The sequence below is a fragment of the Schistocerca nitens genome, chromosome 2 (genome assembly GCF_023898315.1).
Source record: "Schistocerca nitens isolate TAMUIC-IGC-003100 chromosome 2, iqSchNite1.1, whole genome shotgun sequence".
NCBI lineage: Eukaryota > Metazoa > Arthropoda > Insecta > Orthoptera > Acrididae > Schistocerca > Schistocerca nitens.
The window spans coordinates 1,035,478,705-1,035,622,883 of NC_064615.1; the positions used below are offsets into that span (position 1 = coordinate 1,035,478,705).

At 43.6% G+C, this 144,179-nt stretch overlaps 1 protein-coding gene and 1 pseudogene across 1 annotated transcript; one reads left to right on the forward strand and one right to left on the reverse strand.

Annotated features, from left to right (window-relative positions):
* The first annotated feature begins 10,752 nt into the window (after window positions 1-10,752).
* LOC126237381 (cuticle protein 79-like) lies at window positions 10,753-73,510 on the forward strand. Its single transcript, XM_049947464.1, has 3 exons — window positions 10,753-10,765; window positions 15,823-15,876; window positions 72,814-73,510. The coding sequence occupies exons 1-3, from the start codon at window positions 10,754-10,756 to the stop codon at window positions 73,414-73,416; spliced, it is 669 nt and encodes a 222-aa protein (XP_049803421.1). The 5' UTR covers window position 10,753; the 3' UTR covers window positions 73,417-73,510.
* Window positions 73,511-108,636: 35,126 nt separating this feature from the next.
* Window positions 108,637-108,754, reverse strand: LOC126237942 (5S ribosomal RNA; annotated as a pseudogene).
* Window positions 108,755-144,179: the final 35,425 nt, after the last annotated feature.

Consider the following 144,179-nt stretch of genomic DNA (forward strand, 5'->3'; position numbering starts at 1 on the left):
AAGGTGTCACTGAAGTGTGGGATTCTCGGTTATCTTGTACTTTTTGCCCTTTACAATTGCGACTATGTTCGGAGTAATTGTTCTTGTGCATTGTAGGCGCAGCGTGCAGTTTAAAGTTCGATCAGACAATGCGTTTCTCAGGCGCGTCTTGTTACATTTCATTGCAGAGAACAGTTCTTCACAAACATACGTGGAACCGAACATTGATATTATTGTAGCCGCCAGTTTGTGCAAATGAGGAAATCTATCCTGAGGGAAGTGTCTGTAGAATTCCAAAATGTTTTTCTTGTTCTGAAATTTGTCTCTGTATTCTCTGTCACACAGCAGGTCAATAATTTATAGTTGCAGCTCAGGACGAATCTCTTCAATATTCTCTGAATATGGAGAGGGGAACATATAAAAATCACTGTCTGGTGCTGTCAGATCTTGAAAGCATTGATCAGATTCTTGCTTAAGAGCAACTAAACTATGTGAATAACGTTCACAGTCTTTGTGAACATCTTGCATGGTTGATAATTTAGGAAAATGAGCTAGATTTCCTGTTGCCAGCTGACTCACCCAAAGTGTCAATTTCGTTTTAAAAGCTCGTATTCGATCTATGAAATGAGTAATTAGCAGATCTTTACCTTGTAGTGAAATGTTCAAAGCATACAGATGGCTAGTTAAATCTGCTAAAAACGCGAGATCACAGTTCCATGAAGGCTCTTTCAATTCAAGAACACACATGTTATTTATTTCCATGAACATATTTATCTCATCTAATAGGCAAAAAAATCGATTTAATAATTCGCCACGACTAAGCCAGCGGACCTCGCTGTAATGAGGCAGGCTACCATACTGGCTTTCTACATCCTCAAGAAAGCTTTTAAATTGCCTGTGTTGTAGCCCATGTTTCCTTATATAATTAATTGTACGAACAACAATCATCACATTTTTAGAGTGATACTCTTTGCACATAAGTTTTCCTGTTGGATGACACAGTGAACGCCCCTTATTTCATTCGGCACGGTCAGTTTTTGCATTTTCTCCTTCAACTGCGCAACGAAACCTGATTTTTTTTTCCCTGTAATCGCTGGTGCTCCGTCTGTAGACACTGAAACTAAAGAATTCCATGACAATCCTATATTTTCAACACTTTCTTCAACCCTACTTAAAATATCACCTCCGGTTGTAGTGTTCTTCATGGCTACTACATCGAGGAGCTCCTCCCTCACCTGAAGATCTCTATTAACACCTCTAATACATATGGCAAGCTGCGCTGTTCCAGTGATATCAACACTTTCGTCCAGAGCTAGAGAATACGCTATAAAATCGTTACAGTTATTTGCAAGCTGGCTCTGGACGTCGTCTCCCATGTCCTGTATGCGACGCATAATGATCATGTTAGATAATGGCACAATACGAAACTGTTCAACTTGAGATGGACACAAATGTTCCGCTGCAACTACCAAACATTCTTTTATTAAATCGCCATGAGTGAAGGGGCGCAGGGATTTTGCTAAAATCCAGCAATTTTGTAACTCACTCTGAGAGCTGCCTCAGTTGATTTTTCTTCGTCGTCCAGATCTTCTTCGGATAGCTTCCTTTTAAGTTTAGTAACTTCCTGTGCACGATCTGGTCCACCACATCTTCCACTTCCGCAGTCTTTCGCGTGGTACGACATATAATGTCGCTGCAAATTAAATTTCGTAAAAGAATTCAGCGTTTTGTGACATACTAAACATTTTGCAACACCATCTTTTTCTGTAAACAGACACAATTCCTCCCAATGGGGATTGAACTGCGAAAGCATCATTGGGGTTACAGAACGGCCACTTGACATGATTCTTAACCATCGAAGTGACTGTTAGAGCTGATCGTAGTACTTTAAACGTTACACAGTCGGCGCGAATTCAATAGGCAGGCTGCGGCCCTATTCAAACGTGCGCGCGCATTTCCCCTCCTTCCCCTCCCTCCCTACTCCGCGACCTTGCACCTGCTCGCGAGCACATGCCTGAGCAGACGCGAGTACTCGCGCTCAAAACCGGCCAGTTGTTAAGCCCTGCGGCCTAGCAGGAAATGGACAGGTAGAAGCTGCTCTCGTGTTGTCTTGGGGAAAGTCTGGCTCAGGTAGCATCGTACTGGCGCCGGGCTTACTCTGTAGTGAACTGCACGTATACAGGGTGAGTCACCTAACGTTACCGCTGGATATATTTCGTAAACCACATCAAATACTGACGAACCGATTCCACAGACCGAACGTGAGGAGAGGGGCTGGTGTAATTGTTTAATACAAACCACACAAAAATGCACGGAAGTATGTTTTTTAACACAAACCTACGTTTTTTTTAATGGAACCACGTTAGTTTGTTAGCGCATCTGAACATATAAACAAATAAGTAATCAGTGCCGTTTGTTGCATTGTAAAATGTTAATTACATCCGGAGATATTGTAACCTAAATTTGACGCTTGAAACCTCCGACGTTCAGTTGCGTGTTGTAACAAACACGGGCCACGGTCTGCGAGCAGTGTCATGCGCATACTGCATCGACACCGCTTTCACCCGTTTCATGTGTCGCTACATCAGCAATTACATGGTGATGACTTTAATCATCGAGTGCAATTCTGTCAATGGGCATTAACAGAGGATGCGCTGCAGTTCTACCTGTTTACCGATGAAGCGGGTTTCACAAACCACGGGGCAGTGAATCTACGGAACATCCATTACTGGTCCGTGGACAATCCTCGCTGGCTCAGACAGATAGAGCGACAGCGACCGTGGACTGTAAATGTATGGTGTGGAATCATTGGCGACCACCTCATTAGTCCTCACTTCATTGCAGGGGCCCAAACAGCTGTAACATACATCGCGTTTCTACAGAATTATCTGCCAACGTTGCTCGAAAATGTCCCAGTGGAAACGCGTCGACGTATGTGGTATCAGCATGATGGTGCACCTACACATTCCGCAATTAACACTAGGCTGACCCTTGACAGGATGTTAGACGGGCGTTTCATAGGACGTGGAGGACGCATGAATTGGCCAGCCCGTTCTCCTGATCTTACACCTCTGGACTTCTTTCTGTGGGGTACGTTAAAGGAGAATGTGTACCGTGATGTGCCTACAACCCCAGAGGATATGAAACAACGTATTGTGGCAGCCTGCGGCAACATTATACCAGATGTACTGCGGCGTGTACGACATTCATTACGCCAGAGATTGCAATTGTGTGCAGCAAATCATGGCCACCACAGTGAACATCTACTGGCCTCACATGTCGGGACACACTCTATTCCACTCTGTAATTGAAAACGGAAACCACGTGTGTACGTGTACCTCACCCCTCATGGTAATGTACATGTGCGTCAGTGAAAAAGACCAATAAAAAGGTGTTAGCATGTGGACGTAATGTGCTGTTCCAGTCTCTTCTGTACCTAAGGTCCATCATCGTTCCCTTTGGATCCCTACGTGATTCGGTGCTCTCCGATACACACGATCGAACAGCGGAGGAGTGGTACTCAAGTGTCAACTTTACGTTACAATATCTCCGGATGTAATTAACATTTTACAATGCAACAAACGGCACTGATTACGTATTTGTTTATATGTTCAGATGTGCTAACAAAACTAACGGGGTTCCATTTAAAAAACGTAGGTTTGTGTTAAAAAACATACTTCCGTGCATTTTTTTATGGTTTGTATTAACCAATTACACTAGCCCCTCTCCTCACGTTCGGTCTGTGGAATCGATTCGTCAGTATTTGATGTGGTTTACGAAATATATCCAGCGGTAATGTTAGGTGATTCACCCTGTATAATTAGGACGGCCGAGCTGAAAGCATCTAGGAAGGCATCTGATAAGAAAAGTGCATTCAGTTGATAAATATCTCGTAAAAAATAACAGGTTCATAAGAAATCAAAGAGGACGCCAACTGGTGAAACTGATATGACATCAAGAGAACATAACACATAGTGCGAAGTTTTCATAGAAAAGTGGGAAGGAAGTAGAAAGCACTGTTTTTTAATGATTCGCCTCTGACAGAGAAAGATTTTGTTATAGGAAACAGTTATGCCACTGGCGGACAGACATAACTTTAAGAGAACTGGTTGCCGAGAATCTTGGTGGGAATAAGGTGCACTCAATTCTTTACTGACTCGAAATCAGGAATTCGTCTCTGAACTTAGCACTGAACGCATCTGTACTCCACAGGCTTTGCTCTCAATTGCAACAGCAGGCTCCAGTAGCAGACTTGGTCCAACGTTTGAAATGTCGGCAGAAGAGTTCCAGCAACGTGCTTGAAAGCAGGCAGACACAGTGTCACCGATCTGTTCATATCGCACCGCGGAAAATGATGAGCATAACTTGCAATTTATTCGTGTTAGGGCCATCGCGAACTGAAAGTCCACAGTTGTGTTAAGACTCTCTTTGCCAGGTTCATCACTGCATTCTTCGTTGCAGGGAATTTTAAGTTTCTTGTACAATGTAGCGTACTAACAGAAATAGACATCAATGAACTAACCTCATAGGTAACTTAGTAAGTCAAAGCAACATGTAAAATTAAAATAGTAGCAAAACCTATGGATGCCCATAGTGGAATAGTAATAAAAATATAAACACAACCTGCAGTAAATAATGTATGTTACTGCAGTAAATGTATTGTGTATGTAAACTTATGATCCACGAATGTAGTTAGGTAATGGGTTAATCATGTATCAGATGTCGTTTGAATAAATAATTGAAAAAGAAAACAGTCACTGTTAATTATATGAGGCAGCACGAGTTAAATTTCACGAACTCAGGTATACGATTATAAGCTAATTCCGACACCCACTGTGTAACTTTGCCAACCAATAGTTCACTTATGTACTACTCACAGCTCATATCTATGTTTGTAATTCTGTGATTTCACGACTTATTTAGAGGCATGTTCGTTCTCATGAATCGTGTCTTTGATTGGAGTAGATGTTTCCTCCCGGATAACATTTAATATTTTTAAATGATAAAATATACATTTCCCAACTTAAGATTCACTGCTAGGGCCACGATCTTTCATAGCGTTGATGATTCCGTTGCGTACATTTATTCCAGCATTGGGTCTCAAGGGTGTGTCTGTATCACGATTACCTCTGATTCAGTTACCTTCATTCTCTCACGCATGCAACATGGTTGCGAGTGATGCAGTATTCCTTGCACAAACGCTTAACAGTCCGCGTTGATACAGTGACAAATCGAACAACTTCATGCGTGGTATGGTACTGGACGCATCCGAATACGATAACTTTCTATCATTCTGTCACATCTTCACGTCAAACCATATTACTGCACTGATTCCAAACAACAGAATCACACACACACACACACACATTCACAAACACACAAACACACATATATATATATATATATATATATATATATATATATATATATGCGTACGTAGACGTCACTTCACTGCCATAACTTGCTTCTGCACTGGAGGGTCATAAGGCCTTTTGCTAACAATTCTCCATCCTTTACAGCGACCAATGTTTTCTTTTACGGGAGTGACTAACATTTTACCCTGTGTGATTATTACAACTTACTTTATTTTTTCAACTATCTGAAAAACAATAAGACTCATTATTGGATATAGGTTCCGCCTTTTATGCAAAACATTGCTTTTTTTATTGTTACTCAAAGCACATCTGTATCATCATTTGTGGGTTTTGCTTATTGGATAACAGTAAAATAGAACATATTTTAGATTGTAACTGATCTAACAAAATGAGGCCTTTGTTGTTACCTTGATTTTACATTATATGGGTTTGCAGGACTATCTGTATAGTTTCCACACCAAAATCACGTTTTTAAAAAATCAAGGGATAGGTTAACTCGCTGATAAAATTAACATTCTCAATGTTTGGTTGCACATGACAAGCTATCAGTGCAGGCACCACACAGATGGTCCGGCAAAACCATATAATGTAATCCTCAAGTTAAGAACACAAACTAACAAAAACTGTCTTTAGGCCTCATTTTGTTAGATCAGTTAAAACCTAAAATATGTTCACTTTTACTGTTGTCCAATAAACAAAAACCCACTAATGATGGCACTGAGGAGCTGAAACATCTTTGGGTAACAAGAAAAACACAGTGTTTTGCATAAAAGGAGGAAGCTATATCCACCATTTTTAACTGCAAGCACGGAAGAAATACAAGAGCTCCAAATCCGAAAGATGAAGTAAGACCCATATTCACGACGCCACTCGAAACTGTAGTTGCCACTATAGGTGGCGGTGGCACTGTACTGAGTATCGAGTGATTGACAGCATTTTAAATCAGCGATGAACGCGCGAGATTTTCCTTACAGTGCAGTCAAGTAAAGGGCCGAAGGTCTCAGAGCGCTTTCAGTGGAAAAGTCACAGTTTTACGAAAAGAGCTTTGGCAGCGAATGTGAGAATCCCGCACTAGCCTTCTGTACAATGCCAAGATGGTTAGCGATCTCTTGACATTTTGAAATGACGTGGTTTGGCATATGATAGGAAATGGCGGTGGGCAGCGTCAAACCAGTCAGGAGACCTATGCAAGAAAAAAAAAAATATATATATATATATATATATATATATATATATATATATATATATATATATTTCTTTTTCTTGCATAGGTCTCCTGACTGGTTTGACGCTGCCCACCGCCATTTCCTATCATATGCCAAACCACGTCATTTCAAAATGTCACTTTCACCCATCATCCTCAGTTACTTGTGCATATATATCAATCTGTGTCTTCCCCTACGGATGTAATCCTCTAAAACTCCATCTGGAGCCATGGGAGTTATTCCGTGATGTATTAACCGCTTCGATTCTCTTCTTTCCCGGCTTTGGCAGTCCACAATTCATTTCCATAGATTGCTGTGCTTCAAATGTACATTCTCGGTAATTTCTCCCTCAAATTAAGGCCGATAATTGATACTAGTAGACTTATTTTGGCCAGAAATGCCCTGTTTGCATGTGCTAATAAGTCTTTCGTGTCCTCCTTGTTAGCAAAATTCCTTTGCTTCATCCGCTTCGTGGTCACTTGATAAGTTTCTCGCTAATATCATTTCTGGTACTCCTCGCTACTTACAGTTGTCTTGGCCTTACCGATAATCCATATTCTATACTCATTAGACAGCAACGTCATCAGTGAATCTTGTCATTGATACACTGTCACAGTGAATTTTAACCTCATTCGTGAACGTTTCTTCTATTTCCGCCATTGCTTCTTCGACGTGTAGACTGGGCAGCAATAGCGAAAGACTACATCCCTGTCATGCAAGTTTCTTATCCCGAGCATTTCGCTCTTGGTCTGCCATTCCTTCCATTCCCTGCTCATTCTCGTACATAATGTATATTTTCTGTCTTTCCTTACAGCTTATAGCCCTATTTCTTAGAATTTCGAATATACTGCACCATTTTACATTTTCAAACGCTGTTTTTAGATACAAGGGTCCTAGGAACCTGTCTCGATATTTCTTAAGTCTTGCTTCCATTAACAAGGCAAAGTCAGAGCGGCCTCACAGGAGCCTTCGCGTTCCCTAAAGCCAAACTGATCGTCACCCAAGAGAGCCTGAATTTTCTTCTCCATTCTTCTGCATATTATTCTAGTGAGAAACGTTGATGCGAGAGCTGTTAAGCTGATTATAGGATTATAGGATAGCTTTCACACTCATCTGCTCCTGCAGTTACGAAGTTTAAATGTGTATTTCTGTCAAGTGGTTGACAGTGACGTGTGCTTGTACACTGTAGTGGCTTTCGAGACGTACCCATTCAAGTTTCTGAATAATGTAATGTCAGTTATAACGATATGAACGTAACGACAACACACCTAGTCTCCGAGCGGAGAAAATCTTAACGTCATCCGCTGAACACACCGCTATTGACAGTATTTGTGCCCTCACTTGACGAGACACAGAGATTTTGGAATTTTATCAAGGGCACTGCGGTAAAGAAAGGTAATTATGAATTTCACACTATCGCCAACAAGTGGCGGTGAAAAACTCTTCCACAACTAGGAACCGAACCGACTACCTCCGAGTCGTGCGCCAAAGTGCAAGTGTGCAACGGTTGCCGGTAATGGAAAACTGCGTGATTAAAACAAAGCTGTTTCCAAAACATCTTTTCACCTGAAGGTGATAACAGAGTGAAAATTTTGTCCTTAAACAAAAAATTAGCGTACCTCTAGATTTTAACACGTGTATTATGCGGGACACAGACGAAATATGCTGTAAGCACATTCACTTACTCTATGACAATGAATGTGTAAAGAACGCAATAGGAATTTGTGACTCAGCGTGTATAATGGAATCCTACCTGCTAAATGGTGACTACACGATTTATTTGTATATGTTTCGATACTACGAGGGTCGTTCCAAAAGTAATGCCTCCTATTTTTTTATGATGATTTGGATGTCCGCACCAGATGACGTTGGTGAAGTGCTAGTGCTTGACCCGTCCTCTTTCACTTGTAGATGGTTCCGTAGTTGTGCGGTAGTTGGTGCCAGAAGAAGAGTGTTCCAAAATGGAGTCTGATATGGACGCGCGTATAAAATAGTAATGTGTGATGGAATTCCTTACTACTGAAGAAATTTCCACGATTTAAATCTATCGACGCTTGCTAAAGGTATGTGGAGACGACACAATAGACGTGAGCAATGTGAGGCGATTGGTACGACATTTTCAAGAGGGTAAATAGGGTGTGCATGACAAGCCAAGGCTGGATCGACCCCGCACAGCTGTCATCCCTCACAATGAAGAGCGTCTTGATCAACTCATCCGTGCTGATCGGCGGACAACGACCAGAGAATTGTGTGCAAAGCTGAATGTCAGCTCTAACGCCTTCAAAACAATGTTGAATCATTTCGGTTATCGTAAAATCGGTGCGAGGTGGGTCCCACGCATGCTTACAGAAGAACAAAAAACTCACCGTATGGAAATTTGTCGGGACCTACTGGACCAATATGAAGCTGTCGGTGACAATTTTCTGAGTAGCACCATCACCGGAGATGAGACGCTGTGTCACACTACGAACCGGAATCCGAAACACAGTCCATCGGATGGCGACATGTGAATTCTCCGTCAAAGAATAAATTCAAGACACAGCCGTCTGCAGGCAAAGTGATGTGCACAGTCTTCTGGGATTTCCAGGGTACGGTTCTTTTGCGTGTCCTGGAAGCTGGAGAAGCTGTCAGTTCAGCACGCTACAAGACGCCACTGACTAAGCTGAAAGCCCGAATTTCCAGGAAGACCAACTATCACCTGCAACATGATAACGTCAGGCCCCACACCAGTTTTGCCATCACACGACTCATTTTAAAATTCGGCTGGGCTGTCTTACGAAGTCCACCATACAGTCCCTATTTAGCGCCTTCAGACTTCCATCTCTTTGGGCCTCTGACAGATGGACTACGTGGCGAACATCTTCAACACTCGTATGCTGTTATCAAATTGCAAGGAAGTGGTGAACCTCAGCTGGTTCCGATTTTTACATGCGCTACATGCAGGCTCTGGTTCATTGTTGGCAAAAGCGCATAACGAATGGTGGTGACTAAGTGGAAAAATGACAGTCTGTAACTGAAATATTGCTCTATTTAACTACTCTGTTGTCATTTCTGTATCTCCTGTAATTTCCATGAATAAAAACATGAAGCATTACTTTCGGAACGACCCCAGCACAGTAATTTGTTAAAATAATGGTCCATACTAAACTGTCAGTTACTTTTTTGCGCCTTTCATAGTTATTGACGCTCTACGACGAAACAAAATGGTACTAACAGAGTGTCACAATTTTTTTGTTTTGCCCTTAATAAGAACAATTATCAATTCTGTTGTTTTACGAGAAGGAATATGCGTCTACTACTCGTGTCTCATTTCAGTACAAAGATTTACTTAATATTTACAGTACAACATACTTCATTACAACAGACCGTCAGCACATTGGTAACGTTGCACCGCAGTTTGCAAGATACTTACGGATGACTTGAGTACACAGAGCGTCTGAATTCCCTATGCGATTTGAACAAAATCTCTGAATATCTTAACACCCAAGTGGTTGTTCGTTTACATTAACTGACATTATCAATGTCCTTTATAATCAAAGTGTTAAAAACAAATTACCCCATACACAACTGTTTATTTTAGACACAATCGTAATTATGATACGAAAACAAGTATTACAAGTTCCTGTCATACATTATCCGGCATTCGGCATCAGTTCCTACAACAGGACGAGAAAAATCTATTTTTTCGTAATAAAAACCGCCAGTAATAATTGTTTTCATATTACAAATACGATTGTGTCTAAAATGAAAAGACGTGTATAATTCGTCAGTCCCTCCTTTCCGTTGACAGAACGTCGTTTTTTCACAAACTAAAGCAATAGATTGTAGAGTGGGAACTATCCCTATCAGGTGATAATTTTCTACGAATGATGTAACTCAGATTTTGACAAAGGAGAAAGGGGATCAACATGAGAGGGTTTCTTCGACATACGTGGTGCAACAGATGACTCAGCAACCACGGGATTTACAACACACCAGTTATTCCACTCGTCTTTCTCAGAAATACTTTCGGTGTCCCATTAAGCCGGTACAGCTTACTCGCGTAGCGAAACGGTTGCGCTGCGCTGGAGTTCCAACGAGACAGGAGATGGTAATTGCGCAGAGTGAAGGTGGGAGAGCCCTGTATAAAGAGCTCACCAGCGGCTGGCAGCAGCATCAGTCATTGCTCGCTCCCAGCAGGACACACAAGCAGCAATGAGGATCCTGGTGAGTACATTGAGTAACTTAGTAATCACAGTTCTGAACACACTATAAAATTATCGGGACGGAAAGAAACAGATTACTCATCAGTTCCCCAAAGTAGACACAGTAGTGGGTATCACACTTGCCCGACAGGGCATTTTTACTCTGCATGCCCATCAATTCAGAGATGGTTCGGGACTTCGGCTGTTGAGTACAGAAAGTCAAATCAAACACCTTTCAGCAGTCTAAATTTCCAAATTGTTATTTTATTGGGCTACCAGTTTCAGCGATATTGTGCACCATCTTCAGGCCCCCTCCAACCTCGGTTCCGCTCAAAATAGGGACCAGCATTCAAAGACTGGTGCCTGTAGAATTTTGACACAGTGATCACTTCAGACGTCACCTGCCGACTGTTAGAACACTGAACACAACACTGAACAGTCGGTAGGTGATGTTTTAAGTGATTGCTGTCTCAGAAATCTCCAGACACCAGCCTTTAAATGCTGGCCCCTATTTTGACCGGAACTGGATTGGAATCTTTATGCACATCGGTCAGGCGACCTGAAAATGGTGTAATATATCGCTGAAATTGGTAGCCCAATAAAATAAAAATTTGGAAATTTAGACGGCTGAAAGGTGTTTGATTTGACATTCAAAACATTATCGTGCCCGCCGACCAGGTGCTATATAGCGCTGATGCGTATTTCAGTCACAGACTGTATATTTAGTAGGATTTCTATCCAATTGTATTACACTCCAGAGTAAATGGATACTCATTTCAGAGGTGACAGTCTTTCTTCTTGCGTCTGATACAATATTTATTTGCATTTACTTTATCTCAGTTGCTTAACCTCCCGCGTTTCTGGCTGGGGCTGTTGTGGCAACCACACATTCCTGGAACCGTTCACGGACATTGTTCTAAAATACTGTGATTCTATCGAACTCTGCATTATTTTCTTAAATCAGAGATCGAGTGCGACAACTCAGTTTATTTCAGACTCCATTCGAAACTATGAAATAAAATTCCACATAATAAAATTTATTCCTAAAGCCGAAATGATCGTCACCTAGCGCATTCTCAATTTTCTTTTCCATTCTTCTGTATATTATTCTTGTTAGCAGCTTCGGTGCATGAGCTGTTAAGCTGATTGTGCGATAATTCTCGCACTTGTCAGCTCTCGCCGTCTTCGGAATTGTGTGGATGATCATAAATATAGTTTAAATCATTTTCCGAAAGTCAGATGCTATATCGCCAGACTCATATATTCTACACACCAACGTGAATAGTCGTGTTGTTGCCACTTCCCCCAATGATTTTAGAAATTCTGATGGAATGTTATCTATCCCTTCTGCCTTATTTGACCGTAAGTCCTCCAAAGCTCTTTTAAATTCCGATTCTAATACTGGATCCCCTATCTCATCTAAATCGACTCCTGTTTCTTCTTCTATCACATCAGACAAATCTTCACCCTCATAGAGGCTTTCAATGTATTCTTTCCACCTATCTGCTCTCTCCTCCGCATTTAACAGTGGAATTCCCGTTGCACTCTTAATGTTACCACCGTTGCTTTTAATGTCACCAAAGGTTGTTTTGACTTTCCTGTATGCTGAGTCTGTCCTTCCGACAATCATATCTTTTTCGATGTCTTCAAATTTTTCCTGCAGCCATTTCGTCTTAGCTTCCCTGCACTTCCTATTTATTTCATTCCTCAGCGACTTGTGTTTCTGTATTCCTGATTTTGCTGGAACATGTTTGTACTTCCTCCTTCCATCAATCAACTGAAGTATTTCTTCTGTTACCCATGGTTTCTTCGCAGCTACCTTCTTTGTACCTATGTTTTCCTTCCCAACTTCTGTGATGGCCCTTTTTAGAGATGTCCATTCCTCTTCAACTGTACTGCCTACTGCGCTATTCCTTATTGCTGTATCTATAGCGTTAGAGAACTTCAAACGTATCTCGTCATTCCTTAGTACTTCCGTATCCCACTTCTTTGCGTATTGATTCTTCCTGACTAATGTCTTGAACTTCAGCCTACTCTTCATCACTACTATATTGTGATCTGAGTCTATATCTGCTCCTGGGTACGCCTTACAATCCAGTATCTGATTTCGCAATCTCTGTCTGACCGTGATGTAATCTAATTGAAATCTTCCCGTATCTCCCGGCCTTTTCCAAGTATACCTCCTCCTCTTGTGATTCTTGAACAGGGTATTCGCTATTACTAGCTGAAACTTGTTACAGAACTCAATTAGTCTTTCACCTCTTTCATTCCTTGTCCCAAGCCCATATTCTCCTGTAACCTTTTCTTCTACTCCTTCCCCTACAACTGCATTCCAGTCGCCCATGACCATTAGATGTTCGTCCCCCTTTACATACTGCATTACCCATTCTATATCCTCATACACTTTCTCTATCTGTTCATCTTCAGCTTACGACGTCGGCATGTATACCTGAACTATCGTTGTCGGTGTTGGTCTGCTGTCGATTCTGATTAGAACAACCCGGTCACTGAACTGTTCACAGTAACACACCCTCTGCCCTACCGTCCTATTCATAACGAATCCTACACCTGTTATACCATTTTCTGCTGCTGTTGATATTACCCGATACTCATCTGACCAGAAATCCTTGTCTTCCTTTCACTTCACTTCACTAACCCCTACTATATCTAGATTGAACCTTTGCATTTCCCTTTTCAGATTTTCTAGTTTCCCTACCATGTTCAAGCTTCTGACATTCCACGCCCCGACTCGTAGAACGTTATCCTTTCGTTGATTATTCAATCTTTTTCTCATGGTGACCTCCCCCTTGGCAGTCCCCTCCCGGAGATCCGGAATCTTTTGCCAATGGAGAAATCATCATGACACTTCTTCAAATACAGGCCACATGTCCTGTGGATACACGTTACGTGTCTTTAATGCAGTGGTTTCCACTGCATTCTGCATCCTCATGTCGTTGATCATTGCTGATTCTTCCGCCTTTAGGGGCAATTTCCCACCCCTAGGACAAGAGAGTGCCCTGAGCCTCTATCCGCTCCTCCGCCCTCTTTGACAATTCATACTGAATTTCAATTCTACTCTTGTATCTTCCTTTTATTTCCGTCGTTGCTTCTTGCTTGATTTAACGGTAGGGGCGGAAGACTACATCCCTGCCTTACACCCTATTTAATCCGGGCACTTGGTTCTCGTCTCTTGGTCTTCCAGTCTTACTGTTCTCTCTTGGAATTTGTACTACTGACTTCCACTATATTTACTTATATTTTCCCTCAGAATTCCAAGCAGTTTGTACTATTTTACATTCTTTTTGTGCGTCGCAGATCCTATGAGCGTGCCTTGATTTTTCTTCAGTCTTGCTTCCATTATCAAGCTCAACGTCAAAAGTGCTTCTTTGCAACCTTTACCCAACCTTTACCTAACCGTCATCTAACAGATACACATTTTCCTTTTCAATTCTCCCGTGATTAATTACATTGTCGAAGATACTCCGCTAACCCTCGTAATTTTTTGCCAAGAAGAAAGTAGTTTCATAAATCATCTGATAAAACAAAATGTTTGGTACACATTACAATAACGTTCTGTTTCATTTTTAAGTTGGTATTTTCCTTGTGATTCTTCTTTCTGTATGTTCTTAGCTTTTCCAACCCCTTTCAGTAAGGTTCAATCAACATCTTCTAAACATGTTTTGCTTGCAAACAGAACCGGCTGTCTGTGAGCATCTCTGGATACCATATTGATTTAATAAGTCATATGGAAGGTTAGTTTCTGGCATAACATAAAACTATATGAAAAATAATTTGATTCATAAAACACGCCGTAATCCTGACGTATTGCTTGTTTGACGACATAGAAGTGACGTCGCTAGCCACATGTATATACGAGGCCTGTTCAGAAAGTAAGCTCCGATTGATTGCCAAATTGAAACCACAGTGAACATCAGAAATGTTTTACTTGTAACAATTAGCTACACCTTTCAGCTACTTCTCTACATAGTCGCCGTTCTGACTTAGACTTTTGTCATAGCGTTGTACCAACTTTTCAATAGCCTCATCATAGAAGGTAGCCGCCAGTGCTTTCCGCCAATTCTCCACGCTGGCCTACACCTCGTTGTCTGTGTCAATATGTTGTCTTCAAAGACAGCGGTTCATGTGACCAGAGATGAAACTAAGGGGGAGACAATTGCGGACTGTATTGTGGGTAATCTCACATTTCCATTTGAAAACGATGCAGGAGCATCTTCATTGCCCCTGCAGAATGCGGCTGAGAATTGTCTTGAAGAAGAAACAGCACGACAGTTATGTAATGTTAGCTGCATAGCTTCAGGCGAAATTTCTCACCAGGCCCTCGTACTTGGCGGCAGACACTATTTTCTAGACATCTTTACGCACTCACTGCGAGCTCAGAAATGAGAAGAGCGACGTGATGCTAACTGGGGTTATACTAGAGACACTGCCCAACACATCTGTGCAAAGCTTTATCGGATTTTCATAGTCGTTTCCATTTCGCGACCGATCGGAGCTTACTTTCTGAACGCCCCTCGTTTATGTTGCATTATCTTCCTGTATGTGACTTCCTTTGCCACCAGTTGATTTATATTAGTGTAGCCCTATAACAAGGCTATAGTTTTCACTATTCATAGTGAGTTAGTTAACTTTTTGTTTAGAGCTGAGAAACTTTCTAATTATAATTCCCTTTTTTAAATCTTTTTCCATTGTACAATTGTCTACTCACAATGAGGTTTACTTGTTATACGTATCAACTACATTTCATTTCCATATCACAAGGAAATTACGCAGTGGAGTTCAAACATCCAAAAAGCAGTAATACAAAGAAATTAGTAATTATTTCTTTCCTGTGTAGCACACATCTTTCGACCATGCATAATCTGATTGTCAGTAACCTTCAAATCCGCTGTTTTATTGCAGCGCAAAATATTACTGTTTGAAGAAGGTGCTGTTCCTATTGTTTTTCAAAATAGCCATTATTTGATTTGTAATGATATCTCGCGATGTTTCAGAATTAACGCAACACTCTTGCACAGCCAAAACACACTGTTGTACGGAACGTGGTGTTTTTCTCAACAGGTGTGCGTGTACCTGTGCGGTCTGGCCCTGTCAGTCCTGGCTGAGGAGCAACAGGTGAAGGAGAAGCGCGGTCTCACCGGCTCCCTGGGAGGCTACGGAGGTGGCTTCGGTGGCGGATACGGAGGCGGCTACGGTGGTGGCTTTGGAGGCGGCTACGGAGGTGGCTATGGAGGCTATGCTGGTGGACTCGAGGGCGGACTTGGAGGCGGCATTGGAGCTGGCATCGGTGGTGGAGCCCCGCAGGTGACTGTCAACAGAGTCCCCGTTCCTGTCCCAGTGCCTGTGGAGAATACCATCCCAGTTCCAGTGAGGGTCCCAGTCACAGTCCCCGTGGACCGGCCTGTTCCCGTCCACGTACCGCAGCCGTACCCTGTCCCTGTAGACAACCCTGTGCCCGTCCCCGTCAAGGTCCCCACCCCAGTGTCCGTCCCAGTTCCTCAGCCCTACGTCGTTAAGCGTCCAGTGCCCTACGTCGTCAGCGCCGGCCACGGCGGTCTCGGAGGAGGTCTCGGCGGTGGTCTTGGAGGAGGCCTCGGTGGTGGTCTCGGAGGAGGCCTCGGAGGCAAATTCGGCGGAGGCTACGGCGGCGGTTTCAGTGGAGGCTTTGGAGGACTCGGAGGCTACGGAAAATATGGCCATTAAAACCTATGGCTGAGCCCAACACCTTGACCTGTACACGCTACCAGGGGTTGTCCTGCATACATGGAATGTAAAACAGAAATAAACTGATTTGTATAAATATCGCTTTTTTTCTTTCCAACTTTAAAAATGAGTGAATATGATATGAAAATACCTAACAAAGCATGTAACAAGTAAATCAATTGCAGGACGAAAGATTATAAATAACAGTGCAGCACCATCTATGATCCATGTCCTTGTTTCCTTAGATCTAGTAAGTTACTCATCTCGCCAGTTTTTGAGGGTCTAAAAAGTTAAATGTAGTGTCTGAAGCATAATTTGCTACATACGCATACAGGAAATATTAAGAGTCGAAGTTGCGCAGAATGACATGGAAAACACTGTAACTCAAATTCCAAGCCATCCAAGGATCGACTTGACACTTAACCACCTGAGCCACTGATACACAGATGATTAATGAATGAAACAGACGACAAATCTCTCAGAAGAACCACAAGTGAGTAAGTGCACATGTAGCATATCAAGAATATTTTATGTCATATGATATAACAATGGTTCGAACTCCTCATAAATATAGTTTAAATCATTCGTTTTACCACTTCATTTTCTTATCTCAATAACACAAGACTGACTTCCTTAACTGATGTAGGAAAATGGACGTGGTATAGCAAATACAGCTAGACTTTTTGCAAATTCTTCATAATTTTGAAAGCTGGAGCCTGTTTCTGAGATACAAGTATGGGTTAGACGAACTTTGCCATGACATAGGAGTGAAACTGTGACTGTCTTGTTGATAAAAACAAGCAGTAACACACGTGTTTTTCAAAGGAAGGAATATTAGGGTTAAACGAGTGTGTACAGTTTTGTAGCCAATAGACTGTCTACAACTAATACAACATTTGACATACTCTGTACATCGTACACTTAGCTTATAGATTCAACACAAACTAAGTTACATAAGAACAACATTTGGATCTGTGGCATGTACAGATAGTTTACACATTTGGGTTATAGGTTTTTGCTCTCTTCGCTGCCAAATGTGTTGTTACAAAATAGCCCAAAACTCGTTTTGAGTCATGTACGTACATCGGTGTCCGCCTCCATAGCAGAGTGTTCAGCGTAGATGTCATCCATGCGGAGGACTTGAGTTGGATTTCTGGTACCGTCAAAGATCTTCCCTGCATAGGGAGACTTGTATGGGGTACACTCAGCCTCGTGATGCCAATTTAGGAGCTACTTGGCCCAGTAGTAGCGGATCTACAGTCTGGAAAATCTGTAGAGCGGCCGGGAAAGCTGCGTGCTGACCACATGATCCTCCATACCACATCCGCATGACACCTGAAGGCAGAGCGTCAGACGGCAGCCGGACGACATAGGTTGGGCCTTCAAGGCCTGGATGAGGAGCTCGGAAACATACACTGACGGAAAAAAATCGTAACACCAAGAAGGAGCTGTGCCCCATAAAGGAAAGTTTGTAGGAATTTTTCTACATCAGAAAGATGATGTGTATTCAGCTTTCGCTCCTGTGGCATAAGAATGGCGCTAGTAGCGCCGCTATGAGGATGCAAATCAGGTTTACTTTAAATACGTGATGTAAAGGTCGAGAGCGTTAGTTACTTCGAGACTGGACATGCTGAGTTGATGTTAGTTAAGAATGCCTAAGGAGACAAAGACGCCATTGTCAGCACCTCACTGAGTTTTAAAGAGGTCGTGTAATAAGGCTACGAGTAGTTGAATGTTCCTTCTGCGATCTTGCAGAAAAACTTGGTAGGAATGTAGCCACTGTACATGACTGCTAGCAACGGTGGTCATGAGAATTTACGATAGCAAGTAGACTCCGGACGGCCACGCGGCATTACCGCGGGGCAAGTCCATCGTGTTCGTCTTCAGCGTATGGTTCTGGCGAATCTTAACAGCGATTTGAGCACCATTTGGCACCACAATGAAACCACGGACTGTTACAAAATCGGTTACTTCAAGAATAGCTCCGAACCAGACGCCTTGTAGCGTGGATTCCGCTGACCGCAAACCACCTCCAATTGCGACTTCACTGTTGTCGAACCAGAGCTCACTGAAGGGCAGAGTGGAAGTCTGTTTCGTTTTCTGGTGAAAGCTGGTTCTGCGAAAATTGTACCAGACCGTTACAGCAACCGGTTTAGAAGTGTTTCAGAACAAAAATGGTCTCGGTTGCGAATTTATTTAATGTCAGTGATGGCTTTCCCCCTTTTGGGGCATCATCAGATTGTTTACAAAAAGAAGAAACCAATAAATTAGATACAATTGGAGAAAAGTGGGATGGCGCTATCTTGCACGGTTACGTAGACAACATGAACTAAAAGTAATAAAAACTTACCTAAAATTAGATGGATACGTGACCCATCAGTCATAAAACCACACATAATGTGAGATAAACACCAAGGTAAGCGGATACATAACCCATCCGTCATGAAACATCTAAACCATGTAGTGGACCTAGTGAAAAGAGAGAAACAGCCAGAATAATACCGAGGACGTAGAAAGATGTAACGGAAAAATTTACCACGTTTGTGGCATATTACCTTGAGCACACCAGCTGGCCCCGCAGTGGTAGTATAAGATAGGGCGACGCTTACAAAACCGCGGTGGAAGCCACACATGGCACAATGTCTGTATTGTCGCGCACACAAACATTAGTATGCAAGTCGACATACAGGTGGCGCGTACAGTGCAGAAAGAAGTACACAGGTGGAGCGCAAGGCCGGATTAAGGCAGATTTTCGAAAAATATACGTGCGTAAACCAGTAAATTAAAATGTGTATAAGGAAATCAGTGCAGAAAGATAAAACCCAAGAATAAAATAAAAGTACCCCCATATAAAGAATAGGTAAAATTATTACACGAAAAACTAATCAAAATATGTTATTGCAAGGGAGTAAGACAGCTGAATTTTGGAGTACATTCACAGCGTATGCATTTTGAATGAATAAACTTTTCTTCCATTTCCTCTTTTTGTAGACAGTCTGATGATGCCCCAAAAGGGTGAAACGTGTCATTGACAGTAAATAATTTCGCAACCGAGACGGTTTTCTTTCTAGAAAGCTGTTTATGCCTTGGTCCCAGTGATGTACGTGTTTTGATTAGGAGGATGGCAGCTGAGAACCTGCAACCAACCTGTCTGCTTGCTAGACACACTGGACCTACACCTGGAGCTATGATGTAGGGTGCGATTTCATATGACAGCAGGAGCTCTCTCGTGGTTATCCCACACACCCTGAATGCAAATTTGTACGTCAGTCTGGTGATTCGACCAGCTGTGCTGCTTTTTCCAACAGGATAACGTTCGCCCACATACCACTATAGTAACCCAGCATTCTCTACAGAGTGCCGTCTTGTTGCCTTGGCCTTCTCGAACACCAGATCTGTCCCCAAACGAGCATGTATAGGACATCATCGGACGATAATTCCAGCGTCATCCGCAAACAGCATTAATCATCCCTGTATCGGTCAAGTGCTACAGGCATGGAACTCCATCCCACAAACTGATATCCGGCACCTACACAACACGATGCGTGCTTGTATTCAACATTCTGGCAGTTACACCAGTTATTAATGTACCAGCATTTGGCTCTAAGCACTGTGGGACTTAACATCTGAGGTCATCGGTCCCCTAGAATTAGCACTACTTAAACCTAACTAACCTAAGGACATCACACACATCCACGCCCTAGGCAGGATTCGAACCTGCGACCGTAGCAGCAGCGCGGTTCCGGACTGAAGCGCCTAGAACCGCTCGGCCATAGCGGGCCAGCGTACCAGCATTTCTCAATAGCAATAGCTTATGTCGCGCTTACATTAATCTTGCAATGTTAAATACTTAAGTTTGTTACCAAGACAAATGTATTCCCGAAATTTCATTACTCTGCCTTAATTTTTTTCTGGTGCGAAGAAACACTCCTGGAAATTGAAATAAGAACACCGTGAATTCATTGTCCCAGGAAGGGGAAACTTTATTGACACATTCCTGGGGTCAGATACATCACATGATCACACTGACAGAACACAGGCACATAGACACAGGCAACAGAGCATGCACAATGTCGGCACTAGTACACTGTATATCCACCTTTCGCAGCAATGCAGGCTGCTATTCTCCCATGGAGACGTTCGTAGAGATGCTGGATGTAGTCCTGTGGAACGGCTTGCCATGCCATTTCCACCTGGCGCCTCAGTTGGACCAGCGTTCGTGCTGGACGTGCAGACCGCGTGAGACAACGCTTCATCCAGTCCCAAACATGCTCAATGGGGGACAGATCCGGAGATCTTGCTGGCCAGGGTAGTTGACTTACACCTTCTAGAGCACGTTGGGTGGCACGGGATACATGCGGACGTGCATTGTCCTGTTGGAACAGCAAGTTCCCTTGCCGGTCTAGGAATGGTAGAACGATGGGTTCGATGACGGTTTGGATGTACCGTGCACTATTCAGTGTCCCCTCGACGATCACCAGTGGTGTACGGACAGTGTAGGAGATCGCTCCCCACACCATGATGCCGGGTGTTGGCCCTGTGTGCCTCGGTCGTATGCAGTCCTGATTGTGGCGCTCACCTGCACGGCGCCAAACACGCATACGACCATCATTGGCACCAAGGCAGAAGCGACTCTCATCGCTGAAGACGACACGTCTCCATTCGTCCCTCCATTCACGCCTGTCGCGACACCACTGGAGGCGGGCTGCACGATGTTGGAGCGTGAGCGGAAGACGGCCTAACGGTGTGCGGGACCGTAGCCCGGCTTCATGGAGACGGTTGCGAATGGTCCTCGCCGATACCCCAGGAGAAACAGTGTCCCTAATTTGCTGGGAAGTGGCGGTGCGGTCCCCTACGGCACTGCGTAGGATCCTACGGTCTTGGCGTGCATCCGTGCGTCGCTGCGGTCCGGTCCCAGGTCGACGGGCACGTGCACCTTCCGCCGACCACTGGCGACAACATCGATGTACTGTGGAGACCTCACGCCCCACGTGTTGAGCAATTCGGCGGTACGTCCACCCGGCCTCCCGCATGCCCACTATACGCCCTCGCTCAAAGTCCGTCAACTGCACATACGGTTCACGTCCACGCTGTCGCGGCATGCTACCAGTGTTAAAGACTGCGATGGAGCTCCGTATGCCACGGCACACTGGCTGACACTGATGGCGGCGGTGCACAAATGCTGCGCAGCTAGCGCCATTCGACGGCTAACACCGCGGTTCCTGGTGTGTCCGCTGTGCCGTGCGTGTGATCATTGCTTGTACAGCCCTCTCGCAGTGTCCGGAGCAAGTATGGTGGGTCTGACACACCGGTGTCAATGTGTTCTTTTTTCCATTTCCAGGAGTGTATTTTAGGTAACGCTAAGACCTTATTCTAGCTATCTTGTGCGCTACTGATTCGTATGATCATTACATCGTCTCGCTATATAACAGCGACATATCACGCCGATCTAAACTGCTGGCGAGAGCAAAGCTTTATCACAACAAAATGGCTGCCATACTCCCTTACGAGACAAAACATTATGATCACTTGCTCAGCAGAGTCTTGTCCCATTTTGGAAGACAACACAGCAACTATTCTGCATGGCATCCATTCGACACATTCTTGATAGGTGTCCAAGTTATTTGATGCCATACGTCCTCGCACAGGTCATGTGACTCCTGTAAATTACAGGCCGGTTGTTTCTAGGCGTGGATCTGGTGCCTGATAGCGTACCAGATATGGAGCATTGTGTTCAAATCCCGGTGTAAAGACAGCAAAGTCTGTTCACCATCATGCTCCGCTAAACACAGTAGCACTATTTGGACGTTGTGATTCGGACAGTTACCATGCTGGAAGACTCCATCGCCATCGGGGAAGACGTAAAGCATGAAGCGATCCAGGTGGTCCACAACAATTTTTACGTAATTCATAGCAGTCATGGTGCCTTCGATTATTACAAGTCATGTAGAAGCCGAAGCGAATGTTCCCCGCAGCGTAAAATTGCCCCTAATGGCCATCTACGATGACAGCTGTTTGCCTGAATAACGCTGAATCTGGACACGATCATCGACGTGGTATGGGAAGAGGAGACTCAGCTAACCAGTTGGCATGTTTACATTGATCCACAGTCCGATCTCGATGATCCCGTGCTCCCTACAGTTTTAATTTACGAAGTCGTTGAGTCAACATGGGAGAACGTAGCGGTCGACTGCTGCGGAGTTGTTCAACAATGAGCGGTGGGCTAAACAGTACGCAATGTAACACTTTTGGTTGCACCATCACAGTACTTTGTCGTCGGATCTGACACAGAGTTCCCGCTGTTATGCTTCACAGAGTGGCCAAGCGTCCGACTTCCATGTTTTGAGACGAGGCGCGGGCATATAACACCTTGTCGTCTACTCGTGATTTCACCTTCCTCCAATCATTTTCCGCAGATCCTCAACTCAGCAAACACGCTAACAAATGGTTCAAATGGCTCTGAGCACTATTGGACTTAACATCTGAGGTCATCAGTCCCCTAGGACTTAGAACTACTTAAACCTAACTGACCTAAGGACATCACACACATCCATGCCCGAGGCAGGATTCGAACCTGCGACCGTAGCGGTCGCGCGGTTCCGGACCGGATCGCCTAGAACCGCTCGGCCACAGTGGCCGGCCAAACACGCTAACAGGTGACCCGCTAACAGGCGGGCCTCAACAATCTGCCATTTGGAAAGACGCTGATACTCGTATCACCGGCTTTCCCCATTTGCGTCGCATATCAGTTGTAAAAAAATTCCCCACTCGTCACAGCTCCGCTTATATTCCTTACCAGATCTCGTAGCCGCACCGCTGTCAGGCGGTATGTAGTCTCCCTGCAGGCAGTGCTCATATTTTTCCTGCTTCTACAAATATCTGTGCTAAATGGTTCAAATGGCTCTGAGCACTATGGGACTTAACATCTACGGTCATCAGTCCCCTAGAACATACATATACTTAAACCTAACTAACCTAAGGACGTCACACAACACCCAGTCATCACGAGGCAGAGAAAATCCCTGACCCCGCCGGGAATCGAACCCGGGAACCCGGTATCTGTGCTAATCAATGTAAATATGGGAAATGACAAGTTGTATATGAACAAAGTTATAATTTTCAAATAAAATTCTTTAAAAATTCTATGAAACTTCCATGTTTGCTGACCAGCTATTGTTGCACATCCGCCTTGAAAATTTTTAAAAGAAAATGCTATGTGCATGTAATGGAGAATTTCTTTACGTGATCAATGATTTGCTTCATTCTCATAACTGAAAGTTTACGCAATCTAGCTGGTCGCATGCAGTGAAAATGGACAGGTAGTCCTTATGACTAGAAAATGGTGATCCCAAAAAGAATGTACGATAGCTTCACCCTCAAATTATTCATTTTAGAGTAGGTACCAGATCGTTATAATTAATGATCAGGTAATCGCCGAGGTCCAGTGTGGGTGGTACTTATCGTATGTCAGCGAAACTTGGTAGATATTCTAATGCGATAAGGTGGAATCGATTTACGCTGGAAAAATTAAGTTCCAATTTTGGCTAACAGGTGCAAATCTGGAGCTGTAAATGCAAGAAAAATGTATAGAAATGTTTCCTCATGTAATGGTTTAGGAACCGGTTGTGAAGAAAAAGGCTCTAACAAACGAGAAAGCCACTTATACAGTTTGTCTAATATGAGCACCGGAGACGTCGACGAGGTGCTATACAACGCCAGATTTGAATCTGGTGGCCAAAACTGGAACTAATTTTTCCCAGCGTAAATCGGTTCTTCATTAACGCATTAGCATATTTACCAAGTTATTCCCCACACTGGAACTACGTGAGTCGCTGCACTTAAATTATGATGACTGGTACCTTCATTTTCATTCAGGACTCCGGGAATCATGTCACTCTTCAGCTTGTATAAACGAAGCGCTGCAGAGGGTGTCCCAATCTGTAGGATAATACTAATACAGACGATAGAGGATCTTGAGCTGCTTTTAGATAAGGAGGCCACTGTTGGAAACGAATACTTGATCCAGTATGAGACCAAGAGCAAGTAATGCATGTGAGGTATTTGTGAGTCGGCAGTTGTTTCTGTGTCGACATTGATGGTGCTACTTTGAAAAATATTGAATGTTAGATGCAACTATGCAAGTAGCTTATTACTTTTAAACTAATGTTAGTATATGTTTTACATGATGTCTTCTTTTGCATTTACGTACATTATTGGCTGTTTGATTACCCTCCCTCCGACGTCCCCCCCCCTCTCCCCTCGGTAGTCCTATCAGCCTCTCACTGCTAGTCATTCTTGACAGATGGATCCCAACGACGCAGAATGGGATTAGTAATATGTTGGATACCACTAAATGCTGTTACCAGTATGAAATAGAGTTATTCCTCTTATTAAACAGTTTATGACTGAGCTCTTGTAGTTTTTTTTTTTTTTTTTACTTTTCGGAACCAGTCATAAATCAGGTACAAATTAAAAATTTTAAATACTTTTAGTCCATGTTACCTAACCGAACAGATAATTACTTACGTTTTATTTTTCTTTGTATGTCTGAAATTGATCGTTAAATAATCGGAACCAGTAATCATGTGTCACAATTTGCATCTGACACAGTCAAAATAAATATTTACAGTGTTATCTTTCGGCTCTTAGTCTTACCTCTCCTTTTCCGATATTAAAATACGGCAAACACGATGTCTAAAGTACCTTATACACTGAAGACCCAAACAAACTGGTACATGTGCCTAATATCGTGTAGGGCCCCCGCGAGCACGCAGAAGTGCCACAACACGAGATGAAATGGACTCGGATAATGTCTGAAGTACTGCTGGAGGGAACTGACACCACGAATCCTGCAGGGCTGTTCATAAATCCGAAAGACTACGAAGGGGTGGAGATGTCTTCTGAACAGCACGCTGCAAGGCATCCCAGATATGCTCAATAATGTTCATGTCTGGGGAGTTTGGTGGCCAGCGGAGACGTTTAAACTCAGAACAGTGTTCCTGGAGCCACCCTGTAGCAATCCTGGACGTGTGGGGGTCGTCGCAGTGTCCTCCTGGAATTGCTCAAGTCCGTGGTAATGCACAATGGACATGGATGGATGCAGGTGATCAGACAGGATGCTTACGTACGTGTCACCCGTCAGAGTCGTATCTAGACTCCCATATCACTCCAACTCCACACGCCCCACACCATTAGAGACCGTCCACAAAAAGACGTTCTGGGCTCGACGAAAGATACAATTGACAAGTTTCATGCCGCCGGAGTTTATGAACTCGAGTGCAAATGTTGACTGGTGTATGTAGGTGAGACTGGGCGTCCAATAAGCACAAGGTTAACTGAGCACGAGAGATATGTCCGCTTCAAACAATACAACGAATCAGCGGTGGCAGAACACCAGGAACATTGCAGGATGAAGATCGAATTTCGAGAGGCCCGCGTACTGGCGAAACAGCCGTTTAGTTTGAGGAGGAAGATTAGAGAGGCTATAGAAATAGCCAAGCCACTCGACAGTATGAGTAGAGAAGACGTGTACCCATTTCCAGCGTCTTGGCTGCTAACAGTGACAGCTTTGCGGAAGGACAGCTCTCGCAGAGCAACAGGCGCGCGGTAGGACACAGTGGCGGAGGGTACAAAGAGTGCCGACGCGCCCTAGTCGATACTAGGCAGTTAGTAAACAACGCTACACTGCGGTCGCCGTTCTGTTTCCTATTCGCTGATTTCCAGCAATGGCAAGCAATAAAGGAAACTCCAATGGAATACGTCTATTTCCGCCAATGACAACACGCAATGCAAAGACCAATAAAATGAACTCCTCACTCTGATACCCAATGACAGCACTCCTCCGTGGTATATAAGTAACCAAACTAGTGGTCATTAAGCAGTTGGCAATACACCCTGAGGAAGGCGCCTTGCAAACAGTCGCCGAAACGTCGCAATTTTATACTTAACAATGCGGCATCAAACACAGAAGAATTTTATTGAGTGTGACAACGGCCGCGGAAGCTTATGTTTACATTTCTTGATGGTGTTGCTAGTTATGGTACCTGCTCCCTTATTTGTAAATGGGGAGATAGTCTTTGGTCGTGGTCCTCCTTCCATAGTACTACCATATGTAACCGCAGCCCTGACATATTTCAGAATTTGCAAAACACTGTACAAAAGTAATATTTTGATAGCACACATTTTTTTTTTGTTTTATGCTTGTAAACTTAGGAAAATTGCACAATGGCTAGTAACGCGGATAATACGATATAGCAGGTAAACTATAACGTGAGCACAGTTCCACTATACAAGGTTCCACAAAAGAAACGAGATTGCTCCTGTTACTGAGGAATCAATATCAGTGCGTATTTATGGGCGGCTGGTTTTCAGGCCTGTACCGTGCTTACGTTGTGAGAGGTTTGATCAAAATATTTTTTTTTAGTTAATAGTGATTTTCATCCCCCTCCTCCCCTATCAGGTTTAGACTGGCAGTGACCATATTTCCTCTCTTCAGACATTTATTATATACTTATAAGTTATAAAGTGCACCAATCAGTCGTCCTTTTTCAGATTTCATTACGCAAATCCAGATTTCGGCTAGTAGCTAGCCAATCTCAATGCATTATTTTTTATTCTCAGTGCATGTAAGTCTCTGTTGTTCCGGCATCAGTTACAGTTCTTTGAAAAGAACTATGACTGACGCCCGAACGACAGGAACTTACATGCATTGAGAATTAAAAAAAATAGTGTATTGAGAATGCTAGCTACTATCCGAAATCTGGATTTGCGTAATAAAATCAAAAAAAGGATGACTGATTGCCGCACTCTATAATTTATAAGTCACATAACAGTCGCTGAGTGTAGCCACTTTCCGAATGGAAGGTAACCTGATTTACTATATATTTTACACTTTAGGAAGTAATGAGAAGGTTAGTCACACGATTATGGTGACGCAATGTAACACTCTCATTCTGATATGATCAGTTTTTAGACCTAGGAAAAAAGACTGAGATTGTAAAATGGTACAAGATGATCGATATTAGCAGCAAAATAGGAGTAAGCTATAGGGAATGACGGGTAATATACATTATGTAGCGGAATCAAGTGCTCGGATTAAAAATGGTGTAACACAGGGATGCAGTCTTCCGCCTCTACTGTTCAATCTACACTCCTGGAAATTGAAATAAGAACACCGTGAATTCATTGTCCCAGGAAGGGGAAACTTTATTGACACATTCCTGGGGTCAGATACATCACATGATCACACTGACAGAACCACAGGCACATAGACACAGGCAACAGAGCATGCACAATGTCGGCACTAGTACAGTGTATATCCACCTTTCGCAGCAATGCAGGCTGCTATTCTCCCATGGAGACGATCGTAGAGATGCTGGATGTAGTCCTGTGAAACGGCTTGCCATGCCATTTCCACCTGGCGCCTCAGTAGGACCAGCGTTCGTGCTGGACGTGCAGACCGCGTGAGATGACGCTTCATCCAGTCCCAAACATGCTCAATGGGGGACAGATCCGGAGATCTTGCTGGCCAGGGTAGTTGACTTACACCTTCTAGAGCACGTTGGGTGGCACGGGATACATGCGGACGTGCATTGTCCTGTTGGAACAGCAAGTTCCCTTGCCGGTCTAGGAATGGTAGAACGATGGGTTCGATGACGGTTTGGATGTACCGTGCACTATTCAGTGTCCCCTCGACGATCACCAGTGGTGTACGGACAGTGTAGGAGATCGCTCCCCACACCATGATGCCGGGTGTTGGCCCTGTGTGCCTCGGTCGTATGCAGTCCTGATTGTGGCGCTCACCTGCACGGCGCCAAACACGCATACGACCATCATTGGCACCAAGGCAGAAGCGACTCTCATCGCTGAAGACGACACGTCTCCATTCGTCCCTCCATTCACGCCTGTCGTGACACCACTGGAGGCGGGCTGCACGATGTTGGGGCGTGAGCGGAAGACGGCCTAACGGTGTGCGGGACCGTAGCCCAGCTTCATGGAGACGGTTGCGAATGGTCCTCGCCGATACCCCAGGAGCAACAGTGTCCCTAATTTGCTGGGAAGTGGCGGTGCGGTCCCCTACGGCACTGCGTAGGATCCTACGGTCTTGGCGTGCATCCGTGCGTCGCTGCGGTCCGGTCCCAGGTCGACGGGCACGTGCACCTTCCGCCGACCACTGGCGACAACATCGATGTACTGTGGAGACCTCACGCCCCACGTGTTGAGCAATTCGGCGGTACGTCCACCCGGCCTCCCGCATGCCCACTATACGCCCTCGCTCAAAGTCCGTCAACTGCACATACGGTTCACGTCCACGCTGTCGCGGCATGCTACCAGTGTTAAAGACTGCGATGGAGCTCCGTATGCCACGGCAAACTGGCTGACACTGACGGCGGCGGTACACAAATGCTGCGCAGCTAGCGCCATTCGACGGCCAACACCGCGGTTCCTGGTGTGTCCGCTGTGCCGTGCGTGTGATCATTGCTTGTACAGCCCTCTCGCAGTGTCCGGAGCAAGTATGGTGGGTCTGACACACCGGTGTCAATGTGTTCTTTTTTCCATTTCCAGGAGTGTATATATCTTAGAAGTAATGGCGGAAATAAAATTTCAGGAGTGGGATTGACACCTGGGGCGAAAAAGTACCAGTTATTAGATTAGCTGATGACACTGTTATCCTCAGTAAAATTGGGAACCATCTGCAAGGTTTGTTGAATGTAATGAACAGTCTGATGATTAAAGAATATGAATTGAGGGTAAACCAAAAACAAACGAAAGTGAAATGGTATGGAGATAGCATACAGGAGTGGAAAAGCTCTGAACATAAAGAAAATAATCCTTAAACATAGTTATTTATCTGTCACAGAGGTCAGACTTTAGTTTACAAAGGCAAGCAATACTTATTCGCTGCTGAAGAAAAGTTAAATACAATAATTACTAATCACTAACGTTAGGCGAATGCCCCACGTAAGTTCGCAAAAATTTAAAAAATCAGTTTCTATACTAGAACAAGATTCATTTTCTTTAATCAAACCTGAACGAACTCTTCAGACCTTACAAGCATTAGAAAATCACCACAGAGGTACTTACTGAATTAAACAGCGGTTTTACAATAAATATAAAACGTCAAAGAGCTCAAGACAAACGATTATATAACTTCTATAATTATGGAAAGGAGCGTTGACAAATCATCAGGCATTATCAATTACTTTACACGAGCAACGAAATTCAAGGCAAGCAAAGGTGCTGAAGCACATAAATTAGGCAAGACACGGAAACCAGATCAGTTTCAGCTGTCGCCCGAGACAGCTGCCCGATTTAGTGTTGATTCTAAAATACACACATAAAAATACATTTAAATTTACATTACTTAAGTGGAAAATAGCACAGGAGGCCAACCATGACAGAGGAAATGAGGATATGAACCTGAGTCTGTTTCACCTACGCGTACTTGTGCTTAAAAGAGCAGAATTTACATAGCCACATAAAATTACATTTAAGTTATGTGACAACGATAAAACATCAAGAAGAGCTTAAATTCGGAGAATTTCAGGCTCCAGTAGTCCAGGTAAAGATACAAGTTGAGAAGCAATATAAAAATTTTAAAAACTTAAAGCTAGGAAACACGTGCGTCCGCAGTGAAGTTAAAGGTCAAAAATTATAAACGCAACAGTTTAATATGTAAGCTCGCTTACTCTCAAGTAAATGCTAAACTAGGGCACGTTCTTACTACCGAGGTGCTGATCCTCCTTGAGAACTTCGACTAAACAAGCGCAGGCAGTGCAAGACAAATCACCGTACAGCAAGAATATCAAACGAAATTCAGTAGCAAAGCACACAGGGAACATTTAACTGCATCGTGCTCACCGTTGTTCCCGTGTCGGGTCCAGAAGAACAATCTACAGCGTACGTGGCCATGGCCAACAGCCAAGGCAGCAGGAAACAGTCAAACTACAGAGTATGGTTTGGCGCTGCACAGACTGAGGGAACCGCCTACTCTGTCCAAAGTACACACCCTAAGAAAGTTCGGCGAGCAGACGTCCACGGCTAGCAAGCCCAGACCGCTCTGCCGCAAGACTCCTTCCGAGCCACTCAGCCCCCCATCAGACCTACATTATTGTCGCTATTGCAACTTCACAGAGGATCTTGGTGAAATTCGCAACACAAAGTGTTTTGCCTCCCATGCACGTGATGAATGTGGTCTTCTGATTTGGACTGCCTTTTGGCCCTTCCGTCTGTTGCCTACACTAGCGTGAGCTGCGCGTGCACGTATATGCCGTTCGAGACGCTGCAAAGGCGCCACCTCATGACACGCCAAACAAACTATAGTTAGGTAACGAACCCCAAAGAGGTTCTACAAGTATATACAATGTGTTAAAAAAGTGTCGAATACTTTGAGAGGCGGTAGTACTCAACGAAACAAGAAAAATAAGTCCAATAAACGTCGGCCAGGAAATGCAAACTTTCTGCGATAAACACATGTTTATAGGAGATGTTCAATGTGACTTCCATTCGTGACACTGCCCCCTTCTGCCCTCCGGCGTAAAGAATAACGCACCCTTTGAAGTACACTCGGTTGTTGTTATTGTACCTGCTGGCACGCATTGAAGACGCGACGCTGTAGTGTCCGCACATCGTTGATTGGCGTGACGCCGATCAATTCCTTCAAGTGTCCCCGTAACCGAAACTCCAGCGTATTGTGGTCTGGGGAACGAGCAGGCCAATGTGTGGGGCTCCTCCGACCAATCCAGCGGTCCTGAAATGCCTGCGTCACATGTTCGAACACATTCAAATGGCTCTGAGCACTATGGGACTCAACTGCTGAAGTCATTAGTCCCCTAGAACTTAGAACTAGTTAAACCTAACTAACCTAAGGACATCACAAACATCCATGCCCGAGGCAGGATTCGAACCTGCGACCTTAGCGGTCTTGCGGTTCCAGACTGCAGCGCCTTTAACCGCACGGCCACTTCGGCCGGCTGGAACACATTGTGACGAAAGAGTGCTGGCGCGCCGTCATGCGTGAACCACGTTTGTATTCTTTGCTGCAGTGGCACAGCCTCCAGCAAGGTAGACAATAAATTAATGACATTGTACAGATAACACGCTGTAGTTGACCCGTGTGGTAGCACTATTAACCTATCCCCAAGTACACCTGCCCATATTTTGATTGAGAATCGGTGTTGGTACCCTCTTTCCTGAATTGCTTGGAGCTTTACATCTGTCCATACATGCTGGTAATGGACATTCACAACACCATCTCTTGTGAACCCTGTCTCATCGGCAAATGAAATCTTTGATGTGAACAGTGGATCTGCGGCATACTTCTTGTGGTGTCACAGCCAGACACCACACGTGCTAGGTGGTAGCTTAAATCGGCCGCGGTCCTGTAGTACATGTCGGACCCGCGTGTCGCCACTGTGTGATCGCAAACCTAGCGCCACCACAAGGCAGGTCTCGAGAGACTGACTCGAACTCAGCCCAGTTGTACGGACGACAGAGCTAGCGACTAGACGTACGAAGCCTTTCTCTCTCATTAGCCGAGAGACAGAATAGCCTTCAGTTAAGTTAATGGCTACGAACTAGCAAAGGCCATTAGCCTTACAGTGATTGTAATTAAAGTCTCCTTTGTGCGATGTACCACAATGAGTTATTAAAGATAAGTATTATACCAGCTACGTACTTTTCTTCATAGCATTAATTACGTATCCTGTTCCAGTACTTCACGCCCGTCTGCGTTAGTCTAGCGTGCCTTAAGCCACCTCTAACTACAAGGTGTTGGCCCAGCTGCCGACACATCACTTCTGCAAAAGACATTGACAGAAAAAGTCTGACATGCTGCAGATGAAATGGGTAAATGGGCACAGCAATTTTTCATGAAGTACCCCCCCCCCCCCCCCCTCCCAGATAAGAGTGCGAGGCACGCCTTCTGCTGCTGCTAATAGCCGCACACTGGTCCCAGAGGTTCCTTCCACCGAACATAGCCCACGCTTCTCCAAGTCAGGCTTGCGGACTGTAAATGGCCTTCCACCGGCAGTCTTCCGAGATGCAAGGGTACCTGTGCCCTCAGACGCTGGCAAAGTCTGACAAACAGCTTATCACAGGGCATTCTGCCCTGTGAATACTTTTCAGCGTAGAAGGCACGGGCTCGCAGGCTACGTCCATTTGCTAAACCATAGCAGAGTATCATATCCGCCATTTCACTTGTCGAGTAGCAGTCTTCCATTGCTAACGAGTGGTGGAAGACACAAAGCATAAATGTGCTACACAATTTGTATGTACAAACAGGGCAATAACAGCAAACATATAAGTGAATCAGCGTTTGGAAGGAGGTAAAACACCATGATACGTATCCAGGGTTGATAGTACTGTACAATAAGGCACACAAACACGACGAAAACTAACGAAGCCTACAACACGACTCGAACCACACAATTGACTGGAGAATGGTAGGTAGAGTACTGTGAGCACGACATCACAGTACCTTGCCGATACGTGCCAATGCAACGACTGTGCTAATATCCGCAACCAAGGGTCGCACAGTGCTCCCCATAAACATGCGTTTATCCCCAAAAGCATGCGTTTCCGGATCCGTGTTCATTCGACTTATTTTCCTTGTTTCGATGAGTACTACCACCTCTCAAAGTATTAGACACTTTTTTTAGAATTCCCTTGATATGAGCTCATGCACGGCAAGGAAAAGGAAGACGAGTAGCGTAAGTGAGATCATCGATCAACTTAATATCAAAGTTCGGGATATCGAAGTAGACGAAGCGAAGGAACTCCCTTCTTTCGAAGAAAATTTGTAAATGTAGCACGAAGCAAGGAGGACATGGTTCAGATGGTTCAGATGGCTCTGAGCACTATGGGACTTAACTTCTTAGGTCATCAGTCCCCTTGAACTTAGAACTACTTAAACCTAACTAACCTAAGGACATCACACACACCCATGCCCGAAGCAGGATTCGAACCTGCGACCGTAGCGGTCGCTCGGTTCCAGACTGTAGCGCCTAGAACCACTCGGCCACCCCGGTCGGCAAGGAGGACATGAAAAACTAGCATGGATAAAGACGGAATCCCTGGTCAAAAAAAAAAAAATGCTAATATCAAAACTTCTGAGAAGGTGCGTTTGGAGCGCAGCATTGTATGGAAGTGAATTATGGACTGTAGGAAAGACTGGGAAGGAAGAGGTCGAAATGTTTGAGACGCAATGCTATAGAAGGATTTTGCAAATTATTGAGGATCTTTTCTGCAGACTCGGTGGAAAGAGGAAAAAATGGGAAACATTGACAAGAAGACGAAACATGGTGATACAGCACACGTGAAGATATCAAGAAAATAACTGTTATTAGGATATCGGATGTTTACGTGGGAAGAGGAACATGTTGGGAACACTGACAAGAAGAGGGTGCAGGAAGATATGAGTTAAGACATTAAGACATGACTATGAATATGATGTGAAATGTTTATGTGGGATGGGGCTGATGGGTTGGATGTTGGTGCTAGGAAATGAGTGGCATACCGGCTGGGTAAGAATAGGGTGAATTGAAAAAAACATTCATTTGGAATGTGTAGAGTATGCTATGGTTAGGAAGAAGCGCAGGTTTTTGAAATGAGTGTGGGAGGGGAAGGCAATTGAAATTTCATTGGGAAATTGTCGCAATAATTTTCCTCACCAAAACGTGTGAGAGGTCTGATATAAAAGAAATATGCCTGATCCCACAAATTTTTGGACTCAAGTTACCAAATATGCTAAACTAGTAGTGGTCGATTTTAAAGTGGGGCATAGTTAAGTACCCATACGTTTGCATTTGAACCTTTCACTGTTCACGAAGCCTCTGCATGGCATTTTTCAGGAGGAAGTGGAAGATTCCCCGTTTTAGTCATGTAGCGGAGCGTAAGAGCAAGTCTGTAGGAAACTGATCGACCGTTGCCAATGAATTGATCCAGTTTATTAAATTTTGATGTAAGGAATAATTTCAAGGTTGAGAAACAGTCACATACCAGTAAGACACAGTAAATGCAGACTCCGTTCTCTTGAAAAGGACCTCGTATAATAATACAACAGAGGCTTCCAAGGCTGGTTTTTGCATCCTTCAAAATTTTAGTTTTTTGGGCATTAGGCCATCGTCCAAAGATTGTTTATCTGAATTATATTTCGTCTCTTTTTTTTCTTTTCAACGCCTATGGCCTCTCTGTAGCCCTACTTTGATAAAACTGTAGTATCGGAGAAATAAATTTGGTGGTTCATTGGTCGTAGGACATGATTTTCTACTGCAGATTTGTCCGAGTTTCCAGGACGACAATTACTTTTATGTTTTTCAAGACGAGTGTTTGCGCTTCTTTGTATTTCTTCGGTGCACTTGAGCGTACCTGTAAGGAATTTAATATAATTCTGCTGTGACAAATCGCGGTCGTAGGTCCTTTTCAGTGTTCAAATACTCTCGTACTTTTCTCGTTGGTTTAAAGACGGTGTCAATACCCTGTCTTCTTGGCATTCTGTTGGTGCGACATGTGACTGTTTTTGTGAACGGGAGGAAAACTTCCCCTTCAGTCAGTTCTTTTTCGCTAGAAGTTCCTCGTATTTTAGGAGATAGTGCAATAGTTGTCCCTTTGTGATAGTAGTTATCTCTTCCATAAGTAATCCTGAAACAATTGAGCTCTTCTTCCTGGTAGATTCTTTTAGAGCGGTCCACCAACGTTTTCTGCTCGACGTCACGAAGTGACTGTTATGCACATACGTACGGGGGTGAGTCAAATGAAAACCATAAATTTTTAAAAAATATTATTTATTGTGCAGAAGTGGTAAAAAGCTGTATCACTTTTCAACATAATCTCCCCCGCGCTTGATGCAAGTCCTCCAGAGCTTACAAAGTGCATTAATTCCTTTAGAAAAAAAATCTTTTGGTAGTCCGCGCAACCACTCATGCACCGCGTGGCGTATCTCTTCATCAGAACGGAATTTCTTTCCTCCTAGTGCGTCTTTGAGTGGTCCAAAAACATGGAAATCACTTGGGGCAAGGTCTGGCGAGTATGGTGTATGAGGAAGACACTCAAAATGCTGGTCTGTGATTGTTGCAACTGTTGTACGGGCAGTGTGGGGCCTTGCACTGTCATGTTGCAAAAGGACACCTGCTGACAGCTATCCACGTCGCTTTGATTTGACTGCAGGCCGCAGATGATTTTTTAGCAGATCCGTGTATGATGCACTGGTTACAGTGGTCCCTCTAGGCATGTAATGCTCCAAAACGACGCCTTTTTCGTCCCAAAAGAGAGTCGGCATAACGTTCCCTGCTGATGGTTCTATTCGAAACTTCTTCGGTTTTGGTGATGAGGATTGGCGCCATTCCTTGCTCGCTCTCTTCGTTTCCGGTTGGTGGAGGTGAACCCACGTTTCGTACCCAGTAGAGATTCTTGCAAGGAAGCCATCACCTTCTCGTTCAAGGCGCCGAAGAAGTTCTTTACAAGCATCAACACGTCGTTCTCTCATTTCAGGAGTGAGCTGCCGTGGCACCCATCTTGCAGACACTTCATGAAACTAGAGCACTTCATGCACAATGTGGTGTGCTGACCCACGACTAATCTGTAAACATGCTGCAATGTCATTCAGTGTCACCTGGACGAGAAGCATCTTCCATTGAAGTCTCACCATTTGCGAACTTCCTACTCCATTCGTAAACTTGCTGCTGTGACAAACATGCATCACCGTACTGAATCTTCATTCGTCGATGAATTTCAATAGATTTCACACCTTCACTACGCGAAAACCGAATAACAGAATGCTGTTCTTCCCTGGTGCAAGTCGCAAGTGGGGCGGCCTTCTTTATACTGATACTGCGTCGGTAAGTGTGCATCTGCACTATGCTGCCACCTACAGGCCATTCTGCACGCTGTTTGTAGCACGCTTACCAACTTACAGGATAACGTCATGAAATTTCGATTTGTTATTACAAATTTAAGGTTTTCATTTGACTCACCCTCGTATAAACAGATTAGCTTGCTCAACTTGTTTAAGTTTGAAACTAAAACCTCCACTTCAGGCACAGAAACTTGTTCTTGGACGACAGTCTAATGCTCATAAAACGAAAATCACTAATGACCTCGTATGTTTTGGCAGAAACAGATGATCCAGTTAGTTACCATTGTGGAAAGTGAATGCTGTGCGGTAAAGATGTGGTACTTATTATCGCAGTAATTCGTAATTAAGCTATGATAGTGTCTACATTTCGGGTAACGCTGTATGTGACCCAAGCCTTGGCTCTTGTTACTCGTTTCTAACGATCTCAAAGTGGACACAAAGCTCTAACCTTCAGCCCTTTTATTATACTGTCTACTGCAAACAATAGTATGAAATGGAAACACAAATTCGTGAAATATGCCTGTTAGCGAGATGTGATATTTAAAGGAATGCTCAGAATGCTATTGGAATTTTCTTTAATAAAGCAACAAAAAAAGTTGTTAAAGGCTGCGGTTTGCCGATGACATTGTAATTCTGTCAGAGACAGCAAAGGACGTGGAAGAGCAGTTGAACGGAATGTACAGTGTCTTGAAAGGATGGTATAAGATGAACATCAACAAAAGCAAAACGGGGTGAATGGAATGTAGTAAAATTAAATCGGGTGATGCTGAGGGAATTAGATTAGGAAATGAGACACTTAAAGTAGTAAAGGAGTTTTGCTATTTGGGAAGCAAAATAACTGATGATGGTCGAAGTAGAGAGGATATAAAATGGCAATGGCAAAGAAAGCGTTTCTGAAGAAGAGAAATTTCTTAACATCGAGTATTGATTTAAGTGTCAGGAAGTCGTTTCTGAAAGTATTTGTATGGACTGTAGCCATGTACAGAAGTGAAACATGGACGATAAATAGTTTAGACAAGAAGAGAATAGAAGCTTTCGAAATGTGGTGCTACAGAAGAATGTTGAAGATTAGATGGGTAGATCACATAACTAATGAGGAGGTATTGAATAGAATTGGGGAGAAGAGGAGTTTGTGGCACAACTTGACTAGAAGAAGGGATCGGTTGGTAGTACATATTCTGAGGCATCAAGGGATCACCAATTTGGTACTGGAGGGCAGCGTGGAGGGTAAAAATCGTAGAGGGAGACCAAGAGATGAATACACTTAGCAGATTCAGAAGGATGTAGGCTGCAGTAGGTACTGGGAGATGAAGAAGCTTGCACAGGATAGAGTAGCATGGAGAGCTGCATCAAACCAGCCTCAGAACCGAAGGCCACAACAACAACAACCAGATTTCGCTCATAGTTAGTGTTTATGATGAGCCACAATTAGTGTAATGCAGCAGAACAGTTGCCTGCATTTGAGTTCCATTTAGTGGAAAGACGAATTCGACATCTACAGGGCAGTTCAGAGCAAGTCTTCATTATCTTTCAGTCATAAAGCCAGAACACATTCAAATATATGTAAATACGTATGCCAGTTCCCTGATCACAGAAGCGCGACCTGTTGGTGAAAAATGTAACTAATGTAGCGGAAACGATTGTCGTTGTATATAGTTCTTCAAAATCCGTTCACACTGCTGCGAACACTATTCTAATTATAATTTTTTTAACTTTTTCTTTTAATTTTGTATCACTTGGTGCATCACGATACGGTAATCCAAGCTGAAGAATGTTGTTGCTGATTCCACCACCGAAAACATGCACTGTTGTACGAACTGTACAAATCAATCATTTCTGCACATGACAACAGGTGATACCTGACCGCTCAACACTTAAGCAATGCACAGCTGCAGATGAAATGGTTGCGGTCAGGAAAGAGAACGCCGGGCGACCAGCAGCATCGACCACATTATTTGTTGTGTACAGAAACAATTAGCTGAGGTCTAGCGCAATTTAAAAGCAGTACCACAAATGTAAAACTCAATTACCGGTAATTATGTATAAGCGTTTTCGTTTCTCTCCCACCCCTTCCAACAGTTTAGTTACCGCTGACGTTTCTAATTCATGCAAGCTATTTTGGTAGACTGTGACGAGAACGCACGTATATCATTTAAATCACAAAAATGTTGGCCATGCATCGGTTCATGAAATCGTGTTGTATAGTGCCTTGCATAAGGAGTTATTTCTATTTAATCTTTCCTACCAAACACGTTAAGTAAGAAGAGACAAACCACAAAGGTTCTTCGTCAATAACCAGATTGAATTGCTTCCCTGGCCGGCTCGCTCTCCAGATCTTTCGCCGATAGAAAACATGTGGTCCATGGTTGCTCAACGAGTGACCCAGATTACATCCCCAGCTGCCACACCAGATGATCTTTGGCAACGTGTGGAAGCTGCTTGGGCTGCTGTACCCCAGGAACACATCCAAAGTCTCTTTGACTCAATGCCGAGACGTGTGGCAGCGGTGATCTCCAACAATGGCGGCTACTCTGGCTACTGATTCTGGCAGGAACCACATGTCACAGACGTCTGTAAACGTAATCATTTGATACTTGGTCAACATGTTATCTACAAAATAAATCTTGTTGTGCTACCTCTTGTCTGTCTTGGTGTTGCATTTACAGTGGCCAGCAGTGTATGAACAAACTTATTTACTATCCTTGGAACGCATTCGTCTAGAACCCAAATGTTGTAGGTCGTTCTGTGAAGATGTGAACTTGCACTGGAGACAGAAAGTACGCAACTTTGTTAATGTGTAATCCATAACTGTACGATTAATTACTGCAAGATATTAATAAATGGTCGTCATCCTTTATGGTGAGATAATACACAATTTATCTTTGGTATTCATCTCGATTAGTAGTTACCATTTATCTTGCATCAGGTTATGCAAATATTTACGTGGTGTAGGGAAATGTAGTAGAGCCTCCAGAAACTTCGGTGACGATTATAACCACCAGTCGATCAATAAGACTCAGTATTGCGCAACTTTCACCTCTGTACCAGTCGCTGGAAGTAATAAGCTCCTGCATTGGAAGAAAAAGTAAATACATCACTATTGACTAACAGTCTTCAAAGTTTTTCAGATATACAACATAATTAGTAAAAAATTATTATAAATTAAAATGTTGATAACCTTTCTGTGTGTATACTGAAAATGGCAGCAAAATATGCTAGTAAAAGAACGGAACTCATTTCTACGTGTTTTCCATCTGTTACACTGAATGATTTTTGGTAAAGCATTCTGTGGATTCAGGGGCAATGAAGATACGGATTTTCTTGAGAAGGACACAGTATTAATTTGAGGAATTTTGAAACATAAGATTATTTGAAGATAATTTCTTCATATTAATTGGCTTCGGGAAGACGCTTGGAACATTTCAAGATACTTATAACGCAGATACTAAGCAACTATTCGAGGGAACGCTGAGTTACGACGTCGAAATACTGTGATGGGAAGACGTAGACCACCGCCAGTACACCCGATTCCACGAGATGACTCCAATGAAATTGAATGTTTTTCTTTTTAAACTAGTTTCAACAAAAACAATAGAAAAGGTGTTAGGGGCGATCAAAAAGTATTCGTTTGAAGGCCGTACTCCAGAACCGGTTTGTCAATCTGGGTAAATCACCGTAGACACCGAGGCAATCATCGCACCCACGCTCCAGGTTGAAGATACCCGTGTCCAGGGCTGGCGCTCGACTGAGTCCCATTAAGGTGGCGTAACTTCTGTGTCGCGACATTTTCGATATGGTCACGTGCGTTATCATGAAGCTTCAGCAGCACTTGGTGCACCATTCCACAAAGGTGGTTCTCTACAAACTTGCTGCCCCATACACATTCTTCATTCTGCGTTGTATATCTACCTTGTTCGTCCTTCGGCAGCTAGAAAGAGAATAACAGCATATCTGACCTGTTTGGGCGCATTTGGAAATAACGCCGTCATAGTCCATACGTCCGTATTTACCGCACTCCCATCGGAAAGACACGAATGCCACACTAATCCATTGCCAACATTTCGGTGCTTGTATAACAGCATCGGGGTCGCGCTACGATGTATACACGTTGCAGCGACGCCCTCAAACCGAAATTTTTTTATTGCCCCTTGTATCTCAAACTAAATAAGAATGAAGGTATACTGTGGTGATTTCCAAAGTTATCTGCATTGTCTCGAATTTCGAGAAACATCCTACAGTTAGTGGAACGACGTTAAGTAGCTACCTTCTGGTTACTAACCACTAGGAATTCAACAAAAACTAATTAATAATCTAATAATGCAAAATCTATCACTCTCTAGGTCTAACAATACTCTTTTGGAATGACAAGAAGCCTACATATACGAGCTATTGAGAAAATATCCTAAGGTAAATGACACATGTGGTAGAGTGCGTATTGCATGGCCCGTAGCTACGTGGAGTGTGCGGTTGGGCTGGTGACATAGTGGCTTGAGAGCGTGAGGAGGGGAGGGGGGGGGAGGTGTAGTTCTGTATCTTAAGCTTCCAAACAAATGCTTACCTTAGAGGATTTCTAAGTTACAGCTAGCGAGTCTTTGAATAATTGTATTAACAGTTTATGCCAGGACGAACAGTAATTCAACAAGTCAAACAGTTATTATTAAAAACGCAATGGATTACAAGATTACGCTGAAATCTCAACAGAAGGAACGATTTATTTTCGCCCGACATGTAAACTTTTTCTTCTTTCTCTTGTTGCCATGTTAAAATTAGCATCTTTCGCCTCTGTAATATGTTAATGTAGTTGCAGCTGCTAGAGAATCCTGAAACATTACCTTTTTAAACGAGCAGTTGAGGAAAAATCAGGTCAACATCTTAAGAAAAGCTCATGCTCAGCATAAAAAATAAATGTGTGACTCCTTCACTATTGTTATCACAAACCCAAACTAACAGTCAATTCACCAGGTATCGATGGTACTTAAGATAACACCATTTTTTCATTGAAGGAAATCTGTATTTACTCGTATATCACAGTAGATGAGAAAGTTTCACAACTTAACTATATGGAAAAATACTCTTCGTTTTGCGTGCTCGTATATGCCAAAAACTCAATATCTTTAGCCTTTATGAGATACGAAGAATATCATGTATATTTCATTTTTACTCTAATGTTTGCGCATGGATCGGAAGTGTGTGCACTTCATATAACCCATTTTCTTGAGATCTCGTCTCAAGCTTAAAGAAAAATTCAATATTTTATCTAGCTTTTGTATGCAGCAATGTATGTGACCTAATTCCTACCAAATGCAAAATCATGTCGACCGATATTTTTCCATTTCAAACTACTCGAACTTCGCGCAGTATCTTACTTAACATAGAAATCTCACAATAACAATTACTATAAACGAAATGATAGGCAGTTCATCACGTAGCTGACGAATGAGGATATGAGATATGAGAGAATAAATTTGTTTACTGAACAGTTTATTCAAAATCATTTGGAAAAGATTGCAGTGCAGCTGAAGTGCACACACTTCCAGTTCCACAGTGTAGCCGAGGCTGGGTGAGAGTGTTTTGTTTGTAACAGATGAAGCTCACAGCTCAGTAGGTGACATCACACTAAGGCTGCCGCCCCATCGGAGAAGAGGGGTGGACTCGCCCAGTGTTAAAAACGAGAGCGCGTTCCTTCTGTGCAAAGTCTTGTGTGCGCTATACCTTGCCCGTTGATGGTTGGGCCTTCGCCTATTTCGGTAGTGGTGAAACAAAACAAGATACTCGGGTAAGATTAAACTGGAAACATGGTGGTTGTTGTGTTTATGCCCAAGTCTAATCGCTATCAGTATTTCCATACCCTAAAAGATGAATTTTAAATATTCATTGTTATTATTTGCCCTTCTCCGCTACTTACCACTTATAACAGAATTTCCAAATTGGTTAGTATCACGTGAGCCGGCCGCGGTGGTCTCGCGGTTCTAGGCGCTCAGTCCGGAACCGCGGGACTGCTACGGTCGATGGTTCGAATCCTGCCTCGGGCATGGATGTGTGTGATGTCCTTAGGTTAGTTAGGTTTAAGTAGTTCTAAGTTCTAGGGGACTGATGACCACAGATGTTAAGTCCCATAGTGCTCAGAGCCATTTGAACCATTTTTTCGTTAGTACCACGTACATTGATCACTCGTAACATTATGAACATCTGCCTAATAGCCGGAATGTCCACCTTTGACATGGACAACAGTGGTGATGCATCCTGACATCGTAACAGCGAGGCCTTGGTAGGTCACTGGAGGGAGTTGGCACCACATCTGCACGCACAAGTCACCTAATCCCCATAAATTCCGGGCAGGGCGGCGATGACCTCTGACGCTTACTTTAATCACATCCCATGTGTGTTCGATCAGTTTCACATCTGGCGAGATGGGGAGCCAGCACACCAACTGGAACTCGCCACTGTATTTATCGAACCAATTCATCACTCTTTTGGCCTTTTGACATGGCGCATTACCTTGATGAAAATTGTCAGTACTGTCGGGAAACAATCGTACGAGCAGTACTTACTACGCTGCACAGAAACGTAATCTATCAGGTGAACTAGAATTTACAGACAAAGTTTCGAAAACTGTTCAGTAATACTTTCTGAGAAATTATGGCCCGCATCTCGTGGTCGTGTGGTAGCGTTCTCGCTTCCCACGCCCGGGTTCCCGGGTTCGATTCCCGGCGGGGTCAGGGATTTTCTCTGCCTCGTGATGGCTGGGTGTTGTGTGATGTCTTTAGGTTAGTTAGGTTTAAGTAGTTCTAAGTTCTAGGGGACTGATGACCATAGATGTTAAGTCCCATAGTGCTCAGAGCCATTTGAACCATTTGAGAAATTATGGATACTGCATCTGGGGACTCCAATGGTCAGCTAAAGACTAGAAAACGCCATATTCGGTTTGTTACCCAAATTACCTTGCTTTCTGTGAAAATATCTGAACAGCAGTGAAAAAACCCGTGATATGTAATCACCAAAACGTACAGAGCCGTGCCACGACCTATGGAAAAATCACAGCAAATGTTTCAGGCAGAGATCCCGGTGCACGGAACGGATCGGCAAAAGGGCGCGCGTGTACTGGTGAAGGAGGATTTTGACAATATGGCGCGAGCGAGGCGTTCGGAGCTAAGTGGCGGTTGCGGACTGAAGCAGTGCGCTGTTAGACGGTGGCGTTCTGGATTCCAAGGTTCCTGGGTCGACTCAAGACGCGGGTTGAGGAGAGGGTGACGCTATTTGGGACGTCTGGTTGGAAGTAAGCAGAGCGGTCCGAGATGTCTGTGTTATCTGCAGTAGGTGTGACCTGTTGGAATTACATCCGCTGACCTTCCAGCCGCCGCCACCCGTATCAGCTGTCTTCAACGCCGGCTAAAAATACCGCGAGGACGTAATTTGTGTGGAATAACTCAAACTACCGCTCCATTTCTATGCTGCGTTTAAGTGGTGGTCGATGCAGGTTAATTTGACAGCTAGCTCATGTGTGTGTGACATCTTATGGGACTTAACTGCTAAGGTCATCAGTCCCTAAGCTTACACACAACCTAAATTATCCTATGGACAAACACACACACCCATGCCCGAGGGAGGACTCTAACCTCCGCCGGCACCAGCCGAGCTACTCATGGCTCTGCAGTAACGGTTTCTGCCAGAATCATAACGGCCGCTATATGTGCTGTCGGTAGCCGATATTTGACCACGTTGTATATTGTGTTCACGGATTAGCGGTAGTTCTGTCCACTCTGAGGTATTCTATGTATGATAGATCATAATACCCGTGCCTAGCCGCGCGGCATTAGCCGTGCGGTCTCAGACGCTGCAGTCATGGACTGTGCGGCTGGTCCCGGCGGAGGTACGAGGCCTCCCTCGGTCGTGGGTGTGTGTGTTAGGATAATTTAGGTTAAGTAGTATGTAAGCTTAGGGACTGATGACCTTAGCAGTTAAGTCCCATAAGAGTTCACACACTTTTGAACATTTTTGAACCCGTGCCTAGCTTGCCAGGTTAACAACCTGCGGGTCCCGGTCGTATTAACGTTCCTACGTATTTTCTGTGTATGTCATTTGAGACGTGGTACCAAGGAACCAAGGAAGGCAGGATTGGTTCAAATGGTTCAAATGGCTCTGAGCACTATGGGACTCAACTGCTGTGGTCATCAGTCCCCTAGAACTTAGAACTACTTAAACCTAACTAACCTAAGGACATCACACACACCCATGCCCGGGGCAGGATTCGAACATGCGACCGTAGCAGCAGCGCGGCTCCGGACTGGAGCGCCTAGAACCGCACGGCCACCGCGGCCGGCGGCAGGATTGGGTTGCGATTTTGGAGGAGGCCGTAATCAATTACTGTTGGGTAGTTTATTTTTCAGTCACGTACACTTTATTTGAAAAAAAAACAACAACAAAATGTGACAATAAATTAATAAGTCTTACACGGCTGAAGGCCTTAATGACAACAAATTGCGCCGGCCGCGGTGGTCTCGTGGTTCTAGGCGCGCAGTCCGGAACCGTGCGACTGCTACGGTCGCAGGTTCGAATCCTGCCTCGGGCATGGATGTGTGTGATGTCCTTAGGTTAGTTAGGTTTAAGTAGTTCTAAGTTCTAGGGGACTTATGACCACAGCAGTTGAGTCCCATAGTGCTCAGAGCCATTTGAACCATTTGACAACAAATTGAAACTATTTCTTGTCTGAAGGCCTCAATAGTAATAATTTAAAGCCGTTTCAGGACAAGTAACACCAACGACTGAAGGCCTTAATAACAACAAATACAAACTACTTACCGGCTGAAGGTTCCAATAGTAATAATTTAAAACTATTTCACTGCTGAAGGCCTGAGTAGCAATCCTTTTAAGAACAAGTTAAACATCAACAAACTTGAAATTACAGTCATTGAAATATATATATATTTTAAAAAGACAATCATAAAATCTGACCAAAACAAGGTGTTTGACGTTGCTCCAAGGATCGACCTGGGGAAGTCCCTCAAAACTTCGCAAGCCATGAGACAGGCAGCCAAGAGTTGCATTCACTCCACGAGATGGAAACTCAGACTAGTGGCAGTTTAAACGCATGACCAATAATCATTTGGCGAATCTACTTAACGTGCGGTGACCAATGCAACGATGGAATAACACACTCAAACCAGAACCGGCGGTCATCACGACGTCTTCAGACTCCGGTGTTTAGAGCATCCAGAAGCAGAAATGGACCACTAAGACCAGAGTAGGAAAAAAAGAAAAAAAAACACCGCCCGGCCCACAAATCAAGGAGGCTGTCGAACTACACGCCTTACCGGACAGCAGCGGCAAGGCGAGGAAAGGTACACCGCCGTAATGTACACTAAGCTCCAGGGCAGGTAAGTGGGGCGTTAGTGGCCACTAGGCAGGAAAAATACCGCTGTCTGAACTTCACAAATAATAACATATAGAATGCAACAATTAATAATAAGAAGAAGGTTAATTAGGTTCGCCATCCCCAAACGCTCCACTCACTGCTCTTCATCTCGGCGACACTGCGAGTAGCAACACGCAAGCAAATGGTGAGTTCTCACAATGGTGGAGGATTCACTACTTGCATTACAGCCCTTCCATCCGGCAGCGCACGCGTGCCGCCATTGGTCCTGGCGTGTTCTCGGGCTGCGCGGACCTGGCTGCTCGTCGGTTGGCCTAGCGGTTCCAGGCGCTTGAGTCCGGAACCTTGCGACTGCTACGGTCGCAGGTTCGAATCCTGCCTCGGGCATGGATGTGCGTGATGACCTTAGGTTAGTTAGGTTTAAGTAGTTCTACGTTCTAGGGCACTGATGACCTCAGATGTTAAGTCCCATAGTGTTCAGAGCCATTTGAACCATTTTTTTGCTCGTCGGTCCCCAACCGAACTGCCGATTCACACGGCACGGAAACACCACAACGTCGCCACAAAGATAGTACCACCGTTACTAGATATCGATAAGCACCGCTGCTGCCACTAGCGGACAGACAACTCTTGCAAACGGAGTGGCGCCAATGAACACAAGAGGAAGACGACAACCTTGACTAAACCAACTAAACGATGCCAACCTAGTAACATCACCAACGCGAGCTGCACCACGGCTCATCTTTAGTGCTATGAATATTGATTTTACTGTTGTATTTGTGAATCTTAAACTGTGAAACCGATCATGCATACTTGACTGGGACCACTCTGTCGTGTAGCTTGCTTTTTTTTTGTGGGGACATTAAAGTGCCTATTAGCTGGTAGAATAGTAATTCATTCGTCCAGGAGTGTGCTTGTTCGATTTTAAAAGCGCTGTGAACGGGCCTACTTAAATTTTCTATCACTTTCTCCTACTTTTGTACGCTCTCTTCTCCCGTGTTAAATTTCGTCATTAGTCTAACCTGGCCTCCTTCTGGAACTCCTCGCGAGTCGTTTATTATTCCTGGGGAAGGAGAGGCAGAGAACATCTTAACACTAATTATTCATTGCGTTCTTATCTCGCTCACCTGAAGATTTTGCTTCACCCATCTAAGCTACGGTCGGATCTTTGAAGTGGTGTTAATTGTTATGTGTCTGTCTAAGATAGTATTTTGTGTGTTACAGAGATGTTCTGCTCCTGTGCTTAGGCCAAAGTACAGTGCGGCTAATCGGTTCACCAGTCTGCGCCGGACGTGATACTGTACTCCCACCTGGGCGGCTAAGGCGGTACGCTTTAATTCTGATGCTGCTGTATTTATGATACCGCTGTTATTCTGTAACTGCTCTTGTTGGTAAAATTTTATTTTAACTTTGGTGCAGCTCTTGGAGCACTTGATCTTCCCCTTTTGGGTTTCTAATTAGTAAAGTTAATTACCATTCCAGTAAAGTCCGAAAACTGCTTAATAAACCCTGTTAAAATACAATCAGTTTGGGCATTGTTTTGCGATTAGCGCTTCATAATAATTGTATAAATGTTGTTTAAAACTCTAACGAAACCCAAAGGCTCTTGTTGTGTGTTAATCGAAATATTATTTCTACTAAAATCCTTGTAACAATTTTCGGTGTGCAGCCACATCGCCACGATATTTCGGAGCAGACACGTCCGGCCATCTTCAAGTGAGTAGACAACCAATGAAGGGCCCACATGCATTCACGGTATTTATCCCGAACCTCGCGCGTGCGAAATGTGCTGTCGTCTTTCGGTGTATGCGTCAGGTGATGAAATGCGCGGGACGGGCGAGTTGTGTGTGCTGCCCTCGGTCAGTGTGTGGTACATGGGGTCATTCAATACTCAATGTGTAGATCTTCTCTCACTTCCACCACCGAAAGCAGCATACACAACTCGACTGTCTGGCGTATGTCATCACCTGTATATGTAAACTGAAGGGGATAACTGTGCAGTTACGATAATCCTGTGTCCCGGATGAGCAGTGGTTGACGGACCTCCTTAGTAAGCAGGAGATCCTTTGTTCGAATCCCGGCAAACATTTTCGCCTGTCGCAGCTGATTTCGCGTAATGTCCGGCTGCAGCTGACAGCAGTGATCCCCTTCAATTTGCATACAATGTTTAGTAGTTATCCGCTCACCTTAAGATGGCCGGACGTCTCTGGGCCCAAATATCGTGGCAGAATGTCGACGGGATCTGGCTGCACCGGCGAATATTATTAGAAGAAGAAACACATCGGGAAAATTTCAGGGGTTACTACTGAAATTGTTTGAAATATTCTCTGAAGACAGTATTTCAGTCCTGTTATGCGGTTTTTAATAAACTGTCTTATGTGTTGTACGAATGGTGCTTAACCTGCATTTGGGTCCGCCGCGTTGTGGGGCCGCGTGGTTCTGGTGCCATGTAACGGATTGCGCGACCCCTCCCGCCGGAGTTTCGAATCCTCCCTTGGGCATAGGTGTGTGTTGTTCTTAGAGTAAGTTAGTTTAAGTAGTGTGTAAGTCTAGTGACCAATAACTTCAGCAGTATGCTCCATTAGGAATCCACACACATTTGAACTTTTTTTTGCATTTTTGTCCAGCCCTTCCACCCTTGAGCAATCAATAAACAACAGAAAACGTACCACGTACATTCGAAAATACAGGGTAATGCAACAACCCTCAGTCGATGCAAAAGTATTGTGATGTGGTTGCCGTAGCTGTGGGAACGGCTCAGAATAGTCTCGCGTGTCGCTGTTCCATTGCAATCAATAAATTAGTACACGATGTGCACATCCATTAATTTGTTATGCTTAAATTTATCCATACCGCTCTGTATAACTGTTAACATACAACTAACACTGCCGACAAAACAAACTCCAGACAGAACAGAGCAGTACTTAATGTATGCTTCAGGGCGGAGACTAAAGGCCGGCCGCGGTGGTCTAGCGGTTCTGGCGCTGCAGTCGGGAACCGCGGGACTGCTACGGTCGCAGGTTCGAATCCTGCCTCGGGCATGGGTGTGTGTGATGTCCTTAGGTTAGTTAGGTTTAAGTAGTTCTAAGTTCTAGGGGACTTATGACCTAAGATGTTGAGTCCCATAGTGCTCAGAGCCATTTGAACCAATTTTTTGGAGACCAAAGTAGATACCCTCGCTTGAATACCGTGAGTGCATGGAACAAGTTTATTTCCAAGCAAGATACACAGAGCATACTGTCAATATTTGCTCTATAGGACCGATACTTTCTGTACAACGTTGATACAAATGCATGAAATGTATTCGCAGTTGCGAATATGGACAACCATTAGCTGTATAATGGAATTATGACAACGAAAATTTTTGCCGGACCGAGATTAGAACCCGAACTTTGTGATTAAGGCCTTACCATAATTTTTGTTTGTTATTTGTTTGGATCAGATAGGACGCTCTGCAGACGAAAAATAATGATGTGTGATTAGCATCAATAACAAACTAAACATAAAGGGAATTAAAGAAAACGCCCTCTTGGCAGAACAAACAAAATGGCATCCGCGTCCCGCCAACTTGTGGGTGGACGCACGCTGAATCCCAAGGCAGTCATGCATGTTACAGGCACTCCTTCGTGAATAATATTCCATTTTGCCGGTCCACTGGACCGAGTCCTGTTATTACACAATCCCATTGAAATCACCTTCTCATACCTGGGACACCCCAGCTGCAGGGGGGATCGAAGAAGGCACTACCAAAGAAGTTGGCATAGTACTGACGGTATCGTGGATGGTGCACGAGAAAAGTAAAGCGATCGTGCAGGAACGACCAAAAACCAAGAACACTCTTATCGCTTTCATGGAACAAATAAGAGATCGAGAGGCCTTTTACCCAGATCACAGCGTTGGTCTTCGTACGTGGGAAATAAATCTCATCTGGGAACAGAAGTGATTTCGATGTAATGGCATGGGGTGCCGTGCGTAGAAGATGGGCAAGCATCTTCTGAATCAGCTGCCAGACCTCTGCAGAAGATCCACACATCAGTCGATCTTCGTCCGTATCAAGCATGTGACAACGAGGTCACAGCAGCGAATCTGTCATTTTTATGGCATGTAGACGAAGTTGTGTCATGTATTTTCCATTAACGATGAGATACCACGTCACACGGACGTTCGTGTCGAGGAAGACATGGTGTACAGAACGCCAAACCACGGGCCATGCGATCGTAGGATATCGGCTTTCCATAACGTTCCGAGTATGATTTCTCATCTACATCTACATCTACATCTACATTTATACTCCGCAAGCCACCCAACGGTGTGTGGCGGAGGGCACTTTACGTGCCACTGTCATTACCTCCCTTTCCTGTTCCAGTCGCGTATGGTTCGCGGGAAGAACGACTGTCTGAAAGCCTCCGTGCGCGCTCTAATCTCTCTAATTTTACATTCGTGATCTCCTCGGGAGGTATAAGTAGGGGGGAGCAATATATTCGATACCTCATCCAGAAACGCACCCTCTCGAAACCTGGCGAGCAAGCTACACCGCGATGCAGAGCGCCTCTCTTGCAGAGTCTGCCACTTGAGTTTGTTAAACATCTCCGTAACGCTATCACGGTTACCAAATAACCCTGTGACGAAACGCGCCGCTCTTCTTTGGATCTTCTCTATCTCCTCCGTCAACCCGATCTGGTACGGATCCCACACTGATGAGCAATACTCAAGTATAGGTCGAACGAGTGTTTTGTAAGCCACCTCCTTTGTTGATGGACTACATTTTCTAAGGACTCTCCCGATGGATCTCAACCTGGTACCCGCCTTACCAACAATTAATTTTATATGATCATTCCACTTCAAATCGTTCCGCACGCATACTCCCAGATATTTTACAGAAGTAACTGCTACCAGTGTTTGTTCCGCTATCATATAATCATACAATAAAGGATCCTTCTTTCTATGTATTCGCAATACATTACATTTGTCTATGTTAAGGGTCGGTTGCCACTCCCTGCACCAAGTGCCTATCCGCTGCAGATCTTCCTGCATTTCGCTACAATTTTCTAACGCTGCAACTTCTCTGTATACTACAGCATCATCCGCGAAAAGCCGCATGGAACTTCCGACACTATCTACTAGGTCATTTATATATATTGTGAAAAGCAATGGTCCCATAACACTCCCCTGTGGCACGCCAGAGGTTACTTTAACGTCTGTAGACGTCTCTCCATTGATAACAAGATGCTGTGTTCTGTTTGCTAAAAACTCTTCAATCCAGCCACACAGCTGGTCTGATATTCCTTAGGCTCTTACTTTGTTTATCAGGCGACAGTGCGAAACTGTATCGAACGCCTTCCGGAAGTCAAGAAAAATAGCATCTACCTGGGAGCCGGTATCTAATATTTTCTGGGTCTTGTGAACAAATAAAGCGAGTTGGGTCTCACACGATCGCTGTTTACGGAATCCATGTTGATTCCTACAGAGTAGATTCTGGGTTTCGAAAAACGACATGATACTCGAGCAAAAAACATGTTCTAAAATTCTACAACAGATCGACGTCAGAGATATAGGTCATCATTAGGCGGTAAACATCTCGTGCCGCAGGGTTCCTGTTACTAAGAAAGTCGGCATGGAGATAACTGTATTCGATGGAAAAGGTCCTGACATTTGAGAGAGAGGAAGAAATATGAACTACTCCAACGGGAGCCACTCGAGAGGGAGGGGCCAGTTCGTCAATCAGGCTTCCCGATAATCCGGTTAGGCGGTGTGCCCTCGATTTAACCACCGCACTTACAGAGAGGGCAGCTGCTCTCTCTTGGACGTTGACGAGGCCGAGGCCACCGAGGAGAACGTGTCAGCCAGTCGTAGCGGACTATGAAGATAAGACCCGCGCTTACAAAGTAGCCGAACGCCGCCTGCAGTCGGCGTGCCATTGCCCTTGGCATCAGTAAAATCTGTACTAAATGGAGTAGTCACGAATTTTAATTTATCCACTAATGGCAATGGAGCCTCACTCTCTGCGCCGGCCGGGGTGGCCGAGCGGTTCTAGGCGCTACAGTCTGGAACCGCGCGACGGTAGCAGATTCGAATCCTGCCTCGGGCATGGATGTGCGTGATGTCCTCAGGTTAGTTAGGTTTAAGTAGTTCTAAGTTCTAGGGGACTGATGACCTCAGAAGTTAAGTCCCTTAGTACTCACAAGGGAACCTCCCCATCGCACCCCCCTCAGATTTAGTTATAAGGCGGCACAGTGGATAGGCCTTGAAAAACTGTACACAGATTAATCGAGAAAACAGGAAGAAATTGTGTGGTACTATGAAAAAAATAAGCAAAATATACAAACTGAGTAGTCCATGTGCAACATATGCAATTTAAATGAAAATATTGACTCAGGAACGCCGTGGTCCTGCGGTTAGCGTGAGCAGCTGCAGAACGAGAGGTCCTTGGTTTAAGTCTTCCCGGCAGCGAAAATTTTAATTTTTTTATTTTCAGAGAATTATCAAAGTTCAAGCACTTACACAAAATCAACTTCGCTCTCCAAAATTCCAGGACATGTTCAGATTTGCTTGGACATACGCAGGATTTGACGGTCTACACGCGGAAAAAATTGAAAACGTTAAAAACATATGTTTTGACAGAGCACAAGGAAAACTGTGCGACTGCGAAACTGTTGCATTCATTTGTTGTAGTTTATGTGACAAACTCTTATGTATTCATCACTTTTTTTGGAGTGATTATCACATCCACAAGAAAACCTAAATCGGGCAAGGTAGAAGAATCTTTTTACCCATTCGCCAAGTGTACAAGTTAGGTGGGTCGACAACATTTTCCTGGCATGTGACGCACATGCCGTCACCAGTCTCGTATATAATATATCAGACGTGTTTTCCTGTCGAGGAATCGGTTGACCTATGACCTTGCGATCAAAAGTTCTCGGTTCCCATTGGAGAGGCACGTCCTTTCGTCTACTCATCGCACGGTTTTGCGGTGCGGTCGCAAAACACAGACATTAAACTTATTACAATGAACAGAGACGTCAATGAACGAACGGACAGATCACAACTTTGCGAAAATAAAGAATAAAATTATTTCACCCGAGGGAAGACTTGAACCAAGAACCTCTCACTCCGCAGCTGCTCACGCTACCCACGGGACCACGGCGCTCCTGAGCTTACTATATCCTTGATGTTGCCTATATTGCACATGGACTACTCAGTTTGTATATTTTGCTTATTTTTTTCATAGTTCCACACAACTTCTTCCTGTTCTCTCGATTAATCTGTGTTCAGATTTTCAAGGCCTATCCACTGTGCCAGCTTATAACTAAATCTGAGGGGGGTGTGATGGGAAGGTTCCCTTGTCAGAGCCATTTTCAACCACCCTCTCTGCTGGAAGACCTTTACATACGAACATAGCACTAGATTTCGTCAGGTTCACGCGGCTGCCTGCAGCAGTCCCGCACTGGTTGATCCACGCCAGTGCCTCTCGCACTTTATCCTCCGATAGAGCCAAGAACACCACGTCATCTGCAAAGGCGTGGCGGATGGAAGCATGTCCCCTCATTGTTATCCCTGTCAACCGGCTCCTCAAGCCGTATTAGAGTGGCTCAAGGGCGAAGGCGAAAAGCGCCACCGACAGAAGACATTACTGATGTACGATCGCATGATATTAATACAGTAGGGCCCACCACAGGACCACTGACCAGCACTTGCGACGTGGCACCTCGGAGGAGCCGTAAGACAAAGTGTATAAATCTATGGTGGAAGGCCATCCATCGGAGTAGGTTTTCTAGAAAGTCATGACTCACTCAATCAAAGGCGTGGTCGAAGTCCACTGTCGATAAGGCACCGCGACTGCCGCAGGTCGTGGCCAGGGCTATGATGTTACGGTAATCGGTGAGTGCCGTCTGAATGTTACTGTCACCACCAAAGCACGTTTCATCCAGATAAATGACTTGAGCAATGACGCGCCAAAGACGAGAGGCAAGAATCCGGGTAAAAATCTTGATCACAATTTAACATGGTTAACGACCGATAATGTCCAACTCCCCGACCTCTCGATGGCGAATTCGGGTGGGAGGGGAAGGTCAGGGTTCATCAGTTCTTCATACTTTGCAGTCCAAAGTGAGCCCATGATGTCGTGGAATGTGCAGTAAAACTCCAGCGGTAATCCGTCCGGACCAGAGGCTTAGTTCGCGGCGACCTTATGAAGAGCATCAGCCACGTCATCGAGCCGTGCTGCGGCTCGCATTGGTGCTGTTTGTAGGTTTCCGTCCTCTGTTGCAGGCCAGACGGTATCGTTTAGTTGGCACGGTTGCGGTTGTTTGTCTTCTTCTCGTGTTGACTGGCGCCACTCGGTTTCGCAAGCGTTGCCTGTCCGCTATTGGCAGCAGCGGCGGTTATCGATATGTAGTAACTGTTGCCCTATCTTTGGGGCGACGTCGTTGTTTTTCCGGGCAGTGTGAGTGTGCCAGTCAGTTGGGGACTCAGGAGGAGCCAGGTCCGCGCAGTGCCAGAACACACCGGGACCACTGGCGGCACACATGGACTTCCGGATGGAAGGGCTGTGATCACGGGGGTGCACGACCTCGTCGTAAACCGGATCTAGCAAGCCTTAAGATGAGTGCATTTCAATCCGAGTAGAGAAACCTCCACCATTGGGATATCTCGCGATTCTCCAGCGACTTGGATTCGTGTTGCTGCTCGTAGTCTCGAGTAGGCGAAGTGCAGCGAGTGGAGTGCTTTCTGCTCTGGTGGTAGTGGTCACTTTCTCGTTCCAGGCGCTCTAAACACAGTATCCTGGGGACGTAGTGCAGACCGCCGGTCCCGGCTTTGGCGTATTGTACCATCGTTGCATTTGGTTTATCGGACGTCATGTAGCCTCAGCAAGGTTATCATTAGTCATTCTTTAGACTGCCACTAGTCTGAGTTACCGTCTTGTGAAGTGAATGCAACTCTTGGCTGCCTATCTCACTGCTCGCGAAAAAGTTTGTGGCCGGACCTTCTCAGAGGTCCATTCCTGGCGCACCGTCTGTGACTCCTTGTGTTAGAAAGTTTACCATCATCTTATTTCACCAGTTTGGTGATCAGTTGCTTGTTTTTTTAATTAACCTTTGCTATTGTATTTGCTGTTTTAGAGCAGGTTTCTAATTTTTTTTATATTATTGCCGTTCCTGGCGTGTAACACCTTCAGCCGTGATTGTGGTCACTTGCTCTAAAAGTCAAATTTGGTATTTGTATTTACGCAGTAAGCCATTAAAATCTTATTCACTGCCGTTCGTGGCGTGTGATGCCTTCTGCTGTGTTTGTGGTGACTTGTGTTTAATATTTCAATACCTGTAATTTGTAATTTGCAGCGACTTTTAAACAATTCTTAATTTATTGCCATTCCTGACGTGTAAGGCCTTTTGCCCAAGTCACAGTGGCTTGTTTTATAAAACATTATCTGTTGTATCTGTACTTAATGGCGGTGTGCTGAAATGTAGGTCACTGAAAACACTACTGCTTGACAGTTGTTTATTCCTTCATTAATAATATGTGGTATTTTATTTATTGTTGAGTCTAGAATTACTAGTTAAAATAAATTATGTGTAACTGTAAAAGGCAACCAATAGTAACTGATTACGGCCCCGTCCACAGTCGTAACCGAATCCTGCCTTCTCTTGACTATCAGGTCTCAGTCATCGTCCGTAACTGTCGCTGTGAGAATCTCCGCAGCAGCTCCGTCAAGGGAAGTTGTCAAGGAACAGAGGACATCAGTCGTTACCGCCATGTTCTCGTTCTCTTCTGCATAGAACTGTTTATAGTGATCCACAAAGGCGTTTACGATATCATTCTGGGACGTGAATCGGCGACCATCTGGCATGTCTTGCTTTCTCCGACACCGCTGCTTCTCTGGGATAATATGACGCATGGACGGCGGTTCTCCTAGTACACAATCATGACATCTTGCGCGTACTGTTGCGCCTTCAAGGCGGTGGCGCATAAGAGATATTATCTTCGCCTTAATCCGTTGAATTTCAACCTGTCCTTGAACAGAGGGGGTATCGTTTGTGAGTTCCCGGAGGATTGTGAAGTAGCATTTCATAGTACGTCGTTGCCACAGAATTTTGTTGCGACCATAATTATTAAACAACGTAAAGCAGGCTTGGTGCAGTCTAGCCGCCACCGGAGTGTTGAAGGATGCGCTGGGAGACGTCTCACGCAGTTGTACCACGTCATCTCTAGGACCTGCCTGCATTCTGGATCCTTGAGATGGGTGGCATTCAACTTCCTGAGGAGCGAAACAGTGCAAATGTAGGCGATATGGTCGGAGAAGGCGGTAGGCCATAACTCAGCGTCAAGCGTGGCAGATACAATTCCTTGGGAAACGTAGACACAGTCAAGACGACTTGCCGAATGGCTGGTGACGTACGTATACACAGGTCGATCACCGTGAACTCGGTCCTAAGTGTCGGCAAGGTTCATTTCATGCACGAGCTGCTTGAGTACCTGGCATGTGGTAAATTGGGGATGTTGGTCCTTCTGGGATCACACACAATTGAAGTCGCAGCCAAGAAAAATATGATCAGCCGGCCGCGGTGGCCGTGCGGTTCTAGGCGCTCCAGTCCGGAGCCGCGCTGTTGCTACGGTCGCAGGTTCGAATCCTGCCTCGGGCATGGGTGTATGTGATGTCCTTAGGTTAGTTAGGTTTAAGTAGTTCTAAGTTCTAGGGGACTGATGACCACAGCAGTTGAGTCCCATAGTGCTCAGAGCCATGTGAATCATTTGAACCAAAAATATGATCGTAGCGGTCCACAGACACAGGAGCGACCTGTTCTAAATAGAATCACGACCGTTCCCGTCGCCTGGCCGTGTCCAAGGGAACGTAAGCATTGATGATTCGGACACCATGGAAAGTCACAGCAGGACCCCTAGCCGATGGTAGGTAAATCACGTCTTCTACTTCAATGCCTTCCTTTAAAAGTACAGCCGTCCCGTTGCCACTGAAGTAAGAAACATAGCCATAGATATTAGGAAACGTCGCTAGGCGAACTTCCTGCAGAAGGGCAACATCGAGGTGCGACGCCCTCAACATTTCATGGAGCAATTGTAGTTTGACAGGGGAGCCAATGGTGTTGACACTGATGGAGCCAAACCTGTAAGCTTGTCGCGGAATTGAGACTACTGGGACGCTCATGGAGGCACGAAGAGCAGCAGCGAACAGGAACGTTGTCCCAGCAGGCTGCACATCCCTGTCGATTAGCAGTCGTGGTTGGAGCAGCAGCATTCGCTGCTGTCACAACGGTGGGCGTTTCGTCGTCTACATCGTCAGACCATTCAAAGCTGCGTGGGTGGTGTGCGTCCAGTGGAGTCTCCATATCTTAACATGAGTCCGGAGGCGGCGTCACGTCGGCGGTGGAAGAGTGGTGCTGGCTCAGCTGCTGTTCAACGTCCATAGGTACAGCAGCTGAAGCATGCGGAAATGGTTGTGCCTCCGCCGTGGGGCAGGCTAGTGCTTCCACCATGGAATCGCCCATTGGGGGAACATCTTGAGAGTTGTGATCCTTATCGTCTTGAGATTGCGCCCTGCAGGTGTCAGACGTGGCGATCCGCCGTTTCTGGCGTCTCTTCGGCGACCGTTGCTTCCGCACGTGAGTTTCAGTGTCCGAAGACGCCTGGGGATCAGGATGGTCAGGCACAAAAGCATCGGTAGGCACAACCACGGAGTCAAGGGCCACTGGAGACTGTTCACCACTCCACATGACGGGAGGAGGAGGCAAGGGCGTCGGTCAGTCCGCAACAGCCTGAGGTATTACCGGAGACGGCGATGTGTCAGTAGTAGGAGCCAGTGGTGATCGTGATCGGGGGTCGTTATGGAGAACTTCGAGAAACGTCAGCGGGAGCGTCGTCGGAGCGGTCGTGGCCTGCAGGTGCCCAGGCGGTAACTGTGTGATTCTGCGTTGCAGACAGCTGGAACGGAGGTGTCCTTCTTCGGCTGGCCATCATAAATTACGAGGGCAGTTCAATAAGTAATGCAACACATTTTTTTTCTGAAACAGGGGTTGTTTTATTCAGCATTGAAATACACTAGGTTATTCCCCAACCTTTTAGCTACACAACACTGTTTTTCAACGTAATCTCCATTCAATGCTACGGCCTTACGCCACCTTGAAATGAGGGCCTGTATGCCTGCACGGTACCATTCCACTGGTCGATGTCGGAGCCAACGTCGTACTGCATCAATAACTTCTTCATCATCCGCGTAGTGCCTCCCACGGATTGCGTCCTTCATTGGGCCAAACATATGGAAATCCGACGGTGCGAGATCGGGGCTGTAGGGTGCATGAGGAAGAACAGTCCACTGAAGTTTTGTGAGCTCCTCTCGGGTGCGAAGACTTGTGTGGGGTCTTGCGTTGTCATGAAGAAGGAGAAGTTCGTTCAGATTTTTGTGCCTACGAACACGCTGAAGTCGTTTCTTCAATTTCTGAAGAGTAGCACAATACACTTCAGAGTTGATCATTTGACCATGGGGAAGGACATCGAACAGAATAACCCCTTCAGCGTCCCAGAAGACTGTACCCATGACTTTACCGGCTGAGGGTATGGCTTTAAACTTTTTCTTGGTAGGGGAGTGGGTGTGGCGCCACTCCAATGATTGCCGTTTTGTTTCAGGTTCGAAGTGATGAACCCATGTTTCATCGTCTGTAACAATCTTTGACAAGAAATTGTCACCCTCAGCCACATGACGAGCAAGCAATTCCGCACAGATGGTTCTCCTTTGCTCTTTATGGTGTTCGGTTAGACAACGAGGGACCCAGCGGGAACAAACCTTTGAATATCCCAACTGGTGAACAATTGTGACAGCACTACCAACAGAGATGTCAAGTTGAGCACTGAGTTGTTTGATGGTGATCCGTCGATCATCTCGAACGAGTGTGTTCGCACGCTCCGCCATTGCAGGAGTCACAGCTGTACACGGCCGGCCCGCACGCGGCGATGATGACACACGCTTTGCCCAACGACTCACCGTGCTTTTGTCCACTGCCAGATCACCGTAGACATTCTGCAAGCGCCTATGAATATCTGAGATGCCCTGGTTTTCCGCCAAAAGAAACTCGATCACTGCCCATTGTTTGCAACGCACATCCGTTACAGACGCCATTTTAACAGCTCCGTACAGCGCTGCCACCTGTCGGAAGTCAATGAAACTATACGAGACGAAGCGGGAATGTTTGAAAATATTCCACAAGAAATTTCCGGTTTTTTCAACCAAAATTGGCCGAGAAAAGTGTTGCATTACTTATTGAACTGCCCTCGTATAATAGCACCGCAGCCACCAGTATATAAGTAGGACGGCACATGTTAGGTTAGCTCTATGCGGATCTGTCGTACTCCTTCGAGAACCGGGTATGTAGTGAACTGAACCCACTTTTCAGCTGTATGACTAATCACCTTTCCATATGGGCGGGATTTAGATACCACTGCCTCTGAAGGCACCTTGAAAGGGATTTCAAATACACGGATCGTCCGCAGTCCAAGTCCCACATGTTCCTCAGTTACGTCACCGATGTGTCTATCAGAGTGACGGAACGTAAGACCACTTCGAGACACTTAGAATTTTGTCATATATGTCTTCGTTAACCAATTTCACGAATACCACACTGCTCACTATAAACAGGTGGATGCCAACAAGATCGTTGCAATCAATCTTGACTTCATCTCTGATACACTATTCTGTTTCAAGAGCTTTTCATCTCGCATATTCAGGTGAAAAGCTGATCTTCAGTGTCGATTTTCTGTGGGCGTAAAGCAACCTCTTTCAAAGGAAATAATGCTCGCTAAGGCGGCAGAAACACATAAACAACTCCGCGAGCGAGCTGCGGGGCGAGGACGTGAACAAGACGTCCGTGCCGCTGGTGTGCCGAAAGGCGACCTACCATTTGGCTATTGAAGTACGACTCGCTACCAGCCCCAACTTCCATCTGTCGTCAGTCACGGGTCTACGACCCGTACTCGTACGTCCATTATGTACACTCCTGGATATTGAAATAAGAACACCGTGAATTCATTGTCCCAGGAAGGGGAAACTTTATTGACACATTCCTGGGGTCAGATACATCACATGATCACACTGACAGAACCACAGGCACATAGACACAGGCAACAGAGCATGCACAATGTCGGCACTAGTACAGTGTATATCCACCTTTCGCAGCAATGCAGGCTGCTATTCTCCCATGGAGACGATCGTAGAGATGCTGGATGTAGTCCTGTGGAACGGCTTGCCATGCCATTTCCACCTGGCGCCTCAGTTGGACCAGCGTTCGTGCTGGACGTGCAGACCGCGTGAGACGACGCTTCATCCAGTCCCAAACATGCTCAATGGGGGACAGATCCGGAGATCTTGCTGGCCAGGGTAGTTGACTTACACCTTCTAGAGCACGTTGGGTGGCACGGGATACATGCGGACGTGCATTGTCCTGTTGGAACAGCAAGTTCCCTTGCCGGTCTAGGAATGGTAGAACGATGGGTTCGATGACGGTTTGGATGTACCGTGCACTATTCAGTGTCCCCTCGACGGTCACCAGTGGTGTACGGCCAGTGTAGGAGATCGCTCCCCACACCATGATGCCGGGTGTTGGCCCTGTGTGCCTCGGTCGTATGCAGTCCTGGTTGTGGCGCTCACCTGCACGGCGCCAAACACGCATACGACCATCATTGGCACCAAGGCAGAAGCGACTCTCATCGCTGAAGACGACACGTCTCCATTCGTCCCTCCATTCACGCCTGTCGCGACACCACTGGAGGCGGGCTGCACGATGTTGGGGCGTGAGCGGAAGACGGCCTAACGGTGTGCGGGACCGTAGCCCAGCTTCATGGAGACGGTTGCGAATGGTCCTCGCCGATACCCCAGGAGCAACAGTGTCCCTAATTTGCTGGGAAGTGGCGGTGCGGTCCCCTACGGCACTGCGTAGGATCCTACGGTCTTGGCGTGCATCCGTGCGTCGCTGCGGTCCGGTCCCAGGTCGACGGGCACGTGCACCTTCCGCCGACCACTGGCGACAACATCGATGTACTGTGGAGACCTCACGCCCCACGTGTTGAGCAATTCGGCGGTACGTCCACCCGGCCTCCCGCATGCCCACTATACGCCCTCGCTCAAAGTCCGTCAACTGCACATACGGTTCACGTCCACGCTGTCGCGGCATGCTACCAGTGTTAAAGACTGCGATGGAGCTCCGTATGCCACGGCAAACTGGCTGACACTGACGGCGGCGGTGCACAAATGCTGCGCAGCTAGCGCCATTCGGCGGCCAACACCGCGGTTCCTGGTGTGTCCGCTGTGCCGTGCGTGTGATCATTGCTTGTACAGCCCTCTCGCAGTGTCCGGAGCAAGTATGGTGGGTCTGACACACCGGTGTCAATGTGTTCTTTTTTCCATTTCCAGGAGTGTATTTGCCGACACCGGGCAAGTGACTTTCAAGTGAAATGTCTCCCCTGGATGGAAATACACATAATGGACGTACGATTACAGGTTGTAGACAGATGGTTGACGACAAGCGGAAGTTTGAGTCCGGCCATGGGTCGCACTCGGATAGCCATAGGGTAAGGCGACCGCTAGCGATAAGCGGGAAATCCAGGTTCGAGTGTCGGTCAGACACAAATTTTCATTGTCATCGTTCCATTATATAGCCGATGGTTTTCCATATTCGCAACTGCGAATACATTTCATATATTTCATAACGGCTGTAGCCACCACAGTTCCTGTTCCTTTGGACTTGAAAGTACGTCCGAAGGCACTTCGCATTGTAATTCGGAATAACAGCAATATCATACAAAGATAAAAGGTATAAGAAGCCAAACGAAATGAAACTACTCTACAACGAGCCAGCGAAGAGGAAAACAGTGAGAAAAACGTTAACAGACACCGAAATTTTGTCAGTGGAGTATTTTAACATGGCGTCATGTCTGCGAACGCAACCTTCACTCACCACGGATTTACGCACACGTAACCTTTAGGTTTACAGGAAAGGCGGAACATCCAGAGCTTCAAGTGAAGATCTGGAGACGCCATCGTCCAGCGGAAACAGAGCATTGCCGCTGGCGGAGGCGCCCAAAAGCAACAGGCTTAGCTGATGCAAGATACTTTTTAACGAGGAGAAAACTTCTCGACCTCTCCCTGAGAGGTTTCTACATAGTACGCCGAACAACTGCTGTACTAGACACTATGTTGTTGCCACTTCCTTGACTGTAAACCCTGATAATGAGGCCAGCTTCTTACGATTATACTATCACGTGTGTGAACAGATCAATTCTGACCTAAGAATGACCCTTCTCATGGGTCGTACTGAAGCATACATTTGAAAATTACTTCACAACGGGAACTGTACAGCAATGGGAACGTAATAGAGGGATATTTTTCACCATCCAGTAGGAAAACCACTATGGTTACCCTGCCAGTTGAAGGAGAAACTGCAGTTTAATGTTGATCTGGAATTCATTGTACGTTCGAGAAAAAAATGCATTGACACTGCGCAGCTCGGGAAGGACTGAATATCATTTTTTTTTAAATTAATTTAGAATCTGGGCCGTACGGAGAACGTGACGAATTAAGACCCCTCGAGAGTCGTAGGCACAGAGGGGGCGCAAAAACCAGGAAAAACGAGAAAGATAGTTACGAATTAATCGAGGGAGATACCCCTGCCTACGAGAAGAGGCATTTGCTTTGGCCTGCGACTGTATAACACGCTGTTGTCAAAATACCATTTCTCCAAAGTCATTTCGCCCACGTAGCGCCAAAAATGCTTCACATTTTGGTAATTTGGAGTTTTTTTTTTCAACGATTCTTATCCAAATTTAGTAACAGCCTAAACTGCATCCATTGACTACAATCTCTTGATATCGCTTTTTAAGCAAAATAAAGCTGAAAAGACACTACTTACGTTGCAGCTGAAAGTATTCTACACTGTCTCTCAAAAGTACCAAGACACCTTTTAGTGGACGTCAGTATGAGATCATTTGCCCTTCACCACTACAATGGCTGAAGGGGACACTTCCCATGCCCAGTCTGAATGCGGAGTAATGTCAGCACGTTCCCCCTCAAGAACCAAAACCAGGGTGCTAGTTCATGCTCATTCAGTCACTGTCTCCGAACTGATGCAGGATGCAGTATTTAATGCTGCAAAACCTATCCTTCAGTATTTATCGTTTTCGCGAGTACAATAAAGTGATCACACCCTGACCACAGAAAGCGCCCTCCTGCCGTAGTACTGTCTCCTCTATACTCCACTGTTGGTCCCACACATGAGATCATTCGTCAAACTCATACCCTTCCATCGAATTGCCACAGGGTATTAAGTGATTCATCACTCCAAATTCTTTGTTTCCATTCATCCACTGTCTACTTGCGTCGCTATTCGCACCATCCACACATGTGTGGCTAATGAGGAGCTGCTAGACCATTCTAACCCACTCTTTTAAACTTCAAGAACCACCGTGGTGCTAGATGGACTGCTGGCAGCACTTTGCACCTCACAAGTGATTCCTTCCGCTGATTTCGTGCGGTTTTTTACAATCACCCTCCACAATGCTCGACGTCCCCTATCACTTCTCAAGGCCTGCCTGATCTTTGTTTAACTGTGGTTGTTCCTTCGCGTTTTCACTTCACAGTCGTATCACCAACAGTCGACTTCAGCAGCTTTAGAAGGACTGAAATGTCCCTGATGGATTTGTTACTCAGGTGGCATCCACTGACTAGTCCACGTTTGACGTCACTGAGTTCTCCTTACGGACCCATTCTTCTGTTGCCGCTTCTCTACCGACAATACGATACTCCCCGTCTCATTTTATATTAGCGGGTCCGTCTCTCGTGATCTGTCGTGGTCAGTTCAGAATTACATACGGTACCCCGGTACGTTTGATCAGAGTATATTTGTATCAAACGTAGGGCTTAATTTGAGGAAGAAATTTATGAGAATGTACGTTTCGAGCAGTGCGCTATATGGATTGTGAGTAAACCGGAAGGGGAAACTCGAAGTGTTTGAGATGAAGGATGCTCAAAATTAAGTAGACTGGTAAGTTAACAAATGAGGATATTCTCCGCAGAACAGGCGAAGAGAGGAAAATGTGGAAAATGTTAAGATGAAGACTGAGACAGGGAGATACCAAGTCACAAATCCTGTTCAATTTGGCGCTCAACAATGCCCTGAGGAGAGTAACACAAAAATGTGCGTGAGTTACCACAGGAAAAAAGATAAATTCTCTGACTTTCACGGATGATAGTGTTGTGATAGGGAAGAGTATGGAATACCTGGAGAAAATGGGAACTGTGCTGATGGAAGAAGCTAAGAAAATAAGTCTAACTATAAATGAAAATAAAACGAAGTTCATGGTAATAGGAAGAAGAGATCAGCTAGCACCAAACATCTAACAATCAGGACACATTTACATACCTCGATGTCAACATCAACCAAAAAAACTTTATAGAACAAGAGATCGTAACGAGAATTCAAGACGGAAGAAGACGTCTAGGAGCCATAAGATCTAAGTTATTTTCCAGGCAGCAAAAGTAAGAATACATCAGACCATCATCAAACCAATAGTGTGCTAGGCAAGTGAGACATGGACCCTGACATAAAAAAAAAACAGAGGAAAGTAACTCGTCATCATCATCATTTGCTGGGGCCTTTGTCCCACTTTCAACGCGGTGTCGGTCCGTTACTATGGATTTGACAATGTTAGTGTCAAAGGGTGGTCGGATGCCCCTCCTGTCACCACCCCGTACCCCACAGGACGGAACTAGTGTTCCCCAGCTGTCATCACTTTTGTTGATAAAGTACTGAGAAAAATATATCGACTAGTGACAGAAAATGAACAGTCGAGAATCAGGAAAAACAGCGAAATCAGACAATTATACATACTAACTGGCATCATAGCGAGTATAGAAACTAAAAGACTCAGGTGGTATGAACATGTGAGCAGGATAGGCGCATACACGCTAATAAAGGCAGTGGTGGATGGGGTAGCCAAAGGAATGAGACCACTAGGACGGCCGAGACGAGTTGGAAGGATAATACCATGGGAGATATGCAGATACTGGGTCTGGGAGATGAAGATGCAAGAAGGTGTGAAAGGCTGGAATGAATGAGACGAAGGACCGGCTGCAGTTTGTATGGCCATTATAAGTAAGTAAGTATCAAGGAATAACTTCAACGGTACTAGGAAGAAGCGTAGACGGTTGACAAAAACTTTAGGGGAAGACAGGAACTGGTATGGGCCCCGTTAAACCAGTCGGAAGATAGCAAAAAATAAATAAATAAAAGTGTTTACAAATCAATAATGCGGTTTTAAAAAATAAAAGAAATCTATTTATCTCTTTTTATGGGCAACGTTACAGCATAAGCAACGGCAACTGCCCAATTTTTTGATTCGCTACCCGCTGTTCACTTGTCATCCTTCGTGCGCAAGAGTACCGTCCGTTTCCATGTGTGTACTCCACTTTAAAGTCTCGAGATCGATGGTTACAGTGCAGCCTGAGTTTCTCGCACGGTTTAGGTGAGACCCACCACACAAGAATAACATAGCTAGGTGGTACCGACAGTCTGTCGTAACCAGATGCCTTTTTAAGTGGAAGAATCATAGTCAACACCGTGCGCCTGATGCAGACGTCGAAAGAGTTGAGGCATTTCACCCAAATCCTCTCAAGTCACGTAAAAAGACAAGAAGGCAACACGGGAATCATGCTAAAGATTACGGTGTGGATGGTAATGCTTAAGCGGCTATGTTTTAAAGAGTACAGAGTTGGTTAGTGCAGGCCCCTGTGTCAGCACACCAAGTGAAAAAGTGTGGGATTTGTGAAGAGCTGTAAATAAAAATGTACGAAGATGGATTTGTAGAAAGACTCATCATTGGCAGTGAAGCCACATTCCATGGAAGGAGCAAGGTAAACACACACAATGTCAGTATCTGGGGGAGAAAGAAACCAGATACATTGATAAAGCATCAGCCTGACTCTCAAAAAGTGAACATTTTCTGTGCAGTTTCGCGTGAGAAAGTATACGGCCCAGTTTTTTTCGAAAAACGAACGGTGATGGGTAACTCATCTCGAGATATGTTGGAAACCTGGTTGTTACCCCACTTACCGTTATCATATTTGGCGACTGGACGGTGCTCCGCCCAATTTTCAAAGGAATGTATGAGAGCTTCTTAATCGTGTTCTTCACCAGCGATGGACTGGACGTGGTGCAGCAGTAGACAACAACCTTCTCCCATGGGTACCCCGTTCGCCATATTGGACACCCTGCGATTTCTTTCTGTAGTGGTTTATGAAATACCGAGTTTATGTACCGCCAATGTCCATGTCTTTTGGGAAAGCGTATGATCGGATAAAGCGTGCACCGCAGACCATTGCGGGGACATGCTACACCAAGTATGGGAAGAATTTGATTACCACGTAGATGTGTGTCACGTGACCAAGGGTGCACGTATAGAAGGATTGCGATTAATGCAACAACAACTGGTACAGTTGCGGTTTCCCATGCTGTAAGGTTTGCACGCATGAAGTAATAAATCTATTGATTATTAATTTTTAAAACCGCACCATTCATTTCTAAACACCATGTATGTAGAGGACGTCCATAATTAAAGTTCTAGTTCCAGGGCGCTGTAGAAAGAGTTCGACTGCTCAGAATGACGTCAAATTTGAACAGTGCAAAAGCCTCTCATATTGTTTAACACTGATGGTACATATAACAGGAGTCGCAGGACTCCCCTCCTCGAAAAAATACGGCCCTACGATAAGCGATGCCGCCAAACCGCACTTCACAGTCATCTTTACAGAATGAAATGGTACTGGTTGACGTGCTTATGGATTTTCCGCTATCATATTTTGCAGTTACAGACAGATGATGAACATCAACAAAAGCAAAACGAGGATAATGGAATGTAGTCGAATTAAGTCGGGTGATGCTGAGGGAATTAGATTAGGAAATGAGGCACTTAAAGTAGTAAAGGAGTTTTGCTATTTGGGGAGCAAAATAACTGATGATGGTCGAAGTAGAGAGGATATAAAATGTAGACTGGCAATGGCAAGGAAAGTGTTTCTGAAGAAGAGAAATTTGTTAACATCGAGTATTGATTTAAGTGTCAGGAAGTCATTTCTGAAAGTATTTGTATGGACTGTAGCCTTGTATGGAAGTGAAACATGGACGATGAATAGTTTGGACAAGAAGAGAATAGAAGCTTTCGAAATGTGGTGCTACAGAAGAATGCTGAAGTTTAGATGGGTAGATCACATAACTAATGAGGAAGTATTGAATAGGATTGGGGAGAAGAGAAGTTTGTGGCACAACTTGACCAGAAGAAGGGATCGGTTGGTAGGACATGTTCTGAGGCATCAAGGGATCACCAATTTAGTATTGGGGGGCAGCTTGGAGGGTAAAAATCGTAGAGGGAGACCAAGAGATGAATACACTAAGCAGATTCAGAAGGATGTAGGTTGCAGTAGGTACTGGGAGATGAAGAAGCTTGCGCAGGATAGAGTAGCATGGAGAGCTGCATCAAACCAGTCTCAGGACTGAAGACCACAACAACAACATTTTGCAGTTCTGCGCATTGACATGTCCTTGGAAACGGGTTTCCTCTACCCACAGAATGTTGCATGGCCATTCATTCTCCAGTTCCATGCGAGCAAGAAATTTCAGAGTGATCGTTTGTCTTGCTGACCTATCAGCAAGAAGCAGCTGCTGAAGATGCGTGGTTCTGTATAGATAGGAATGCAGGATGTTTCGTGGGGTCTTATGCTCTGATCTCGCAGGCATGTCCAACTTTCGGGCAGTTGCCCGCGCACTGTGCGTTTGCACGCCACCGTTCGACCCCTCCTGCAATGTTGTGGCCGCATCTCTGACAGATGTCGGATCAGCTGCTTTCCTCTCTCTCTTCAACACTGCACTTCAAAAGAACCTGTCTTTTATAATTTTGTAATCATTTTCTTCTGACCCTTAGCAGGCATCGGACCAGTGCCTTTTTATCATACCCTTCAGTGTCCAGAACTTCTGCAGGACTGTTTTCTTGTAAAAGAGTTTCACCAGCAGCGCGCGACCTTGCATGGAGACGGTCATGTTGGGCATCTCGGATGTAAACTGCGGAACAGCAGCGTGCCACATGTCTGTTGGAGTGCGTATTCTGATGCTTACAGCGCAATCTACTTTTTATGACGTTTCCCCCTGCGTCAGTAATATGTTCAAATCTGACATTCTGAGCAGTGGTTCTTTTTCTACAGCTTTTTGAAACTGTCACTTTGTGCATCCGTTAAAAGATTGGATTCGCAGTTCCTATAAGATATGTACAGTTTATAATATAAATAATATATAATTCGTCCGTTTCCGTACCCAGACAACTTAAATTTTAATTTAATTTCCGTTGTGTTAAAAATAAGAAGGTAGATTAGGAAACATGATAAATGGTTAGTTATATACCTAGTGATGAAATGAAATAGGAAACGCATCCACCGAATTAATGCACGCGGAATTGCGGCATTGTGTGTCACATTTAATTCACAAAATTTCGTACTAAAATTATCTGAGGAATTCCACTATGAAGTAGAAAAGATCTCGTCACATTATGTATTTTCGTAAGTCCTAAAACTGAAAAATTTCCAGCATGTTGAAAATTTGGTAAGCCATTCAAAAATGCATTTATATAAGCTGTTAGTATGTCGTCTTGTAAACTCGTTTCTGGAACTAACACTAAAATCAAAATATAATACACCCCTTCAATAACACATACCACTTCCGAAATAATTTGAATTAGTCGAACGAAAAATAAGGTTGAGTGCGCTTTCCATCTGTTACGTAGCAACGCCACACCTTCCTGCTAAAATGTAAGTTCTACAGAAATTTTTGAGCAGAAACTGATAGTGCGCAGCAAGCCATTTCTTACCGTGTAAATACAGCACAAGTAAGCATTTGGATTAAAAGCGGAGTGAAGTGAAGATGTATTACGTGAGACAATTGCCTGCCGCGTGCTGCAACTGCTCCCCGTGTTCAGGAAGCCAGACGGTTACGCTCCGAGGAGTGGACGCAGCAGAAGCAGCAACTAATGGACGCAGTGCAGGGTGGGGGCCAACGCAGAATGGTATATAAGCCGCCCGAAGCGTCAGGGAAGGCATCAGTCATTGCTTGCTAACAGCAGAACACCGCAGCAGCAGCAATGAGGATCCTGGTAAGGACAGCCACAAATCATTTGCTACTTTATGTACCGTATCTAGACGTTGTTCGTGTGTCATAAATTCATATACGTCTTACAACTGCGTATGGTTCCGTGATCAGAGTCAGTTGACATAAAAGTTTTCTAAGTACCGTACCGCGTCATAAAGTAAAAAAAATAAATTAAAAATCTGCACTGGAGCAACCAATATTTCGGCCGCGGTGTTGCAATGGCATTCTTCTGGGTCTAAGCCCTGAACACAGACTCAGAAGAAGGCCACTGTAACCGTGGCCGAAACGTTTGTTTCTCCAGTATAATTTTGTTACATTATGACGTGGTATGATACCTAAAAAGGTACTGTGCCCTAGCCATAATGTACTCAAATTTTCTTTCGTGCTCGGTAGAAATGTCAGCATACTGTCTTAAGTTTTCTCGCACATTTGCAAGCGAAAGGTTTTCCCATGTACCTACTTAGCTACTTCTTCAGCAGAGAAGGTTTCAGCCACTTCACTTATTATTTTTTACAGAATACACTTTGGTGATGTCTCTAATAAGTATCGTGATGTACGTCCATAGCATCGTGATTCCATCGTGTACAGTTCTAGGGATTTTCTTGACACTTCGAGACAGTCTTTCGTCTGGTAATGCATTTTATGTACAGAATATGCAAAGCGGCAGCGTGATTCGCATTCGAAGTTAAACTGCACCGTCTTCAAACACTAGGAGCACTGGCTTTCATGTCAAAGGAAGGCGAAGTCGTTCCACACGCACAGGCAACATCCCTGGAGTTTGTGTTTTGTCGTTTATGCATCTTGCCAGCTATGCATCAGACAAAAGTCTCAGACTGGTACTATCTTAACCACTTTGGTAGCTATTAGTGTACCAAAGTCTCTCATGTAGTCCACATTTCAAATATTTCTCAGGTAAACAGTACTTCAAATGCCACCAAATCATTTTGAGATATAGCACTAAACACTCCAAAGATTTGAAATAGTTTTAAAATCGTTTTGAAAAAAATTTAAGTTTCGGTGTGGAGACTCCCTTAAAGAATGGAATTCCCATGTATAAAACACCCTCAAATCGCTGCTTACTTTACAAATGAGTTAATGGGTTAAATACTTAACGTTAAGCTTGTAAACGAAAAGTAAGTTAGAAAATGTTTGAAATTATGATTAAAGTTTGTTGGAAGTCGCTAAATGCTCAAATTATCAAACACTGGATGACTATATTCTGGGTGATTTGCGCTCCGTTTTAAGCAAAAGGTAATTTTTCACGCATCTTAATGTCAATGATGTCATATTTCGTAAACTATGTATCGCACAATTACAAACTTTTATTCAGTGGTATATGTGGATGAGTTGCGAATAGAGTTAGTAGTAAATAAGTTATAAATTAAATCGTCATGATGTGTCAGTTTTACAGCATGAACAGTGAAAAAGTTGTCAGCGACTTTTTCTTTTCATTATTTTGTGGGAACATCAGCGACAAAAATTTTCGTAAAGATTTGAAATTATGACTAAAATTTTCTGCAAGTCACAGAGTGCTCTCATTCTCAAATACTGGAAAAATTTATTCTGGTAGTTTGTGAGCGCTGGGTTACGCTGCCCCAAGACAAATCCACAGTTTCTAACTGTAACACTTGCCGTATTGTGTTACACCTTTAACATAAGATTATAGCTCTTAATGAGTAGATTACGTTAGCATTTTAAATTTTTAAATTCGGTCAACAATTACGCGAAGTATTGAAAAACTAATTTTTATTGCCCCTGGAAGCCGTTATGTAGACAACCTGCAACTGAGAGTCCTGAACTATTAACCATGAATCGGGATAACCGTTTAGTAATATAGATTGTCGTAAGATTACTTACGACAGTAACACACACTCGACGGTTACTGTACAGCGTCCACGAAAATCTTCCACCAGTTTACAAAATAAGTAAAGTTCTACAGCGGTGGCTCTTTGTAAGCGTTTCTCTGAAATGTTTTGTAGCACTTACCTCCTATCAATTCCAAAATGTGATCGGCATCAATGCCAGAGACTCAGAATACTGCAAACGCTGCCCGTCTGGATTTACGACCTCAACATCTAACTGCAATACTGATTTTACTCTATTTAACTTTCATGTACTTGGTTTGCCGAAGGAATACGATCGTTTCAATTATTCTGGAGCAAAGAAAAACGTGTCGGTGAATACAACTGTAATGCCTTCAGCGGTCGAAACCCTTCTAGAAAAAGAAAGTTGATGCTCTTGTTTCTCATTCAATAGACTAACACTATTATCAGATGTAGACTGTGAGTTTTGTAGTTTTTCATTCGAACTAAGTTTAATAACAGAAGTAATTTAGTGTATGTAGTCTTACATTATTTGTTTCATTATAGACATTCCCAGAGGTCAAATTAAGTATTACCTATAGATTTAATTTTCGGTTTCCTATGTTAATGTGCATGCTTTTCATTGACTACGTCTCTATGGTGACGGCAGGGTCAAAGACCAGTGTGCTTCCTTTGGCAAACTAATGCTGTTGCCGCGGATGGATTCTACACAGAACTACAGGCACATTATTGCTCCTCCATGTCTTTTAACCTTGTTCTGCGTGTCACCAAAGAGGTTTGCTCCAAAGGCGCAACACAAACGCCGTTTACTCTGTAAATACTTTCTACAGTCCTATTTAAAGATTTTACACTCTGTAAATCAATTTCAGCACATTGTTGGAGCAACACTCTCATGCAATATATTAATTACTTGCAGATTTACACTCCAAATTTCACTGACTAGCAAATACTCGAGAATTAGTGATATTCCTTCGCTTACTATACCAGTGAAAAAAGACTAAGGGTCAGGCAGAGTGGAAACGTTATCTAGCTTTTTTCTTCTGTAACACCCTTCCATGAGATCTATGACATGCGGGCAGTATGCATCCATTCTTGGTTCGTCGAAGATTTATACATTATCGAAAGAATTGCTGTGAGAAAAGCACATTTCTAGTGTCATCTCACACAGAATATTACTTCGTCTCAATATTCTCGAAGTGTCTTCCACACGAATCACAAATTGCACAGTCACACTAATGAAGGAAGCATCCAATTGCAGCCAAAATGACGGTATTTTTACCACATAGTGATGCAGCCACACACCATGAAGAACAGTACTGAAACGGCCCAAATAGACTACATTCTTATTCACAGCATTTCGTTGTCAGTTCTTTTCTGACGACTCTGACTTGACTTTAATCTTCAGAGTACAAACAAATCACTCAAAAAACGTGTTTTTTCATATGGTTCAAATGGCTCTGAGCACTACGGGAGTTAACATTTGAGGTCATCAGTCCCCTAGACCTTAGAACTACATAAACCTAACTAACCTACGGACATCACACACATCCATGCCCGAGGCAGGATTTTAACCTGCGACCGTAGCGGTCGCGCGGTTCCAGACTGAAGCGCCTAGAACCGCTCGGCCACAACGGCCGGCGTGTTTTGTTCTAATAGGCTTTCGATCAAGATTTAGTCTTTCTATTATTTCTTAAATAGGTTTTTCAGTGGGTCTTACGAATGTGAAAGCTGACTGTACATACAGTTCTAATAAAAAGAGAACATAATGTGTCATTTATAAAATCAAAACATAGATGATGAAAAGTGAACAGTAGTCAACAATACGATTAGTGAGTCGTTTATGTTAAACTTTTTGTGTGTCTTGATTTGAATTACTTTTTATGTGTGGTCATCACATTTTTATAGGTATTCCACTATTTTCTCGAGTCATCTAGCTGTTACGAGAGATTTATACATAATGTTTTAGCGACCTAATACACATTATGCTACATTAAATTTATCTGCAGTTTAAAGGAAAGTCTGTAAAGCTATTTCTGCACTGTTGTAATTTGATTTGCATCTGTCCATAAGGTGTGCATGTACCTGTGCGGTCTTGCCCTGTCAGTCCTGGCTGAGGAGCAGCAGGTGAAGGAGAAGCGAGGACTCTCTGGCTCTCTTGGTGGATTTGGTGGCGGCTTCGGTGGTGGCTACGGAGGCGGCTACGGTGGTGGCTATGGAGGCGGCTATGGAGGCGGCTACGGAGGCGGCTACGCTGGTGGACTCGGAGGCGGACTTGGAGGCGGCATTGGAGCTGGCATCGGTGGTGGGGCCCCGCAGGTGACTGTCAACAGAGTCCCCGTCCCTGTCCCGGTGCCTGTGGAGAGGACCATCCCAGTTCCGGTGAGGGTCCCAGTCACAGTGCCCGTGGAGCGGCCTGTTCCCGTCCACGTACCACAGCCGTACCCTGTCCCTGTAGACAACCCTGTGCCCGTCCCCGTCAAGGTCCCCACCCCAGTGTCCGTCCCAGTACCTCAGCCCTACGTCGTTAAGCGTCCAGTGCCCTATGTCGTCAGCGCCGGCCACGGCGGACTCGGCGGAGGTCTCGGCGGAGGTCTCGGAGGAGGTCTCGGAGGAGGCCTCGGAGGAGGCTTCGGAGGAAAGTTCGGTGGAGGCTACAGCGGCGGCTTCGGTGGTGGATACGGCGGTGGCTTTGGAGGCCTCGGTGGCTACGGGAAATATGGCCACTAGAAATCCACCTCAGTTATAATATCTTGACCTGTACATGCCATCAGATTCGTATTATGTACACAAAAAAATGCTGAATAAATACTGATGCATCACAGTTATCACAGTTATCATTTATGACTTACCCACTGAAGATGCCATTTTTCGGAACAGGTCCCTATTTCCAGCGAACTACTTCTAACAGTACATTCAACTGAAACCCGCCCGCAGTAAGCAACCATATAAGAGGTTTAGACTGTGATGATACAGACTTCTAGGTATAACGAAGAAGAGTTAACGTGTCAATTTGAGGTCAGAGAACCTTACTCCAGAAAATGGCTGAGTTGAAAATTAAGGGGGTGAGTGTGAGAGTTTTTAATAAGTAATGACAATAAGAACCCAAGTAGACACACTTCTGTAACAGTGAAGAGGAAGTTTTTCTTTCTTTCCGTGTCGCAGAGGTCATCCAACAAAAATTTTGACGTCCAATATGTGTTCAAAATGGTTCAAATGGCTCTGAGCACTAAGGGACTTAACATCAATGGTCATCAGTCCCCTAGAACTTAGAACTACTTAAACCTAACTAACCTAAGGACATCACACAACACCCAGTCATCACGAGGCAGAGAATCCAATATGTGTAAAGTGAATCGCAGCTACGTAGTTTTGGAACCAAAAAACGCGAATAGCTCAACTGGAATACCTTTAATAACATGGAGAGTATCACTCGCAGGAAGTATACAGCAGTGGGTAAGAAGCAGGTAACACGTCTATTAACCGGTCATTAACTACACTACTGGCCATCAAAATTGCTACACCAATAAGAAATGCAGGTGATAAACGGGTATTCATTGGACAAATATATTACACTAGAACTGACATATGATTACATTTTCACGCAATTTGGGTGCATAGATCCTGAGAAATCAGTACCCAGAAAAACCACCGCTGACCGTAATAACGACCTTGATACGCCTGGGCATTGAGTTACACAGAGCTTGGATGGTGTGTACAGGTACAGCTGCCCATGCAGCTTCAACACGATACCACAGTTCATCAAGTGTAGTAAATGGCGTATTGTGACGAGCCAGTTGCTCGGCCACCATTCATTAGACGTTTTCAATTGGTGAGAGATCTGGAGAATGTGCTGGTAATAGCAGCAGTCGAATATTTTCTGTATCCAGAAAGGTCCGTACAGGACCTGCAACATGCGGTCGCGCATTATCCTGCTGAAATGTAGGGTTTCGCAGGGATCGAATGAAGGGTAGAGCCACGGGTCGTAACACATCTGAAATGCAACGTCCACTGTTCAAAGTGCCGTCAATTCGCACAAGAGGTGACTGAGACGTGTAACCAATGACACCCCACACCATCACACCGCGTGATACGCCAGTATGGCGATGACGAATACACGCTTCCAATGTGCGTTCACCGCGATGTCGCCAAACACGGATGCGACCATCATGATGTTGTAAATAGAACCTGGATTCATCCGAAAAAATGACGTTTTGCCATTCGTGCACCCAGGTTCGTCGTTGAGTACACCATCGCAGGCGCCTCTGTCTGTGATGCAGCGTCAAGGGTAACCGCAGCCATGGTCTCCGAGCTGATAGTCTATTCTGCTGCAAACGTCGTCTAACGGTTCGTGCAGATGGTTGTTGTCTTGCAAACGTCCCCATCTGTTGACTCAGGGATCGAGACGTGGCTGCACGATCCGTTACAGCCATGCGGATAAGATGCCTGTCATCTCGACTGCTAGTGATACGAGACCGTTGGGATCCAGCACGGCGTTCCGTATTACCCTCCTGAACCCACTGATTCCATATTCTGCTAACAGTGACTGGATCTCGACCAACGCGAGCAGCAATGTCGCGATCCGATAAACCGCAATCGCGATAGGCTACAATCCGACCTTTATCAAAGTCGGAAACGTGATGGTACGCATTTCTCCTCCTTACCGAGGCATCACAACAACATTTCACCAGGCAACGCCGGTCAACTGCTGTTTGTGTATGAGGAATCGGTTGGAAACTTTCCTCATGTCAGCACGTTGTAGGTGTCGCCACCGGCGCCAACCTTGTGCGAATGCTATGAAAAGCTAATCGTTTGCATATCACAGCATCTTCTTCCTGTCGGTTAAATTTCGCGTCTGTAGCACGTCATCTACGTGGTGTAGCAATTTTAATGGCCAGTAGTGTATATCAGCCCAAACGTTTACTGTAAATCTCCACTGAAGTGGACAATGGTTATGATACCCATATGACAGAGAAATTAAACCAAAAAACATTCAAGAAGAAAGGGAATGAACAAGCTATCCGCACACAAGACCTTTCACAACAACACAGAACACTCAACACAATGACCTCACACAGGACACAACAGAGCTGGATACTGTGCACAAAACAAAACGGCTCATAACCGGCTAGAATATCAAAATATTTGAAAGGAGAAGCAACATTTTAAAGAAACAAGGACTTGGATATAGAGCAAACATAAAAGCACAAAAAAACACAGAATACAGGAAACACCCACAGACATTTTCAACAGATCAGGCATTTACAGACATAATGCAACTTGGTCGGTCAATATACAAAGGGCAAACATGCAGGAACTTTAAAACAAGTCCTAAAAAGAAAGAGTTGCCATAGCACATTTACTGACCATTTTATAGCCCACAACAGTCAACCAGCTGAAATAAAAACAGATTTAAAAATACTGAAATACAGCGACAGCCTATATCATAAATTTATAATAGAAGAAAAAATCGAAATACATAAGGCATTAGCGGAAAGAAAAGGATTATAAACTATTACATTGCACTGTGCAATGGCGTAATATTTAACATACCAAATGAACTACAGAGGAAAGATAACACAAACTAATAAAATAACGCGAGCACACTCAAAAGAGAGACAGAGAGAGTGAGACAACCGCGCGGTGCAGAGGGCAGAGAAAGTAAACAACGTTCAGATTTGGCGGCAAATTGATATGAAAAGAAGTGAACATCAACAGGGCTGAAAACACAGAAGTAACATTAACAGCGTTCCGTGACGTGAAGAAGTGTAGCTTGCAAGTGGACTTCCTTAAAAACAGGTTCGTGTTTGTGTCTGCATGTTCACGACAAATGAGAATGCGGATGCCAACGAACATTTCGAAACTAATTCAACGTAATCGCAATATACAGTCGCAAACGAACTTGCAGTAACATCATGCTGTTACAGATGACGAAATACCAGCGTATAGCGACGTAAAGAGACTCCAAGAGAACCTAACAGTGTAGAAAAATTAAGGTAATAACAGTAACAGCCATAAACTACAAAAAATGGCTCTGAGCACTATGGGACTTAACATTTATAGTCATCAGTCCCCTAAAACTTAGAACTACTTAAACCTAACTAACCTAAGGACATCACACAACACCCAGCCATCACGAGGCAGAGAAAATCCCTGACCCCGCCGGGAATCGAACCCGGGAACCCGGGCGTGGGAAGCGAGAACGCTACCGCACGACCACGAGCTGCGGGCATAAACTACATTACGCCTAATTTCGTAAGTATAATTATTACTTAAAACACGTTTTTATTTCACAAATCTGAATAAGAGTACCCTATGATAATAGCTCAAAGGTGCTTCTAATTATAACTTAAAACATGTTTACGTTTTACAGATGTGAATAAAAGTACCCTCTTAGGATGGCACAAAGGTGCTGAAATATGTTTGGACATTTATAGAGAACAGTTGCTTGCATAGTACGCGGATCTGCCATCCAGTGAGCAGAAATGATAACAATATTGAGAACTGAATGTTAACGCTCTTCCCCCCGAACAAAATTAACCGGTTGGCGCACTATTAATGATCAACTCTGAAGCAACACTAAAAGCTCATAGTCATAGAGAACGATGCACCATATAAAAAACGAAACTTACGAAGCCTTTCACGCCCGCATCTCGTGGTTGTGCGGTAGCGTTCTCGCTTCCCACGCCCGGGTTCCCGGGTTCGATTCCCGGCGGGGTCAGGGATTTTCTCTGCCTCGTGATGGCTGGGTGTTGTGTGCTGTACTTAGGTTAGTTAGGTTTAAGTAGTTCTAAGTTCTAGGGGACTTATGACCACAGCAGTTGAGTCCCATAGTGCTCAGAGCCATTTGAACCATTTTTGAAGTCTTTCACACTGTCAACAGTTTGATACATTACTCAGATATTTCCAGTAATATAATCCACAGCTGAAATTATCATTTCAGTTTTGGGATGGTTTTTCCAGAGAAAGGTACGTAATCAGAGTAAGAAGCAAGCCGCAGTATTTACCCATAGAAAGAGGAAGGCAAAATTTAATTAAGACATAAAGCGAACGCAGTGCAAAGAAATAAGATACGAAAATTAAAAGTGGATTCTGGTTACTATCATGTATCTAGGAGCCAGTTATGTTATACCACATTCACTAAACCACATTTAAGTTTTCACTCAAGGGGTAAGTTACGTTTACAGTAAAATAAATTTTCCAGATAAGAAGTAAAAAAAAAACATTTACAGTCGCCTAATAAAGGGAGTAAGACCAAACCGAATCCGACTCCTCAGTAGGATATCATCTGAAATAATCATCACATTAAATTCCTCACTAGTGGTATGAAGACCTCCTGGTAGAAAGTTATCAATAAGATAATAGCAACAAAGCAACGGCTAAATAAAATACTTCTGACACTCAGTAAACAATTCTAAAATTGTAACTTGGCAGATAGCCTAGCTCACAAGTTAGTCTTTATGCACTCAAAATAAGTCATGGATACTGCAATGAACAAACCCATCCAACATGTGTAAATAAGGAGCTGTTCAAACTCGAAGCAGATGTCAACCTAGCCCAAGAATAATGTAGTATACTTGCTGAAACCAAATTTGGAACATTTTAGCACCAGAAAAGGCCAAAATAAAAAGAATAATCGTCACATACTTCCGGACATATATCAAAGAGAAACTTAAAATACTACGTTGACAATAGTGAAACTACAAAATCAAATCCAAAATATACCTGGACGTTATTTGTAATGAGGGTTTAAAACAAAACGCCGAGAAATAAAGCTGTAGATTGTCTCCTAGAAATGCGTAAAGTCCGTCGTTCAAACTAAAACAAGTTGCATAATAATGGCTAGCGTACTTCAACAGTTTCCACTATAAAGTGTGATTGTCTTATAACATTCACAGTTAATTATAAATTGAGTTTTGTTTCCTGTTGATGTGATGTAATTGTGTGAATATAGTTTATTAAATAAAATTATGTTAAAAAAAGTACTGATCTGCTGCATAATTTCGTAACGTTTCTCCGTAAGTTTAATAAACACAAGAGATACACATAACAGAGACTTTAGTCATCAGTAATACGAGTACATCCTCCTTCACTATTTACAATAGTCTGCTAGCGATTGGGTAACTTTTCAACTAAGCGACTGTAGAAATCAAGTGGTTTTGAGGTGAAGAACTCGTCGAGCCGTCTTCGGAGAGCATTTGAATCCGGTAAGGAAGTTTCTTGAAGATTGTTCGAAAAAGAGCGGAGGATATGAAAATCTCAGGGCACAAGATCAGATGAATAACGTGGGTGTGGAATGACTTCCCAACCCAGCTCCAGCACAGTGTTTTTTGTTAGTGTAGCAGAATGCGGGCAGGCGTTATCGTGGAGTAGCATGACTTCATGCAGTCTTCCTGGACGTTGTTCTTGGACTGTGCCGCAAGACTTCTCAGTTGTATGTCAGCAATGGTGGTTACACCTCGGGGAAGCAACTGGTTGTATGCCACACCGTCGCTGTTCCACGAAGTGAGTAACATAATTTTGTTTGGATGCGCGCAGGTATTTGCACGGGGAGATGGTGCTTTGTTTGGACTCGAATAAATTTACGGTTCACCAAATTGTTACGCAAGATTTGATGATGAGGAAAGTTTGCGCAAAATTGGTTCCCCGAGTGCTCACCGCCGAACAAAAGCAACAACGAGTGGACGTTTGCCGTGAGATGTTGAATGATTTGGAAAATAATCCACACTTTTTAGACAACGTAGTAACAGGCGACGAATCGTGGACATTCCAGTACGACCCGGAGACGAAAGCCCAGAGCTCGGACTGGCACACACCGGCATCCCCGCGGCCGAAGAAAGCAAGAATGTCAAAGTTCCGCATCAAGACAATGCTGATTGTGTTTTTCGACAAGCGGGAGTTAATTCACAAAGAGTTTGTCCCTCAGGGGAAGACTGTCAATGCCGAATTCTACAAAGAAGTCCTTCAGCGATTGCACAGAGCCGTCAAACGGAAGCGACAGGACCTTGCTCAACGCTGGCGTCTCCACCACGACAACGCTCCGGCGCACACAGCGTTCCTCGTGACCTCCCACTTGACCCGAATTGGAGTTAAGTTTTGCCACAGCCACCATACAGCCCTGACTTAAGTCCTCCTGATTTCTTCCTATTTCTGAAGGTCAAAAGATGCCTGAAGGGTCATCGTTTCGACGATATTCCGAACATCCAACGTGCTGTCACGAAGGCACTAACTGGGATAACTCAAACGGACTACAGTGGGGCCTATGAAGCTTGGAAAACGCGCTGGCAACGTTGTGTCGACGCCCAAGGCGAGTACTTTGAAGAATATTAACGTTTTGTACAAATTGGATCAATAAATTTGTTTTTCTAGACTGAGTCTCATTACTTATCTACCACACCCTGTACAGAACAGGAATGGCCGGTGTTGTTCACGAGCCAATTGATGACGGGCAAGCAGAGCGCACATATGGCCGCTGCGTATTTTTGTGATTTTGTTTGGGAGCATGTGGTACCCATAACTCTAAAATCATTTCTAGCTGTATATCTCTGTCTACATGGTAGACGTCCATGCTTCCTCACAAAACGTGGAATTCGGGCGCTTTCTGGCTCTGTACAGCAGGATAGCTCGCAATATATGACAGGCCTGACGACAGAGCACAAGTGTTTCGGAGCACACCGATTAGCGCTCGAGGGACATCACAGGAGACGATTCAGCGACATAGCCAGTTACGACTGCAATGGGAACAGGACAATCGAGACTGGACCCAAGTTCAGTGAAAACGTGTCACCTGGTCGGAGGAACCTAGTTTCTTGATGCAACAGGTCGATGGTCGTGTTCCAATACGCCATCGTGCAGGCGAGCGGCTGCTCGAACCATGCTCCGAGCCAACGACGTAGGCCAGCGGAGCAATATTATCTTATGGGAGACATTCACATGGGCTTCCTTGGGGCGTGTGGTAGTAATGGGAGGCACCTCGACAGTTGTGGTAGACATTATTGCGTACCACATGCATCCTGTCATACTTCATACACCTCACAAGCTACTTGTTATCAAATAGAGTGATTATGGAATATCGTCTCAGTTACGTGACTGTATTCTTGATTTCCTGTCACCGAGGTGGCAGTTCGTAGCGACTGACGGAAAGTCATCGAGTAAGAGAGACCTGATTTCTGGCGTTCCACAAGGTATTGTTATAGGCCCTCTGCTGATCCTTATCCATATAGATGATTGAGGATACAAGCTGAACAGCCGTCTTAGGTTGTCTGCAGGTGATGCTGTCGTTCATTTTCTAGTAAAGCCATCAGAAGATGAAAACAAGTTACAAAACGATTTAGAAAAGTTATCTGTATCGTGCGAAAATTGGCTATTGACTCTAAATAATGAAAAGTGTGAGCTCATCAACATTAAAGCTAAAGGAATCCCTTAAACGTCAGTTACACGATAAAATAAATCAAATCCAAGCACTGTAAATTCAACTAAATACCTAGGAATAACAAATACGAAAGAGCTAAATTGCAAATAACACATAGACAATGTTCTGAGGAAGGCGACGCAAAGACTGCGTTTTATTGACAGAACTTTTAAAATATGGCAACACATCTACTAAAGAGGCAGCCTACACTGTTCTTGTCCGTCCTCTTTTAGAGCATTGCTACGAGGTGTTCGATGCTTGCCAAATAGGATTAACGGCGTACATCGAGAACGTTCAAAGAAGAGCAGCACGTTTTGTATTATCGAGGAATAGGGGAGAGAGTGCTACGGACATGATACAAGATTCGGGTTGGACGTCATTAAAACAACGGCGTTGCTCACTGCGGACGCATCCTCTCACGAAATTTCACCACCTTTCTCCCCCGAAGGAATTCTGCTACCTGGGCAGCAAGATAACCAGTAACAGATGGAGCATGGAGGACCTCGAAAGCAGTCTAGCCCTGGCAAAAAGGGCATTTCTGGCCAAGAGAAGTCTACTAGTATCAAACATAGGCCTTAATTTGAGGAAGAAATTTCTGAGAATATACTTCTGAAGCACAGCATTGTATGATAGTGAAACATGGACTGTGGGAAAACCGGTAAAGAAAAAAACGGAAGCATTTGAGATGTGGTGCTATAGGTGAATGTTGGAAATTGGGTCTACTGACAAAGTAAGGAATGAGGTGGTTCTGAAAAGGATCGGAGAGGAAAGGAAAATGTGGAAAACCCTGACGAAGAGAAGGGACAGGATGACAGGACATCTGTTAAGACATTAGGTAATGACTTCCATGGTACTAGAGGAAACTGTAAAGGAAGACAGAGATTGGAATACACCCAGAAAATAATTGAGGACGTAGATTGAAAGCGCTGCTCTGAGATGAAGTGGAAGGCACAGGAGCGGAATTCGTGGCTGGCCGCATCAAACCTGTCAGATGACTGATGACTCGAAAATAAAAATAAAAAAAAAACAGAGTGAGTGTGAGAGAGAGGTTTACAGGCAATCATTTTCCCCACGCGCCATTCACAAGTGGAACAGGGAAGGGGGGCTCAGTTAGTGGTTCCAAAAGTACCTTCCGTCAGACACCATCAGGTGACTTGCAGATGCGTGACCTGTCCGTAGACATCTGCCGTCACATAACTCTGGAAAACTATCAAGGACTTATAGTGACTACGTCGCACATAACCGCAGCTGCTTTGCGTTTTGAAGGTGAATCGAAATGCTATTAAGTACGTCTTTATAAAGTTCTGACCGTAGACACAATCATTTTGAATTACGAGGCAGAACAAGAAGAACCGTTATTGCTACATCATATGAATCATACACAACCGTTCTCTCGACGGAAGATCCGTACCCAAAGACTAGAAAGTTGCACCGGTCACACCAATATTCAAGAAAGGTAGTAGGAATAATCCACTAAATTACAGGCCCATATCGTTAACGTCGATATGCAGCAGGATTTTAGAACATATATTGTGTTCGAACATAATGAATTACCTCGAAGAAAACGGTCTATTGTCACACAGTCAACATGGGTTTAGAAAACATCGTTCCTGTGAAACACAACTAGTTCTTTATTCACATGAAATGCTGAGTGCTATTGACAAGGGATTTCAGATCGATTCCGTATTTATGGATTTCCAGAAGGCTTTTGACACTGTACCACACAAGCGGCTCGTAGTGAATTTGCGTGCTTATGGAATATCGTCTCAGTTATGTGACTGGATCTGTGATTTCCTGTCAGAGAGGTCACAGTTCGTTGTAATTGACGGAAAGTCATCGAGTAAAACAGAAGTGATTTCTGGCGTTCCCCAAGGTAGTGTTTAGACCCCTTGCTGTTCCTTATCTACCGGGTGATCAGAAAGTCAGTATAAATTTGAAAACTGAATAAATCACGGAATAATGTAGATAGAGAGGTACAAATTGACACACATGGTTGGAATGACATGGGGTTTTATTAGAACCAAAAAAATACAAAAGTTCAAAAAATGTCCGACAGATGACGCTTCATCTGATCAGAATAGCAAGAATTAGCATAACAAAGTAAGACAAAGCACAGATAATGTTCTTTACAGGAAATGCTCAATACGTCCACCATCATTCCTCAACAATAGCTGTAGTCAAGGAATAATGTTGTGAACAGCACTGTAAAGCATGTCCGGAGTTATGGTGAGGCATTGGCGTCGGATGTTGTATTTCAGCATTCCTAGAGATGTCGGTCGATCACGATACACTTGCAACTTCAGGTAACCCCAAAGCCAATAATCGCACGGACTGAGGTCTGGGGACCTGGGAGGCCAAGCATGACGAAAGTGGCGGCTGAGCACACGATCATCACCAAACGACGCGCGCAACAGTTCTTTCACGCGTCTAGCAATCCTTTTTTTTTGTTCTAATAAAACCCCATGTCATTCCAAGCATGTGTGTCAATTTTTACCTCTCTATCTACATTATTCTCTGGTTTATTAAGTTTTCAAATTTATACTGACTTTTTGATCACCCGGTATATAAACTACTCGTATTTGGGAGACAATCTGAGCAGCCGTCTTCGGTTGTTTGCAGATGACGTTGTCGTTTATTGACTAATAAAGTCATCAGAAGCTCAAAACAAACTGCAAAACGATGTAGAAGAAATGTCGGAATGGTGCGAAAAATGGCAGTTGACCTTAAATAACGAAAAGTGTGAGGTCATCCATAAGAGTGCTAAAAGGAACTCGTTAAACTTAAGTTACACGATAAATCAGTCTAATCTAAAAGCCGTAAATTCAACTAATTACCTAGGTATTACAATTACGAACAATTTAAGTTGGAAGGAACACACAGAAAATGTTGTGGGGAAGGCTAACCAAAGACTGCGTATTTTTTGGCAGGACACTTAGAAAACGTAACAGACCTACTAAGGAGACTGCCTACACTACGCTTGTCCGTCCACCTTTAGGATACTGTTGCGCGGTGTGGGATCCTTTCCAGATAGGACTGACCGAGTTTATCGAAAAAGTTCAGAGAAAGGCAGCACGTTTTGCGTTATCGCGAAATATTGGGGGAGAGTGTCACATAAATGATACAGGATTTGGGACGGACATCATTAAAAGAAAGGCGTTTTTCGTTTCGACGGAATCTTCTCACGAAATTCCAATCACCAACTTTCACCTCCGAATGCGAAAACATTTTGTTGACACTGACTTACATAGGGAGAAACGATCACCAAGATAAAATAGGGGAAATCAAATCTCGTAAGGAAAGATATAGGTGTTCATTCTTTCCGCGCGCTATACGAGATTGGAATCATAGAGAATTGCGAAGGTGGTTCGATGAAGCCTCTGCCAGGCACTTAAATGTGTTTTGCAGAGTATCGATGTAGATGTAGATGTACTACGAACATAATTTCAGCTCCATGATGTGTCAAAAGAGCTAAATGATGAAAGCGCACAGTCCACATAGGGATGTTAAGTGAAATGAGCCCGCTTTCAGCCATCCGCGTCGAAACAAAGTGCTACGACGGCAGTCTGTGCAACTGCTTGTCAATGGGCGGGGAACCTTGAGGCGGAAACCTGTGGAGCTGCATCACTTTACGTAGCCAAATACTCAACAGTATGTTAAATCGTATCTCCGTGCGATTTTACGTTCTAACCCCATTTTCCTTCTCACTGAGCAGCGAATTGTTGCATTTGTTTTGTCACTGTTGGAACGTGCTTGCTGAAAACAGAAGAGCCCCCCCCCCCCCCCCCCCTCCTTGCAATCGGCGATTCCGAGCCCGGAACGGAATCGACAGACACCCTGGGCTGTTGATCCGCCCGACGGCTCATTACGACACCCAATCTAATTCCGCCGGTGGGCCAGCGACAAGGCGACGTCGCCGCACGTTGTTTCATTAGGGGCCCTTTACGCGAGCTATGGTGGTGGTGGGGGAGGGGGGGCGGGAGTGAAGGAGGCAGCCGGGGCGACGAACAGATGGGCGCTGCGGCCGAATCGGAGGCGCGAGGGAGAAAGCGGGGAAAAAAAAGATCGCGGAAATGACGTAGTTCGGAGCCGGCCGGGCTCGTGAGGAAGGCTGAGAGGAGAGAAAAGCAGAAACGAAAACTGGGAGGAAAAAAGAAATCTGTGAGCTGGGAAGCCGCGAGAAAGGGTGAGCGTCTAGGTGGAGCCGTGGTCCGCGGATGAACAGTGGAGAACAGCTCGTTCTATCGACTCGACGAATGTGACCTCCTTCGTTTGATGTCGAGAGATTAGAAAGTTTTCTTTTTTGCTTCCCTCAAAAAAGAGTGACATAAGGAAAAAAATGTCTTTCGCCCGTGTTCCTGAAAGAGAACCCCCTCCATCCATTTTGCGATAAAATACAGATAAAAGAGAATAGCTTATAACTCTAAAGGGATTCTTAGCTGAGAAATTACTCACTGTAGCTAAATGTCTCCGACAACGTTTTCCTTTCACCTACAAGAGCACGTTTTCGCTATGAATAATTCTGTAGGAGAGCAGCATAATTAAAGTTTCATGTGAGGAACTTCACGTTCATTGCGTCACATGTCATTTTCATTTGGAACTCACACTACACCGTTTACAGATACACATTCACAGCTATATTGTTACAAGAAAGTAACATCGACATCTGAATGAATAATTCGGTCGCTCCGTGAATGAACGTGCATTGTCGCAAAATACGGCAACGGCGAGCAACGTGGGAGAGAGATTCTCGCAATCCAGTTTGTAACTCGCTGCTAGCCGCTCGGAATGAGAATGAATCTTATTGGTTACTAGCAGCTGATGGTGGGGGATGCGCAGGAGGGCTGAAAATAGGGCCGCCTCTCAATATGACACGAGCTATAACACTCTGTCAAAAAGCAAAACATTGTCCATACTGGACAGCAAGATTCTAGAAACGCCTTTGTTAACACTTCAGAACGGTTGGTATATGCGTATAAGCTTATATTCCACAGCTATCATAAGAGACATTTTTGTATGTAACTACCACAATCCTGCTAACATCTGTATTGTTCTATAACTAGTACCAAGAGTATCCCACCTTCTGGCGGACATAGAGAATGGCATGACGTCGCGTAGTCCAAACACAACATATCGTCGAAATTAGTAGCATTTTGGTGGCTCTGAATACACATAAAAATGCTTTTGTTAGTTGACAGCCAAGTGAACTGGTTATTAAGAGGCGCTAGAAATGCACAAAAGGAGTTTTGTGCTGTTACTAACCGTCTTCATTTGATGTATTCAACAGCTGCGTAGATCAAACCGAGTTACTATAATTTCATATGGGCGCACTCTGGTAATTAGTTACTTTTGTTTCTGTAATAGTGAGTTCACGTATGTTAGCTGGAGCACAGTACATCTAGCCATACAGGAAATCATCATGAATGTAGATCGTATGGAATGTTGCAAAGTAAGAGTGTACGAGAATGCTGATCTCAGCTAAAAGAGAAAGTACTGTAACGGTTGAGATATTAATTTTTGACAACTGAAGAAGAAATAAGTTATTCGGCTTACAGTACAGTGTTAATATTATTTCACTTATTTGCACTGTAGCAGCATAAAATAATGTATCTTCACTGGTTTGTAAATAGTTCCAGATTTATGAATTTGTGCACTGGACGAAACCACAGAAGCCAAATCATTCTGGTATAGTCTTTCATGACTGTGCCATCAACGTAGATCCTCCACCTAAGCTTCCAACTTTAAAAAAGTCTCAGTCTGGCTGCAGATAAGCTTTACTGGATGAAATTTCCCTACGGTGATACACTGTAGTGTACAATCTCTGTCCTCGCCAATAGCTTTTACTCTCTACCGTTCCCTGTAGTACCAGGTAGGTCATTTCCTAATGCACATGTCCTGTTGTTCTGTCCCTTCCTCGTCTTAGTGCTTTCTAATTGTTCCTTTCTTCGTAGATTCTACGGAGAACCTCCTCATTTCTTGTCAGTGTATCCCATTTTGAACACTTTTCTGTAGCACCACATCTCACACGCTTCAATTGTCTTCTGTTACAGTTTTTTCACTGTCCATGATTCACTATCACACAATGCTGTGCTCCAAAAGTACATTTCCAGAAATTTCTTCCTCAAACCAAGGTCTATTTTTAATGCCAAGAGACTTCTCTTGCCCAGGAAAATCCTCTTTCTCCGTGCAAGTCTCCTTTTTATGTCTGCCATGCTTCTTCCGTCATGGGTTATTTTGTTTCCAAGATAACAGAATTCCTTTACTCTGTGATCATTTTGATGCTAAGTTTCTCAGTATTCTCATTTCTGCTATTTCTCCTTCCTCTCGTCTTATTCCGGTTTACTCCAATTCCATATTCTACACTCATTAAAATCTTCATTCCAAGGAACATACAGTATGGCGCGTAACGATAAGCATAAAATGTTACGATGCTCAAAATTACTGCGAGAAAATTTGATAATGTGCTGTTAAACAGCTTTCACGTGACGCAAAACGCGTATGTCAAAATGAACCGGAAAAATTGTTTGGTTTAGGAATGATAACCAAAAAGTTCGTATACGCAAGCCATACAAACTAAACAAAATTAGTGCAGGCTTTACAATCCTAACACAAGTCAGTGCGGAAATCCCAGTTTAAGGCCTCACAGCAAATCATTAATAGTGACCAAGCCCAGCTTCCATGAAGAACGAATATATACTCTATTACACTCCTGGAAATTGAAATAAGAACACCGTGAATTCATTGTACCAGGAAGGGGAAACTTTATTGACACATTCCTGGGGTCAGATACATCACATGATCACACTGACAGAACCACAGCCACATAGACACAGGCAACAGAGCATGCACAATGTCGGCACTAGTACAGTGTATATCCACCTTTCGCAGCAATGCAGGCTGCTATTCTCCCATGGAGACGATCGTAGAGATGCTGGATGTAGTCCTGTGGAACGGCTTGCCATGCCATTTCCACCTGGCGCCTCAGTTGGACCAGCCTTCGTGCTGGACGTGCAGACCGCGTGAGACGACGCTTCATCCAGTCCCAAACATGCTCAATGGGGGACAGATCCGGAGATCTTGCTGGCCAGGGTAGTTGACTTACACCTTCTAGAGCACGTTGGGTGGCACGGGATACATGCGGACGTGCATTGTCCTGTTGGAACAACAAGTTCCCTTGCCGGTCTAGGAATGGTAGAACGATGGGTTCGATGACGGTTTGGATGTACCGTGCACTATTCAGTGTCCCCTCGACGATCACCAGTGGTGTACGGCCAGTGTAGGAGATCGCTCCCCACACCATGATGCCGGGTGTTGGCCCTGTGTGCCTCGGTCGTATGCAGTCCTGATTGTGGCGCTCACCTGCACGGCGCCAAACACGCATACGACCATCATTGGCACCAAGGCAGAAGCGACTCTCATCGCTGAAGACGACACGTCTCCATTCGTCCCTCCATTCACGCCTGTCGCGACACCACTGGAGGCGGGCTGCACGATGTTGGGGCGTGTGCGGAAGACGGCCTAACGGTGTGCGGGACCGTAGCCCAGCTTCATGGAGACGGTTGCGAATGGTCCTCGCCGATACCCCAGGAGCAACAGTGTCCCTAATTTGCTGGGAAGTGGCGGTGCGGTCCCCTACGGCACTGCGTAGGATCCTACGGTCTTGGCGTGCATCCGTGCGTCGCTGCGGTCCGGTCCCAGGTCGACGGGCACGTGCACCTTCCGCCGACCACTGGCGACAACATCGATGTACTGTGGAGACCTCACGCCCCACGTGTTGAGCAATTCGGCGGTACGTCCACCCGGCCTCCCGCATGCCCACTATACGCCCTCGCTCAAAGTCCGTCAACTGCACATACGGTTCACGTCCACGCTGTCGCGGCATGCTACCAGTGTTAAAGACTGCGATGGAGCTCCGTATGCCACGGCAAACTGGCTGACACTGACGGCGGCGGTGCACAAATGCTGCGCAGCTAGCGCCATTCGACGGCCAACACCGCGGTTCCTGGTGTGTCCGCTGTGCCGTGCGTGTTATCATTGCTTGTACAGCCCTCTCACAGTGTCGGGAGCAAGTATGGTGGGTCTGACACACCGGTGTCAATGTGTTCTTTTTTCCATTTCCAGGAGTGTAGCTCCTCCCTCATATTTTTTTTTTTTTTGTGGGGGGGGGGGGGGGGGGGTCATCAGTGGTCTGACTGGTCTGATGTGGTCCGCCACTAATTCCTCTCCTGCGCTAACCTCTTCATCTCAGAGTAGCACTTGCAACTTGCCAACTTGCGTCCTCCATTATTTGCTGGATGTATTCCAATCTCTGTCTTCCTCTACAGCTTTTGGCCACTACAGCTCCCTCTAGTAGCATGAAACTCCCTCACGTCTTAACAGACGTCCTATCATCCCGTCCCTTCTCCTTATCAGAGTTTTCCACATATTCCTTCCCTCTCCGATTCTGCTCAGAACCCCCTCAGTCCTTGCCTTATCAGTCTATCTAATTTTCATCATTCGTCTGTAGCACCATACCTCAAATGCCTCGATTCTCTTCTGTTCCAGTTTACCCACAATCCATGTTTCACTATCATAAAATTCTGTACTCCAGACGTACATTCTCAGAAATTTCTTCCTCAATTTAAGCCCTACGTTTGGTACTAGTAGACTTCTTTGCCAGGAATGCCCTTATTGCCATTGCTAGTTTGCTTTTGGTGTCCTCCTTACTCCATCCGCCATTAATTATTTTATTGCCTACGTAGCGTAATTCCTTAATTTCATCTACCTCATGACCACCAGTCGTGATGTTAAGTTTCTCACTGCTCTCATTTGTGCTGCTTCTCATTACTTTCGTCTTTCTTCGATTTACTCTCAATCCATATTCTGTACTCATTACACTGTCCATTCCGTTCAGCAGTTCATGTAATTCTTCTTCACTTTGACTCAGGATAGTAACTAATTTATTCGGCTTACAGTACACTGTTAATATTATTTCACTTATTTGCACTGTAGCAGCATAAAATAATGTAGCTCCACTAGTTTGTAAGTAGCTCAAGAATTATGAATTTGTGCACTGGACGAAACCACAGAAGCCAAGTCATCCTGATATAGTCTTTTAAATGATAGGTAGATCTTTCATGACTGTGCCCATCAACGTGCGAATCGTATCATTGATATCGTTTCTCCTTGAATTTTAATTCCACTCCTGAACCTGTCTTTTATTTCCATCATTGCTTCTTCGATGTTCTTGGTCGTCCACTCTAATTATTCTATCTGGGTTCTTGAACATATTGTATATTAACCTTTTCTCCCTATAGCTTACTCCTACTTGTCTCAGAATTTCGAACATCTTGCGCCATTTTACATTGTCGAACGCTTTTTCAAGGTCGACAAATCCTATGAACGTGTCTTGATTTTTCATTAGTCTTGCTTCCATTATCAACCTCAACGTTAGAATTGCCTCTCTCGTGCCTTTACCTTTCCTAAATCCAAACTGATCGTCATCTAGCACATCCTCAATAATTCAGCACTTGTCAGCTCTTGCAGTCTTCGGAATTGTGTGGATGATGTTTTTCCGAAAGCGAGATACTATGGCGACAGAATCATACATTCTGCACATCAACGTGAATAGTCGTTTTGGTGCCATTCCCCCAGTGATTTTAGAAATTCTGATGGAATGTTATCTATCTCTTCTGCCATATTTAATATAAATCCTCCAAAGCTCTTTTAAATTCTGATTCTATTACTGGATCCCCTATCTCTTCTAAATCTACTACTGTTTCTTCTTCTATCGCATCAGACCAATCTTCCCCCACACAGAGGCTTTCAATGTATTGCCGGCCAGTGTGGCCGAGCGGTTCTAGGCGCTACAGTCTGGAACCGCGCGACCGCTACGGTCGCAGGTTCGAATCCTGCCTCGGGCATGGATGTGTGTGATGTCCTTAGGTTAGTTAGGTTTAAGTAGTTCTAAGTTCTAGGGGACTGATGACCTTAGATGTTAAGTCCCGTAGTGCTCAGAGCCATTTTTTTTTACAATGTATTCTTTCCACCTACCCGTTCTCTCCTCTGCATTTAATAGTGGAATTCCCGTGTACTCTTAATGTTACCACCCTCGCTTTTAATGTCACTGAAGGTTGTTTAGACTTTCCTGTATGCTGAGTCAGTTCTTCCGACCATCATTTCTTTTTCAGTTTCTTCACATTTTTCATGGAGTCATTTCATCTTAGCTTCCCTGCACTTCCTATCTATTTCATTCCTCAGCGACTTGTATTTCTGTATTCCAGAGTTTCCCGAAACATTTTTGTACTTCCTCCTTTCATCAAACAACCGAAGTATTTCTTCTGTTACCAATAGTTTTTTGGCAGTTACCCTCTTCGTACCTAAGTTTTTCTTTCCAGCTTCCGTGACGGCCCTTCAACTGTACTACCTACTGAGCTATTACTTATTGCTGTATCTATGGTCTTAGAGAACTTCAAGCGTTTCTCGACATTCCTTAGTACTTCCGCATCCCACTTCTTTGCGTATTGATTCGACGTTACGTAAAACAACCAGATTGATTTTTTTAGTAGCTGGGCAAAGTGTAGAGCCCTCAACAGCTGTATCAAGAGTCTGTCTCGAATTTCTTATTCGTTTGATTGCTCAGTACTGACTCATCTCCCTGTTACTATTTCGAACGCCTTTATTGCATAAATAACTTGGCGCTCATACTCAAACAATTTTCAAGGCTATGTTCTCCACAACAAATTTCAGAAATTGTTACTTTACGAAGGTAACATATTTTAGTTATAACAAAGTTATAGAATACTATCACCACTCATATGAACACAGAGATTATGATGTAACACTTTTCGTTCGCTTCTAAACAGTCGTACAAAGCTGTGCAGAGCTACACTGTGTGGCACATTATACAACTTTGTAATTGCGCCAAGTTTGCGCATGGAACTGCTTGTACTTGAGACATCACTGCAATCACATTTCCATATAGCCATGTCTCCAGTTTAAAATGTGGAGGTGTTAACTGTAATAAACTTGTCATCGACAGACCTATAAACCACAATCGTCTTTTTTCCGAGTTGGCATGCCATTCAGTAGTGTGTCGTGTTGTGTTGTCCTATCAACTGAACGCTTCTTTTAGTTAGCTTGTGCCATAAATTTCATTTCTTCTCAGCACGATTCAGTACCTCTCCATTCATGATCTGACCTAGGCATGTAATCGTCAGTATTCTTCTGTAGCACAAAAATTCAAAAGCTTCTACTCTTTTCTTGTCGGAATTATTTATCATCTATATCTATTTCTGTACATGGCTACTTTCCATACAAATAACTTCAAAAAATAGTTTCTGCCACTTTTATTGATATTGGATGTTAATAAATTTTTCTTTTTTAAAAACGTTTTTCTTGCTAATAGCAGTCTGCATTTTATATGCCTTGGCCTTCATCAATTGTTTTGTTGCCCAACTAGCAAAACTAATTTACTATTTTTAGTGTCTTATTTCCTTATCTACTTCCCTCAGCATCGCCTGTTTTAATTGAACTACATTCAGTTACCCTTGTTTTGCTTTTGTTGATGTAAAATCTCTTTTCAAAACCCAATCCATTCTGTTCAACTGCTCTTCCAAGTGTTTTGCCATCTCTGACAGAATTTCAATGCCATCTGCGAAACTCCCAGTTTTTATTTCTTCTCCCTGAATTTTAATTCATTATCATATTTCTCCATAGTTTCCTTCAGAGTTTGTTGAATGCAGATATCAACTAACAGGCTGCAATCTAGTCTCTCCCCCTTCTCAACTACCCCATCCTATTTTTGTTCTTTGAGTGCTAGAAGTGCAGTTTGGTTTCTGTACAAACTGTAAATATCCCTTCTCTACCTTCATTTTATACTTGCAATCTTCACAATTTCAAAAATTGTATTTGAGTTAACACAGTCAAAGCTTTCCTTAACTTTACAAAAGGTAGGTAAGTAGGTTTTCCTTTTTTGGGCCTGTTTTCTACTGTAAGTCGTAGTGTCAGCATTGCTTTGGGTGATCCTACATTTCTCCGGAATCCAAACCAATCGTACCTAAGGTCGGCTTCCACCAGTTTTTCCATTGTTCTGAAAATAATTCTTGTAATATCTTGACCATAATTTATTAAATTGACAGTTTGATAATACTCACACCTGTCAGCACTTGCCATTTCTGGAAATGAAATTATTACATTATTCTTGAAGGCTGATGGTATTTCACCCGTCTCATATGTCTTGCACGCCACATGGAATAGTTTCCCCAAGGATCTCAAGAATTCTGATAGAATATCATCTAATCCAAATGCCTTATTTCGACTTACGTCTTCAGTGCTCCACAAAATTCTTCTCGCAATATCATACGTCCCATTTCCTCTTCATTTTTTATAATTTTCAGTTCATTTCCTTTATATATCCCTTCTATACACTGAGCAGTCGATATGAATACAGATGATTCTATTTGCTCCATAAGTCTCTTTAATTTTCCTATAGGTGGCATCTACCTTTACACTTGTCATAAATGCTTCTAAACCCTTTCATTTGTCTCGTAGTCACTCCTGCTTAAGCATATTGAACTTCCTGTCCTTCTCATTTTTTAGGCATCTGTATTCCCCCTTCCCCGCTTAACTTGCTGCAGTTTTATATTTTCTCCTTCCATCAACGAAATTAGTACTTCGTGTGTTGTGTGCTTTGTCTGTCAGCTTATTTGATACTCTGCTGCCTTCACTATTTCATCTCTCAAAGCTACAGTCCTGTCTACTCACATATCTTTAAATGTATTATGTTAATCCCATGTAATACGTGGAGATGAGGTTTAATAAAACTATTTAAAAATAATTTAAGCAACAATAAGTGTTATGCATTTGATTTTGAACTATTATCGAATAACATAATAATGACATCGCATTGTTAGATCCCTAGCTAATTGGGCCGTGTACACTCCGAAACTGACTAACTTATTTTCGCTGAATCGGTAGTTTAAAGTAACTGTTTTTGGAGATTTTTACCCTCGCTAGAATTAACGGCATGCGGAAATGATAGCTGCTCGCCATTTCAGGTGATGACTAATGTAGGTTGTCTCCAAACTGATTACAAATCGTTAAACTCAAGTTAACAAATCAGTAGAATAGGGAGCACCACTGCCACAACTACACTTACTGGAAACAGTGAACATTTATTAAAAAACAAAAGTAAACACCACATTCCCAGGCAACAGTTTATAAAAAAAGAAGAAGGCAGTAACTGAGAAAAATATCGTTCACTAAATCTTCTTAAAACACAGTTACAAGCTATAAGCACAGATAATATAGCATCTTAATAACACTGCCGATTCACTACTATTGGAAGAGCAGACTGGGGAGATCTTGTAGTGACAATATTACAGCAGTAAGACAAATCTTACAATATTGCAGCAGTCAGACATATCACAGAAGATAGAAAGAGTTTAATGTGGAAAACACATTGGTTTTATAGAGTACGAGAAAGCTTTCGGCCTGCTCAGAAGAGACATTTTATGGAGGATTACAGAAAGACACTCAGTACAAGTCATTTAAAGCCAACATCAAGAAAGAGAATTCATAGTAATACGGACAGAGAGAAGACCAAGAAGTCGGAGACATGAAGTCGGTGACAAGGGAGTAGCACATCGCACATTCTTTTCATTAGCTATTTTCACGACATTCAAGGTTAAATGAGGCATTAAAATAGTACCAGATAAATGGATAAATATCTTGATAAGAGCTGACGACCAGACAGTTTCACAAGGGAGTGAGGACAATCAGCAAATGTCAGTACATCTTCTAGACCAAATATGCAATGGCTATGATTTTCGTATTTCTCAAATAAAGATTAAGATTATGGCTTTTAAAGAGGAAGACCACGCACGTTTCAAAACAGTCATTTCATGCTTTATAACAAGTTCCACATTTCAAATTCTTAATTCCCTGCATGAAAATGACATACACAACAAATAAAATAGATGACACGTGATGCGTGGTACAGTATGCAAAATACTAGGCAACGAAGTGAGGAAAGAAACAGAAATAAAATTTTAGAAAGTAAAAGCTACTGTGGTATCTCAAATAACAACAACTTTCCTTATAAATAATGGTATCAAAAAAATGGCTCTGAGCACTATGGGACTTAACATCTATGGTCATCAGTCCCCTAGAACTTAGAACTACTTAAACCTAACTAACCTAAGGACATCACACAACACTCAGTCATCACGAGACAGAGAAAATAATGGAATGATTTAACTAATAAAAATTAAAGTGATATAGGCAACTAATTGAAATTTTGATATGTTAATTACACTGAAGAGACAAAGAAACTGGTACACGTGCCTAAAATCGTGTAGAGCCTCCGCGAGCACGCAGAAGTGGCGCAAAACAATGTGGTATGGACTCGACTAATGTCTGACGTAGTGCTGCAGGGAACTGACACCATGAATCCTGCAGGGCTGCCCACAAATCCGTTAGAGTACGAAGAGGTGGATATCTCTTCAGGACAGGACGTTGCAAGGCATTCCAGATATGCTCAATAATGTTCATGTATGGGGAGTTTAATGGCCAGCGGAAGTGTTTAACTCAGAAAAGTGTTCCTGGAGGCACTCTGTAACAATTCTGGTCGTATGGGGTGTCGCATTGTCCTGCTGGAATTGCCCAAGACTGTCGGAACGCACAATGGACATGAATGGATGCAGGTGATCAAACAGGATGTTTACCTACGTATCACCTATCAGAGTCGTATCTAGACGTATCAGGGGTCCCATATCACTCCAACTCTACACGCCTCACGCCATTATAGAGCCTCCACCAACTTTAACAGTCCCCTGCTGACATGCAGAGTCCATGGATTCATTAAGGTGCCTGAATATCCGTGCACGTCCATCCGCTCGATAAAATTTGAAACGATACTCGTCCGCCCAGGCAACATGTTTCCATCATCAACATTCCAATTTCGGTGTCGACGGGCTCAGGCGAGGCGTAAAGCTTTCTGCCGTGCCGTCATCAAGGGTATATGAGTGGGCCTTCGGCTCTGAATGCCCATATCGATGATATTTCGTTGAATAGTTTGCACGCTGACAGTTATTGATGGCCCAGTATTGAAATCTGCACCAATTTGAGGAAGGGTTTCACTTCCGTCACGTTGAACGATTCTCTTCAGTCGTCGTTGGTCCCGTTCTTGTAGGATCTTTTTCCGGCCGCAGTGATGTCGAAGATTTGATGTTTTACCGGATTCCTGATATTCACGGTACACTCGTGAAATGCTCGCACGGGAAAATCCCTACTTCATCACTACCTCGGAGATGCTGTGCCCCATCGCTCATGCGCCAACTACAACGCCACGTTCAAACTCACTTAAGGGGCTCCGGAAAGGCTCAAAATCATGAAAAGTTCAATTTTTACTTTTTTGCGTTTTCTGAATCTGCATACTATTACCTTTTAATAGATGTATAATTTATTCAATTCCGAAGACTACAACTATTTTTAAATTTTTTTTGAAATGTGTTCTACATGGGCGTGACCCACTGTGGCGCTGTTAAACTGCTGTCAAATGGTGTTATTATTAACGTCCGTGTTCATCAGGTACATTTTAGTGATGTGAGATAAAGTATGTGTTGTGGCTAACCTGTGATGGTTCAATATATATATCGCTGGTGTGATTGTCGATTGTTTCATGTTTATTTACTCTGTCGTTATCTCGAAAATATTCGTAATTAATTCTGTTTCTTGAGTCTCTGTTTTGTTGAAGTATAATAATGAGTAAAAGTAAAGTTATTAGAAATCCTCTGAAGGCTTTTAAGAAAAGGAGAAATGTTGGAAAGCCAAAGGTATGTGTTATCACTGTAAACAATAAAAACGATGAAAATCCCCAACATAGCTTGTGTCCCAAAGAAGAAGACAGTTGGTGTAAATATAACAAAGGATTGCTAACTGGTGAAGTGTACACTCATAAGCATAGTCTGCCTCATGCAATAATGGTGATAAAACCTATTTTCAGAGACTTAGCAGCACCTGAACTGTTGAAAAAGTGTATTCACGGAAAAACTCAAAACCCCAATGAAAGTGTAAACAGTGTTATATGGTCGAGAATCCCCAAGACTGTATTTGTTGGAATAGAAACACTTCACTTTGGTGTGTATGATGCTGTTGCGACTTTCAATTATGGCAACATTGTAAGGTGCAAGGTATTTAGAAATATGGGAATGAAGATAGGTTCTAACATGGTACGAGCGATGCTTGCTTTAGACAAGGAACGCCTTCGGGCTGCAGACAGGGATGTAAAGAGTCTAGAAATACAAGCAAGAGTAAACAGGAGGAGGAACAAGAGGAAGCTGGAAGAGGAGTTTGCAGAGGATGAAGATAATCCATCCTATGGACCTGGAATGCACTAAAAAGTTAATCCAATCTTTGTCGCTCGATTCCCAAAACTTTTATTTTCTCATACTAATTACATGTTTTCTAAGGATCTTCCAAACATATTTGTTTCAAACTTTCAGTAAATGTTACACAGTACCTTCTGCATAATTTAACACAGCCTTTTTCCAAAAAACTGTATATTTTTGAATATATAAATAAAAAATTGCAAAAAAATGTTGTGAATTTTCATTACAATTGAAAAAAAATCATCTTTAATAACTGAACTTAAATTTTGTAAAATCCCTGTGTTAAGTTGTAGCCCATATTCCAATAAATAATCTGTAAAAAGTTCAACTTCCTACCTCAAATACTTTGTGAGGAAAGATGTAATTTATAAGCGTTATTTTAACATTGCAAGTATAGGGTGTTCCGGAGCCCCTTAAATCTTGATAACCCGCCATTGTAGCATCAATAACCGACCTAGACACTTGTTGTCTTATATAGGCGTTGCCGACCACAGTCCCGTATTCTTCCTGTTAACATTTCTCTGTATTTGAATACGCACGCCAATACCAGTTTCTTTGGCGCTTCAGTGTACTTCAGGTACAAGAATTTTACATATTTACCCACTTTGGACTGAACAACCGCGACTGTCAGTAACATCGTAAGGTACTGGAGTTACTGTACCGATGTTTCTTCTGGATTAATTAAAATCTACAATATAGCAGCTGTATCTCGTTTGAACGTGGCTACTTCACTGAGGCTTCCCGCCCCACTCACAGTAGTTGGCACGGTTACTGTGGTCCTGCCTTTGCCCGGGGGGGGGGGGGGGGGGGGACTGAAGTTGAAGTTGCTGGCAGCATCAGCATATCAGCATTAACGGGTTGAGTGCGTGAAGACCAGGACAGTCTCCTGTTTGCTGGAATGAAGGTCTACTACAAAACTGCGAGCGCACCACGCCTCTGCCTCACTCTGTGGCTCCCCTGTGTTCAAATGAGATGTTGTTGGAGACTAGACGTCCTGACTAGGACAAAGTACGTGAATCAAAACTAGAATAGCAGTTGGTCTCCCGGGCGCCCATCTCCATCTCTCTTCTGATGCCGTACAGACAGATGTGCATGTCTGTTAAATGTAGCTGTCACAGTAATTCAAGCATTCCTTTGCACGTTAAGCCACGATTTTCGGAACATTAATTTTAACAACCACACTGCGATTTTAGTAGTCGTGCGCCGCCGTCGAACCCGCAGCAACGCGGAAACCCTACCCGGTGTCCTTGAGACAAAGTCAGGTGAAGAACCTACGTCGGGAATTTAGTGTCCTTGTGAATTTTTCTCTTTACTAGTCCTACGCCTGCTCTTTCCAGCAACTTATAAATAATTTCAGTGTGTTCGAGTTTTCTTCAAGCCAGAGATAGGCTATAGTTACGAGCTATAATTGTTGGTCACACTATCTTGCTTGCGTTGGTGACAGATTCTAGTTTCCATCTGGTATTATTTTTCTGTTAAAAGATTCCCATGCGGTCTTAGAATGTATTATTACCTATTTCGTACAGTTTTGCCAGTGTTTCCGTTTCTGTTTCAAGCCCATTGTTCACTGAAGAACACAAAAGTATTTCTCTCCATATGTATAGTTGCTTTTCATCCTCAATGACCTCGATCTAGAGGAGGTGTTGAATCCTAATCTTCCTTCCTTCTTCCTTTAATTAAAACGCAAGTTTGTAGAAACATCTAATGCTCCCTTCCCTTCTGCTATGCACATAGCCCAGCTACAGTCATTTCTGGAGCAAAATCGTCATGTCTGCAAGTAAGTGAAGGACCCTATTTCCAGCAGTTTCAACATTTAGCAAGTATGGTGCCTATTGCCGAGTTCTAGGCGGTGTGGAGAAACGAAGATACATAAGGGTAAGCATTGCATCAGGCAGTGATGGTGAAAGCTGCTGCTCTCACTCGCATTCAAATGTCAGGCAGACCTGGATCTACCACCGACATGAGAAGATTAGGGCGGTGCTCGCCACCACCCCTATCACCACCATACTACAACCTGGCGATCAGGTCTAGAAACCAGGTTTGTTCCGGTAACCACAGAGAATTCTTGGAATGTCCCCTAATTATTCTCCTTTGGAGGTACGCCACGTTCACCTTCAGTGGTTGAATGCTGAAATGTAACAGGCAGGTAGGTAAATCTCCTTTGCTGTAGAAGTCGATAGCAATGTTTATAAACTCTGGATACTAAGTTATATTTGAATGAAGCGATACGTGTGATCCTATGTAAGTAATTATTTCTTTCACCATGTCTTGCAATCAACGAAAGCATTTTTTCTGATGTACAGTCAAGTACAACAGATATCATAAAGATATAGTAATTAATGTTCGTCGCCATACCACTTATTTTAAAATAAAGAAAGTAATAAAATACAAAGAGGGAACTATAGACGGAAATAACAATTTATTTTTTTATACTGTCTATTAAACACACATTGTATAATCAATGCATTCCAGAAACTGTAGAAATTTTACTAAAGATTTTTCACATTAACATTCATTATTTAGTGTTTAGTTAGCAGTGCAGTTAGCTTTATTAAAAGCTTTTTTTAAAGAAAAGAATGATAAAATTACGAAACATACAAAATATGTAATACCTAAAATTTCAGTACAGCTAAAAATTATTTGCGTCAGCCTTAACATGTCCAGGTGAAAGTTCCTTTTAACCACTTTTGGAAGAACAACCTTTTTTCCAAAAACACTTCATTGAAAAGTTATTGATGATAAAAACTCTCGCATCCTAGAATACTTTTTCGTACAACTGAATAAGATTCGAATAACCGGTACTATGTTCTTGTAACTGTAATATTCAGATTTCTAAAAATCTATACTTTGTCAAAGTTTATGTATTATTTATAAAATGATTAAAATTACTCTCACAGGAGACGCATGATTATAAATATGGCTGTTGCACGCCAATTCTGAGAGTCTGTGTTTAGTTTTTGAATTTTAAAATTAGTATACCAGTCGTCTGTGAATAACTTACTACTTGAAAGTTGTTATGCCTCTCATCTGAAGATGTTTATCATTTGCCTCACTTGTCTGTTGTGTCGTGGACAGCTGATCTGATGTTAGTAAATGATGAAAAAAGCGAAGAAATATGCTTCCATCATATTATAACAAACATGATCTTAAGCAGCTTGCAGGAAATAAGACAGAAAGATAAGCGGGACGTATTTTGTTTGTAATTATTTCCTCCCAATCATAAGCAGTGCAAGAATGGTGAATAATTATACATAACAACCACTTACTTTACTTGATGTTAAACTTTGTCGCATACTAATTGGAATGGAGTATTACAGTGCCTTAACACAAAACAAGTAAGAGCACACACTACTTTCCCTCATGCCTAGAAAAAGAACATATCACTGACAAGAAACCAAAACTGTAATGACGACTAAACTTTTTCACTAGCTACCATCAGCTGCAACCAAGGACCTTAAGGTATTTAATTCAGAAATCCAAAGCGAGATGAGAATCGAGACCCCGATCCCTGTCGGTTATTGCAAAAACACTGACTGAGACGAACAAGACGACAACACTTTTAATATTGTTAAATTTCATGTTGAAAGTTCCAGCTATCATATCAACACACTGAACCAGTGTGTTACTAGCTGTCATTGTGGACTTGCTTCTTGACGAAACTTATCGTACACAGTTATTATTGCGAGAAATTTTTACGTACTGTGGTGGGCTTAAAAGAGCAAATTACTTTTGTTCAATCATGGTTTAACTTTCCTGTTGTTTATTCCAGCTAAACTTGATAATGGTCATTGACCGAAACTAGTAGTGAATTGTGCAAAATACGGGGGTTCTCCAGAAAGTAAGGCACAGCATTTTTTTCTCAGCCGAAAACAATGCTACGAATGCGAAACGCTACGCATAATACGTACTATTTGAAAATCTCCTGAGTGAGCGCGCCAAGTTTACGTCACTTCCGACAGATAGCGCTACTGCAAGACAGTTTCAAAATGGCGTCTGTAGGTGATGTGCGTTACAAGCAACGTGCCGTCATTGAATTTCTGACTGCAGAGAAAGAAACTGTGGGGAATATTCACAAACACTTGGGCAAAGTCTGTGGGGCATCTACTGTGGACAGAAGTACAGTTAGTAACTGGGCACGGAGGGTGAGGTCATCAGAAGCCGGTTCGGCGGAGCTCCACGATTTGCAGCGGTAGGAGAGACCATCCACGGCTGTCACACCTGACATGTTGCAGCGAGCTGACGTCATTCGCCAGAACAGACGCATTCGTGGGAGACATTTTGAGGACGATGAGGAGTTGACTCACACAGCCAGCAAGACGAGGATTGGTACTGACAGGGCATACTCGCCCTTGTTTCGCGCTGGAGGAAGCCCATAGAAAGGGATGGAGATTACTTGAAAAAATAGGGTGTGTAGTTACAACACCATTATTTCGCGTGTGTTATTTTCATTGTGTTCAATAAAGAGTCGTCGAAGAAAAAAATGCGGTGCATTACTTTCTGGACTACACTCGCAAAAGACAGCTGAAGATTTCGCCATGAATTTTAACTATTATTTGGTGGCTGAATGTCCCCAGCTGCAAATATCCGTACCTTTAATATGCACTCCACCGACCTCAAACCCCAATCACTCTTATTCAAAGTCGTGCCGTTTGCATAAATGAAATGTTTGATATCTGACGTCTTTTATCCTTAATCTAAGCACAAAAAGCCTTTGGACCTATCATGCCGGCGTGATCATACTGGCGTAAACCTTTCTGTTTCTTAAGAAGTTGTTTATCGGTGTAGTAAACTGATAATCTCATACAAATAACATATTGTAACCTTTTCTCGGAGAAAATTCAAAGCCCTTGAGATAATGGAAAGTGTGTGCCACACATCAACTTGAACTCTATCTATGTGTAGTGTCTCTACGTATATATCAGAAGCCTGGGAGTCACAGTAATGTGCAATAGTTTTTATCGTCCCACATACATTAGGATGTTTTCCGTTCCAGTCACGTGTGCAGCGTCAGACGAAAGATTATTTACGCGGCTCTGTGCGTGCCGTTATAAATGTCTTAATCATCTGCATCAGCACACATTATTAAACTTTCACGAAAATCCGTTTCAAAGCGTATTTCATGAGGGACTGACAGTATATTGTGAGAAGAAACTTTACCCCCCCCCCCTAAAGGAGAAAAAAGTCCAGTGAGCTGCATGTTCTTAAATTTAAAATGAAGACACACCTGAGGCTAAATAACATTCATCTGTCTATGTCGTCTTACACAACCAATAAACCGGAGGTAAGTCTTACTTTATCCCTGCATCATTACTGCCAGGATCCTGCAGAGCGCTTTAAGAAATAATCGACTTCTTACGAAACAATTCTTTTAAAAAATTCTGTGTTTCTCTTTGTCAAGTAGAGGCATTGTTGAGTAACATTAGATCAAAAATTGCTTTACAAGTATTTCATAGTTAATTTCCCCACTTGTCTTGCTTCAGTCCACTTCTTTATAGATTCATATTGCTGCTCTGGAATGCTAACATGACACGAGTAACAAAGATTTCGTGCTTTTCTTCAGCTTATACTCCACGTAACAGCTTTTCCTCGCGTTTACTTGTCGCTGATATCCTAATTTGTTACAAGAATCCATTGATTTATAAATCCAAAAAGTTTGTACGTGAAACATGAAGTGACTGCGTAGAAAAAGAATAGTCAGCAGAGGATGAAAAACAACGCAGCAGTGTTAGAACCATTTGGCGCACTACTTGATAGAGGGACAGAGAGAGCAAGAGACTTTATAGCTTCGTAAGAGAAAGTGTTATAGTTTTGTGCGTCGGCTAAGTAATTGCTCTGAACTTAAGTTTATGAACAAGAACAATGATAAATCGTATTGACACAGACATAAACATTTCTGGAACACTGCTGCAACAATTTCTGGTTGAGCAAACGCCTCTGAAGAGGGTTTACGGCAAGACGCACCACAAATAAGTAAATATGCTCTTATTTCCCAAGTGGGTCACAACATTTCAACAATAAAAAAAGTGCAAATAAATGTGGTGAGTTGTAGTTTTCATTTTATTGGCAATTTCCTTTCCAACCGTAAATTATTCTGATCTCTGTAACCCATAGCATCATCGGATTACTTACTGTAGATACCTGGCCATACAATAAGAATTTCAGCATAATCAGAACGCTACTAAAAGTCTCTTTGCAGTAGCCGTGAAAACTGACGCTGGTGTCAGCTACGAGGGGCTTTTGAAAAGTACATGTAAAAATAAAAATTACTTGCGTGTTTGGGGTAAACCTTTTTTATTTTTCGACATAGTCTCCTTTTAGACTTATACACTTCATCCAACGCTGTTCTAATTTGTTGATACCTTACGAATAATACGAATTGTCCAAGTGTGCAAAATAGCTATTAGTTGCTGCAATCACCTCCTCGTTTGAATAAATTCTTTGTCCCGCCAGCCATTTCTTCAAAATGGGGAACAAATAGTAGTCCGAGGGAGCCACGTCTGGAGAATAGGGGGGATGTGAAACGAGTTGGAATCCTATTTCCATTAATTTTGCGACCACAACTGCTGAGGTGTGTGCTGGTCCATTGTCGTGATGGAAAAGGACTTTTTTGCGGTTCAATCGCCGGCGTTTTCCTTGCAGCTCGATTTTCAGACGGTCAAATAACGATGTATAATATGCACCTATGATAGTTTTACCCTTTTACAGATAGTCGATGAAGATTATTCCTTGCGAATCCCATAAGACAGTCGACATAACCTTTCCGGCCGAAGGCATGGTCTCCGCCTTTTTTGGTGCAGATTCTCCCTTGGTAACCCATTTTTTAGATTGTTCTTTGGTCTCAGGAGTATAGTAATGTATCCATCTTTCATCAACAGTGACGAAACGACGCTTAAAGCCCTGCGGTTTCTTCCTGAACATCTGCAAACCATCCTTGCAACACTTGACACGATTCCGTTTTTGATCAGGAGTGAGCAATCGCGGTGACGAAACGACGCTTAAAGCCCTGCGGATTCTTCCTGAATATCTGCAAACCATCCTTGCAACACTTAACACGATTCCGTTTTTGATCAGGAGTGAGCAATCGCGGAACCCATCTTGCGGATAGTTTCCTCATGTCCAAATGTTTATTCAAAATATTATGTACCCGTTCATTCGAGACACCCACAGCACTAGCAATCTCACGCACCTTAACTCTTCTGTCATCCATCACCATATCATGGATTTTATCAATGATTTCTGGAGTTGTAACCTCCACAGGGCGTCCAGAACGTTCAGCATCACTTGTGCCCATATGGCCACTCCAAAAATTTTGAAACCACTTATAAACTGTTCTAATCGAAGGTGCAGAGTCACCGTAATGTTTACCAAGCTTCTCGTTACTCTCCTGAGGTGTTTTTCCATTCATAAAGTAATGTTTAATCCCCACACGAAATTCTTTTTCGTCAATTTCTTGACAATTACTAGACTTCCTTGATTCACACGAATGCCAAACACAAATAAATAGACCAATACGGCTCAAATTTGGTGTGCGTTCTTTCCAAAGATGCTACTAACTAAACATGACCTCTATACGGGCCGGTGGTGCCATCTCTAGGACTTTGCATGGACTTTTCAAACGCCTCTCGTACAAGGCTCCAGAAATCAACACCACGGCAAATGGATTTCTTAGCGCGTCACAAACACAGATAAATGTTCCATTGCATTGTGCCTGATCGTAGTGTCAACTGAAATACATGCCCAGTAAGTAGTAACTGAAGCAGTAAAAAGTATGAAAGTGATAAATTTCTATAACTGTGTTCGTGAAATTCGTGATTAACGTACTTGCTCACACGACGTAAATAAGTCCTTGAAGATCAGGTAAGACTAAATAACAGATACAGAAATAAAGAAAATGAGCATAGGCTTCCACACCCTTTGCCAGGTTTACTTAAGTTATCTGGGTGTGTAATGGCTTCATGGTGTAAAACGTTCAAGGTCGTCGGCTGGCAGTTGGCTTTGAATAGTGTAACTAACAGAGCTGCAGATAGTTCGTAGTAGCAATGTGTAGTAATACTCGTTTATTTATTTATTGCTCCCTACGGACCAGTTGTCTATACTTATAGGTAGCATTTAGACTTTTTAAGAACTTATTATATATAGTAACTGATAAAGATATGTTACGCACAGAGACAATTGTAATGAAATAACAATAACAATAATAATGATTATGTAATCGTAAAATTATTCAGTTTTAGTAGATACATGAATTCAGAGAATATATTTATTATGTAATGGCCAAAATAAGAAAATGAAAATTTAAAGTAAGAACGAATACTATCAGATCAAATTCAACAATATGAGACATTTTAAAGAAGGGTCTAAATAAGTGCGGAGAGGAACAACCAGAGGGAAATACCTTCCCCTTAGAAACTTGTAAGTGAACTTATGCAGGATGAATCACCTAAAACGTGCAGACCTTTTATTTTGTGAACGGTTCAAGATATCGCAATAACGTTTGCGGCAAATCATAGTACGAAGGGCACATAATGTTGTTGCATAATTAAGTCGTTATTGCATAATTAATATTTTTTATTCTTGTGTCAACAAAGATACTGAAGCAAGAATGATGTTTTAAATGGAATTGTGTATTGTGTAACGTCTCTCTTAATATACCTGGACTACAGGTATGGTAATGATTTATTTAGAGATTTATTATTACTCATCTGAACATTCCACAGCCTTAGTACCGAGTTATGAGTTTCATAAGTTTAGTTATTTATTGTTTTATTTTTTCTGTCATCTGTTATTACTTTGGAATTCAATTTAACAACCACCCCCTTACTGTAAATTGATCTACAACTAAACTATTCACATATATTTACAGTAACTAACGTCCTTCCAAACAAACTTGCAGCGTGACCTTACCGTGGCATATTTGTATCACCTTTTATTGCGAACGCTATTGTAGTTGTACAGACACATGACACACTGATACCATGGCCGTTTATCTAACACTTCACTTCTTACTATGTACGCAATCCTTTACTGGAAACATAATTTTTATGACACTAGAGCACCTATAGGCTGAGAAACAAGCCAGTACCTATCGGTAGAAAATCCATTTGGAAGTTTGACTTTTTCTAGAAACGTGATTGAAACTCCGCATAGGTAACATAAAGTCTGTTTTTGAATGTGAATTATACCTGTTTTAACTTGAGCTTTTAATAAATAGAAACACTACAGATAATGTTGCGTAGATGTGCTCTATTCAATGCTGCAGCTGCATGTCTCTCAGGATTTACTGTTGGGGCACAATATGCACTTCAAAAAATAGGCGTGTATTTAACACGAGAGTATTTCTGTGATGTAAAGTGCTTGAGTTGCCCAGTTGCGCCGTTCCAAAGATGAGATATCTATTATGCTAGAAGCAGATTTTTTGAGTTACCTAGTTGTAATACGTAACTAGCGTACAATATTTGGATATTTACGTACCATTCAACCACAATACCACAGTATTAAGCCTGGAAGTGAAGGCATTTCTGTCGGCTTGTGTGTTTACCTGTGCGCTTCAAGCCCAACAGAATGTGCTCTATTTTTCTAACGACCAGACAATAGGTTCGTGAAGCTATTCAGAATCCCACTGTGTTTACAAGGGTCGAAGGAAATGGATATGGTTTTCATTTACTGTAACATAACCGCGTGTTTCCAGTAAAGGTCACAGTAGGCCAAGTGCAATAATAACGTGGTTCGTTGTGGGTAAATATATCGTCTATATTGTCAACAATGTTTGGCAAGCACTGTTTCCTCCCATGCTTTACGTGTTCCCCAGTTCATGCTGTAATGACTGAAAAAATTAGGTGTGTTTGTTTGATTTCAGAGCTCTCTTACAGCATCAATTTTTTAGCCATAAGTTCCAGAAGGAAAAAATGGTAGAAGTTGTTATACGGAATTTAGAGTCCCATGCTGATATATATTACAATATTCTTCTGAAGTACCGTGGTTCTGAAATCGTAATGCGACGCTTTATTTCTCTTTACTGTTTTATTCATTTTCTACCGATACTAAGAGGAAAAATTAAAAATGATCTTTTTAATTTCTTATAATGTTTGTTAAGCTGAATAGTAAGGGATCTTTTAAGTGCAAAACAGACAATGTACCAAAACAAGTTTCTGTTCTTCTGTAGGTGGCACTAATTCTTTGCAAGTCCCGAGGGAAAAATCGACCACAATCAGCAACTTTGCCTTCTACTTTGCTTGCCAGTGACGACATACTTAATTCATATTCGTCATCTGATATCCCTTCTCCTATTTCGAAATATCAACCCTCATCTAATGATGAATCAGATGAAGAGCCACAAAGAAGAGCGAGTGTTAATTTGAAGAATTCTACGTAAATAGCACTTGCGCTATAAACACCGTGTCTGGATGGCGCAGTGGTTAACGCTGTTTCCTAGTAATGAGGAGATACGGTGTTCGAATCCCGGTCCGGAACACACTTTTACTCGAAGCCGCTGATTCTGCATAAACTCCCGATGCAGCTGATATCAATAGTTTCTTTCCTCTCATTTCCCTTCTCTCGCCTCCACCATCAAAGAACGGACACCACGCACTCATATACTTAATTTGAAGCAATTAAAGCCAGCAGATACTAACGACGTAAAACAAAAGCAATTGGAAAGAGCAGCTGAAGATGGCATTGTATTGTATTGTATTGTATGTTAACCGGGGACCTAGAAACGACGGAGAGGCTCCGTCCCCGCCGCAGCCGCAGTGGTCCACAACCCCACGACGACTACCGCAGTCCACTTCACCCCTCCGCCGCCCCACACCGAACGCAGGGTTATTGTGCGGTTCGGCCCCCGGTGGACTCCCTACGGAACGTCTCACACCAGACGTGTGTAACCCCTATGTTTGCGGTGTAGAGTAATGGTGGTGTACACGTACGTGGAGAAATTGTTTGCGCAGCAATCGCCGACATAGTGTAACTGAGCTGGAATAAGGGGAACCAGCCCGCATTCGCCGAGGCAGATGGAAAACCACCTAAAAACCATCCACAGACTGGCCGTTTCACCGGACCTCGACACAAATCCGCCGAGCGGATTCGTGCTGGGGACCAGGCGCTCCTTCCCGCCCGGAAAGCCCTGCGTTAGAACGCACGGCCAACCGAACAGGCTTTTTTTTTTTTTTTTTTTTGTGGCAACGGCGCATGGCGGCCTGGATGGTTACCCATCCAAGTGCCGACCACGCCCGACAGCGCTTAACTTCGGTGATCTCACGGGAACCGGTATATCCACTGTAGCAAGGCCGTTGCCAAGATGGCATTACTGATACGCAGCCTTTTAAAGAACAAAATTAGAAGACATGGAAGAAACACGTTCAAAGAACAAGCAACGCTAGAAAACAGTTATAACATCAAGAACAGTGGGTAAAAAAGGTTTGCAGCATCACACGGTAGGGCGGAGAATCTTACGTTTTATCCAGAAAAGTGCGTGATCCGAGAACTGAATAAGAAAGTGCTATAAAAACTTTACGCATGTCGAAACGCTGAACATAGTAGAAACATTATATAAATTTGAAACATATTAGAGAAGGAGAGACTTCATTCACAGTAACAAAGACAAGAACTTTAAAAAGACTGGCAATCGAGAGAATTAAAAAGAAACTTCACTGTTGTCTTCTACTTGCCACCAAGAACAGAACGAGTCTAAGTTTGTATGAACACGTTTTTAAGTACATCTCGAATCGGTAAAGGTGTTGTGGACATAGAGACGAAGAAAAGGACCACCCATAAAACAAGTGAAGAAGACAAAAGGGGCGTCACGTACAGAAAATCACTTCGCCGGTATTTTGGATAATGCGAGGAATCACACTGAAAATCTAGAAGTTGTTGAATCCACTATTGTCGCTCGGGGATCAAAATAAAATTCCTAAGTCCGTCACTTAATATGACACTCATGTACACCCTGCACATATCTTTGCGTATAGAAATGGTCCTGAATCAGCGAAAGCCCATATTTACATGAAGATAAAAGACCAGTGTCGCCTAACACAGACCTACAATACTTCTGGGATCAAAAATTATGAACTTACACCTAATTATAACTCTCACCTATTACCAAAAGACAGCGCTCGAAGGGGAGGAGAAACAAGGTAAGGAGAGAGCACAAAACTCAGATGGTACTTTTGTAAACTACAACTTCGATCTCCTGCTAGTTTTGTTGGCAAAACTGATCCCATCAACAATCCTTTATTTTATGAGCAATGATTGACATCTTTTAATTTCACAGTGTACGACACGAAGTCAAAACAAGGAGATTATTTCATGTGGTCGGAAATACAGGGAAAATGAGGAAATTGTGAGATAGTAACCTGTTTGCGCGAATACTTCAAATCTCTCTCTCTATAACGGTAAACCACATTTTCTGTTTTAGCTACCGTTGTGGAGGTCAGAATCTAAACGAATATGTTGCAACAATGTGCTTGACCGCTGTTCAGGAACCTAGGAACAGTTGATTTAAAATTCATGGTCGTTGGTGATAATGAAATGGAATGTGACTCAATGTATTCGCAGTCACTGCATAAATGAACCTGCCTGCTGACTGGAAGATTACTGCCAGAAGTGCACGAAAAAAGACTGACACAGCTTATGTTGTTCACGAGATAACCCATGAGATTATCGACTGGAATTATCTTTTGAATCGCCACATGACAGTTAGGAAAGAAGATGTGAATGGAAAGGCAATCGCATAGCAGAGGATGTGCTGGCTGAACATCACAAAACAGCGTCCAGTTGTTATGCATTTTAAAAAGAAGTTTGGAGTCTTTAGGTTCTAACAAGAAAGCAAGCTAAATCAACCAGCTCTCATTACCAGACATCAATTCTTTGTACACATCCGTGCTGCTTATAACAAAGGAAAAATACAATGCTTTGATGTCCTTGGTCAAGTAAGTGCCTTCCCCATTAGGATCGGTATATCGGCCAATCTGCGAAAACCTACGACATCAAGGACATCCAGAAAGATGTAAATTATCATCTGAGGATGCAGTGAATAACTTCTGACACTGACTTTTTTTTCTGAAATTTTGTAGTATTTTTGAAGGTGAAAAAGTGGATTAACAACAATCCATTTCTGAAAATTCGCCATTTTAGCCTATGATGAAAATAGTTCTTGCGTATTCCAACAAACTGCATATTTCTTTGCAAATAAATATGCTTGTAATAGTTAATAGTTGGTTTATTCAGGAAATCACAAGTAAGTAGCTGGCCATCTGAACCAGTGCAACAAGTATAAACCACTTTATTAGTCAAAAGAATTCAAAACATACTTAAAAGTACTGACTTTTTCAAACTAAATAAGCACATCACATCACAATCATTTCAAACGTTTTGCATATAGCGAAGCTTTAAAATTACGAAAAAATTTTAAACGCATTTCTTTCAATAACAGTTATTTTAAGCTACGTAATTGTTGCACTAAGGTAACGATATAGGGAAGAGTGGAGTACCTTGGTGCACTTCTATGATTTCAGGCTCTACCCTGCCCTGTAATAGAAGTTTAATATACTGCCTTATTACATTTTAATTGATGGCATTTACTTTATATATGCTGCAGTCTGTTTCTCAAATTACGAAAATAAAGCTGGAAAATTAAGGTTCTTCTAAATGTGGTTCCAAGGTACAGCATGGTAAATCTACCCAGCGATAAATATTCCACTGAAATTTAAAAGCTTTGTCGTCGAGATAATCTTGTCAGTGCTGTATTTACACATCTATCTGTTGCATTACTACTTTAGTGTACAGCAGTTATCAGTAATGGAATCAAATTAAGCTTCAGTACTTTAGTGTACAGCAGTTATCAGTAATGGAATCAAATTAAGCTTCAGTATTATTACAGACCAGTTGCCAGTTAAATATCTTTTGAAACTATTTGAAGCTAACATAAAACTACCATTTTCGAGATCCGTAAAGCTGTTCAAATATTAAATAAAGTCAAATTATTTGCAAGTACGACATCTTCCACGGTAAAAGACTCTTTTCTCTTCCAAGAAACACAATGGTGCACAACCGACGAAGTATGGTTTAGCTGCCCAAAAGATATATAAATAATTCCAAAAACGTATGGCATTTTACTCTTCACAAAATTCTGCAGCTGAAGAATTAACAATATATTCCAGATAGCTTTAATAGTCGTATATCATACAGCACTTAAATGCATAGAACGCGAAACATTTAAAAATGCTACACAGAACACACCCTTATATCTAATAACAATTGAAACTGTAGAAAATGGCAGCAACTGCTAATGCCGATCTCTGGTGCGAATTCCTTCATGTGATTCTAAAAACAGCCACTCGACTGAAGTACCGACCGAAAACATCATGCTTTTCTAGTTGTACTATCCTCTGGGTACAGTCTCTCCCCTTAATCGAAACTGTGTCATTAGTTGTACGTAACTCTAAATATGCAGTAACAGCAATTCATAGCTGTAGACCTTAAAAATTACATGTTGATAACAAATATTGTGAAAGCTGCTATTTCACCATTACTCTCAAAACATCAAAGGCGTGAAGCAGTACTGATAATTGTGTCTTTAGAATTACTGTGAATTTAGGATGTTTCGCAAGGAAGATCATCCACGCATAACATGATATACAGTAAATAACTGAATTCATGGCCGTTCTAAGACAGTCCATCATGGGGATACATTTAACGAGATGTATTGAGATCAACTATTTAAAAACACTAGCCTTCACTTATTACAATATATAATCTAAATAAATGACGGTTCTTATGATGTTGGCGGATGGATTATTCACGTTCACTCTGCCAGTGCTCAGGACCAATACGTATCCTTGTACAGTATAAATATCGTCCACACTTTCTTCTTGGATCCATGTCTCATTACGTGCAACGACATTATTCCAAAAAGCCGTATACATCAAACGGCGTCCGTCTGAGGCTAATATGCACTGGAATAAGCAGGACCCAACTCCATTTTTAACTGCTCAGTGCTTACGTCCACCATCGAGAGCTTCGCCGACCAGTCGCGTCTTACCATGGGCACTCATTTATGCAAACAGTTCCATTGCTGTGCACAGCTGCAGCATGATTCAGCTACACAGGTGGTTCCGTAGCTTGTCTTTTCCGATTACAATTCCTACAGCATAAGGCTAACTAGGGTGAGAATACATACACTCTGCTGTATACATTCTCCTTTATACGTTCACTAAACAGTCTACTTAATTAATTCGAAAAACAATAACGAAATGAAGTCAGAATAATTATACAGATTTGATAAATACTAGTTACGCACACTGACTGTGTTCTTCTTTTTCGTAGGTCCTTTTCCCGCATCGGCGCAGTGTCGGCATGGTTAGGAAAACTTCACATTATAGGACCAAGGAAGAGGATGATGATGAAATGAGGAGGATAACACAACACAAACACCCAGTCCCCGGGCAGAGGAAAATCCCCAACCCTGCCGGAAACCGAACCCCGGACCTCGTGAGCCAGAGGTAACAACCCTCTAGGCACTAGACCACGAGCTGCGGACACACGCACACTGACAGTGTTATGCAAACAAAAAGACATTTGTACAATATGTAGTAATTGTGGATACTGTGATTATATAGTCGTGCTGTTAAGTTACAGGCCGGCCGTAGTGGCAGAGCGGTTCTAGGCGCTACAGTCTGGAACCGCGCGACCGCTATGGTCGCAGGTTCGAATCCTGCCTCGGGCATGGATGTGTGTGATGTCCTTAGGTTAGTTAGGTTTCAGTAGTTCTAAGTTCTAGGGGACATGACCTCAGAAGTTAAGTCCCATAGTGCTCAGAGCCATTTTTTTGGTTAAGTTACAATGTTACCTAATGGCATTCGAAAGCTATTGAAAAGGCGAATATAGTGATATAAAGCTCGTTAAGTGGGCACTGAAAAGTATCCCAGTAACGTGTTGAAAAATAACGCGACCTTAATCGGCTTATGCGGCGACAATATCGTCAAGACTGACTTCCATGCCAAACTCCGTCGCTATATTCACGAAGTACGCGGCTCAGTCACATTAATGTGAGCACCTGTAAAAAATCTGAAAGACCACCTTTTACAGCGCGGGCGTGCAGAAAGAGAGTCAGTGAGTTTCTGGAAGGTACGGACAGGGATATAGAGGCATTTCGATTCCAGCGCCGTGGTCAGCTGCACTAAGTTTCTCGGTTGACGTTCTATGGAGCGTACAGCCCAATAGAAATGGTTACACAGATTTTCGACTGAGTCTAAATTCGAGTTCGATGGCTAGTGGAGCACGTAAACTCATCCTTGTGTTCTTCGTACGACACACATACACTGCGAGCTGTGTAACATGTTGCATTGTCCTGCTGGTAGAAGCCATCGTGCCAAGGAAAAACAAACTGCATACAGATGTGGACATGATCCCCAATGATAGATGCTCACTTCTTTTGATTCATTCTGCCTTCTAGAATGACGAAATCATCCAGGGAACGCCACGAAAGCATTTTTCAGATCACAACGCTCCCCCCTCCAGCCTGGACACTTCTGACGATTGTTGAAGGGTTGTATTTGCCATAGACGATCTGTTTGGTGGAGCATAAAAGTGATTCATCGGAAAAGCCCACTCAATGGATTTCCAGTTGCGGTACTAGTGTGTTAATTCCATCCTTCGTCACCGATGACCAGCGGTCAGCATGGGTGCACAAACCAGGAGCCTGCTGCTGCCGCCATTATGCAGCAATGTAGGTGAGCGGTCGTTGAGGAAACACTGCTGGTAGCCCCTTGATTCATCTGGGAGGTTAGTTGCTCAACAGCTGAACGTCTGTTCACTAGTACACATCTCCGCAGCAGTCGTTCGTCCCTGTCATCTATGGCCCATGGTGCACCACCAGTTGCCTCTGGCCGGTTTTGGATAGCGTCATTTTGCCATCCATGTTATGCTTTAACCATGGCAGCACGCGAACAGTTTACAAACTTTGACGTTTCAGAAATGGTTCAACGCTACCCCCGAAAGCCAATGGTCTTGTCCTTTTGGACGACAGAGAAATGGCTCAATCTCCACATTACAACGACTGCACTGTTATCCGTGTCCCCCCGCATGCTAGTATACACCCTTCACTGCTAGTGCTGCCACCTGCGGACTGTGGTGGGTTATTGCACGATGACATCGAACATAAGAGGTGCTCACGTTATGTTACTGGACCGTGTATATTGGTCTACAGTGCTAAAAATATACGTAGTTTCTCTGGGCACTGCTTTGCACGTCATAAATTAGGATTACCTGGGAGTGTTGTAAGTGGAACCATGTTCTAAATTTTAGCGTAAGAAAACAAATTCTATATCTACTCATGTTTAAGGGAACAGCTTTTGTGGAAGAATTTAAATAGTCGAAAGGCTTGATACAGTGGTTATTGGCCGTCTCTTATTAACTAATGTAACTTGGTGTGGCTGGGGCATATACACTCCTGGAAATGGAAAAAAGAACACATTGACACCGGTGTGTCAGACCCACCATACTTGCTCCGGACACTGCGAGAGGGCTGTACAAGCAATGATCACACGCACGGCACAGCGGACACACCAGGAACCGCGGTGTTGGCCGTCGAATGGCGCTAGCTGCGCAGCATTTGTGCACCGCCGCCGTCAGTGTCAGCCAGTTTGCCGTGGCATACGGAGCTCCATCGCAGTCTTTAACACTGGTAGCATGCCGCGACAGCGTGGACGTGAACCGTATGTGCAGTTGACGGACTTTGAGCGAGGGCGTATAGTGGGCATGCGGGAGCCCGGGTGGACGTACCGCCGAATTGCTCAACACGTGGGGCGTGAGGTCTCCACAGTACATCGATGTTGTCGCCAGTGGTCGGCGGAAGGTGCACGTGCCCGTCGACCTGGGACCGGACCGCAGCGACGCACGGATGCACGCCAAGACCGTAGGATCCTACGCAGTGCCGTAGGGGACCGCACCGCCACGTCCCAGCAAATTAGGGACACTGTTGCTCCTGGGGTATCGGCGAGGACCATTCGCAACCGTCTCCATGAAGCTGGGCTACGGTCCCGCACACCGTTAGGCCGTCTTCCGCTCACGCCCCAACATCGTGCAGCCCGCCTCCAGTGGTGTCGCGACAGGCGTGAATGGAGGGACGAATGGAGACTTGTCGTCTTCAGCGATGAGAGTCGCTTCTGCCTTGGCGCCAATGATGGTCGTATGCGTGTTTGGCGCCGTGCAGGTGAGCGCCACAATCAGGACTGCATACGACCGAGGCACACAGGGCCAACACCCGGCATCATGGTGTGGGGAGCGATCTCCTACACTGGCCGTACACCACTGGTGATCGTCTAGGGGACACTGAATACTGCACGGTACATCCAAACCGTCATCGAACCCATCGAACTGCACGTCCAGCACGAACGCTGGTCCAACTGAGGCGCCAGGTGGAAATGGCATGGCAAGCCGTTCCACAGGACTACATCCAGCATCTCTACGATCGTCTCCATGGGAGAATAGCAGCCTGCATTGCTGCGAAAGGTGGATATACACTGTACTAGTGCCGACATTGTGCATGCTCTGTTGCCTGTGTCTATGTGCCTGTGGTTCTGTCAGTGTGATCATGTGATGTATCTGACCCCAGGAATGTGTCAATAAAGTTTCCCCTTCCTGGGACAATGAATTCACGGTGTTCTTATTTCAATTTCCAGGAGTGTATGACCAAGGGCTAGGTATTTGTGAATGTATGGGGAAAATCTGTGAATTCTTCTGCCCGCTCACTGTTGGTCCAGTCGTTCTGCCAATCACTCGTCTTCTACTTCAGCAGTTATAATTAACGTACACTATCTGCTCAAAACTATCCAAACATCTATTAGTCGAGATTAATATGGAATGTATACACTCTTCTCTTTTATGAAGTCTTTAACTCTGCTGGGAACACTTCCAACAAGGTTTCTGAACGTCTGTGGTGGAATCACAACCCATTTATCCTCAAGAACACAAGCCAGAGGAGGTAGTGATGTTGATGCCAGGGTATGGAGCGGAGTCGACGTTCTGACTCATCCCAAAGGTGTTCCATTACGTTAATGTTGGGACTTTGGACAGGGCATTCTATTTCAGGAATATTATCCACAAAACATGAGCTTAAAGATGCTGTTTTATGGCAGGCTGCATTGTCATCCCGATACAAGCAATATCCGTATCCGAGTCGTTCTTGTACTGTACACAGTACACAGTGCTGTAAAATGTATTCATATCCTTCCACATTTAGCGTTTCCTTAGGCGCAATAGCGAGCCGACACTCTAATTATGAAGAACATTCTCATACTATATCACCATCTACTCTGCACTTCAATGTTGGCAGGACACTTGATGGCAGGCATGATTTTCCAGGCATTTATCAACTCCAAACTGTTTCACTGGATTGTCGTAGGGTACAGTTTTAATTGCCACTTTAAATCCCTCGTATCCCGTCATGCACTGTGCAGTGGCGTCGCTCTTTACACCGCCTCAAGTATCCCTTAGCTCTGTCTACAGAAATGCGTGCCTTGTGAGCAGCTGTTCGACCATTGTGCCCCGTTGTTTTTAACTCCCCATACACAGTCGTTGTGCAAGCCTGGATTTTTGGCAGTACCTCGGAAATCAAGAGTAGATTCCTTCCGCTAATTTTATGCATTCTTTACAGTCACCCTCCGCTCGACGGTCCCTGTCCGTCAGGAAGTGAAGTCTTCATGGTCTCAACTAGTGGATTTCGAAGGGTTGAAATGTCTTTGATGGGTATGTTACTCTGGTGATATCCAATGAGTAGTCCGTATTCGAACTCACTGAGCTGTTACCGCTTTTCTACTGATGACACAATACTCCGCGACTCCTTTTACACATGCGGGTCCACTCGTGACATTTAGTGGTCAGCTCCACTGAGCCGTGGAGGCTCGTGTCATTTATAGTGAAACCACGGAGCCGTGGGGGCTCGTATCGAATATGGTCAAACCGCTGAGCCATGGGGGCTCGTATCGTTTTCGTTTTCGACAGGACTCGCGCTCTTTGGTTTCAGGCTCTCTAGCAGGAGTGTCGTGGCGAGTACGGGCGACGAGTGATAAAGTGGACGCGGGGTAGTGAAACAGACGGTTTCTCCGTACGGTCGGGCTGTTGGATTTGGCATTTATTTGGCTGTAGTGTTATGTGCCCAGGCTCTTCGTAGTTTTGTCATAGCGCCTTCTTGAGCCTTCACATCCAGTGGAGTTTGGTTTGGTACCGCCTTCCCTTTGGCCAATGATCTACATTTTGCCTAGTCAGAAAGTCACGTGTTTCGTATTGGTAAGTTGGCTGATTATATGTGGGTAATTTCTCACTTCACGCTTTGCAATCTCTTCTGCTTTTACGTGTGGCGTTGTTAATTTTGTGATTTAGAAAGTACCTTTGTACGACGTGTATATTTCTATTGTCTATTGTCAAACCACAATTTATGAAAGATCTTTATATTTTATTAATAGGATTAAGTAGGAATAATTAATATTTTTCATGTTGGAAATAATTGTGGTAGCAGGGAATGTCTGCACCAAAGTATTGTTGGCAGGAGAGACCGCACATTGATACAATTTTAAAAAGGGCGGGAGAGACCGCGTATGGATACATTTTAAGAAAAGAGCGGGAAAGACCGCGCATTGATACATTTTGTAATGGTAGCAGGGATTGTCTGCACCAGAAAGCATTGTTGGCGGGAGAGACCGCACTTTAGCGTTCGTAGGAAGCGAGATGTGAAGCGAGTCGGTAGCAGGTCTGAAGCGAGAGGTTGCGAGGTGCGGTGTGCCTGCCAGCCACCAGCTATGATTTACAAGAGTTTATAAACAGATGTACAGAGACATCAGCTAACTATTATCTTAAGAGGAACTAATATTATTGAATTATTTTTTTGAGAAACTCAAGACTACTGAAGGCATGTTTGCGCAATGATAGTTGTAAGATTATTGTAAAAAGTAAGTCCCATTTGAACGTTTGTAAAATCATTTCATTCAGAATATAATTAATTTTTGCCAGCAGTATTGCATTACTGATTATAATCCATCCCAAAAACCATCAACGTAATACTTTGCAAAATTTTATTGTTCTCAAGAGAAAGTTTAACTATGTATTACGTAACTTCAGTCAAATTAATTAATGAATAACGTCAGCTTTGCTAGTAAAGTATAACGTCAGCTTTGGTAATAAATACAGTCACTTATTATGACAGCCCACCAGCAGCTAATATAGTAAAACAGAGTAAGTATATTCATGTCGCAGTTCGATGTAGCAGTCAGATGGCGATCCAGTAACAGTAAAAAAGATAAGGAACAGTTTTGGGTTATTGCAGGTAATGACTGAGGGCCACGACGACGACACATTCTATGTTTCGTCGAAATAATTAGAAAATCACATTTAATGAGCAGCATTTAAATTTGTATGCGAAGATTGAGAAAGAGAATTAATTTCAAAGGGAAGATTTCATTTGTTATTAAGCAAGAGACAGAAATCCTAAGGGAAAGTTACATAGGTTATTGTAGAAGGGAAGGTTGCGTAACAGAAGAGATATAGAGGAGACGGGAAGGTTTCACCTTTTAAGCTGTTATATGAGATCCGAGCCTCGATATATTGTACGCTACCTCCGTTTTCTCAAAAATTAGTTGACCTATTGTCATGACCGAAAAGGCGTTAAGTGTTTTTCCAATTTTAAAGCTTTCGTAATTTTACGACTGTTTCTGCGGTCCTTTCATTTGTTTGACCTTGAAGTCTTCTTTGTTCCATAGATAAGTATTTTGATTGTTTGATACTGTTAACTCACTTTACTGCGGCTTTACGTTGGACGCGGTTATTGCTTTATTACTTTCGAGTTGTTATGAGTTTGAGACCATCTATTGGTTACTTGAACAGTTAAAAGATTGCTCATGTAATTTCCCCTGTGAGTGGTATTTCAGCTGACTGCTGAACTGCCGTAAACTTTATCTTGTTAATAAAGGAGCTCTTTTTCCTATTTTCTGATATAAAACCATTAGTGTGTTTTAGTTGTGTTGCTTCGAGTGCCGCTATGAGTTGTTGCGTAGTAGGGTACGGTCCGATTGCGGCATCTGACGTTTAGGGCATGTGTTTGTACCCGACTGTTTACTGGGTGAAAGAAAGCAGGTTGAAAACTAATATTGGTATTAAAAGTAGCACGCCTCTATGTTCCTTTGGCTATTTCAGTTGAGCTCCTCTGAAGGCTAATGCTAGTTCGTAGCGCTAATATAATTAGAGGTGTTTCTTTTGAGTATCTACCTTTTCATTAGGCAGCCCTCACAGGGTGCATGATTATCTATTATGCGAAATCGCTTTCATTGGTTTATTGTGTCGCTAAGGCAATTTCGTACCGTATCTGGTCCTGAATCACCATAATGTGTAAAGTAATAGTCTTTTGTCTGTACTGCAAGTGCGCCTGTCATTCGTTTGTTATTTAGAGGCTTGGTAAAGGTTATGCTGTTGCTGTGTTTTGACTTGTCACAGCACTGGATCTTGTTTTGCAATCACGGCCAGCGTCAGTGTTACCAGCCAGTTTAGACTAGTACCTTCATTTTTGAGTGCATGCAGCAAATTCATTAGAAGAAACAGCCATCATTTCAGGCGGCTTTAACTGCGTGTGTTCTGCAAATTAGTATTTTTTGGCTGCACTATTGTCATGGCCAGAGAACGAGTTAAATGTTTTTGTAATCTTAAACCTCTTGTAATTTTTCGACTGTTTCTGTGGTTCTTTCATTTGTTTGAATCTTAAAATCTGCTTTTCTCCAAGGATTAGTATTTTGATAGTTTAATGTTGTAACCTCCCAACAGTTAAAATATGTATATATCATTCACATTAAGTGTAACCTCCCAACAGTTTACTCACGTAACCTGCCGATAAAATCTGACTAACCTCGCAAAAAAAAAATTGTGACTCATATACAAGCTTTCAATAATTGACTATGGATTTAAACTGGTAAATTTTGGACGTCAGCAGTGCTGCGTCATGGCCCTGAAATATCATTCGGAATAAATTGAAAATTCTTACCTCAGTGAAGTCGCTGGATAACGCGTATATATCTGCTCCCATAAGAATTTTTCTGGCACAGCCCAGTGCAATGCTGGCCGCTAGATTTGTCATGTATAAATTGAATCGACTGATTTTTCTTTACGATAATCGTGATGACCATGTATTGCAGAAATTAGTAAATTCTTTAAATTCAGATGAATGAGTGTCAAAAAGTTAATTTTATAAAAGGATTATCATTAAAAGATTTTTTGAAACATTTACATGGGACTTGATATAACAATAGTACAAATTTTGTTGTAACAAACCATATATGCGCGCGGCTGCTTTTACCTTATATTACATCGCTCAGGCACCACCATCGCTCCCCACAACCGGCCCAGCCAACTCCACACACCAGACTCCTAGCTACTACTTACTCCTACTGCTACACAGTTCCTACCACTGACAACACTGCTCTCTGGTCTGAGACTCTCTTATAGCTTACATATCGCAGGCAGCGCCTGAGCAATTCATCGAAATTACATCTGCTCGAGTGCGCTAGAAATAAATTCCTTAGTCATGGACCTCATACAATATTGTTAACTTATTTTACTGCGGCTTTACCTTGAGTACAGTTATTGTTTTATGTAATTTCGTGTTCTTACAAATCTGAGGCCATCCTTTGTTCACTTCGACAGTCAAAAAGTTGCTCATATAATTTTTGGATGCTAAAATTTGAGCCGACTCAATGTTTATTTGAACAGTAATGTAAAAAGAAAAGTTTTTAACCTCTTAAAGTCCGAAATGTTTATTGTCAATCTTTTTTTAAAAATCTGAGTGTGAAATAAATGTGTCGTTTCTTTTAATGGTTAATGATGATTTAAACTACCCGAAGTTCTGACCTTCCACTCAACAGCATTTGCTGGCGCCGACTTAAGCCTAATTGCTAGGCGCATCAGCATTACATAGGGGTGTCCGGATGATTTTGATCAGATAGGGTACTGCAATAGTTTCGCGAGCGGTGTTGGGACAGAGCCGCGGAGAAACCAGTCGGCAGACAACCAGAACGAAGCGCGACCTCTAGGCTGCAGTCCGCCTCTGGATGGCGTGTTCCCTGCAGGCGCCTGTCCCCACCGTCATCACCACAGCCCTTGTCCGCAGCGTCACACTCTATTGTCTCCCTTAATTCCGCCGTCGTTTTCCGCTCCACTCCACGCCACCTGTCTCGCCCCATTCTTTCTGCAGTCCCTCTCCGATAGCCCCTGTCGTCTGCCCACAAATAAAGCCCCGTTAGACTTCATTTACTTTCCTCTGCTCCACCCACGCCGCACTTAGCTCCGCCACTCTTCGTCGCCCCATCACTTCAGACGCTAACCAACTTTTCTCAGACACCCACAAGCGACGCATACAAACTGCGTGACAGTATTTACGTGCCTGGCGTGAGCCAGTAGCCACAATGGAAAAATAGAAAATATGTGGCGTAGATGCGAGAGGAAATCCCCTTAAACATGTTTGAGACATAGTTTCTTACTATACCTCAGATGTCGATTTCACTAAAATCGGTTATAATTAAAGTGCAGCTTCTCGTGGAGGTCCAGTATAGGCAGTAATTATCAAAAATGTTCAGATGTGTGTGAAATCTTATGGGACTTAACTGCTAAGGTCATCAGTCCCTGCGCCCGGGTTTCCGGGTTCGATTCCCGGCGGAGTCAGGGATTTTCTCTGCCTCGTGGTGACTGGGTGTTGTGTGATGTCCTTAGGTTAGTTAGGTTTAAGTAGTTCGAAGTTCTAGGGGACTGATGACCATAGATGTTAAGTGCCATAGTGCTCAGAGCCATTTGAATCATTTTTCATCAGTCCCTAAGCTTACACACTACTTAACCTAAATTATCCTAAGGACAAACACACACACCCATGCCCTAGGGAGGACTCGAACCTCCGCCGGGACCCTGTGATTATCGTATGCCAGGGAAACTTGGTACACACGCACAAGCGTTAATGCGGAACCGGCTGTGGGCTGTACAAGAACTGGTTCCAGTTTTGATCACCAAATGACAAATCTGACTCTGCACAGCATCTCATCGACGTGTCTGGTGCTAGCCGGCCGGGGTGGCCGAGCGGTTCTAGGCGCTTCAGTCTAGAACCGCGCGACCGCTACGGTCGCAGGTTCGAAGACTGCCTCGGGCATGGATGTGTGTGATGTCCTTACGTTAGTTAGGTTTAAATAGTTCTAAGTTCTAGGGGACTCATGACCTTTGAAGTTAAGACCCATAGTGCTCAGAGCCATTTTTTCGTGTCTGGTGCTCATTTTGAACAAACTGTGTAAGTGACGGTTAATAATAAAATCAGCGCTATCCCTTTTTCACTTTTTTAGCCTTTCCTGCTCACGCCCCATTCTTAATCCATTACATGTGGAAACAAATTGTTCAAATGGCTCCAAGCACTATGGGACTTAACATCTGACGTCATCAGTCCCCTAGACTTAGAACTACTTAAACCTAACTAACCTAAGGGCATCACACACATCCATGCCCGAGGCAGGATTCGACCCTGCGACCGTAGCAGCTGCACGGTTCCGGACTGAAGGGCCTAGAACCGATCTGCCACAGCGGCCGGCCATAAGGAAACATTTCTATACGTCTTTTATGCATTCGCAGGGCCAGATTTGCACCTGGTGGCCAAAAATGGAATCCATTTTATCCAGCATGGATCGGTTCTACACTAACATATTTGCATACCTAGCAAGTTTAGCTGTCATAGAATATTTACAACCCACACTGGATATCTGTGGGTAGATGCAAATGGCTCTGAGCACTATGGGACTCAACTGCTGAGGTCATTAGTCCCCTAGAACTTAGAACTAGTTAAACCTAACTAACCTAAGGACATCACAAACATCCATGCCCGAGGCAGGATTCGAACCTGCGACCGTAGCGGTCGTGCGGTTCCAGACTGCAGCGCCTTTAACCGCACGGCCACTTCGGCCGGCTGTGGGTAGCTGCACTTTAATTATAACCACCCAGTGTTATCCTCTGACTTTCGACCCACCGGTAGTGATTTGGTATCTTTGTGCTGGAATAAATTTTTGGTGCCAAAGTATGCCATCACTACCTGTCAAGCTGACACTGTTGGCGATGTGGTTCTTGAACGACAGTGCATTTCGAATGCTGTTGGTGGCACAAATTGTCGTAACCAGTTTGCCATTAAAGGGAGGAATGGAGATAAGGTTCTTGGAGTATTTCTTTAATTCCAATCGGCTACCACAAAAAACTGTCTAGTCCATAAACGCTATCATTATATCTGAGGGAGCAGTCGAAGCCTTACGTTATCCCAATGTGATTAATTCACAGCCGTATCGTCAAAAGATATAAACAACATTAGCTTGGCGTTGTCGAACGCTAAATTATTATACCTAAACCAAAACTGATAACCTGACGATAATATTTTTGCGATAATCGGCTGGAATTAAAGAAACAAATCCTGTGCTTCTTGAATCACTTTCTTTATTCGAGACTATGAAGAAGCTTATGATGTTCTTGGTCACTTAGCATGGGACACACATACTGCGTTAATGTTCAAGTATGTCGGCAGTGCCTGGATGAGGAGCTGCGATATGACTGGCAGACGCAAACTTTAAGCTGAGCGGCCTCCTGGTGCTACGAGTGGAGAGTGTGCCTTATATGGCATCGATTTTCGATTCTCTCTCTTTTTTATCTCCTGATCCGCGTCCATCCACTACAACAGAATCGCAACACAACACTGGCCTAGGGCTCAATACTATCAGCCACACGACACAGATTTCACAATTCGTTGTATTTTCTTTACATCTATTCCTTTCCGTCTCTATGTCGATGACACATGAACACAGAACGTATCACTAGACCATTCAGTACATATGCGCTGAAAGTAATCGGTATAATACGCAGCAATAGTGAACTAAGGAGTGATCAGATTAAAATAGTAGTAATGCAGATCTCATGAAAGTTATATATCTCAGATGCCGTAAAATAATTTTACTATCCGAAGATGTTTGGGGTCCAACTTGTTACGTTCCCTGCACGTACTGCTTCCTGGCAGGCGGTCGGCGAAGTGTTTCAGTGTGCTCGTCGTGTGACTAGAATTTGCCTTCTAGAGATGTGTATATCGATTGACCAATGACACCCACACATTTCTGCAAATTTGTAAGACTTAGTTTCCAAGACTATAGGTGAACTTTCTGTGTAAACAAAATATTCAGTTTTTTAAAAAATAACCTGTTCGTGTGTGTGTTAAATATACAAATTACACGTACATTTATTTTTTTAAGATTAATGTTATGCATTCCCGAAATGCGAGCGGTCATTAATGTTACAGCGCGTTCTCCTGGCAGCGACATCCTGCTGTCCGCAAGTATCTCAAGCTGGAAGTCCATGTAGTTGAAAACGTCGGCGCTCATCGGAGAATCAATAGTCAGAAAGGAATGACATCCTCATTTGACGTTATTTTTCTGTTTTTGATTTGTAATTACTGACGAAAGAAAGTGTACCATAGTCATCCCGTGATCACACTCCTTCAATAAAGGAAACAAGCACCCACCCACACATACACACACACGCACACACACACACACACACACACACACACACACACACACACACACACAGTGGAGACATCTGCATCTACATCTACATATACATCTACAACTATACTCTGCAAGCCACCTTGTGGAATTTGGCTGAGGATACTTTGTGTAAAACTGTGACTGCTCCTTTTTCCTGTTCCAGTAGCGAATAGATCTCCCTCATTTTATTTTCATCGGCGTCTCGCGAGATGTACGTAGGAGGAAGAAACATACTTGTTGACTCTTCTAGGAACGTCCCCTCTCGTAACTTTTAACAATAAGCCGCACCGTGATGCAGAACGCCTCTCTTGCAGCGTCTGCAACTGGAGTTCGTTGACCTTCACCGTGACGCTTTCGTGCTTAATAAAGGAACCCGTAACGAAACGCGTCGCTCTTCTTTGGATATTCCCTATTTCTCCTATCAGTCCTATATGGTACGGATCCCATACTGACAAGCAGTATTCAGATACTAGTTCAACGAGTGTTTTGCAAGCCACTTCCTCTGTCGGCGGTCTACATTTCTGAGCTTTCGTCCGACTAATCTCAATCCGGCATCTGCCTTATTAGTGATTATTTTTTGCTGTCGTTCCATTTCAAAACGCTCTGTACGCGTACTCCTTGGTATTTTGTGGAAGTAACTGCTCCCAATGATTGTACCGCATTGTTTATGTTAAACTAAACGTATAACATATGCGTAAATGTGGAGCGTACAGAAAGTACAAAACTCAGTGCATTTCTGTCGATAAAAACCGTAGCTAAGACGAGAGATAACTATATAACCCATAACTCGTTAATATGATATTATTGTGTTAAAGAAGTTAATAAAATACGTATGTTAGTATTACAGAGTAACTATACAATGTAAACTTATTCTTTGTAACCATGACATCTTATCTGATTGAGGTTAAAAAAGAGTTGGTTCAAAGATGGAATACTACTTTCGTCTCTGCTGCTGAATTAAGTAGCTTAGTTATTCAGACGCAATAAGTATTTTATGTACGTATTTTCTGTTACAATATACGGTAAAAAGTGAATTTCTCCTGTTCTTATTCAAAAAGTCTACCTCCCTGTGGAAATATTTGAGTGAAATCTAATTATTTAGAGTGATCCCATCTGGCTTTCTTTTGTTGTAATGGCGCACAGGCTGCCAGTACGTAGAATTTAATTAAAATATTTAGTATTGGGCTTCACCCTCGATTTAACATAATAAATACTTTGAACACTGATCATAATTTTCAAGCGTTAATATTTGTGAAATTTGTTTTATCAGAATTTTTACGGAATTGCATGGATATATTTAACAGCAGTGGGCAACAAGGCTACGTTTCCTTCACGATATCTTTGAGTTTGCTCTTAAATTTATTCCCGCCGAGGTAATGCTTAACCTAAAATCAAGCCAGTGTGGTATCAATGAAATTATTTATCGTGAGTACAAATCCTTATGCTACGTTGGAAGTTATATCGCCTCTCTCTTCGCAACAATTAATTTAACGGACGAAACAGTAATAGTTTCAAACTACTTCTGATTATCTTTGAGCTAGCAGCGAGTTTAGATAACGTAATTAAACCATTACAAGCAAACAGTACCCAGCACTTGCCCGCAAAAGGCAAAGGTCCCGAGTTCGAGTCTTGGTCCGTCACACAGTTTTAATCTGCCAGGAAGTTTCATATCAGCGCACGCTTCGCGGCAGAGTGAAAATCTCTTTCTGGAAACTGTACCCATTTTTACTAATATTTAAGCTGCGTATCAACCTTGATTATCGTCGGCGTATACAGGGTGAGTCACCTAACGTTACCGCTGGATATATTTCGTAAACCACATCAAATACTGACGAATCGATTGCACAGACCAAACGTGAGGAGAGGGGCTAGTGTAATTAGTTAATACAAACCATAAAAAAATGCACGGAAGTATGTTTTTTATCAAAAACCTACGTTTTTTTTAAATGGAACCCCGTTAGTTTTGTTAGCACATCTGAAAATATGAACAAATATATAATCAGTGCCGTTTGTTGCATTGTAAAATGTTAATTACATCCGGAGATATTGTAACCTGAAGTGGACGTTTCAGTACCACTCCTCCGCTGTTCGATCGTGTGTACCGGAGAGCACCGAATTACGTAGAGATCCTAAGGGAACGGTGATGGACCTTAGGTACAGAAGAGACTGGAGCAGCACATTACGTCCACATGCTAACACCTTTTTATTGGTCTTTTTCACTGACGCACATGTACATTACCATGAGGGGTGAGGTACACGTACACACGTGGTTTCCGTTTTCAATTACGGAATGGAATAGAGTGTGTCCCGACATGTCAGGCCAATAGATGTTCAATGTGGTGGCCATCATTTGCTGCACACAACTGCAATCTCTGGCGTAATGAATGTCGTACACTCCGCAGTACATCTGGTGTAATGTCGCCGCAGGCTGCCACAATACGTTGTTTCATATCCTCTGGGGTTGTAGGCACATCACGGTACACATTCTCCTTTAACGTACCCCACAGAAAGAAGTCCAGAGGTGTAAGATCAGGAGAACGGGCTGGCCAATGTATGCGTCCTCCATGTCCTATGAAACGCCCGTCGAACGTGTACCTCACCCCTCATGGTAATGTACATGTGCGTCAGTGAAAAAGACCAATAAAAAGGTGTTAGCATGTGTACGTAGTGTGCTGTTCCAGTCTCTTCTGTACCTAAGGTCCATCACCGCTCCCTATGGATCCCTACGTAATTCGGTGCTCTCCGATACACACGATCGAACAGCGGAGGAGTAGTACTGAAGCGTCAACTTTAGGCTACAATATCTCCGGATGTAATTGACATTTTACAATGCAACAAACGGCACTGATTACGTATTTGTTTATATGTTCAGATGTGCTAACAAAACTAACGGGGTTCCATTTAAAAAAACGTAGGTTTGTGTTAAAAAACATACTTCCGTGCATTTTTTATGGTTTGTATTAACCAATTACACTAGCCCCTCTCCTCACGTCTGGTCTGTGGAATCGATTCGTCAGTATTTGATGTGGTTTACGAATATATCCAGCGGTAATGTTAGGTGACTCACCCTGTATATAAGCCGTTTTTACGAGTGTGCCATATATACGCTACGCCAACCATGTATTAAATATCCTTTACCTTTTCCCAACAATCCCGACCACATTTTACATTAAAATCAAAACATTTTAAAAGCAAAGAAAAGAGAGGGACGATATAAGGTCCAGTGGCCTTTCCTCTGTTGACTGATGTCAGTTGCTTTTTTGCCCCATGGTCACTTATTTCAGTATCAGCCACTGTGTCGTTTGTGCGAAGATTTAAAGGAGGCACTACAGTGCGCACTTCTCTGTGAAACAGTTTTGGAGAAAGACGTTTAGTATTTTGGCCTTTTCTGTGTCGTCCTCTGTTTACTGCCATATGGACACAAGAGTGTCTGGATAGATGGTTTCGATAGCTGAATTCTTTATGCGTGGCTCTCCTTACGCTAATACACTGTCTCTGGATTTGATAACGGCACTAGTTCGGTGAGAAAGTGAATACACAAGTTTCTACAGATGAATGATATCCAGCTGAAACCACTCATTGATGATTAAATCCGACATGGCGACTAGACTGCGACGGTGTTGGATGGTTATGTTTCACCTGTTGTTCCAAAAAGTCGCAGACATTTTCAGTGAGATTAAGATCAGGCAATTCAGAGGGCAATCGAGGTGTGAGGATGGCTGAGTGGCCGTCGTATCAAAAACATATGCCTATACCCATGTGAACTCTGCTGTTATCATCTGGGAAGGCAGTAGTGCCCACAGAATACTTACGATGAAGATGTGAAGAAAATAAAAAAAAACAATACATAACATCAGGGAACCACCTTCTGGCTAAGCTACACTGCCCACGTAATATGGGTTAAACTCCTAACTGGCTCTGCGGTACACTCGGCACCTTACACCACTCGAAAAGATGCAAAATAGCAGCCCAGTGGACCACACTATACGCCTCCCGCCACCTACCGTCCTGTTTTTGCGTTATTTGGCCCATTAAAGACGTGCATATTTCAAGTGCTGCTATGAGCGAAGACACTCCTCGATGCGCCCGACTCTAAATGTCCACTGTATTCTTTTCTCTTGGCAGTGTTTTCTCGAAAACGATTGAGATGGAACTGCCAAGTAAATGGCGTCTTTCTTCAGCCGTCTGCCAATTTAATTTCTTTCAACATTTGCGTGACGTCCTTCCGTTGGCGAAACATACCTGTGGCAAAATATTTTCAGGAGGTGGTGTCGGTAGCTCTCATGCTTTTGAAAAATATCATACGGGGTGTTTCAAAAGGCTTTGTAGCACACGTTACATTCACCTTACAGGCATAAATAATGCACCAAATGAAAAAGAAACACAAACAGTTTTTCGTACAGTTATTCAGCGTGAACACCGATCACACATCGAGTCGACAGGCGAGTTGTTCCGAAACCTTGATCAATGTGTCTTGAGCAACTGTTGCAATAACACTGTTTCTAAAGTCGGATAGGTTAGCTGGTATCGGAGGCACATACACATGACAGTGTCAGATCGTGCATGAACGTGTAGGTCATGCATAAAATGCTGAGTCAACCGGCCCCTTGCGCCCAATCCACCGGCCGGATACAACATCGTTTAACCATTCGCGTACTGAATTATGCCAGTGAGGCTGCGTACCATCTTGCTCTCAAATAAAGATGTCTTATTCAGCTTCCTCTCATTGAGGCACGGGCCATAGCTGTAGCACATCAAGATAAGAAACATCAGTTACAGTTGATTCACCGAAAAACAAAGGCCCATAAACTTTCCGCGGGGATATTTCTTGGGGCTAAGTGTTCAACACGTTTTTCGGTCAATCTTTGTCATTCTATACTCTTCCCACTGCGCCCAGGTACACAAAAAAACTGTTTGCGTTACTCTTTCATTTGGTGTATTATTTACAAATGTAATAAATGCTACAACGCCTTAAAACTGATGTGTTCATTTTGCAACACCCTGTTTTACCGCCTTTGAGCTGCTGGTAAAATTCTTGATTAACGGAACCATTTTCAGTCTTCTGACCACCAGTAGCTTCATAAAAGTATTCATAGCATCATATTTGGCGAAATAATAAGCAGTTTCAGTCATCCGACGATCATCAGGTTCATATTTCGCCAGTCATGTTGGTGTGAATACTTTTACGATGATGGTCAGACGGCTGAAACTGGTTCCGTAAACAAACATTTTTACGAGCAGATCAAGACTATAATATGAAATTTTTAAAACATTTGTGACAATTCGTGATGCCCTTCTTTGTATACGTTCTACATGGTCCAGTCACATTGATGCCACCACCGCCTATGTTCGACATCAATTTGCAACAACCACTCACAGACGGCAGGTGCCAGCACTAACAGTCGAGGTATGTAAAATGTGTCGGTGGGGGGATGAAGATAACGCGGACACGTAGCCATTAATCTGATTCACCGCCCAGCCCAGAATCTACTCTGTAGGAATCAACATGGATTCCGGAAACGGCGATCGTGTGAGACCCAACTCGCTTTATTTGTTCATGAGACCCAGAAAATATTAGATACAGGCTCCCAGGTAGATGCTATTTTCCTTAACTTCCGGAAGGCGTTCGATACAGTTCCGCACTGTCGCCTGATAAACAAAGTAAGAGCCTACGGAATATCAGACCAGCTGCGTGGCTGGATTGAAGAGTTTTTAGCAAACAGAGCGCAGCATGTTGTTATCAATGGAGAGACGTCTACAGACGTTAAAGTAACCTCTGGCGTGCCACAGGGGAGTGTTGTGGGACCATTGCTTTTCACAATATATATAAATGACCTAGTAGATAGTGTCGGAAGTTCCATGCGGGTTTTCGCGGATGATGCTGTAGTACACAGAGAAGTTGCAGCATTAGAAAATTGTAGCGAAATGCAGGAAGATCTGCAGCAGATAGGCACTTGGTGCAGGGAGTGGCAACTGACCCTTAACATAGACAAATGTAATGTATTGCGAATACATAGAAAGAAGGATCCTTTATTGTATGATTATATGATAGCGGAACAAACACTGGTAGCAGTTACTTCTGTAAAATATCTGGGAGTATGCGTACGGAACGATTTAGTGGAATGATCATATAAAATTAATTGTTGGTAAGGCGGGTACCAGGTTGAGATTCATTGGGAGAGTCCTTAGAAAATGTAGTCCATCAACAAAGGAGGTGGCTTACAAAACACTCGTTCGACCTATACTTGAGTATTGCTCATCAGTGTGGGATCCTTGCCAGATCGGGTTGACGGAGGGGATGGAGAAGATCCAAAGAAGAGCGGCGCGTTTCGTCAGAGGGTTATTTGGTAACCGTGATAGCGTTACGGAGATGTTTAGCAAACTCAAGTGGCAGACTCTGCAAGAGAGGCGCTCTGCATCGCGGTGTAGCTTGCTCGCCAGGTTTCCCGAGGGTGCGTTTCTGGATGAGGTATCGAATATATTGCTTCCCCCTACTTATACCTCCCGAGGAGATCACGAATGTAAAATTAGAGAGATTCGTGCGCGCACGGAGGCTTTCCGACAGTCGTTCTTCCCGCGAACCATACGTGAGTGGAACAGAAAAGGGAGGTAATGACAGTGGCACGTAAGGTGCCCTCCGCCACACACCGTTGGGTGGCTTGCGGAGTATAAATGTAGATGTAGATGTTTATCTAACGTCCAAAAAGGGTACGATCATTGGATTCAAGCCAAGGGTGGAAACACTGCCGAAACGGCTGTTTCTAAACTATTCGCGTGCTGCCGTGATTAAAGTACACCTTTCATGGCAAAATGGCGTTGTCCAAATCGGACATCAGGCACCCAGACCACTACGGTTGCACCACGGGCCATAGTTGACAGGAGAGAATGACGGCTGCAGAGATGTGAACAGGCGAATAGACGTGCAACTGTAGAGCAACTGACGGCCCAGATGAATCAAAGGGCTACTAACAGTGTCTCCTCAACGACCGTTCTGCGAACATTTCTGCTTATGGGCTTTCGCAGCTGGCATTTGGTCTTTGCACATATCGTGACTGCTGTTCATCGGCGACGAAAGCTGGAATTTGCAGGGCAGTACCACCACTGAAGGTCCATTGAGTGGCGACGTCACGTCTCAAGCTTCATTCGACTGGCGGTCATTGGCATGTACGGCGTGAAGCGTGCGAAAGCAAGCACCGTGGTAAAGCCGTCGGAAGGTTCTAGGGCGGAGAAGGGAGCGTTATAGTTTGGGGAATGTTTTCGTGGCGTTCCCTGTATGATCTCGTCATTCTGGAAGGCACAGTGGATCAACACATACCCATCTATCCTCAGGGACCATGTCCACGTCTGTATGCAGTTTGTTTCTCCTTGTCGCGATGGCACCTACCACCAGGATGGCTCTGAGCACTATGGGACTTAACATCTGAGGTCATCAGTCCCCTAGAACTTAGAACTACTTAAACCTAACTAACCTAAGGACATCACACACGTCAATGCCCGAGGCAGGATTCGGACCTGCGACCGTAGCCGTCGCGCGGTTCCAGACTGAAGCGCCTAGAACCGCTCGGCCACCCCGGCCGGCTCTATCAGCAGGACAATTCAACGTGTCACACAGCTCGCATTGTACGGGCGTTGTTCGAAGAGCACCGGGATGAGTTTACCAAACTCCCCAAATTTAAACGCATTCAGGAACCTGTGGGACCAACTCGATCGGGCTTTTCGCACCACGGATCTTCAGCCGAGAAACCTAACGCAGTGGTCAAGGCATGGATCCACATATCTGTCGGTACCTACCAGATCTTCAGTGACCCTTCCTGCACGTCTCTCAGTTGTCCCCCTGCAAAGCGTCGTTATTCACGCTTTTGGTAGGTGGTCATATTAATGTGAGTGAACAGTGTATATACGCTATTAGTCCCATTCACACTTGAGAGACATTCTAGGATAGGTCTCATTAGTGTATTCTGAGCAATCTCCTATGTACACTCATCGCATTTTCCAAGTGTGCTGTCAATGAACCGAAGGCGCCACTTACGACTGAGCCTTCGAGATCGATTCCTACAAATTCTTGCACTCATTTATTTGTACGAGTCCACTGATTCCAGGTGTGGTGTCACCGCCAGACACCACACTTGCTAGGTGGTAGCTTTAAATCGGCCGCGGTCCATTAGTACATGTCGGACCCGCGTGTCGCCACTGTCAGTGATCGCAGACCGAGCGCCACCACACGGCAGGTCTCGAGAGACGGACTAGCACTCGCCCCAGTTGTACGGACGACGTAGCTAGCGATGCACACTGACGAAGCCTCGCTCATTTGCAGAGCAGATAGTATAGCCTTCAGCTAAGTCAATGGCTACGACCTAGCAAGGCGCCATTAGCATTACATTGCATGTATCTACAGAGTCTCACTTGTATCGTCAAGAGCGATGTACCACAAGGATGGATTAAAGTTAAGTATTCCAGGAGTTACGTACTTTTCTTTATAGCATTCATTACGTATCCTGTTTCAGACCTATCTACTAGCCTGCGTGAGTTAACGCGTGCCTTTCGGCTACTTCCGAGTGGCGTGGCTGTCGTGTTACGCCACAACACCAGGTATCACTGACACTGTATGCATACAATACTACGTTTTTACGTTTTATTAACTACAAAATTTACAGTTTTGATTTAAAGCTTCTTTCCAGTCTTTGGAAGACTTTGAAAGCTAGTCAAGATCTGACTGACTATTTGTGAAAATTCTTGCAGACAGTCCTTCATTTATAACTGCATCACTTGAAAAAGTCTGAGATTAGTATTGACATAGTATGCCAGATCGCTAATCTACAACGTGAACAGTAGGAGGCTCAACACACTTCTCTGAGCCACTCCTCAAATTACTTCCATATCTATCGATGACTCTCCACCCAAGGTAGTAAGCCCCCTATTACAAAATCTTCAGTCCATTTACAAATTTCATTTAATACCACAAATGATCATATTTTCAATTAGAGTAGGTTATGGCACGAGACATTTTTCGGAATCCATTCTGATTGCAAGGGTGTAACTATCGTGGGACAACAGTAGCAGCGCCCCTGGGTCCCTTAGGAAAAAGTACGTAATACACCCGCCAACAGGTAAACGGTATTACATGTATTTACAAGCTCATTCTATCCTTGACCTATATCTTACATGGAAACACTGAATATGTAATGTACAATGAGAACGATGGTAGAAGGTATCGAGGAGCATAGACGCAATTGTCTGAGGGAGGGAACGAATAAATTAGTTGTAGCGGAACTCTCTTTACAAAGAGAAATTGACAGGATTCTGTTGGGTGGGACCTAAGTCCTGGAAGCCATCAGCGGATACTATGGCAATTTCACACAGACGCGGCGCAGTGTATTAAAGACGCCAGTAATTTTATTCAAAAGAGAAAATTGTTAATTGTGATAACAACCGGCTCTTGGCTATAGAGAGAAAGTGCGCCAACGCTACGAACACCAAAAAATTTTTTGGACACCTAATCGATCGTTGGTAGGGTTTAAAAACTTGTTCCTTGACCACTTCCAAGGTAACGCTAACTATGCGTTGAGCTGGAAGTTATGAAGTCCTTTATGCGTTTCCAGAAAAATTAGCTAACTTTCTTAATGCCCTGACAAGCATAATTGTCGTCATAAGGATATGCAATGGAACAACTGTAGAAATTAGACTTAACTAGAAAGTTGAATCCTACAGTTTAAGGTTTTAGTCATTCCGTGAAAAGTCTTAGAAACATACTGATGCAGCATCTAAGATCTTGCAGCTTAAGAGAGTAAGCATGTAGACATTGTAGTTGCATATGACCTCTTAGGAACGTCGCTATCTAAAATAGCAAGCACCAGATAATCATTCGACTATCTCTGTGCCAAACCTGTCGACATGAGTCAACGGTCATCGAGTGCAAATTCTGTAAAGAAACAAATGAAAATAGTAAAGAAGTTCTTTGGGAGGACTAGAGGCTGACAGAGCCAGTACCTAGATTTTGTGTCACACCTTTTCTTATTCACAAGGACCTACGCAGTTTCAAGGTATGAAGGAAGTTACATGCACGCACAAAGGGACCCAACTTCTTCTGTTCATATCCGCTACCTGCAACGATTATCATAGAGATGAGGTACTGAGTTTATTATGATGTTTGCTACTGAACTGTGGTCTGTTTCCAGTAGAAGTGATGTGCCAAGGTGGCACTTATCGACAGTGGTATCAAGGAGCCATGAACTTATGTGGCATGTGGGCCGGTGGGGAGGTTGGGAACTAGCAGCTAGGCAAGCCGGAAGCGTGACGGGCGAGGAGTGGCTGGTGATCCGAGAATGCCGGCCGATGTGGCCGAGCGGTTCTAGGTGCTTCAGTCAGGAACCGCACGACCGCTACGGTCGCAGGTTCGAATCCTGCCGCGGGCATGGAAGTGTGTGATGTCCTTAGGGTAGTTAGGTTTAAGTAGTTCTAAGTTCTAGGGGACTGATGACCTCAGATGTTAAGTCCCATAGTGCTCACAAGGGAACCTCCCCATCGCACCCCCCTCAGATTTAGTTATAAGTTGGCACAGAGGATAGGCCTTGAAAAACTAAACACAGATCAATCGAGAAAACAGGAAGAAGTTGTGTGGAACTATGAAAAAATAAGCAAAATATACAATGTGAGTAGTCCATGCGTTAGATAGGCAACATCAAGGAGGGTGTAAGCTCAGGAGCGTCGTGGTCCCGTGGTTAGCGTTAGCAGCTGCGGAATGAGAAGTCATTGGTTCAAGTCTTCCCTCGGGTGAAAAGTTTACTCTCTTTATTTTCGCAAAGTTATGATCTGTCCGTTCGTTCATTGACGTCACTGTTCACTGTAATAAGTATAGTGTCTGTGTTTTGCGACCGCACCGCAAAACTGTGCGATTAGTAGATGAAAGGACGTGCCTCTCCAATGGGAACCGAAAACATTTGATCGCAAGGTCATAGGTCAACCGATTCCTCCACAGGGAAACACGTCTGATATATTCTATACGACACTGGTGACGGCATGTGGGTCACATGAGAGGAATATGTTGTCGACCCACTTAACTTGTACACTTGGCGAATGGGTAAAAAGATTCTTCTACCTTGCCCGATTTAGGTTTTCTTGTGGATGTGATAATCACTCCCAAAAAAGTGATGAAAACATAAGCGTTTGCCACATAAACTGAAAATAAGAAGTTAAGCTTTTCACCTGAGGGTAAGGCTTGAACCAAGGACCTCTCGCTCCGCAGCTGCTCACGCTAACCACAGGACCACGGCACTCCTGGGCTTGCTCTTTCCTTTTTGTTGCCTATCTTACGCATGGACTACTCACTTTGTATATTTTGCTTATTTTTTCATAGTTCCACACAACTTCTTCCTGTTTTCTCGATTGATCTGTGTTTAGTTTTTCAAGGCCTATCCACTGTGCCAACTTATAACTAAATCTGAGGGGGGTGCGATGGGGAGGTTCCCTTGTCAGAGCTATTTGAACCATTTGATCCGAGAATACTAACCGGGAACATGTGGTGTGCTCGGTGCCTTGCTAAAGCAGTGTTATTGTACAAGTATCCGGACTTGACCGGAAAATAAGATAAGTGCATTTTATGGCGATGTAAGCACGTACTAAGCCGACGTTTGCATTACGGTATGATTGTACTGTGCTCCTGCTGAGAGTTAACTAAGGAAGCCTGTTGGAACTGTTCACCGCTGTTTGCCATGGTCCGTCTATTGTGAAATACCAGGTACTACTTGTGATTCAGAGACTAGGTGCTAATGTTAACAGTGTCAATGCTATTTTAAAAGGAACACTAAAAGCCACCCTTACAAGGCGCCAGAGTAATAGACAGGTCTTTCTCTAATAGTTTTCATGGCAGTCTGACGCTATTGACCTCGTTACGGGTGCTTCATATTATTTGTAAGCTGACTGAAATCTGGTTTCGCAGGACAGAGCGGATCAGGTTGTGGAAAGGGGCCAAGGTCAATTACTGTTAGTTATACAAGAACATACACAACTTTATTCCTCAAACCAATGCACAGTTTTACCTTTAAAACAACAAAGATCAATTCACGGCTGAGGACCCAAGTAACTTCTCCAGAATAAGTTTAAATGATCGCTTTTAAAACACCAGGATTTGAAATAACGGCTGAAGGCCTTACTTAGGCATAATTACAATATATTCTCGGCTAAAGGCCGAAATAATATTTCAGATCAGCTAAGGAAATTCTTTAAAAGCCAAGCATTTACAAATTTCGGCTAAAGGCCTTATTAAGGAAAATTCAGGTTAATTCTTCGGCTGAAGGCCCAATAAAAAAATTTTCTTTACATAATAAGAGAGGCTTTAAAGATAAGCTTTTACACAGTACAACAGAAAAACATCTAAAGAAAACTTGAAGTATCTTGCCGGCTGAAGGCCCAAACAATTACCCAAGAATAATTGAAGAAAACCTTAAGGAGCCGGCCGGAGTGGCCGAGCGGTTCTAGGCGCTACAGTCTGGAACCGCGCGACCGCTACGGCCGCAGGTTCGAATCCTGCCTCGGGCATGGATGTGTGTGATGTCCTTAGGTTAGTTAGGTTTAAGTAGTTCTAAGTCTAGGAGACTGATGACCTCAGCAGTTAAGTCCCATAGTGCTCAGAGCCATTTGAACCATTTTTTGAACCTTAAGGTAAATATTTACAGAACACGGCTGAAGGCCCTTTCAAGAATTCAAGACAACTAAAGAGAAACCTTACAGACAAGGATTCACATATTAAAGCCACAGATTCTGAAACAAACGCAGCTGAAGGCCTAAATACAGAGCAACAAGAATTTCAAATGATACACGGCTGAAGGCCTAATCTTAAAGTTGTTATGAAGTTCGGCTGAAGGCCATATACAGACAATATTGATACACGGCTGAACGCCTGGCACGGTACCTGCGACCAAATAAAATGACAACCACAAACAACAAATGTTGTGTATGACGCAGGTCAACCGAAGAACTACTGCCCAATAGCACTCCTGTGCCATCTGTACAAACTTTACGAACGAATAATCCTAAACCGCATAGCAAATATCGCAGACCAAAAGCTCATTCCCCAACAGGCTGGATTCAGACCCGGGAAATCATGCACCAGTCAAATCCTAGCACTCACAGAACACATAGAGGAAGGGTTTGAAAACAAACAAATAACAGGTGTAGCATTGGTGGACTTAAGTTCTGCATACGACACCGTCAACCACAGAAAGCTCATGGTAAATTGTACTGTACATTTAAGGATCATCAGTTCACAAAAATCATTGAATCTCTGCTTCAAACCAGACAGTTCTATGTAATGCTGGACGGAAAAAAAGCCGATGGCGTCGACAAAAGAACGGTCTCGCCCAGGGCAGTGTGCTGGCCCCCCTACTATTTAACCTATACACCAATTATCAACCAACACCGGAACGTACTACCCATTTCTTGTATGCCGATGATCTGGCCATTACAGCGCAAGGAAATAGCTTCGAGGAAGTAGAAGGGAAATTAGAAAGCTCGCTACACGTAATGTCTGAATGCTATAAAGAGAACTCCCTCAAGCCAAATCCATCTAAGACACAGGTTAGCGCTTTCCACCTCCGCACAAAACAGGCAAACAGGAAGCTGAACGTCACCTGGAATGGCAACAAACTGGACCATACGGACAAACCAACATACCTTGGTGTCGTGCTGGATAGATCACTGACGTACAGATATCACTGCGAAAAAACCTGCCAAAAAGTTGCTGCCAGGAACAATATTTTAAGAAAACTGACGAATAGTAAATGGGGGGCTAGCCCGAGTGTATTACGAACAACTGCTCAAGCACTTTGCTTCTCCATGGCAGAATATGCATGTCCTGTATGGTCTCGAACCACACATGCCAAAAAATTCACTACAGTCCTTAATGAAACATGCAGGCTAACAACATGATGCATGAAACCCACTCCACTTGGGAAAATATACAAAGCAGCTGGATTCTCATCTCCTGAATCCCGAAGAATTGCGCACGAACATACAGAAAAATTTAAACAGATTTTCGACGAGCGCCACCCGCTGCGTGGTTCTTCATGTGGACGTAGCAGACTTAAATCCCGCAAGAGATTTCTCACTAGTGAATTGAACGAGCCTCCGAAGGACTACCCTGCCTCACGAGAAATACCCAGCGGCAGTACATCAAGCTGGAAGATTTGGAGAACACTGAACCGCATCAGAACAGGCCTAGCACCAGTTAAAGCAAACCTAGTCAAATGGGGCTTCAAGGACGAAGGAGACAACAAATGCGACTGTGGTGAAGTTCAGTGTGGTGTCACCGCCAGACACCACACTTGCTAGGTGGTAGCTTAAATCGGCCGCGGTCCATTAGTACATTTCGGACCCGCGTGTCGCCACTGTCAGGATCGCAGACCGAGCGCCACCACACGGCAGGTCTCGAGAGACGGACGAGCACTCGCCCCAGTTGTACGGACGACATTGCTAGCGACTACACGTACGAAGCCTTTCTCTCATTTGCCGAGAGACCGTTAGAATAGCCTTCAGCTAAGTTAATGGCTACGACCTAGCAAGGCGCCATTAACCATTTGTAACGTTGCATGTACCTCAAGATAGAGTCTCACTTGTATCATCCAGAATGCTGTATACCAAAGGACAATATAAAAGTTAAGTGTTCTAGTAGCTACGTTCTTTTCTTTATCACATTCATTACGAATCCTGTTCCAGACTTAACGCCAGACGGCGTGAGTTGACGCGTGCCCTTTCGGCTACTTCACTGTGGACTGGCTGCCTTAACAGTCCACTACATTCAGGATATGGAACACCTTCTACAGTGTTCCATCTGCCCTATAAGGTGTACCCTTGACGAACTATGGCTTGAGAAGAGAGAAACATTGGACTTGGCCCGACATTGGGCTGAAAGGCTTTGAAGCAAATCTCTGGACACAAAAAAGTAAAGTAAAGTAGTTGTGTATGTACACAACTTTCCCACTAGAGCGCGCCCCGCTAAGCACAACAGTGCAGGCGCAGCGCTCATCCATCTCCGCACTACGAGATGATGGCGCTGCCATAGAGACGAACCAAATTCTGCTTCCGCGGATCCGCGTATTAATATGTAACGCAGCCAATGAGATTGCTGCTAACGTAGAACCTTTTCTCCTTGCGGATCACACTCGCGCAGTGATAATGAATGCGCGAGGTATTATAACGAGTGTACAGACCTCCGATTAGTCAGTCTGCATTTGTCTCCCACAGTCTGCACCAGTCTGCATTAGTCTGTACCAGTCTATAGTCAAGTTTCAGTCTGCGCCTAATAAGATTACCATATTCCTGTACATAGCCATGAAGATAATTGTATAGACACTTTTGGCAAGTATCAGAGATATATGTGAGAATAAGATTAATGTACCAATACCAAAGGAACTTCAGATTGTCAATTGTAAATAGCATCCATAACCAAGTTAAGTAATTTTATGCTTGTTATTATTTTTAATAAATGTGTGTGAAAATTAATCAAGTTCTGTTTAAAGTTGGTCACCGTCAACCTGCTATTCTAAGCGTGCAAGTGGCATTTCTATCGTCTGACCTAACGGCAGAAGATAAACACGCCACGATAAGACCACAAGACATATTTCTGACACTCGCCTACTTCGTTAGAGTGACAAGTCAAATAATCTGATGGTGTGTGTACTGAAGGTCTTACTGTACGCACACCACAACGAACAGTGGTGCTCAGGAGTGTTCCAAGGGTCAGCCTGGAGAGAAATTCTAACCACAGTTTAGGTGAGACAGGCAGCCAAGCGTAACACTAAACAATCTGGTTGCAGCACGACCTAGGGATGGCTGAAGAACCAACCAACAACCTAATCAATTCCCTTCCGCCCTCTGCGCAACCGACCGACAGACTCCTCCAGTACGCAGACAGCATTCATCTGCTCAGTGGAAATCACACAAGCTACAAACAGTTCCACGTAAACAGTTGCACCAAAAACTCCGACAATCCTAAAACCAATCACCGTGGAACAACAAGGAGAAACGACAAGTCACACACACACAGAGTTTCCATCAGCGGTCGGCGACCAAATACACGTCGCCCAATCAGACGACCGACCGAACGACCAACCAACAGTCGTTCCCGCTCCAGTCTCCTTCCGTCTGACAGTGCATGTGAACCGCAACCGGTCGGCGAGTACAGACCGTCCGCGCCTCACTGGCGTTCCGTCCCCACTGAACTCCAGACACACGACGAACCGGAAATACTAGCGGTCGCTCCAGAGATGGTACGACAGTGCCCTTATCGATAAGCGCTGCTGCTGCCACTCACGGGCAAGCAAACCAGCAACCTAGTGACGCCATTAACCGAATTATAAGAAAAACGAGGCGAGAGAACCACAAAAAACAAGATGACGAGCAATAAACGGCATGACCGCGAGCCGCGCACGGCTCACTGATGAAGTGTTATTGTTTCCGGTGTTTAAAATTTGCCTGTTACAGATTAATGAGCCAAGGGTCTAAGTGATGTGTACATGAAAACACGACCTGTGCCGATGAACTCCGTGTAATGTTGCTTCTATAAAAGGAAAACACACCATATGCATGTTCTAGCCTGCTGAATTACTGGGCGGTTTTTTTTTTTAGATATTTTACTGCAGCAAGTCTAGGTCCGTAAATTTCCGTAGTGGTAATCCAAATTTTAGTAGCTGTTTGATGATCAATAAATTTGACCTTGTATTGTACTCTCAATCAATCGACTTCACAATTAATTATTTTGGGGTCCACCTCCCTTCTTCCATAACTCTGTTGATAAGAGCTTAATTTTAAGCATACTTATCGCACCTGCATAATGTAAAAGACTGTGCAAGACAAGCTTAGCAGTTTATTAGTAAAACATAGTCCACTGACAGAGAGATACCCAGATGTCCTCGTGTATCTAACAATACCTGTGGCTGTTGAGAGACCTGAGCGTTCCTTTTCCAACCAACAGTTAGTAAGAATTGGACTCGAGTAGCATACAGTAACTTAAGAACAAATTTAGTCACTTACTTAGTCACGATAAACATTACGATGTGGAAGGTGTCAATGGAATGAAGATTGAACACATACACAGAGGGCGGGAAAACTAAGACGGGCCCAGACAGTGTTTCATGCAGCTTAAGATAGGCAACCCAACTTACGTCATCAACCCTGATGCTTTGATAGTAATTCTAGCAATGTGCCCACTAGACTTTGAATTAGGAAAAAGGGGAGCTTCTTACTGGTTACAGAAAGGCAGTCAAATGGAAGTAGGAAGAGCGCTTGGAACTGAGGCCAATTGGAAAAAAGGCAATAGGAGGTATCCATATTACAACTACGGCAAAAAGAATCGGACACTTCAGGCACAGGCAGGAGAATACGAATTTCTCCTTAACATCAGGGAGAAATTAAAAATGAGATTTCTTAACCCATCGAGTGGATTGATACATCACCCGACTGGCCATGGCCCTTATGCCACGTAACTATACAATATCAAAAGACAGTTGAATGATAGCTGCGCTTGTGGCAGAACACACATAGCTGGACTGCACGGTCGATTAAGATGCAGCGGGGAATGGAGGTCATGTATCAAGGATATTGGGTCCCAAAGCAGCACTAAGGAGCAAGTGGACCTGGCGCATCTTGGACGATCCAGCAGCTGCAGTATCTAGGAAGACCAAGGAAGACTTCACGAGGCATTCAACCATCAGTCAGCATGCTGCCATCCAGGCTAGACAACATAATCTGCACACGGAGAGAAGACAACTGAGGTCGGCGACCATCGAGTGAAATACTGTCCCAAGAATCTACATTGCATCTGTGCAAGTGATCACGGAAGTGTGGACTTTAAGAAGTAACAGGATGGGTGGAATTACTTGCTATAGCGGAAACGCTGCTGGCGTGATGCCCGACGCCCAAGGAATTCAGCAGGCTATGGCTGTTGACCAGGTTAATATGATGGCGGATCCAGAAGCGGAGACAACCATCTACAAGTTAAATGCACCAAAATAAATCAACAAACAGAGAACAAATTCTGTAGTGTTTAAAGTAGATTAGACGCTGAGTAATTGGTTAAGGGTTTAATAGAGTTTTGTAATAGTAGAAGTAGTTGTAGTTTTTTATATATATTTTAATTATCAGAAATAAATAATTAATATATAATTTATTACTATCCAAGAAAATGTGAATTGTATGGTCTATTTTAGCTTTTGAGATAATTTAGCTTTTGAGATAATGTGCTGCTGCCGGCCGAAGTGGCCGCGCGGTTCTGGCGCTGCAGTCTGGAACCGCGAGACCGCTACGGTCGCAGGTTCGAATCCTGCCTCGGGCATGGATGTGTGTGATGTCCTTAGGTTAGTTAGGTTTAACTAGTTCTAAGTTCTAGGGGACTAATGGCCTCAGCAGTTGAGTCCCATAGTGCTCAGAGCCATTTGAACCGTTTTTTTTTTTTTTTGTAATGTGCTGCAATTATGAAGAACAGATAAATAAAAATATTTTAAGGTGCATGAAATATTTTCTGGGCCCTCTGTATATTTAAAGAACAAAAAAATATTTTTATGGCTACATGCTGGTCATTTAACGCTTTTTCTATAAAGATATCTAATTATTTTTGTTGAAGGATTTCTATATGGTGTAGAAGGAGTTATAAGGAGAAAAATCTTTAATCTATATTTGAAAACACTTGTACTATCTCTCAGCCATTATATTTTTCTGCAGGGAGATTAAGAATCAATTTTGTAACTCCAAAGTCAATTTATGTGCCCAGATTAGATTGATTAACACACAAAATAAGCAGTCAGTGGTAAAAGTTGTTCAGGCGTATTATACTTCTCGACCAAAGTTAAAGCCTCGCTGGGTAGTTGCGTGGTCTCAGGCGCCTTGCCACGGTTCTCGCCTACCCCCCACCACCACCCCCCACCCGTCAGAGGTTCGAGTTAGTAGCGCGTAAGCCTTTGGACCTATGACCTCACCCCCCACCCCCACCCCCACCCGTCAGAGGTTCGAGTAAGTAGCGCGTAAGCCTTTGGACCTATGACCTCACCCCCCACCCCCACCCCCACCCGTCAGAGGTTCGAGTAAGTAGCGCGTAAGCTTCGGGACCTCAGCAGTTTGGTCCCATAGGAATCTACCACAAATTTCCAA

What these genes read in the sequence shown, in the direction of transcription:
- LOC126237381 (XM_049947464.1), top strand. An exon ending in TCCTGGCTGAGGAGCAACAG is followed by an intron (nt 15,877 to 72,813) that starts GTGAAGGAGAAG and finishes GAGGAGCAGCAG; the next exon opens with GTGAAGGAGAAGCGAGGACT.